The sequence below is a fragment of the Diceros bicornis genome, chromosome 24 (genome assembly GCF_020826845.1).
Source record: "Diceros bicornis minor isolate mBicDic1 chromosome 24, mDicBic1.mat.cur, whole genome shotgun sequence".
NCBI classification, from domain to species: domain Eukaryota; kingdom Metazoa; phylum Chordata; class Mammalia; order Perissodactyla; family Rhinocerotidae; genus Diceros; species Diceros bicornis.
In genome coordinates, this window is record NC_080763.1 from 17,780,042 (window position 1) to 17,892,172 (window position 112,131).

At 49.5% G+C, this 112,131-nt stretch overlaps 1 protein-coding gene across 1 annotated transcript; it reads left to right on the forward strand.

Annotated features, from left to right (window-relative positions):
- The first annotated feature begins 1,505 nt into the window (after window positions 1–1,505).
- On the forward strand, window positions 1,506–90,893 carry GALNT16 (polypeptide N-acetylgalactosaminyltransferase 16). The gene is made up of 16 exons (XM_058567201.1): window positions 1,506–1,659; window positions 2,049–2,338; window positions 58,933–59,090; window positions 62,905–63,003; window positions 63,961–64,028; window positions 64,597–64,662; window positions 67,011–67,132; window positions 69,665–69,752; window positions 71,626–71,710; window positions 72,006–72,109; window positions 76,912–77,038; window positions 78,319–78,411; window positions 79,882–79,965; window positions 85,684–85,825; window positions 86,514–86,636; window positions 90,316–90,893. Exons 2-16 carry the CDS (start codon window positions 2,162–2,164, stop codon window positions 90,451–90,453), a joined length of 1,674 nt encoding a protein of 557 aa, XP_058423184.1. The 5' UTR covers window positions 1,506–1,659; window positions 2,049–2,161; the 3' UTR covers window positions 90,454–90,893.
- Window positions 90,894–112,131: the final 21,238 nt, after the last annotated feature.

A 112,131-nucleotide genomic window follows, 5' to 3' on the forward strand; every position in this document is an offset into this window, starting at 1 on the left:
ACAGCTCAGACAGTGAGCTATGAGACCCTCTTGTGCACATTCCCTTCTTTCTAGGGCCACCTTCTTGGTCGGGCCATTTTTGGACTTGTCTAGGTGTCCCCGTGGTTAGTCTTCTGTGGGAGGAAGAGGGTATTGCAATTGCCATGATGGCCTTTCTGCAGCAAAAAGCAAAAAGGAGGGGCCGGCCCCATGGCATAGTGGTTAAAGTTCCAGGTGCTCTGCTTTGGCGGCCCAGGTTCACAGGTTTGTGGGTTTAGAGGGTTCGGATCCTGGGCACAGACCTATGCTGCCCTTCAAGCCATGCTGTGGCAGCGACCCACATACAAAATAGAGGAAGACTGGCACAGATGTTAGCTCAGGGCTAATCTTCCTCAAAAAGGAAAAAAAAAACCCTTAAAGTTTTCTTTCTTCATTTCACTTCCCTCCAATAGAAATGTACTGAGCATCAATTATATGTGTGGTTGGGTCCTGAGTGCTGGAGAAACGGGGGAAATGAGTGGTGCTGATGGGGGTTGGGTGAAGGCATGAGCTATGACTCATCATTTGCCAGATACCTGAGGCACCTTCTTTTACAGGCTGGGACCGTATGTGGGCCTTCATTTGAGCCAGTGTCCAGCAGCACCAGCAGGCAGCAAACTCCCTGCCAACTCTGGCAGGTCCCTGGGATTCAAGGGCCTCCTGAGTCCAGACTCACCCAGCCTGGCCAACCTCAACTGCCACCAAGTCCTTCCCAGCATCCTGGGCCCCAGCAATACAGGCAGCTCTCTTCCTTGAACATCAAGTACATATTTCCATCCTCTGGACCTTCGCTCTGGCTATTCATGCAGCCGATACTCTGCCCTGCCCTTCCCTGCCTCTTAAGAATTTATTCGAAGGATTTATCCACCCTCTGTGAGAAACCTTCCCTAAGAGCACCTTGCAATACGTTATTTCTTCCTCTGCCATCCCTGCTTGGTTTATTTAACATCTATTCGTTGAGGGTTTGCTCTGTGCCTGACCCTGTGCTGGTCTCCTAGAACTAATTTAGCCCACCTTGCCTTCTGCTGGGAGTGAGAGTGGTTCACACCAGATTCTCAACGCCTCCAGGGCTGGGGCAGAATCTCAACGATTTCTGTGTCCGTGTCTCTCACCACCGTGTTTTGCACTTTGTCGAAAGTGTCGGATGGAGAGAGGGCTTCTAGACTGGGCTCTGCCCACTAATTAGTCGTGTGGCCTTGGGCGAATCTTCCAGCCTCTCTGGCCTCCCTTCTTCCCGATGAAATGGTTATGATGATACCTCAGGGTTGTCCAGGGGCCAATGAGGCGGGGTACAGGGAAGCATCATGAAAGCTGGGAGCCCCAGGCCAATGGAAGATGTGGGGTGGTTGTGCCCCCTTTCTCCTTTCACTGGCTGTGAAGCAGCGTCGCTCCCCCTTCACTCTCTTCGAATGTCAAATGCACCAGCTTCCAATCCCTCCTCGGGGCGGGCCCTCGGGCGGCTCGGAATCCTAGGCTGCGGAGGATTCCGGTGCAAACTCAAGACTCTGCTCCCACCCAGCCGTCCCTTCCCAAGGACTCGCCGAACACACCTTAAACCCGGCGCCAGAGCGCAGTTCAGAGTGCAGCCCAGAACTGCAGCTCCGCGGCGCTGGCCCTGGCCGGGTCGCGCATCTCCAGCCGGTGACTCAGGGCCGCTCGGTCAGGGGGTGGGTGGAGGTAGGCGGGACCGACCAGGGCCACGCGGGGGCAGCCGCCGGGCGCTCGGTCGCCGAGCGGTGGGAGCGGAGACTCGCTCTGGCCCGTCGCCATTCCGCCGCGGGCGTCTGCCTCGCCGGGCCTTCCTCCGGCGCGGCTTTGCACCCGCCGCGCTCCTCTCCGGGTGCGCAGCGGCCCGGGCTGCCGGCGGGGGCTGGAGCGCCGGGCGGGCTCTGCGCGCGAATGAATGGGCGCCCGGGGGATGCGCGCGCTCGGGGCTGAAGGGCATTAGGACCGTGAGGATCGCTCCACGCTCCTGTCTCTCCCTATCACCCCCCCCAACCCCCCACCTCTCTCCTTTTTCTGCTCTGCAGGACTGAGCAGCCAGGCGCGAGCGAAAACAAACAGCTGGGGCTGCAAGCGCCCCCGCCCCGGCCCGGAGAGCACGCCGGTCCGGGCCCCCACTCGGGGCGCCCGCCCGCCCACCATGAGGAAGATCCGCGCCAATGCCATCGCCATCCTGACTGTAGCCTGGATCCTGGGCACTTTCTACTACTTATGGCAGGACAACCGAGCCCACGCAGCATCCTCCGGCGGCCGGGGCGCACAGAGGGCCGGCGGGAGGCCGGAGCAGCTCCGCGAGGACCGCACCATCCCGCTCATTGTGAGTACGCCCTGCGCGCCGGGCGGCCGGCCCGGGAGCCGCGGCGCGCATCGTAGCCCCACGCGGCTGCAGAGGGCGCGGGGCCCGGCCGGGGCTGCGTGCCCGCGGCGCCCTGCTGGCTTTGTATATGTTGGAGCATTCCTGCCCGTTGTTATGGCAACCTCCGTCGGGCTAGCGAGGCCGGGGCGCATGGATGGAGGGAGGGTGACAGCGGGTGGGGGCTGGGAGAAAGTGCTGCAAGTTTGGTGGGCCCGGCGTGCGCGCGCGACTGGGAACGTGGCGGCTCTCTCGGCACTGCGCCGCCGGCCAGGGGGCCGGGGACTGCCCGCGCCTCGCCCGCCCCGGAAGGCGGCTGGACCTTGCGCGCAGCAAGCAGGCAATGGGAACCGCGCGCTGCTGAGCGTGTAGGTGGCCGTGCGCACCCCCACTCCAGCCTCTTGGGGGCAAAGGACGTGGGGTAGGGGCTCCGGGTAAGGCAGGGTCGCTAGAGGCTGGGCCCAGCTTTGCGTCCACTTCTCAGCCAGGGTCAACTTGAACCTGCTTCTTTGGCACGGAGGACTCCCCACTAACACCTCCCGGGGTTCTCTGGGTCGGGGAAAGGTTTCGTCCTGTACGCGCCCCTCACCACAACGCTAGGGTCCATCATGACGAGTGAGTGGACAGTGTCTTTTCTCGGACTCAGAGATTCCCTCTCACGAGGTCAGCCCCGCGACGTCAACGCGAGAGAGGAAACAAAGGCGGCGGAGCCCGGCGGGGCCCTCGGCGGAGCTGCGGGGGCCTTAGGCGCTCCGGGGACCCGGGCTGGGGTGTGCGGAGCCCCCGCCGCCCTGCAGGGGGCGTTCCTGTCGCAGCCTCCGCCCGGCCCCCGGGTGACATCTTCGTGTGGTAGGGGCACCTGTTGAGGCAGGAGGCTCCGGGAGCCGCCGAGAGGCGCGCTTCGGCGGGCCACGTTCCTGCGACCGGGGTGGGCACCGGGCGAGAGCCCTGGGCGACCCTCGGGACGAACTGCTGAGCGGGGGCAGCCCGGCCGGACGAGGACCAGGAGGAGGGAGAGCAAAGTGTGGGGCCGGGGATGGGGGCGTGCAGCAGGGTGGCCATTCTGAAGTGAAAAGATCTGGGCCTGGGGAGGGAGGAGTGAGGAGCTCCTGGGGAGGTGCGGGGTCAGGAGGGCGAACGAAGGCCTGAGTGCGGTAGAATCAGATGGTTTTTGCGCCAAGGTGGCTGAGCCCCAGGAATATGGTGGGGAGGGGGCGGCGTCGGTGTGAAAGTGCTCTCATATTCCCATCCTGCCCCAGATTCCGTGTCTTGTCACCCACCCAGGAAGAAGTGAAAATCCCCTGCCAAGCGACCACATTTCCCACCTCTGCCTGAGGAGACCTTGGGGTTTGTGGGTTTTCCTACAGCCCCCTCCCCCAATTCCCAGATCCCCCTCTGATTGAAATCTCTGGGGGTGAGCCTGATCAGGTGGGGTGTTCCTTTCTGGGCTGAGGGTCCCTGTCACTAAGACACTGTTTCCAAAGCACTTGTGGATGTTTAGAGAGCAAGGCTGCTGAGGAAAAAGCCTCCTGTGTAAAGACCCTAGAGTGTTGGGGTCTGGGTGGACTGACAGATTGAAGTCGGGAACTGGACAAACCAGTAGCTCCCTCCAGGGAGCTTCCACACCCTGGACTCGTCCAAGCTGCCCCATTCTTACACTCTGAGAGGGCCAGCCCTGGTCTCAGGGTCGCGGGCCTGAGGAGGCAGGGGAGAAGCGCCTGATCAGATGTTCTGTCCTTCCCTGTGGTGACTGATGGGAGGAGGGTCTGAGGTGGAAGAAGAGGAGGAGGGGAGAAAAGAGGGGACTGAAGGGAAGAGAGCACAGGGAACCTGCTGCTCAGAGTCGAGCTGGGTCTCATTCCATTTGCCTCTGCTTCAGAATCCTGACCTTACTCTTGGACCTCTCCAGTGCCTTCTGAGACCAGCTGGGAAGGCCACTCAGACTGAGAGCCCCGGAATGGTGTGGGGGGCACTGCTGGAGGCATGCGGCACTCGTTTTTGAACATTCTCTGGCCCTCTCCTTGTTCCTATGGGGTTTGACTTGCTGCAGATTAGAAGTGGGCTGTGAACTGGAAGCCAGGTTTAAAGTGTGAAGGAGTATTGGGGAGATAGATCCCTGGGAGCCAGGGAGTGGAAGTGCAGGAAGAGAGGGAGAGTGGAAGTTTCTGGGGAGTGAGCCACAGAGCCTTGTCTGGCCACTGAGGGGCATAGCCAGCTCCCTCTCTGTTCCTAAGCTTCAGTCGTGGGTGTCTGTTCTGCGGGCAGTGGACCCAGTCACACACCGCCTTTGCCACTACCTTGCACTGTGTCCCTATCTTCCGAGGTATTTCACTTCAGTGGACTCTCAGCCACCTGCCCTGTGTCCTCGCTGAATGTAAGCTGTCACCCAGGGACTGTGCAGGAAGCTTCTTGCCCCACATTGATGCACACAGCAAGACTTACTAAGTACTTGTTAGATGAGTGAAGTAGGATTTCTGTTCATCTCTGGGAGCAGTCAATGGTCCAAGCTTCATATCCCCCTAAAATTTATTCCCAGCTCCAACCTGACCATAACTAAGGAGATAGGGAAGTGCACTGGGGGTTGAACCCTTTGTTCAACTTAAAAGGGGCAGGTGCAGCTGAGGATTTGCTTTCTCCCTGAAATCTGTGGTTCACCTCTCACTGGCCTTCTTGCCATTCCAAAACGTGGCTCTGTCTAGTTGGGCCAGGACACTGCATGTGGATTTTCGGATTCTTGGGGAATGATGTGGCCAGCCCTGCTGACAGAGGCTGAGAAAATTCAGACAAGCGTCATCATCACTCCCCTGGGGAATCAGAGAGCTGAGCTGGAAAAGGGAGGGTCTGCATAAGCGCCTGGGCCAGGAGGCAGTCCTGCCTTCACAATGTCGGGGCTATTTGAAGCCAGCCAAGTTGCTTCTGGACCTTGGAGGTGCTTATTTGGCATTGTGGGGTGTCGGCATGGCAACCGTATGGCCCAGATTTCTCAGGGAGGTCCTGATTTTTAATATTCTGTCCTGCTGTCAGCCCATGTGTCACAAATTTTCATGTGAAGAATTGGTCATGGAATCTGTAAAACTAAAGGGAGATGCTGACTCCATCCCTAAATGGCTGCTTACAATGTGGCAGGGTTTGTGATTTTTCCATGCTGTACTTTATGGGCAAGGCAGTGGATTTGGGGACATCCACTTGAATTACATCAATGCACACTGGCACTGGACGCAGCTGAAGCAGGAAGTGGAGCAGACACGGCTGGCCTTCAGTCTTCAGGCCTCACAGTCAGAAAGATCATTTGTGATTGGTTTGGTACCCAGGGTTTCCACATGCTAATTCTCTAAGAGGCATGGGTGGGATGCTAAGGTGTTACACAGAATTTCACTTTATAGACATATTTTTAAAAGACTATGCATTATGAGTATTTTCAGCATAGTTGTACTCATTTGCAACATCTCCTATTTGGAACCATGCAAGTTTTAGGCTAGAGTTTTCCTAAACTGGAGTTTTCTTATCCTACAATCGGATACTGCTGAGTGACCATGGACAAAATACGGACATATCTGGACCTTGGTTATTTTATCTGTTAAGTTTTGGTTAAACGATTTGTAAGGTTTGTTGATCCTTAGATAAGCTGATGGTAGCTTCATTTCTAGAAGTGAATGCACGGCTTTAAGGGAGTTCTCCTGGACGGCATCATGGTTCGTTGCTTGTGGAGGGCCACGGCCCTCCACAAGCAGGAGAAGGTCTGGCAGGAACCCCAAGGCCTCGCAGGGATCCCACTTATCTGGCAGGGGGAACACAGATGACGGCTTTTCCAGCGCTGTTCTCTGAGAGCAGAGGCTTCTATCAGATCTGGATGAATTTATATTTTATTTATAAGGTGTGCATTTTGGAACTGTGGGAATACGATTTGCCTAAATGACAGAAAATGATTTTATATTTAATTTGTCTAGGTGCTGCACACAAGAAAGAGGGTGGGGAGGGAGGAGCACAAACACCCACAATTCCCTTTGCCAAAATGTTCGATTGAAAGAGCCTGATTTCCCGTCACTGGGGTCTGATCCTGGGTCATGTTGGAACCTGTGTGTAGGACTTGGGGACAGCACAGGAGCACCAAGACTGGTGGACCCTCACAGCCCAAGAGTCACCTCCCTGGAGGCCACAGCCCCAAAGGCATAGCACTCGTTGTAGGGTGCTGCTCATTCTCCTGATGGGCCCTTCATTTCCCCCACTGGCTGCTCCAAGACGGTGGGCCTGGCTTTCTTCTCTGGTGGCAGTGTCTCTTGGCTCTGTGAGCAGAGGAAGCCCTTGGGTCTGGAGGCGTCATTTAGGTAGATGTGGGGGGATGTTAACAGGCAAGCCTGGGCCAATTGCCCGGGGATGGTCTGGCTGCAATAGAGGAAACCGCCCTGGGGTCAGAGGTGAGCCTGAAGCCGAGCAGTTCATTACGGTTAGAAGATTGAAGATTTATTACCTGTCCGCTTCTTGAGGAGACTGAAACACCTTCCCCATGAACAGGAGGACAAAAACACAAGGAGGCTAAACAGACAGGAGACCCAAGGCTTCTGGAGAGGAGCAGCAGGCAGAGCTTTCAGACAAGAGTCAACGGTGGTTATACCCGGGCAGTGGTTGGTTCATTAAATCAGACAACGTGCTTGGTGCGGTCACAGATGTGTATAGCCCGCTCTGGACATGGTTCCCAGTGGCTTAGTCTCTCTCCTCTGAACACTTATGGTCTTTGATCTGTGCCCATCTAGCCTCTGTCATCACTGTCACCTCTGTGTTGTATTTCTGGTGGCTGCATTCATTGGACACTTCCATGCCGTGTTAGGTGTTTCACCAGCTTTAACTTTGAATCTGCTCAACAGCCTAGTGAGGTAGGGGCCATTATCAGGTTCAGTTAACACAAGTACACTGAGGCTGAGGGAGATTCAGTGACCTACCCGTGATCTGGCAACTAGTAAGCGCCTTTGAAACCAGGTGTTTCTTTTTTTTTTTTTTAATTTATTTTTTTCCCCCAAAGCCCCAGTAGATAGTTGTACATCATAGCTGCACATCCTTCTAGTTGCTGTATGTGGGACGCGGCCTCAGCATGGCCGGAGAAGCGGTGCGTCGGTGCGTGCCCGGGATCCGAACCCGGGCCGCCAGCAGTGGAGCGTGCGCACTTAACCGCTAAGCCATGGGGCCGGCCCAAAACCAGGTGTTTCTGCCTCTGAAGCCCATACTTGTGTCTTCTTTTCTTAAAGCATCTTCAGGGCAAGATCCAAGTCTGATGCATCAGCCGTCTTTCCGGGGGCACCTAGATCAGCACCATGCTTTGTATTCACTCCATAAACATTTGTTGGGGAAAAAAGTGCAAAAACCATACAGAACAAAATGTTAGCAGTAGGGAAGTAGGATTATGGGTAATCCCCCTTCCATCTTTTGGCTTTTTCTAGCATTTTCTATAATAAACATCTATTAACATTATAATGATAAAGCCAATCAAGGTAATTATTTAAAAAAATAATCAATGACTGAATAAAATCACCTTTGACTCCTCAATTAAAGAGTAAATTTGTTCACCATGTCTCAAACTTCTGAATCCTCCATCAATGCTTAGCATTGAGCCAACAGAAAAGACTTATTTGAATCATTCTGTAGGGTTCCAGGGAATAGAACTGGGGCCAGTGGATCAAAGTTGCAGGGAGAGAGATTTCTTTCACCAGAAGGAAAACTTTCTCACTGAACCGTCCATCATTGGAATGGCCCAAAGGCCGACCAGGGTTTCTCTTCACGCTCCCTGTCAGCAGGTCAGTGCTTCCTTCCAACAGCAGTGGAGGGGGAGAAAAAAGGCTCATTGTCCTGACTGTCTCCTAGAATGTCAGGCAGCTCTGAAACAGTTTGAAACAGGGTCCAATTATTGCACCGCAAGAGACCTGGCGCCCTGGGAAGCAGGGCTAGCTGAACACACCACGGCCAGGGAGGAGGTGACTAAAAGAAACCCATAACCGCTGCTGTGCTGTCCCCTCCCTGTTCCTTTGGAGCTGCCAAGCAAGGAAGGAGAGGGGGCCAAGGCTGGTCAGAGGCAAAGCCGCAAAGTAGGAAGCGCTGGTCTTGAGGATCTTTCCTGCTCTTCAGAGTGAGACCCACAAAGGTTTTCCTCCCCGACTGAGGCCCCTTGAGTCTGACCTTCCCATCTGCCCCTTCTTCTGTTTCCCCAATCCAGCCTGGGCAGAGTTTACAGGTGGCCTGTCTTGTCTCCCAGGGCCCTGCCCATGGCTTCCCAGGGCGGTGCCGGCTGGCAGTGAACCTGAGCTGTGTGTTTTTGGAGGAGGCCAAAGCCCAGGCCTGCCTGTCTCCCCTACTCCCTGAATTTCTGCCGCACCCTTTAACAGTATCTGCTAGAGACAGTATGGCCACCTGGAGGACTTTTGTGAACATTTCAGAACAGGTAGGAGTGGCGGGCTGGGAGTATTTTGGGGAAGAGGGGGCAAATGGAAGAGCCTCTCTGCGTATACTCTGTATGCAAGATAAGGCTCAGGCCACATTTGGAGAGTCATTGAGGTGACTCTGCCCCAGGTATGGCCTTTCCACTTTTCTGGACCCATTAGAAAGAGCTTCAAGTTTAGCTTAAGGGCAAAATTGCCTCTTTCCTGCCATTCCATGAAGTGTGGCTCAGTGTAGACCAGGGACACCGTTGTCTCAGAGCTCAGAGCGGGGGTGACACCTCTTAACGTGCTCAGAGTTGTGAGACCTGCCATTATGGGGTTCCCCTGGGACCTAGCTGGGCCAGGACCAGGCAAAACGGAGTGGTCCAGGATGGAAACAGACGTCAGCTGCCAGGGGTGAGGGTATGAGGGGATGGAGAGAGAATGTGGAATGAAAGCCAACTTATCCAGTTTCTAGGCTCAGCGCTGCCCCCAAGGGGCTGTGTTTCCTTAGATGAGTCACTTCCACTCTCTGGGCCTTAGTTTTCTCATCTGTCAGACAAGGGTTGAACTGCAGGATCCCTGAGATCCCTCTCAGCTCAAACCGTCTTTGACTTTGTTGGCCTGCTCCTGCAAAAGTGAGGTGGCCACAAGCGAGGGCTCAAGGTCTGTAGGGCTTGGATTAAGGAGAATAAGGCCGGAGGGTAAGGTGTATGATGACCCAGACCACTTGTGTTCAGACGAGCGTGAAACCTTTAAATTCTCATAAGGAATAAACTGGACCTACCCCCTCCCTGTTCTCTTCTCTTGAAATGCTGTCTGACGGAGCTACGCAACTCCCCTTCTGCTGACCTAGAAGTCTAAGGTACTCGTGAGTATGTCTGGGGATGCACACAGACACACATATAGGAGTGTCTATGGGAGGACTTCAGACATCTCAACAACCTGGGAGCACCAGAAAGACACTACAAAGACCCCTGAGCAGAGAATTGTAGTCACACGCCCTTGGACTTGACTCAGAAGACAGGCATGGAATTGCCCTTAGGCCAGAGCCTGGAAATTAACATTGTAAAAATCAGTTTAAGGAATTCATCAGTTTAAGGTTGGCCATCTCCTGGCAACCTTCAGCTTTTCCTAGGTTCCGAACATACAGATTAGAGGAAGCAAGGCGAAGGACTTGCGAGGAGCTGCTGATAACACTGAGAAGTGACAACTGACAGCAAAGGACCAACCAGAAAGGGCCATGTGAGGTTGGAGCAGCCCCTTCCCACATGCACACACTGGTCAGAAGTGCTGAAGGCATCATTTATTCATTTGCTTTCAATTATTTACTGAACGCCTACTGTGTACCAGGACTGTTAAAGGTTCTGGAAATAACAAAACAGCTAAAGTCCTTGCTTTCGTGGAGCTCACTTCCTAGTGGGGGAGACAGACCATAAACAGATAAATATGCAACATATTAGGTGGTGGCAAATGCTACGAAAATAAAATAAAGCAGCAAAAGGGGAGAGAAGGATGGCCAGGAAAGGCCTCTCAGATAAGATGGTGTTTAAACTGTGGCATGAATGAAAGGAGTGAGCCATGCAACCATCTAGGGAGAGAGTATTCCAGACAGCCAAGGCCCAGGGCACCATCTCTGCAGGGTGTGTGCTCGGTGCACTTGGCTGGGGCAACCTAAGCAAGGGTAAAAGTGGCGCAAGGTGGAAGTCCAGATCATTAGCCCTTGTAGGCCGAGGTAAAGATGGGCTCAGAAACATGTCCCTGAGTCATCAGGAAGTGATAAATTACATTCAGTGTCTGGGCTTGGTACGTCAGGAAACTATGTCATTCAGTTCAGAAAATTTTCCAGTAATGTGATCAACTATATTAGTTAAAGTGTTGGTTCTTAAAGAGGTAAACCTAAGTTCTTTGAAAAATATTCTATGGCTGGAACGCTTCCTTTCCTTATAATGTGAGATCAGTGAGGTACTTGTATGTCGCGTGTGTGTGTGTGTGTGTGTGTGTGTGTGTGTGTGTGTGTGTGTGAGGCTGGTGAGGGGGAGTGGAAGGTGCTGGTGCCTGAAGAGATTTAGAAGACAAAAGATAATGGGGCCCTTGTTGAAATAGTGGAGTAGGGCAGGGTGGGGGAGGGCTCTGGGTCCTGAGGGAGACTTTTGTGTGGGAAGGAGGATTCCTCTCTGTGATGGTACCTGATCAAGTCCCCCTTTGTTTCCTCATCTGGTTCATCGTGTTCTCTTCAGGTGCATTTGGGACTCTGGAAAGGATGTTTCCTGGCAGTGTGGGAATTTGGAATTCTTGTCCTTTCCTGCGCCCAGTCGCCGGTTCCTCTTGGGTACAAGCAGACCCCTGAAGGCTGAAGCATGAAGGGCCTCCCCTCAGACACGGAGGTGGGCACCTGCGCCTGGGTGGGCACCTGAGAACTGGCAGGATCAAGGACCCCACATAGCTATTTTTCAGGCAGGCGGTGGATGAAAGGGGCTGCATTCAGGAGGTGGATGGCCCTGCCCGGGCCTGTCTGAGGCTGTGTCCACTGCCGTTCAAGTGGCTTCCCCAGTGCCCAGGTGACTGGTATGATAGGCCTGCCTGTGGCCCCAGCAAGCTGCAGGCACTCTGCTGTTGTGGTTCAGGTCACACATACTCAATTCGAGACCCCTGTCAGTCATGCCCTTTTAGACACTGCTTCTCAGAGTTCAGATTTTCATCCCTTTATCTTCTCACAGCAGCTCTGGCTTTTAGCTTCTTTAAACAAACTGCCGGGGAGGCTTCTGACATTTCAAGGTCTTTCGTTTCACAGGGGTCTGGCCTTGGGATGCCACAGCCAGAAGGTACTCATGTTGCCTTCCAAAGTTGCCCAGTCTGCAGTCAGTTCCAGGGGCTTAGCTTCTGGTGCCTTACAAGTCTGTGATCAGATTCTTTGCTTGGAAGCCATCTTTTTACTCCCTGTGAAATCTCTCACTCGGGGCTTCTGGGGATTGTGGAGGAGTGTAGGAGGCATTATCCCAGGGTTGGGGGTAGAGCCCAGCCTGAGGCTCAAGGAGAAAGAACGTGAGATTGATTAGTATGTCTGCTGTGCTGGTGCTTTGAAGGAGTGAAGTGGTAGGACTGAGCCACAACCCCAAGTAGTTCACCAACCCAAGAGCCCAGAGGAAGAAAGGGAACCAAGGACAGAGCACACACACTGCAGGAACCAGGGAAGGCTATGGAGGGCCTTTTGGAGGTGCAAGCCAAAAGAGATTGGCCAGGTAGAGAGCAGAGGCTGCCCATGGTGCTGTTCTAATACAGTCTTGGTGCCACCTTGTAGAGGTGTGAAAATGGCAAGGGCCTGCTCCCAAAACACTGAAAGGAAGTGGTTCGCCCCTGGATGCACCCCAAGATTGCCAACCCCTGTTTTTTTGCATGGCAGAGAACACAGCATCACCCAGACAACCTTCCAGTCAAGCTGGGTCCCTGAACCACACCTGGGCAGGGGCTCGGAGCCAGGGTGGGGTGGGCTAGCCCTGGAACTGCAGAGCATAGAGCCTGGGAGATCTGAAAGCCGTGTGGGGCAAAGCTGAGGGGGAGCCAAGCAGAGGGACTAAGAAAAGACCTGGTCAGAGAGAAAAACCAGTTGTGAGACAACAGGCTGAGCAGGAGTGTTCAGAAGAGCCAGTCATAGGTGCCCTGAGCACAGTCACAGGGGCCCTGATGGGAGGCTGGCATCTGCCTCCAGGTAGGGGGAGCCCTGCATGGTCCAGACCTGTGCTGACCAATCCGGTAGTCACCAGCTACATGTGGCTATTCAGCACTTGAAAGGTGGCCAGTGCAACAGGAGGAACTGATTTTTTTTTTTTTTTCCTGAGGAATATTCACCCTCAGCTAACATCTGTTGCCAGTCTTCCTCTATTTTTTGTATGGGGGTCACTGCCACAGCATGGCTGACATGTGGTATAGGCCCACGCCTGGGATCTGAACCTGCGAACCCAGGCCGCCAAAGCGGGGTGCATGGAACTCAACCACTATGCCATGGGGCTGACCTCCTGAATTATTTTTTATTTTTTTATTCTTTTTAATTAATTAATTATTTTTTTATTGATGTTTTAATAGTTTTTAACATTGTGAAATTTTGGTTTGTACATTTTTGTTTGTCCATCACCATATATATGTCTCCCTTCACCCTTTGTGCCCACCCCCCACCCCCATTGCCCCCTGGTCACCACAATAGTTTTCTCTGTCCATGTGTTGCTTTATATGACATATATGAGTGAGATCATACAGTGTTTGTCTTTCTCTTTATGGCTTACTTCACTTAACATAATACCCTCCAGGTCCATCCATGTTGTTGCAAATGGGATGATTTTTTCTTTTTTTATGGCTGAGTAGTATTCCATTGTATATATATACCACATCTTCTTGATCCATTCATCAGTTGAGGGACACTTAGGTTGCTTCCACTTCTTGCCTATAGTGAATAATGCTGCAGTGAACATAGGGGTGCATAAGCCTCTTTGGATTGTTGATTTCAGGTTTGTTGGATGGATTCCCAGTAGTGGGATAGCTGGATCATAGGGCATCTCTATTTTTAATTTTTTGAGGAATCTCCATACCGTTTTCCATAGAGGCTGCACCAGTTTGCATTCCCACCAGCTGTGTATGAGGGTTCCTGTTTCTCCACATCCTCTCCAACATTTGTTGTTTTTTGTCTTGGTGATTATAGCCATTCTAACGGGCGTGAGGTGATATCTTAGTGTTGTTTTGATTTGCATTTCCCTGATGATTAGTGATGTTGAACATCTTTTCATGTGCCTATTGGCCATCTGTATATCTTCTTTAGAGAAGTGTCTATTCATTTCCTCTGGCCATTTTTTTTTTTTTTTATTGATATTTTAATGGTTTCTAACATTGTGAAATTTTGGGTTGTACATTTTTGTTTGTCCATCACCCCATATATGACTCCCTTCACCCCTTGTGCCCACCCCCCACCCCCACTTCCCGGGTAACCACAGTCCAGTTTTCTCTGTCCATGTGTTGGTTTATATTCCACATATGAGTGAGATCATACAGTGTTTGTCTTTCTCTTTCTGGCTTATTTCACTTAACATAATACGCTCCAGGCCCATCCATGTTGTTGCAAATGGGACGATTTTGTCTTTTTTTATGGCTGAGTAGTATTCCATTGTATATATATACCACATTTTCTTAATCCAATCGTCAGTCGAGGGACACTTAGGTTGCTTCCACTTCTTGGCTATGGTGAATAATGCTGCAATGAACATAGGGGTGCATAAGCCTCTTTGGATTGTTGATTTCAGGTGCGTTGGATAGATTCCCAGTAGTGGGATGGCTGGATCATAGGGCATCTCTATTTTTAATTCTTTGAGGAATCTCCATACCGTTTTCCATAGAGGCTGCACCAATTTGCATTCCCACCAGCTGTGTATGAGGGTTCCTGTTTCTCCACATCCTCTCCAACATTTGTTGTTTTTTGTCTTGGTGATTATAGCCATTCTAGCGGGCGTGAGGTGGTATCTTAGTGTTGTTTTGATTTGCATTTCCCTGATGATTAGTGATGTTGAGCATCTTTTCATGTGCCTATTGGCCATCTGTATATCTTCCTTGGAGAAGTGTCTGTTCATTTCCTCTGGCCATTTTTTGATCGGGTTGTTTGTTTTTTTGTTGTTCAGTTGTGTGAGTTCTTTATATATTATGGAGATCAACCCCTTGTCAGATATATGTTTTGCAAATATTCTCTCCCAGCTGGTGGGTTGTCAGTTCGTCTTGATTCTGGTTTCGTTTGTCTTGTAGAAGCTTTTTAATCTGATAAAGTCCCACTTGTTTATTTTTTCTTAGTTTCCCTAGTCTGGGTAGGCATGTCATCCGAAAAGATTCCTTTATGACCAATGTCAAATAGTGTGTTGCCTATATTTTCTTCTATGAGTTTTATAGTTTCAGGTCTCACATTCAGCTGACCCCCTGAATTTTTAATTTTAATTTTAATTGATTTAAATTTAAAAGCAGACACTCATTTTAGTTATTGAAAAACTTTTAGGAGAGTTGAGAAGAACTTCAATATGTGGAATCTACATTTTCAACTGTAAACTTGATGAAATTTCCATACAGATCAAATCTTTCTGGTGAATATTTAGTATCTAAATTGAAATGTGCTGTAAGTGTAAAATACACACTGCATTTCAAAGACTTAGTACAGAAAAAAGAACTAAAATACCTCACGAATTTTTTATATTAATTTTGTGTCAAAATGATAATATTTGGATATATAGGACTAAATAAAATATATTATTAAAATTAATTCTACCTGTTTCCTTTTTAATGTGGTTACTAGAAATTTTTAAATTATATATGTGGCTTGCCTTCTGTTTCTTCGGACAGTGTTGGTCCTTACATGCGTTCATAACCCTCTGTAAAGTGCCAGGAGGTTGTCAGCAGAAGGTTGTGTAAAAGTAAAGAATGTGGCTACAGTCTTGGTTTACCTTGATTTCACGATGAGTCCTTTTTTGTCCAGCTGCTGCTGAGTCGTTGGTTCCTAATGCACCACCGTCTACTGGGCACAGGACACCTCCCAGCATGGGCCCTCGTCCTCATACCATCATTAAAACCAAGGTCAATGTTTTCTTGCAACTGTCTTCTCTTTTTAAAATCCCTTCTAAGCTCTCCCTGTGATGGAAATGAGTTTTAGAGGAGGGGTAGGAGCAGGGAGCCTTTCACTCCCTTGGAAAGTGGAGGGATTAGTTCCAGTCTGTTGCTTTTGGTGTTTCGTCTTTGTCCTGTTAGAGCCAGAATGACAAATCGGTCTCAGCTCCACTGACAACTCAGAACCCGTGCAAGTGGCAGCCTGGAGCACTGTGGGGAGAAGGATTCTGAAGCTGCAGGCAGACTTAGTGGGAAAAAGGCGATTGATTAGCCATGTCTGAAAGGGTGTGGAAGGGGACTGTATAACGTGTGCTTTGTATTTACTGATCCTGCATTGATGAAGTTGCCTTCTTTGAGTGAGTTTTCTCCACTTTAAAGACCTGATATGTTTTAAGACATTGGCCACTTAGAAGAAACAGGGATGAGGCACATTGAGTCAGAAGATGTGCAGAGGGGAAATTGGTTATCTCCGTGGATCAGAACGCTCACTAAGGAGATGTGACAAGAGCTTTAAAACATTGCATAACCTTTTAATAATATTTTTCACTTACTCGGTGGAGGTGAGTTGGCACCGGTCCGGAACCAGCCTGCTAGCAGCACAAGAGATGATTAGAGCTGAAACCCAAGGAGCCGGGTAGGATCCTGGAGGGTCTGGGGGAAGAGAAGAGAGTTGGCTCTTTTCCTTTCTCTCTCCTTCCTCTTGCTTTCTTTAAAAACAGACTCTGTGGGGGCCGGCCTGGTAGCATAGTGGTTAAGTTCGCACATTCCGCTTCTGCGGCCCTGGCTTCTCCAGTTCGGATCCTGGGCATAGACCTACATGCTGCTTATCAAGCCGTGCTGTAGCAGGCATCCCACATATAAAGTAGAGGAAGGTGGGCATGGATGTTAGCTCAGGGCCAGTCTTCCTCAGCAAAAAGAGGAGGATTGGCAATGGATGTTAGTTCAGGGCTAATCTTCTTCACCAAAAAAAAAAAAAAGTGGGCTCTGTGAATTTGAGAACATTTCCTGCTTCTTGTGCCACACTTCTGGTTGTGACTGTTCAGGATGCAGCATGAGATAGCGGTTATGGGCACAGCCACTGGGGCCAGAGTGTCAGGGTTCATGTTCCAGTCTGCCACTTACTAGCAACTTATTTAAGCACCTGTGCCTCAGTTTTCTTATCTGTAAAATGGGCATACTGGTAGTCCCCATTTCAGATGGTTGCTATGAGGATTAAATGACTTACTTCACATAAAGTGTTTAGAATAGTGCCTAGCACATAATAAATACTATACAAGAGTTAGTATATATGTTGTTAGTAATAACAATATGAGTTGTCAATTATTTGTTGACTTGTGTATTACATATCTAATTCTGCATAACAAATCACCATAACACTTAATGCTTTAAATGACAATGATCAGGGCCGGCCCCGTGGCTTAGCGGTTAAGTGCGCGCGTTCCGCTGCTGGCGGCCCGGGGTTCGATCCCGGGCGCGCACCGACGCACCGCTTCTCCAGCCATGCTGAGGCCGCGTCCCACATACAGCAACTAGAGGTATGTGCAGCTATGACCTACAACTATCTGCTGGGGCTTTGGGGGAAAAAATAAATAAATAAAATTAAAAAATAAATAAATAAATAAATGACAATGATCATTTGCTCTTTCTCTTATGTCTGTCGGTCAGGACTTTGGGAGTGGCTTGGCTGGGTGGTTCTGGCTCAGGGTTTCTCCTGAGGTTGCAGTGGGATGACAGCTGGGGCTGGAGGCATCTAAAGGATTGAAGGTGGCTCTCTCACATGGCTGGCAAGTTGGTGCTGGCTGTTGGTGGGAGGCCTCATTTCTTCTCCACATGGGCCTCTCCACATGCCTGCTCGAGTGTCTTAATGGTGTGATGGCTGGCTTCTCCCAGACCAAGCATTCCAGGAGACCAAGGCGAATACTGCAAAGCCTTCTTGACCTAGACTGAGAAGTCACATAAGCAGAGGAGTGATATGGTCTGACATACTTGGAAAGATTGCTGAGGCTGCTGGTTGGAGAAGAGACGGAAGAAGGGCAAGGGCAGAGGCACTTTTGACTGCCTGGTCTGTGACAGGAGCCTGCCAATTGTGTTTCATGTCCATTTCCCCTTAACCATCACAGCAGGCCTGTGAGCTGAGTATTACTACCCCCATTTTGCAAATAACGAAGCTGACTCAGAGAGGGCAGATTACCTGCTAACAGAGCCAGGATTCAACCAGGGTTGCCTGGTACCAAAGCCTGCAGACACCAACCTCTCAGGATCCCACCACCTGATGGCACAGCTTATGAGGGGAAAACAGACTTTCTGAAGGATCTTAATTCCCTTATTTCTTGAAGTCAGGATGGGGAAACTTAGAAGGCCAAGTGATAGTCACAGATCAGACAAAGGGGTGGGTACTGGGTGATCTCAGTACCTGCTGGAGCTGGGGAAAAATCAAAGGGCTGGGGTGGAGTTTGGCAGGTTTTATGGACTAGAAGGGTGTGGGCTGGGGAGAGTCCCTGCAGTTGGCTTAGGCTCTCCAGATTAGCGGAACCTCTGAGGTCAGGGGAAGCCTTGGTGTCACCTGCGCCCCAGAGAGTTCCACGCAAAGGGATCAGGCACACCCACCTGGCATGGAATACCTTGCTATGGAAAATAAATGAACTAGATCAATATATATCAGCATAAATGGAGCTTAAAAGCATGATGTGGGGGGGGGCGTTGCAGACAGTTCAGTATGATACATTTATGCAAATTAGAATATGAAACAATTTAGTCTATTGTTCCTGGATGTGCGTGTGTGCGTGTGTGTGTGTGTGTGTGTGTGTGTATGTGTACATGTATATCTCAAAGTGTAACAATGGATCAAAGAGGATACACAGCACACTTGGGACAGTGAGTGTTCCTGGAGAGAGATGGGGAGGGGACCAACAGGGAGTTTGACTTTATTTGTAACGTTTTATTTCAGTTGTTTCTTTAGAAGAGGGAGGCTTGATGCCAATCTGACAAAATGCCAACAGGTTGTTAATTCTGGTGGCAGTGCAGGTGATTCTTAGTCTTTGTACTTTTTGGAATTAAAAAAAAAAAATCTTAAATCTAAACACATTTTAAAAGAAAAGAAAAAGCTGGTGCCCGAAGGTTGCTAGGTCTCAGCTGCGTGAAGGAGAAGGAGGTAGTGGAGGACGGAAGAGTCCGGCTCCCCCAGGCCCCCCATAAAGCCTGTCACCCACGCAGCACTGTTTTCACTTGCTTGGAGGACAGCAAAGCGATTCTCAGTGCTCAGGCGTGTCTTCTGTACCTGAAGATCAGCCCAGGATCAGCTGGCATTGAATGGGTGGTGGTAGAGATAGCACTTTCTCCAGCAAGGCTCAAGAGTCGGAGGTGCAGGGGGCCAGAGGAAAAGATGGGTCTGGAAGGGGATGCTTGGAGCTCAGGAGGAGGACTGAGAGCCAGAGAGTGGGATTGCCCTCTGTGAAAGGGCACAAACAGTAAAAATGGGTGTCTCTTCACCCCTCTCAGCGGTGAAGGGTGACAAAGTCTTTGGTTGAAAAGTATGAGATCAAAGACAAGGAGGTTTTTCTTTATTATGCTTTTTCTTCCTTTAGACATAGTACATGTTTAATATACAAAAGACAGGAAAATTAGATTCTTTTCAAAAAAGACATGGAAATCACCCCAAATCCCACCAATGGGGCTTACTGCTATTAACATTTTGGTGAATAATCAATCCAGATATTTTTTTGGTGGATTTTTTTAAATGAAATCGTCCATTTTATACTGTTTCGTAACTGGATCTTTTCACTTAACACTATATCATGAACACCTTTCTATGTCATAGTCTTCTTCCAAATATTTTTTAATGGCTGCCCAGAATTTCATTGGGTGAATGTCCTATAGATTATATAATCACAGTTCATATATGCTGGATATTTAGATTAGATTGAACAATATGAGATTGTTGTTTTTAGGTGAAAAAATGGCCAAATATTGGCAGTTTTGTATGGTTCAACCAAATATGTTTTCCAGTTTTTCATTTTTATAAACAACACAACAATGAACATCCTTGTAGGTAAATCTTGACATATAGCCTTGATTAATTCCTTTGATAAATACCTCTACTTGGAGGTGTTGAACAAAATATCAAAAAGTTAAATAAAGATGGAATCTATAGGGCTGGGATTAGGGTGAGGTGAATGAGACAAGTAGTGTAACTGCAGGGCTGGATGTTGTCTTTATCTTAAATTTTAATATTTTGTTCATTCTGGATTTTTGCATTAATTTTGATTTTTAAAACTATTTTGTTAAAATATGATTTATCTTGATTCCTGAGTTTTTTTGGTGCCCCCTTACCTCTTGCTCCTAAGGTGAGTGCCTCACTTGCCTCCCCCAATCCCAGCCCTGGAGAGCAATCGTATTGACCTTTTAGAGTTGTGGTGAGTGAACGCTTGTAAACCTCTCGGAACAGCGTCCATAGTAAGTGTGCTCAATACATGTTATGTACGTCCACTCAGAAAGCACTTGTTTTCTACTGTGTGACAAACGCTAAGCTAGAAGCTGGGGTGCCAGGGTGAATAGACCCAGTTCCCGCCTTGCCTGGGCTTGTAGGGCGCTGCTGAGGGGGGTGGGGAGGGAGCCATCAGAGGGCACTGCTGAGTGTAACCAAGTCTTTGCCACCTTCATTGAGGGGGTGGTAACGTGGGCTGAGTCTTTAAAGAGGAGTACATGTTGGTTGGACATGGAGAGAAAGGAGTACCAGGCAGGAGGTGCGGCCTGAGCAAAGGCGCGGCATGGGGAACCCAATTCCAGGTCATTTCATGAGGTCGCAGCCTGGATGGGAGGAGGATTGGGCCAAGAGTGAGACCGGGTGGGTGGGGGAAGACACTGGGATCCCGCCCTAAGCCCGATATGTACTCTGTTCCCAAGCCACACTGACTACAGGAGAGCCCAGCCTGGAACAGTGGGCTCCCAGGGGTGCCACCTTCCCTGTGCAACAGGTAATGGTGATATTAATGCCTAATATTGATTTATTCTTCTTCTTCTTTTTTTATTTTTCATTGTGGTGAAATACACGTAACATAAACTTTACCGTATTAACCATTTTTAAGAGTACATAGTGGCATTAGGTACATTCACACTGTTGCGCAACTATCCCTCCATCCATCTCCAGAACTCTTTCATCATCCCAACTCAAACTCTGTACCCATTAATTACTGACTCCCCACCCCCTTCTTCCCCCAGCCCTTGGAAACCACCATTCTACTTTCAATCTCTATGAATGTGCCTGCTCTAGGTACCTCATATAAGTGAAATCATACAGTATTTGTCTTTTCGTGACTGGCTTATTTCACTTAGCGTAATGTCCTGAAGGTTCATCCATGTTGTAGCATGTGTCAGAATTTCCTTCCTTTTTGAGGCTGAATAATATTCCATTGAGTGCATATATCACAATTTTCTTATCTGTTCATTTGTCGTTTGGATACTTGGGTTGCTTCCAAATTTTGGCTATTGTGAATAATGCAGTTGTGAACATGGGTGTACAAATATCTCTTTGAGACCCTGCTTTCAATTCTTTTGGGTATATACCCGGAAGTGGAATTACGGGATCTTATGGAAATTCTATTTTATTGTTATTGTCAGCCCAGCCCCGCTATAGATTGCTTTTCTTGAGCTGTTCCTTGCACACCCAGCATTTGTACATGACCTCCGCAGCCCCTGGTGTGGGGTGAGCATTCAGTGACTCTGGGATGATTGAACCTACAGGGCCCACTGTATGCCAGGCCCGGAGCGAAGACCTTGACACGTGTTCTCTGATTTAACTCTGTGAGCTAGGGACTGTCAGCATCTCCATTTGACAGATGAAGAAACTGAGGCTCAGGGGGAGGGACTTGCTTGATGCTGCAGCCAGTCACTTGCTGCTGGGACAGGAAGCGGGCCTCTGGGCTCCTCACCACACGCTCATATGAGGAGAGGGGAAATCCCTCGCAGCTCCAGGCCACGTGAGGTTTGTGAGGTCTCCCTCGAAGCCAGCACTTGACTCCCACGAGTAGGAGGGAGGAAAAGAACGAGATGAAAATAGGGGCAATTCCCAAGCCGGTGGACCCCAGCACCCCGCTTGTCCGCCCTCCCCACTTTTCAATGTTCTGTGAGGTCCGGCGGTGGAAATTTCTCTCCTTGTTGCCAGCAGGGCTGTGTGGTCATGACAGCAGCCCCGCCCTCCATCCTCCTGGGCTCCACATGCTCACATGACCCGGGGGAGACGTGGCTTACTCAAGAACACTGGCATCACTCTCTCTTCTCACAGGACACTGGCTTGTGGCGATTCTGAGACCTGATACTTCACAGGCCTGAGGAGCCCGACACAGTCCCCCTCACTCCAGACACAGTCCTCTCCTGAGCGTGGGGGCGCTGGGTAGGAGCTGAGCCTGTCCCCAGGGCCCATCTAATCCCCAAGCCACCATGATGGTCATTAGAGAAATGATATTCATTCTAAAATTACTTCCTGCTGGTGAGTACTTGCATACAGAGCACTTCAAAGACCACGTGTTAGGACTATTAATTTTCCTAAGTTGCATGGTGGGGTTTGCCCCAAAGAACCTCTGAGAGACGTCAGGATTGACAAAGATGATGTCTCCACTAGCTGATTTTTTTTTCTTTACATGCAGACAACTCAAGCTGTATGGTGAGGTCATACCCTTCAGAGGAGCTGGAACCAGGGACCACCTTGTCCTGTAGAGATGACTCCTTGTGTAGTTCCCTTGCACACTGCCTGCTTGGACACAGTGTTGTGTGTTGGAGCACAAAGGCCTGGAGTCAGCCATACCAGGGTTCGAATCCCCACTCTACTGATCTCTTATTGTTCACTATTCCCCAGCCACACTGCCTGCCTGTCTTTGCATCAGTACATCAAGTTGTCCTGCCTCAGGCCCTTTGCACAGGCTATCCCTTCCACCTAGAGCCCCACACCCTCTCCCCAGAGCTGACCATGGCTGGCTTCTCTCTCCATCCCTCTCTCCAGCTCTTTACCTTCCTATATTGCCTCCCCCACACTTATTACTCCTGGAAAGATCTTGTTTATGTGTTCTTTAGCTCTCCATCTCACCCCGTCCATATAATGCACAGCCCGTGAGAGGAAAGACTGTGTGTGGGGTTCACTTCTGTACCACCAGAGCAGGGCCTGCCATGTAGATACCTGTAAACATGTGTAGTTCACATGGGGCAAGTGACCTGACCTCTCTAAGCTCTCCAAGCCTCTGTTTTATCATCTGCACAGTGGCCACAATTAGCCATGAGGGTTACAATAAACGAGATATACCATATGCGTGGGATGTGGCACAGAGCAGGCATGTCACAAATGATGGATCGCTAATGTCATTCACTCGGGTTCCTGGAGAGCAAAGAACGTGTCTGTCTTGTGCCAGAGAAGGCCTGACTCCTAATGGGCTTGCAGTAAATGTTGACAGAATTGGAGGGAGGCTGACCCTTATTGCTATGGCCGCCGTTTCTTTGCTCACAGCTTGGCCCTTTGTGGGCTGTGTCACCATGTCTTCATTGCCAGGATGTTCACGTGTTTGCCAGGTTCACACTTGGCCTCTTAGAGGTCCTGATTCTTGGGCTCAGGCAGGTGAGGAGCTTGGTGGAATATGCCAGGAAGCTTTTCCAGGGCAGGAAAGACAGGGTGTTGGTCATCATAGGAGTTAAGACCTTGGACTCTGGAGTCTAACTGCCTGGGTTCAAATCTGGCTCCACTACTTACTAGCTGTGTGATCTTGGGCCAGTTACTTAACCTGTCTGTGCCTCAGTACCTACATCACAGGGTAGTTATGAGGATTTGATTATTTATAAGTAGTGCTCTTCGAACGATGCCTGGCACTTAGTAAGTGCTATGTTAATTTTGTTATTATTATCCCTCTGCTTTCTCAGCTTCTCTGTGTCATGTCTTCATTCAGTTAAGATATATTTGTGAAGCACCTACTGTGTGTCAAGAGCTGTGCAGGGTGCCAGGGAATCAAAGCTGAAGAAGACCTCCTGGCCCCTGCCCTGCTCACAGTCAGTGGGCAATAGGTGATGACAGAGGTGCGGATATACACCAGGGGACATGTACCTAAGAAGAATGATTCAGCCCAGCCCCTATCCTGGTTTGGGAAAATGGGTTCCTGCCTTGGGACGCTCACACCTGCCCTGCCAACCGATCTCTTGGACCCTCTCCTGGGGCTAGAATCATCCTAACTTTTCAGAGCCAGTAGGGGCCATGGAGCCCCTGCACCTCTTCCTTGTCTCCCACCCAAACACCTGCTGCAGTTTCTTGAGAAGGAGGTGCCTGCTCTTCAGCCACAAGGAACCAGGAGCAGAGCCACCCCCTCGACTAGCAGTGAGGCTCTCCTGCCACCATCCAGCCTCAAGGGGCCCGGGGACCTGTTGCCATCAGCAAGGACAGATGGACGCAACTGTCTCAGGAGTGGGGCTGGAGCGACGCCATTGTTCTGGCAGACACCATGGTGTGCAGATGGGTATAACCGAAGAACCCCAGCTCAAGGGACCCCCAGCCCGGGATCAGCTCCTGGGCCGCCACTGCAGGTAACTCACACTGCCTGGCCTGTTCCGAGGACAATGATTGTCAGGAGCCAGAGCAAGGAGGCTCTTTACATGTGGCTGCTCATTCGTGACAAATGCTCCCGGGCACAAAACTTGCCACCCCGCCCTGCACGTGATGCTGGGGCCTCCACTGAGCTACTCAGGGATGTGAGCCACTCGTCCAGCAAAACACGGGGACTCAAGACTCCCTAATATGGTCAGCCCTGGTTCCACAGCTGACTGTGAACTTGGGCAAATTACCTCTCTATTCTGTGTCTGTTTCCTCAACTGCAAAATGGGGACAATGAAAATAAAGTGCCTGCTATTTAGAGAAGGTTGTTGTGAGGATCAGATGAGATTGTGTGTTAAAAGGTGCAGTATTGGGCTTGGCTTTATTATCATTTGTTATGCTGATGTCATTTATTATTATCATTTTCCAGGGACATTTAGGTCGTGCCTGCAGCTCATCCCACATGGAAATAGGATGGCTCTCATAAGAAAGATCCTTCCATTTTCATAACAAGCTGTCCCACGTACCATGGTCTATGTTTCCATTTTAGGAGGGCTGTTGTAGTTGCAGGGAGGAGAGGCCCATCCAAGTCACCTCAGACACCACAGACCTGGAACTACAGCTGCAGACCCAAGACCTCTCTCCTGTCCCGCCCTCAGGGACTGTGTCGTCCCTCACACAGAGGCTCTGTGTCTCCTGGGTACGCACCCCGTGTCCACACTAGCCCTGTCTTTCTCCGTACTTCTGCTGCCATGTGGCCCACGATTGTGGTGACGCCACGATCAGTGTGTGCCCAACCAATGCCTCTCTCAGTTTCCCACCTCCTGTGAGAGCCTCTCATTGGCCCAGCTCATCCTGCTGAGCCCGGCCACAGAGGTTAAAGGTCACTAGCCAACACCCAGATGGGCTGCCTTTGGATCAGGTACCCACTCTAGGCAAACAACTGTGGCAAAGCGCTCCGAGTCTCAGGGCACAGAACACACAGATGAGGACAGCAGGGATATGGGGATGGATTGGGGTGGGGGCAGGAGCAGAGTCCCTTAAAAAGCAGTGGAAAAGGAACTCTCTGGAGTGATATTAATATTCTATTTCTTGGTAGGGATTTGGATCACACAGGTGTATGCAGTTATCAAAATCCATCTAAAGGTACTCTTAAGATTTGTGCATTTTACATACACACACACAAAACATTAAACAAAATTTGAACTCTAGTTAATGATATGCATGCTGAAGTGTTTAGGGGTGAAGTACACTGAGATCTACAGCTTCCTTTCAAATACACCAAAAAATTAAGATAGATTGATTGACAGATGAAAGCATGGATGGAGGAATAGATATATGATAAAGGAATTACAGCAAAATGCTATGGTAGAATCTAGGTGGGGGGTGCGTGGGTGTTCACTATATAATTCTTTCAACTTTTCAGTCCATTTGAAAATTTTTATAATAAAATGTAAAAATTTTAATAGAAAAAGAAAGGGAGTGTGAGCAGGCAGCACTGACTGGCATCTCGACATGATTTGCTTTTTCTCCCGTCAAACACGCAGGACGCTGGCGCCCCAGGCCTGCTGCAGAATGCCCAGCATCTCTTGACCAGTGTCTAACTCCCATCAAAAGCCAAGATGAGTTGATAAATAATTGAAAGAGTCTCCAGGATATGTGAGTCACTCACCACTCCTGGTTTTCCAGATCAAGACCCCACATCAAGCCAGGTCACCGGAAAGTGGCATACCTGGGGGTGATTTGTGATGTTGCTCGCTGTTGGGAAGTCTTTGTAGAATTACAGTTCTGCGTCACACCCTCACTTTTATGGAGCCCCTCTCAGGATCTTTTGTGTGATCACCATTGGCATCATTGTTGTATTTCCATTGTGTGAAGATCCCCGAGATAAAGTCCCCGATGCCGGGGCCTTGGGTCTGGCTGCTGTTGCAGACTCAGCACGGTGGGCCTCTTGCACTGGCTAAATGCAAGGATGAGTGAACTGTCGAATTCAGGGCAGGAAAGAAGTCTCTGCTGGCTGATGGGTAAGCTTTCTTTTAGCAACCAGTGAGAACTAAGCAGCGCAAGTGCTTCCCTTTTGGTGCAGCTAGAAATTCAGTATAGCGATTACAACTGCTCCTGTAGCCTGGGGTCCCTCACCGGGAGTGGGAGGGCTACCCACTCCCTCCCTTCCACTACTCTGGATTTTTTGTCTTCCTGTGTCTAATGCTACAGGGAATACATAATAAGTAAATGAATAAAGTCAAGTACAATTCTTTCATTTTGCTGTTGAGGAAAAACTCAGAGAGGTTAAGTGACTTGCCTGAAGGTGAACAGCAATCTGGTGGTAGCAGAGCCAACAGCCTCCCCAGTTCTTTCTCCTGGACCACACTGCCTCTTGTGTTCAGATCTGAGGTGAAGCCACAGCTTGGAAATGATTGCAGCTGCCTCTAAGTAAGATACGCTAACTGAAAATCCTAACAGTAGTGCCCAAATCCCGTAGAAAATTCTCCACTTGATCCTCATCTGGGTATTGAGTGACTAATTCTGAGAACTCAGAGAAAGCCCTGCATCCCACCAGGAGCTCTGAATTGTCCCTGAAGTTTCCTGAGTCCTGAAAGGCTGTGGTGCTAAGAAACCAAGATGTTTCTTGGAATCAGTAACCCTACAAGTCCAGAGCAAACCAGCGAAGGTATCTGCCACTGCCTCTCTCAAGTCCCCACACCCTGCTTTCCAGCCGGGACTGGAAGAAGGGCCAGTAGAATCTGAGGAAACGACCTGGAAGGCCACCTAGTGGCCTGATTCACAGGGGAGGAAATGAAGGATGGAGAGAGTTACTTGTTTGTAGTTGCACAGCTTGTTTGGGCGGACAAGGGCTGGGAGCCAAGCCTCCAGGCCTCCCGGCCTCTTGGCCTCCCGACCACAGCTCTTCCCACAATGCCGTGCTGCCTCTTTAGAAAGCCACAGGACAGTTGTTCTGCATTAGGGCAAACCAGAAGGCAGTCGGAACGGCTTCACAGCATGCTGTGAAGCCTCTGATGCAATTGGTGGTGAATGAATTTAGTGGAGATGCTACCAAACCCGACCCACACCACCATGTCGGGGCCACAAGACCACAGCGCTCCTGCCAGTAACCCCAGCCCCAGTGGGTCCTCAAGGCCCAGCAGGGCCACCACGTTGCCTTCATTCCTTCTGCGTTGAGTGAGCACCTGGCCCAGCCCAGTGAGCTGTGGCCCCAGACTGCACTCGTTTACCACCTGGAATCACTCAGAGATAATGAGATTCATGCGCCTTTCACAGGGTACATCCTCCAGGACCAGAAGGTTCCAGTAGGTTTCCATCAACCCAGGACTCTATGGATTGGAAAATATTTGGTCTCTACAGCATCAGAAACTTAAAAATTCAGCCCTGGAAAAGTCAGCACCTAGACAACAAGAGAGTGCACACATGGCCCAGGCTCATGTTTGGGCCTGGTGTTGACATGGGCTTTTTTCCTGGCCAGTGGATAGAGGTCTTTAGTTGTTTTCCCTTCGGAGCCTCTGAGGGATGCTGAGGTGCTGGAGGCCTTGGACAGACTGAGCCTGTGTGGAAGGCATCGCTTTGGTGGGATCTCCATTTGGGGTTGTAAGTTAGCATAAGGAACTTTAGTCATGGGGGAATGTATTGTCAGGATACCTGAGAGCCTGGGAACCAGCCGCTTCAGGTGGTCGACACCTCTGAAGGCTTCACCTTGCCAGAAGGCTCAGACTCTACAATTCTCTGTTGATGCTCTCAAGCCTAAGGCCTGGCAGGTGAAAGATTGTGGGCTAAATCCTGTGGTTGCCCTTTGGCAGGAAAAAGCGGGATGTCTCCAAAGGGGCCTGCAAGGATCCCTCTGGCTTCCATGGGCGTGTTGGTGGAGGGTGGGGAGGAAGACCCTTGGATTTACCCTCCCAGTGAGGTTGCCCTCAGAGACAAGAGGCAATTTCCTAAAAGGAAACCAGGGTGCTCTTTGGAAGGGGAAATGGATGCTGGGCTTCCCAAAATAAAGGCTGTCTTTCATGCCCAGTGTAGAAATTGTTCTGAGCTGTTTTTGTTAATTAATTTAATATGAACATATGTTTTGTTGGTCAATGTCAGGGATCTGATGGGTAAGATTCTTAAAAGCGAGAGACAGTGCTCCAGCGCTGGTGATTGTGGCATACCCATATGTGCGTCTTTATCATCAGAACTCATATTTGTAGATGCTCTCAAGTTTGCACTTTGATCTGCACCATCTCGCCTGATCTTTGCGAGGTTCCTTGGAGGCAGTTGTTTTACTGGATTCAGTGCTCCCAGGAGAGGAGCCCTTTGCCTCAGGAAACCAACATCTTGGATGGCCTTGCAGGCTAACAGGAAGGTGGGGGAAGAGAAAACTGTCCCAAGACATCAGAATTGAACCAGGCTGCCTGCGTGGGGAACAGCTCCTCAAGGGCAGACTCCCAGAATCATCTGTCTTTGGTGCCTCCCCTGAGGGGCTGAGACAAGACATCGGCATGGGCTCTGCCCTTTGGTTTCCCTGTTGATGACTGTAGACTGACAGAAGCAAATGAAAAGTTGTTAAAATAGTAAGGCTCTCCTTGACCCCAAGATGCTGTGGTGGAGAGTGATTTCAAAGATTCACATTAAGAACATGGCTCCTCCAGGGCCGGCCCCGTGGCTTAGCGGTTAAGTGCGCGCGCTCCGCTGCTGGTGGCCTGGGTTCGGATCCTGGGCGCGCACCAACACACTACTTCTCCGGCCATGCTGAGGCCGTGTCCCACATGCAGCAACTAGAAGGATGTGCAACTGTGACATGCAACTATCTACTGGGGCTTTGAGGGGAAAAAAAAAAAAAGAACATGGCTCCTGAGAGCACCTTCCAACACGCAACCTGCTGAGGAAAATTCCCTGGACACTTCACCTCTGGGCTGGGAACAAAATCTCAGCCCAAATGATGATGGTCTCAGAAAATTACCAGCCCTTGAAAATGAGGGTGGAGATTGAAAATGCTATTTCAGCTCTATCTGGAAAGAATTAAATGCCCAAATCCTCCATCTCGGTTCCATTATTGATGACAGGTAAACTGTGTTAGAGAAAGAAAATGTCACCTGGGAAGACTCCTGCAGTTTGAGGACCTACGGAGCTCCCTGGACACCCGTGATTCTCAGAGGAGGAGGGTCCTGTGGCCCACAGAGCAGGAGAGAAGGGGTAGAGGCTTCCAGACCACTGGGGCTCAGTGACCCTCTTTTCATATTTAAATTCTCAACTTCAATGGTCTTCACCTTAAGGTTAAGGTATAAAGGAGATTCTTTTTGGAAAGGCTGGTTTTTGTGTTTTTTTTTGTAAGACAATGTTTTAAACTTTTACTTTGAAATGTTTGGGGTTTGTCCCCAAAGTCTCCTGGGGGGACTTGACTCTGACTACCCCTGTCTCTGCACTGGGTGACCCCAAGTAGACCAGCTGTGCAAACAGCTGGGTTGGTGAGGACACAACCCAGTGAGACCAGAGCCTGTCCCCACCTCTGCTGCTTTTGGCCAGGGCAGTGGGAGGGGGCGCTTCTTCCACAGACAGACGCCAAGCCCTGACCTTGCCTGCCAGGCCTGTGCTCGTTGACCTCTGGGCACAGAAGCTCAGGCAGGAGAGCAAGTGTGACGGGGCAGGACAAACCCTCACCTCTGCCAGGAAGGCCCAGAATGAATACAGAACAGGAGTCTGACGCCCTGAGTGTCAGTCCCTCTTCACTAGCTGTGGAACCCCCCCCTTGAATCTCTCCATTTGTTAATCTGTACAATGGCGACTATAATCATACACACAGGCTTATCAAAGGCGATAGTGCATGTGGAATTGCTTTACAAACTGTCCAGTGCCGTAAAAGCATAAGGAACTGCAGTCATGACTGTAGAGGGTGGCCCAAGTCCTCTAATAGATGTGACCCCACAAGTACTGCTAACTTGGGAGGGGTTCCAATGCCCCTCCTGGGTGCAGACCAGATGGCGTCCTGATGGGTCCCTCTTTAAGACAGGAACTTGGGGTGGGAAAGGGGACCTGTGGATGGCTTTGTCTCAGCCTTGACACTAGCATAATAATAGCTGCTATTTATAGAGTGTCAATTCTGCACCCAGCATCTTGCTAAGCATTTTACACACATGATCTCATTTTCTTTTTCTAACATTCCCATAGGGTAGGTACTGGGGCACGGAGAGGTTAAGTAACTTGCCCAAGGCTACACAGCTGGTAAGTGGCAGAGCTGGGCCTCCCACCCACATGTCTCATTCTTTTTTTTTTTTTTTTTGTGAGGAGATCAGCCCTGTGCTAACATCCGCCAATCCTCCTCTTTTTTTGCCGAGGAAGACGGCCCTGGGCTAACATCCGTGCCCATCCTCCTCCACTTTATATGGGACGCCGCCACAGCATGGCTTGCCAAAGCAGTGCGTCGGTGCGCGCCTGGGGTCCGAACCAGCGAACCCCGGGCCGCCGCAGCGGAGCACGCGCACCCAACCTCTTGCGCCACTGGGCCGGCCCCACATGTCTCATTCTTAAGTTAGAGTTCTTAGCCGGTATGCCAGACCACCTCTGTGTTTCCCATTATGACCTCTGTCCTAGGATGGAGGTAAAAACATGGGTCAGCTGCTTAATGGTATTGCCTGTGCTGGGCCCTGCACCTCCTGGGAGAGGAGACCAAAGCCAAGGCAGGCAGGACAGGGAGTAGGAGCTCCACCCCAGAGCCCAGGGGAGCACATCTGACTGCTCCTCAGCTCGTCCCTCTGTCCCCTGAAGACACCAAGGCGGGGCTCCCTCCACACCCTGTACTGTCTTGTGGCCCACAGGAAGTCCTTCTTTATGCCTAACCTGGCCAGCCTCCTCCTCCAGCCTAGACCCAACAGCTCTTTCCTTGCTGTCTGGGGAGATGGAGAATTACTTCATCCTACCCAAAATAACATTTCTTCTACCAAACTCACAGGTCTACTCAAAGCCCCTCATCCTTTGCTCTTTTGTGAGGTTGGCTTCTCCTCAACCCTGTGGTTTGCAGGTGCCTGGTGGAGAGGCTGGCAGATGCCTCCTGGGGACAGTGGCTTCAGTTCCCATCATCCCTCCAGGGTGAGGACAGGGTGGGCCCACCGGGCAGCCTTGTCCCAATGTGGAGACTTGGATCACAGTGCTGGGAGCACAGACGTTTGGCTAATCTTCCTCTACAAAGCGTAATGCTTCCTTAATGATCTGCAATGAGAAATGTATCTGTAAGTGACAAGAAAATGAGATGGAAGACTCCATTTATTAAGCCCTAACTGTGTGCCGTGAACCTGTGCTGATCACTCTCCACATATCACAGTATGTGATCCTCACAACCCCCAAGCTGGTACTTTATTTTTCAACCCATTTTACAGATGAGGAAGCTGAGACTTAACAGAAGTCAAGTATGTTGTCACTGATCGGATGGCCAAATCTGTAGAGGAGCTGGGATCAAACTCTGTCTGTCTTGCCCCAAAGCCTGAGCTCGAAACTCCTCAGCACGCTGACCCACCCACCACCTTGCAAAGAAACCCAAGCACTTCAGTACACATCAGAAATTGCACTGACTTCTCTCTACTCTCTCCATCCCTTAATGTCTAAACCAGACAGGAAAGGGAGTTCTTTATGGCTGCTCCGTAGGGTTTAGCACTTTCCTTTCAGACAGACTATTTCTTAAACAGCCTTGGCCCTTTATTCCCTGAACATTTAAAAATACAGTTGGATAAACCCAAGCCATTGGAGTCAATTAGTGGTTTCTTCCCTGGCTAGCATTTATTGAGTACTTAATGTATGTCAAGCACTTGGTATTAATTTTTTTTGCTTAGTTCTTGTAATAACCTGATTAAGGCAGTGTCATTGTGAGGTAGTGCATTACGGTGGTTAAGCACTTGGCCCTTAAAATCAGGCTACCTGCTCTGCTGCGTGCTAGCTGTGTGACCTGTGACCATGGGCAAGTCACTTAACCTCTCTGTGCCCAGTTTCCTCATTCGTAAAATGATGTAAAATGATCACCATAGGAGAGCTGTGAGGATTAAATGGGTTAACATATGTAAAGTACTTGGAACAATGCCTGGCACTGTAGTAAGCATTAGTTATTACAGACCCACTTTACAGATGAGAACATGGGAAGATGAGGTAGCTTGCCCAGCTGAGCTGGGAGAGCTGACAGTTTAACCCAATGAGTCTAAGGCCAGGACCCGTGCTCTTAACCACTACCACCTCTTATAGCCCCAATTCTGTTACTTTTTTTTTAAGACCACTTTATTGAGGTATAATTTACACACCATAAAACTCACTCATTTTAAGTGTACAATTCAGTGACTTTTACCAAATTTATAGAGCTGTGCAGCCATCACCATAATCAAGTTTAGAACGTTTTTATTATCCCAAAAAGATCCCTCCCTTCCCCTTCCCACCCCTGGCCTAGGGAACCACTAATCTGCTCTCTTTCTTTATGAATTTGCCCTTTTTGGACATTTCATATAAACGGAATCGTACAATATGTGGTCGCCTGTCTGGCTTCTCTCACTTCACGTGGTGTTTTTGAGGTTCATCCACGTTGCAGTTTGTATTGTAGTGTGTTCCTTTCTATTGATGAACAGTATTCCATTGCATGGACAGACCACATTTGTTTATTCATTCACTAGTTGATAGACATTTAGATTGTTTCCACCTTTTGACTATTATGAATATCTTTTAATTTTTTTGTGTGTGTGTGAGGAAGATCAGCCCTGAGCTAACATCCATGCTAATCCTCCTCTTTTTGCTGAGGAAGACCGGCTCTGAGCTAATATCTATTGCTAATCCTCCTCCTTTTTTTTTTTCCCCCAAAGCCCCAGTAGATAGTTGTATGTCATAGTTGCACATCCTTCTAGTTGCTGTATGTGGGACGCGGCCTCAGCATGGCCGGACAAGTGGTGCGTCGGTGCGCGCCCGGGATCGGAACCCCGGGCCACCAGCAGCGGAGCGCACGCACTTAACCACTAAGCCACGGGGCTGGCCCAATACCTTTTAAAGTTTTATTAATTTATTATGAAAAATTTCAAACACACAGTGAACCCCCACGGACCCATCAACCAGCTTCAATGTTGAGCCTTAACCTCCGCCACTGTGGTTTCATCTACACCCTCCCACATGTCATTTCACTCTTTAACTTCTTCCTTTAAGCATATGAATCTTTATTTAATTTTGAATAGGTAATATATTCATAAGATTCTAAGAGCAAAGAATATAAAAAGATACGCAGTGAAAAGTTTCACTCTGGAAACTTCTATCCCCCATCTGCTCAGTTTTCACTCAGTGCCCTCCAACTACTGTTATTTTCGTGTAGTCTTCCAGAATGCATATGTAAGAAAATGTGAATATATAGTCTGCCCACTTTTTACACAAAAGGTAGCATATTTGTTGCATATACTGTTTTGTACTTTGATTTTTTTTCACTTAATATAGCTTGGAAATCTTTTCATATCAGAAGATCGTTTCCTTATTCTTTTATTTTTATTTTTACAGCCTCATATTATTCCATTATATGGATGTACCATAATGTATGCAAACAGCCACCTACTGGTGGACATTTGGGCTGTTTCCAGTCTTTTACTATTACAGGCAATGCCGCGGTTCATAAATTTGTACATACATCATTTCTCACTTACACCAGAATATCTATAGCATAAATTTTCTAAAAAGGAATTGCTGGTTCAGAGAGTATATGCATTCGTAACATTTGTAATTTTCACTGACTTGCCCTCTTTGGCAGTTGTACCAATTTCCACCCCCACCAGCAATATATATGATATGATATGATTCCCGATCGCCTCGCCGGTAGAGTGAGTTATCCGACTTTTTAGCTTTTACATAATAGTTCTATTTTTCAGCTCTTGCCTCATTTTCTTTCTTTCTTTTACTTCTTATTTTGCTTTAGTTTATACATTTTTATGCTAAGAATTTTTGAATGGGTTATTAGCTGCACACCTTGAGTCATTTTTTAAGGCTTTTTAAAATAGCTCTTTTGAGATATAATTCACATACCATACAATTCACCCAGTTAAAGGGTACCCTTCAGTGGTTTTTAGTCTGTAGCTCATTTTTAATGCTCATCTATAACCTTTTAAAAAAGTATTTTTTCTAATTACAGATGTAATACCTGTTCAGTTCAGAAAACTTGGAAAAACAAAAAGCACCAAGAAAAATAACATAGTGCCATCACCTGAAGATGTCTATTGTTAATGTTTTTTTAAACAAAAATGATACTTAATGTATATACTATGCTGAGGTTTGCTTTTATCATTCTCAGTTCTTTTAAGTCTCTCACTTATGTCTTCAGCCTCTAGGTCTGCTAACCAACATTATCATCATTGATGATGATAATAGTAGCAATAATAATGATAATATTCCCCACTTCCTGTGAGCTTGCTGTGTGCCAGGCACTGTGTGTGGCATACTTTATGTACTCGATCTTGGTTAATCCTTGAAATAATTTGGTGACATTGGTACGAAGCTTGTCCCATTTTATAGCGCAAGAAACTGAAGCTCGGAGAGGTTAAGTAATTTGCCTAATGTTAAAACAGATAGCAGTGAAGGAGCCAAGGCTGGAATTCTTATGTGTGACTCCAAAATTCCTGGTCACTAAACTATACTTCAGATGAAAGACATTCAGGATTGGTTAAAAGAAACAGCCTCTCTCTTGGGAAGAGTCAGGAGGGCATAGGGTTTATAGCCCCTCAAGAGCAACCTTGGGGCCCACGAACGCCAGCTCCGAGGGCCCACTCTGTCTCGGGGTGGGGCTGTCTCAGGCCCAGTGCCCTTCACCTGCATTTGCAGGATTTTCTCCTAGCTGTGTGGCCCCCTCTCTGCCTCTGGAGGACCCCTTCCTCCTTCAGCTTGCAGAAAGGGGGGGGCATGTCTTGCTGGAGAAGTGGCTGACATCACAAGAAGATGTGGGAACCCCTCTGGCACAAGTCATTTTACAGCTCTCCCAGCCCTAACCTGTTGGTGGAGAATTATGGAACAATTGCAGAAGCACTGAGCTGCACTTCACGAACACCTTCCCGTCCCTCTCTCACTTCCCACGTTCCCCCGCCATGTTCCAGCCTCTCAAACACATTGGGGGTATCTTGCCCTGGGTTCTCCAAGCCAAATAGCCAGCAGGAGGCTGGTGGCTGTTAGCTAGAACAGCAGGCTGGCTGCTCGGTTGCCATGGCAACAGCTGTTGTGAGTAAGTGGTCCTTGTGGCAGAAGACAATTTAATAAACCAAATTTGGGAGCCCAGTGGGAAGACCTAGTAGTAGCTTTATTGGCTATCTTCTGTGGTGCTGGGGCTGCGGGCAGGGGGTGTGACTGAGGGGGGCTGCAGGCTTTTGTCCTGTGTCCTCAGAGATCCTGAGACTCAGCTCTGGACATCACCCAAGGCCACGGCCTTGCACTTCTGCTATGATGTGTCAGAGCGGCCCTCGTGCTGAGAACAACTGGGAAATCTGGACAAAGCATTAAAAACCTCTAGGTGAAGTCAAGACTGAGGTGGACCGGGCAGGTGTCCACCCCTAGGGACCCATTTGGGTGTGTGTGGTGGCCCTGGGGAAGCAGCGTGCTGTTTCCGTGTCTCTGTGCTACAGTTAAAACAGCAAAACTCCTGGAAAGAGTCGTCTTTGCTCGCTGCACTGTGTCTCTCCTTCTCTTCTTTCTTGATCCGCTCCAATCAGGTTTGTGTTCTACTGCTCCTCTGAAATGCTTGTCAAGGTCACCCATGACCTCCATGTGACTAGATCCCATGCTTAATTCCTGGTCCTCATCCTTCTTTTCTGTTGGCTGCTTTTGACACTGTCAGTCACTGTCTATTCTCCTTGTCACTCTTGGCTTCTGAGAGACCACACTCGGCCTGCCATTCCCTCCCCTTCTCTGTGCTGGGGCTTCCTCCTCCCTGACCCTTAAACTTTGGAGGGCCCTGGGCCCAGGGCTTGATCCTCTTGTTTGTTCTACCTTCACTCACTCCTAAGGGGTCTCACCTAGACTCTTAGGTTCCTGGGAAACAGGCTCTGAGCCAGAGACTTGCCTGCAGCAGGTAGATTGGGAGTGCCATGGGATGAACACCTGTAACGGAGGGAGAAGTTGAAATAGCAGCAAAAGCTTCAGCCTACGGGGCTGGGATCTGGGACGTGCCAGGCACTGTGCTTTACCGGAATTATCTCATCATCGAATTCTCATAAAGCCCTCATGGAGGAGGTTCTGTCATTCTGTACCCATTTTGCAGGTACAGAGGTTGAGGCTGGGGGAAGTTATGCCCCAAATGAGGAGCTGGAACTCAGACCCAGTCTGGCTGCCTCCCAGAACGCTAACCTTGCTTCTGCTTCATAGAACCTCTAAAAAGCATGTTGAGGGCCTGGCCCGGTGGCATAGTGGTTAAGTTCACATGCTCCGCTTCGGCAGGCTGGTGTTCGTGGGTTTGGATCCCAGGCACAGACCTATACACCGCTTATCAAGCCATGCTGTGGCAGCGTCCCACATACAAAATAAAGGAAGATGGGCACAGATGTTAGCTCAGGGACCATCTTCCTCAAGCAAAAAGAGGAAGATTGGCAACAGATGTTAGCCCAGGGCCAATCTTCCTCACCAAATAAATAAATAAATAAAAATAAAAAGCACGTTGAATAAACTCTTGGGCCAGGTCCCTTGGAGGCCCTGCCAAGGTCTGCAGCTCGGCCACTTGCTCCCCCCACCACTGGCACCCTAGAATGCACACCTCTAGGACTACTCGAGCCTGTCCCCAGAGCCCCTCCCCCTGCTGAGGAGAGGGAACACATCCCTCTAGAGATCTGGGGCAGTGCCTGAGGCTCCACAAAGCTGTGAGAGTCTCTAGTTTCCTTTAAAGATGCATGAGAAGTTTGTATCTACTTCTTGTTTAATAGAAAAATAATGTCCTATCTTGAATATCTTTGAACAAAAGGAAGATGCGCTATGATTATCTCCTGTCCTTGCGTATCCCTGGATGGTTTACCTCATATCCTTGAGGTTCACAGGCCCTCCTTTGGTAATCACGGACCTACCCCTTTATCTAATAGATGTGGGGATTGAGAATGAGGGCAGGCGAGCCGATTCTCCCTTCCCACTGCCTTGGCCTGGAGCTGCTCCCCTCCCCCCATCTTCTTTCCTTTCCTCCCTTATCACCCAGTGCCGTGGCTCATACTCCCCTGGGCTGGTTGCTGAGGACCTCGGCTTCCCTATGGGGCTGCTAGAGTGGGGAAGTGGGGGTGGAAGGTGGAGCCAGAGGGCCCTCCCCTGATTCTGTCCCTATCTCCTCCTAAGACACAAGGCTGCGTGTTTCGTGTTTTAGGGTCTGACGAGCTGTTCTCAGATGATGAAAGAATTCAAGCAGCCGCAGAGGCAAGATGAAAGGATGAGGACCCAGAGAGCCAGACCTCTCTTTTCCCAGTCCCCTAGTGGCTGCTTTCAGCACATAAGTGTGCAAACTTCAGGAAAGGACATTTCATATGGTGCCATACGCCACAAATGGTTCCGAAATTTGCACATGCAAAAAAATCAATGCCAAAATAAGCAAATCTCTAACCTTAGGGGTGAACCCCTCTGCCTTCCTGAAGAGATTTTGTATTTAAAGTATATGTGCATGTGCTACACACACACAAGCACACCTGCACATACACATATGCTCCAATACACACAAACATGCCCATGTCCACACAAAAGCTTGTGCCCATGGACATACAGAAGCACACCCGTGCACACATGCAAGTGCACCCACACACTGGTACAGGCATGCAGAGCCAGAAACGCTAACCGGAGTCAGGGCAGGAGTGAAGCCGTTCTCACCCTTGCTGTCACTGGGACAGCGGCTATTGGTGCTGCTGTCGCTGCCAGGGCCACCTCCAGGAGCTGCTGTTCCCTAGGGAGCAAGGTGACATTCTCTGATTTCTCAGAAAACCGTTCTTGTCTTTGCCTACTCAGAGCCCGGGGTGATGTTTGAAGCCTGCAGGAGAGGCCTGAATGTGGATTTGGGGGATGGCATTGAAGCATTTGCAGAATTTTCACAGCCTCCACTGTGGGTCTGGAGGAGAGTGGGGATGGGCTGGCTTTAGATGCCACCTCCTGGGTTTCACTGACTTTTGAGGTGCTGAGCATCAGTTTGAGGCCCCCAGGAGGAGGGCTGAGGATGGGTTCTTGGTGGAGGCGGAGGAGGGGCACTGGTCCAGTGTGGAATCCCTGGGATGCGGTCCTGCCCAGACAGGGGAGGGAAGGAGTGACTGCCAAGGGGCGGAGGCCAAGGGCATTGGTTGGCCCATCCCTGAGAAGGCCAGCTGGCAGTGCTCAGTTTTAAGGCTGTGGGCTGTGCCCCTAACCTTGCCAGCCTGGGGACCCAGGAAGGACTGGAGCTTGGCAGATCCCGCCAATGGAGCAGGAGCCATATGGGACTGAGGGAGGGGGCACCCACTTGAGAATTGAAGTCCTGGTTCCTCTCGCTCATTCATAGCCTCCCAGGAAGCACCTCCATTCTCTGGGCCTCATTTTCCTCTGCTGGCCCGTGAGGCAGCTTGTGCATGTTACTTCCTTTAATCCTCCTGGGAGCCCAAGGTAGAGGCAGGCATGGTGCCCGTTTTACAATCACAGGAGCAACACGTGCCTGTTTTACCAAGTGCAGTAATACAGAGCTATCTAAACAAAAAGTTAAAACTCTCTGTTCCTGCCCCTTCTCCCCACCCTGCTCCAATCCCATCTCCCTGATCTAAACATTAACAGCCTGCCATGTCATTTTCTCTTCTTTTCTCCATGATCGTAGAAACGCATACACACATACATAGCTAGCTCTCTCTCCCTTGTTCTCTCTACATAGAAAATGGAATCTTACCTTATAAATGATTCCTCAACTTGCTTTTCCCCTTAAAATATTGGGGACATCTCTCCAGGATAGTGCACTTAGATCTACCTCACTCTGTAGAATACCGCCATTTGTTTAACATTCTCCATTAATGAACGTTAAGAGTGTTCCAAATCTTTGCCAATATACATGGTGCTATAATAGACTCTCTTATACACAGGAATTTACATACTCATGCTTTTATTTCTGTTGCGTAAAGCTCCAAACTGGGATTACTGGTCAAATCTCTGTATATTTTCAATTTAAATGCACCTTGCCTCTGCTAGCTGTGTTTCCTGCAGCCTCACCAGCAGTGGATAGTATTCTTTTTTCATTTTTGCCCATCTCATAGATGAAAATGGCATCTTATTTTATTTTGATTTCCAGTAGGGAAATCAGTTGTCTCATATGTTTATCGGCAATTTGCATTTCCTCTTTAATGAGTTGTCCGTATCCTTTGCCCATTGATTGTTTGGGTTCTTTGTACTTTTCATATCAGTGTGGAGGAGCTCTGAGCATATTTCGGGAATTAACCTTTTATCTGTCAAATGTGGTATAAATATTGAGTCACTAGATGATAGGATATTATTTGTCTTTTGAACGTGTTAGTAATATTTCTGCCATAGGAAAATTCTTAATTTTTGTTGAGTCTGGTCTATAATGGCTTTTTTTTCCTTAATGGCTTATGGGATTCCTGCCCTCCTTAAGGATCTTTCTCACTATTTGGTTATTCTACTTAATTTTATTATAATACTTTCATTGTTTTTTTATATTTATATTTTCAATTCATCTGGAATTTATTTTAGTATCTGTTGTGAAGTGAGGGCCTAATTTTGTTTTTTTTCCACATGCATAGCCAGTTATGCCAACAATATTTATGCCAAACTCTCTTTTCCTCATTGAATTAGAATGCCGATTTGTCATATACTAAGTTCTTGCATATATTATTTCTGGATTATATTCCCTTCCACTGATCTATTTGTCTTTTCCTCAGCCAGTTCCATATTGTTTGGATTATAGTGGCTTTTGAGTTGGTTTAATAACTGGCGAGGCAAGTCTCTTCCATTGTTTTTCGCTTTCTTTTGGGGATGGAGGAGTGGCGGGAATAGAGAGGTCGGGGTTCTTTTCAGATATTTGTTCTTCCAGCTGAACGTGAAATCTTCTTGTCAAGGTGAAAGTGGAGAGAGAGAACAGGACTGGTGTTCCCACTGGAAGGGCATCTGTGTTGGTCTTCCGTGAGTCTGGAAGCCCATGCCCCTCCCACTGTACAGGGCTGTCGTGGGCACTTACTGGTCCGTGATCCTGCGAGGACATAGGAGTGAAGTGTAAAAGATAAAGGCAGCTTTAGCCTGAGCTTGAAATTCTCCCTATGCAGAATATTGTTGTGTTTTCTCCTTGGAGAAGAGATGCAAATTTATATTACGTTCGTAGGGTTTGGTGATTATGTTTTGGTGTAAAATGTGTAATGGATCAGAGGTAACTTTGTGTTGGTTGACATGCTGCAAAAAATACCCTGTACATGCCTCTTTGAATATGTAGGTAAATTTTGTTTGTTTCTTTTAAGAGATACCAAGAGGTAGAGTTGCTAGATAGGAGGGCTTGCACATTTAACATTCTGATAGCTACTGCCAGATTGCCCAGCCCTCCATGGGGCCGTCCTCCCAGGCTGCCTCACCTTGTCAATTGGGCCCTACTTGGTTCTTGGGGGCATAAATGGGGTTGGTTCACCATACCCCATTTAATAGCTGCTGAAGAGAGCTATTAAAAGGAGCGGGCAGCCAACTTGGAGTTGACACTGTACTCCTGTATCCCACCCCTGCTCCCCCTCCCTGCGCCATTCAGCCGCCCCAAAGGCACAGATCATACCAAGGAAGAGGTATCAACTTTGGATCTCCCTTCTGGTTCTTCTTCCTGTCCACAGAACCCTCCCAACTCTAATGCTTTTCAGTAGTACTCAGTGTGCAAGAAATTTTCCCTATTCACACACACACACACACACACACACACACAGCTTTAGAAGCGCTTGCTGTGTGGCAGTGCCCTGGGAATGCTGAGCTAGATTCTATCCCTGGCTTTGTCCCTTTTTTCAAAATCTATATTTAACCAGTTTGGCCCTAAAGAGAATTAGCCAAGTCAGGGCTCCAGCGAGTGCCAAAGGCTTGGGATGCACAGGGCTTCTGGACCTGGAGTCCAAGAATGGACCTCAGGGCGTTCGGGAACCTCCACAACCGCCTGCAGCAGCATGTGGCTTTATGGTGCTTCTTCTCTGAGGAGAGTCCATAGCTTTTAACAGGGTCTCAGAGCAGGTGTATGCCCACCCCTCCCCCCAAAAAAGGTTAAGAACTGATGCCAAGGGAGTGGGTAAGTAGCTTTATCAGCAAGCAGAGTAAAGGAATGGCATTCTAGAATCTAGGGAGGGGTTCTTAACAAGAAGGGATGGGAGGGGGAACTGTAGGCAAAATTTTCTGTGAGTATACCTTCTGAGACTAAGACACAGAGATTTCATTAGATCTCCAAAGAGTTTACAGCTCCCAAATTTAAGAATCACAGATACAGAGGCTTAATGATGTTTAAGTATTAATGTCATCTGAGAGGATAGATATTTCTAATAGTAATTTTTTTCAAAATGTAAATGCATTTAGTTCATTGTAGAAAATCTGAAAAAATCTTCTAAAAATCACCGATAATCCCAATACCCAGAGATAATAACTGTTTTTTTTTTTTAAAGATTCTTTTATAGTGTCTGGTATCTGTCTGTCTGTCTCTCCAGGTATGTGCGTGTGTGTATATGCAAACCTAGAATCATACTGATTTTTAACATGATTTTTTCTACTTATTATTTTATGATCACTGTCTCTTGTTGTTAAATAATTTTCTAAAAAGTGTTTTTCAAACTTCTTTTAGTAATAAAACGCTTATTTTCAAACCAAATCTTACACAGAAGTCTAAAATTTAAAATAGATAAAGATGGGAAATTCTAGCTAAAACATAGGGAGAAAAGAAACACAGTTTGGAAAACACTGCTCGAAAAATATGAGTTTTAATGGCCACATAGTATTCCATTATGTGGAACGTGTAGGGTGGACAGATTTAGCAAATAAAAATACAAAATATCCAGGTAAATTAGAATTTCAGATAAATAATGAATAATTTTTTAGTATAACTATGTTCCAATTTGAATTTCAGATAAACAGCGAATGCTTTTTTAGAGTAAGGATATCCTATGCAATATTTGGGACATACTTATACTAAAAAAAAAATTATTCATTGTTTATCTGAAATTCCAGTCTAGCCGAGCATCCAGTTACACTAGAATTTTACGTGTATTTTACATGGCACCCTTATGATGTGCCCTAGTTTATCTAAGCAAGCTCCCATTGCTGGACATTTAGATTATTTCCAATATTTTACTAGTATAAAAATATTGAGTGGTATGTCTTTGTACCCACATCTTCATATACTTATTATTTTATGACACCCTAGAATCAGAATTGCTAGACTAAAGGTTGTAAACATTTTAAAGGCTTTTGATACATTTGCCAAGTTGTTTTTCACAGAGGAATGTACTCTCAAGAGCTGTGTACTCGAGTGCCTGTTCCGGGAGGCGTTAAATATGTGTTGATCCATTATTAGTGGTTTGTCTTAGCTTGTTGTTCTGCCCTGGCAAGAACCTGCGGCATTAAGCTTCAAGGCTGGCGAATGTGACCTGTGGGGTCCAGGATAGCAAGAAGGGGCTGGTTAGCCCCACAGCATCTGGGTGCTTGGGGTCAGGGGTCAGGGCTGGTAAGAACTAGGGTAGAGATGTGCGGGCCATAAAGGGAGACGGGGTGACAGGCTTCACCCGGGAGAAGTAAAAGTAAGCTGTAAAGAGCGAGGCCCAGTGTAAGGCATTATTTTTAGTAAGCAGCCTTGTGTTCCATAAAGACAACCATTCCAAGGAGGGGAGAGGCTACAGAGGAAAAAGCCTCAAAGGGTTTTTTCCCCACTTAAAATATAAAAATTACATAAGCATAGTAATAACGAAAAGGATGGAAAATCACCCATAATCTCCTCCTCCTAACAAATCACTGTTTTTATTTTTCAGCATGCCTTTCTTGTAGAGCTCCATAATTTTACATAGCTGCAATCACAGAGTATATACAATTTTTATCCTGCCCTTTCTTCCCATTATTGCGCAAGCTTTGTTCTGTGCTGCTACAGAGCTTTCATAGCTAATATTGTTAATGTTATTTTTTCTTGATTTCACAGGTAGTAATTATTCATTAAGACAAATTAGAACATCCAGATAAACAAAAATGGAATCACAATGCACATATTAATTTGTAGCCTGCTTTTTTTTTTCACTTAACTGTGTGTGGTGAACATTTTTCCATGTTAAAAAAAATACATTTCTACGTCTTTTGGAATAGTTGCAATGTATTCTATTGAAGGGGTGTACCATAACTTATTGAACCAATTCTCTGTTACTGGAAATCTAAGAGTTTTTTCCTCCACAATCTTTTGCTATTATAAATGGAACCTATTCTTAATCGTTTCCTTAGAACAGATTCCTAAAGTTGAATCATATGTATACATCTTTTTCAGACTCTTGATACATACTGGTAAATTTACTTCTAGAAGATTTGTACCAGTTTGTATTCCCTCTAATAACACACAAGAGTGTGCTTATTTCCCCATAGCCTACAACAATTATTATAAATGGTTGCCAAAAATTTTTTTCAGTTGATGGAACATAGTTTACTTACTCTTTTTCTTGCTATTGACATTTGGATTGTTTTCAAATTTTAATTTTTATAAATAAGACTGTCGTGAACATCTTTAAGCCTAGTATTTGTCAATAATTAATTATATGGTTAAATAGGAATCCTAGATGAGAGGGCCTCTCCCCTAAGAGGCCTACATACCCCTCTCCTTTCCCTATTAAAATGGTATTTAATCCTGACATGACACTCTCTCCTTTTAAAAGTTAAATTTAAATCTTCTGTATGGTATATGGTATTTGGGGCATATGAGAGAATTGGGGCCTGATCGGCCCTGCCATGGCTAGGGGAAGGTAATGGACAGAATAAAACAGAAAAGGTCATGTGCCAAAGGAGATAGCGCTAGAAATGTACTGCCAGACTGTTTTCCAAAAGGGTACTAATTTAATAACCATTCTGGTGGCTTAAAAACAATTTAATGTAATATTCACAGATATTAGTCAAGAAAGAAAAGCACTATCCACCATTAACCCATAATAATGTCATTCCCCACAGAGGACTCTTCAACCACAATAAAACACACATTCTGTCCCCCCTGGACCCCAAGCTGGCATGCCCATCTGCCTGCCCACGCGCTTGGCAGGAGCCGCCAGTGGGGCTCCCAGGTTGACCCGCTTCCTGTAACTCCCCCATTCTAGAAATCCTTTGTCCAAAGCTTGAGGCCCCAAAGGGAACAAGGACCATTTTGGTGATACTTAGAGCTGCTGAGCACTCCTCCAGCTCCCATGGAACCGGGGTCTCTAGGGCACAATGTATAAACCTTCTTGATGTGACAGACACCCCTGAGCACCTGCTGTGTGTCAGGAACAGCGACAGGTCACATACAAAGAAGCTCTTGGCTCATCAGAGGTCCTCCACGGTCTGCAAAGAATATGTACTGAAGAATGATGGGGTGAGGGGATGCAGTTACGGATCATTTCACGTTCAAGACGGAAGAGACCTCAGAGATCATCTTGCTCAATCTCCCTCCTTTTATACAGTCATTTGGTGAGGGCCTCCCGTGGACCGGATGCGATGATTTTATGTAACACACTCGGCACCCCTGGGCAGTAAGCATCATTACCTCCTTTCTGCCCCTCTGGAAACTGCTGTGCCCAGAGGTTCACTCAGGTGCTGCAGAATGGCCCATGGGCTAGCCTGAGGGATTGACTGACAGCCCTTTCAGCTCTCCTTGGCCTGCCTGCCCATTTCAACCGAGTTACTAAGTTAAGCACTCAACACCAGGCACTTCAAAAACGGTAAAAAAAAAAAAAAAAAAAAAAATAAGAAAAGAAAAAAACCTTAACACGGACAAAATGGAAAATGGAATGGCACCAGTCGCCTGTGTGCCTGAGAACCACCCTCTTCAGAGTGTACTGTGTGGCCGGTGTCTGCAGTACAGGTGAGGTTAATGACCCTGGACCAGGGCTTGGCTTCTTAGGCACCCCACACTGCACCCTGTTTTCAATTGTTAGCCTTGTGCTTTGGGGAGAAATCAGAAGTCAAGCTGGGTCTCTGAGCATCACCTGAACGTTGAATTCACCTGGCTGAATTCACCTGCAACAGCATCCCTCACACATCCTTGGGCTCAGCCCCCATATACCACTCCCCTCCCTCCTCCACTTTGAGGGGTCGCAGAACACGCCACCCCAAAATATGCCACTTTGGCATATTGATTATTTTGAGCTCTAGCCACTTGAAAACCAGCAAATGCAGGGAGAGGTTTCTCTGAACTCCCCTCATCTGCTTAAAGACACATCCTCCAAAAGGAACTCACTTGTCATAAATCCCCTCCCAGGGAGTTTCATCAACCAGGGAAGGCTGACTCTGATCACAGCAGAGGAGGCTAGAAGTTGGCTTGACAAGCGGTGCGTGGGTGCGCGCCCGGGATCCCATCCGGCGAACCCGGCCACCGTAGGGGAGCGCGCGCACTTAACCGCTTGCACCACCAGGCAGGCCCCAGCTGTCTCTTCTTCTAAAGGCCCATTCATCTTTCCCAAAAACCAGTTTCTCTCCCCTAAGAACCCTACGTATCCCTCCCCTTTCCCTGTTAAAATGGTATTTAATCCTGAATTCTAGGCCACCTCGGGGAGTCACTCGTTTTTCCCTGCGAATCGCCCATGTATACATGTTAATAAACTTTTGTTTATGTTTCTCTTGTTAATCTGTTACGATTTATAAAAAATATATATTTGGTCCTTCAGATGACCAAAATGTATCTCTCATATATATTTGGTCTTCGTCCACAGTTGCTGACTCACAGCTCCTGAAACCCTTGGAATTCCCTGAGCAGTAGGAGCAACGGGGAGCATCTTTTGTTACAATATTGGGTCTCTTGTCCTCAGTTATGTTAATGAGGTGACTTTTGGATGGGGGCTGGTTGCCAGGGGAACCAACCATGAATAGAGGGGTGGAACTTTCAGCCCCACCCCCGGATTTCCAGAGAGGGCTGAGGGGCTGGAGATTGAATCCATCACCTATGGCCACTGATGTAATCAATCATGCCTATGTAATGAAGCCTCCATAAAAACCCAAAAAGGAGGGCATTCGGAGAGCTTCCAGGTTGGGGAACCAGAATGCTTCCATGTGCCACCGTGACAGAAGCTCCTTTGTTCGGGACCTGGCCTTACGTATCTCTTCATCTGGTTGACTCGTATCCTTTCATATCCTTTGTAATAAACCAGCAATCTAGTGAGTTCTGTAAGCCACTCTCTCAAATTAATCAAACCAAAGGAATGGTGGGAACCTCTGATTGATAGCCAGTTGGTCAGAGGCACAGGTGACAACCTGGGCTTGCGACTGGCATCTGAAGTGGAGAGCAGTCTTGTGGGACTGAGCCCTCAACCTGTGGAATCTGATACTATTTTTGGGTAGACACTGTCAGAATTTAGTTGAATTGTAGGACACCAGGCTAGTGTCCAAGAATTGCTTGGTGGTAGTGTGGGTAAAACCCCACCACGTGTTGGAATTGGGTCCCAGAACCCTTTTTCTGTCTTTTATTATAGAAGTCTAGGCTAAGAACTCAGAAGGGTAGACATAAAAATTATTTTTCCTCCCCTACAACTTCCCTTTCCCTCATCTCCATCAGGAGTAATCTGTTCCTGGCTGGTACTTCTGTCCCCAAATGTTACAGCTGAGGAAGGGCTTTGTTGTTGTTACCTGCCGTCAAGTGGACTCCTGGCGACCCTAGGGATGAATGATGTCCACAATGTCCTGTCCTCAACAGTCCTACTCAGCTCCTGTAGACTCATGCCTATGGCTTCCTTTGTGGAGTCAATGCATCTCATATTTGGTCTTCCTCTTTTCCTGCTGCCTTCTACTTTTCCCAGCATTATTGTCTTCTCCAAAGAATCCTGCCTTCTCTTGATGTGCCCAGAGTAGGCCAGCCTCAGTTTTATCTGTTTGCCTCCAGCGATAGTTCAGGTTAATTTGCTCTAGGACCCACTTGTTCGTCTTTCTGACAGTCCAGGGCATCTGTAGAGCTCTCCTCCAGCACCATATTTCAGATGAATCCATTTTTTTTCCTGTCAGCCTTCTTCAAGTCCCGCTTCCACACCCATACAGAGGAATTGGGCAGACGAGGGTGTGGGTGATCTTGGCCTTGGTCTCTAATGACACTTCCTTACACTTGATGAGGGCTTACTTTTCATCAATTTATTTATACCTGAGATTCACTCTGAAAATGATGATGTTAATGATGACAATAATTAGCTCAATTCTTTTATCTTAGGTAAAGAATTAAAGTTTATCTGGTTTTTTTAAGAAAAGTTTTATTGTAAAAGAATAAATACTTACTTACAAAAAAATAGACTTGTATAAAGGAAAAGGTAAAATTCTTCAGTCTTCCAGCCCATTCCTATGCCACTTTCTGGAGGTGACCTCTGTTTAGCAGTTTGCCATGTATTTTTCCAGATATAGCTATCTATGCATTTACACATACACATATTTATGAACTGTTTATAAAAAATGAATCACAATATACATACATAATTTATTCCTTCTAATATTTATTTAGAATTCTACTGTAAGGATAAACTATAATTTATTTAATCAGTCCTCTACTGATGGGCATTTATTTCCAGCATTTTTATAAATACTACTGTAATTAAGGTAGTTGTACATTTCAGATACTCGTGTGAGTGTAATTGTAGAGTTAATGCCTAGAAATGTAAGGTGATATTGTAATCTATCACCTAAACTGAGACAAATTCTAATTCACAGGGGCTCCTGAGAGCACAGGTGTATACTAGGACTGTCTCAGGAAAACCAGGTGTATGTTTACCTAAAAATGGAACTTCTACTGAGTCAAAAAGTAGTATTTAAAATGTTGATGTTGTCAAACGGCCTTGGTCATACCAATTTATAATCCACCAACATATAAGGGCTCCTATTTCTTCAAACTTTCAAAATACTGAGCATTATATTGATAATTATTCTTGAATTTGCCTAATAAATTAGTAAGAAATTTGCATTTATTTTTGCATTAATTTGCATTTATTTAAAAATCAATAAGGTTGAACATCTTTCATTTTTTATTGGTCATTTGTTTTTTATATTTCTATGAACTACTTGTTCATATCCTTTATGTCTACATTTCTTTTGAATTATTGGCCCTTTTCTTATTGATTTGTAAGAGCTCTTTGTATATTAAAGAAGTTAGTCCTTCGTTTGGCATATATTTGGCTAATTTTTTTTTCCCAGTGTGAAATTGGCATCTTCACTTGGTGGTGTTTTTTTATAAAAGTTTTAAGTCTTTATATAGCTTTTTTTATGACATTTGGATTTTATGTCCAAGATTGCAAAAAACAAGAACAAAAAGTAACCAATTTTTTCCTCACACTTTTTAGTTTCTTTTTTAATTTTAAATCTTTGAGCCACCTAGAATTTATTTTGGTTTAAGAAATAAATTCAGTTTTGTTTCCACATTGTCTAGTCACTTTTCCTAACATCATTCACTGAACAGCACATCTCTCCCTTCCCTCTGCCATTTGAGATGTAATTATATCTTATGCCAACTCTCCATATGTACCTGGGTCTATTTCTGACCTCTCTATTTTCTTCTATTGATCTATTTGGCTTTATACCAGCAGTATCTTGCTATATAAAGTCTGCAGGCTCTAATATGTCTTAATATCTGGTAGGTCTATTTCCCCATCTTTAATTTTTTTCAGATTTTCCCTGATGGTTCTCTCATGTTTAAACTCTTTCAGCTGAATCCTCTTTCTACCCCTCCCCCACCCCCAACACAGTTGTTATTTAATCAGGATTGCATTGAGTTTGTAGATTGAGTCAGGGAGGATTTATATCTTTCTATCACTGAGTCTTTTTCAAGAATGACCTACATCTTCCCTTTAAGGTTCTGTTTAACTCCAGGGTGGTCATCAAGGAAAAACTGGATGAACATATTTAATAACTAGTTTCTTTCAATTACATTACAATGCATGACATAGTCATTGTATTGTTGCTCATTAACAATGTATGGGTCAGTGCACTGTACAAAACTGCCATGAATGTGGCGCCATATTTCCATGGATCCCAACACGTGCATCTGTGATACTCTGTGATCAGATGATTTGTGTCTCTGATTTATCATTGAATAAAACTGCATCTTTAGCATATCCCAGAAGAAGTAATCAAAAGGGCTCTATCCATTAAAAAATATTAGTATTATCCCTGTTTCCAGATTTTATGGCTACTTTGTATATTATGCATAGATAAAATGCTAGGCTGCAGAGGGAGGTGCCAGCCCAGGGACATGGTCCTGTAGGGGGGACGAGTTGTACCTGCCCCAGCAGTGGCCCTCGAAGAAAGACACACATGAGGCAGGCTGCTCTTTCCCACTCCCCCGTCCCTCCTCCTTTCTCTCTTTGCTTAATCTGATTTTAAACGTCTGCCTCTGTCATGCTCTCTCCTATTGGTGGGTATAACCCAACTGTTTAATTATGGGTCACGAACCATAGGTGATGTACTTCTAAACTTGACCCACAGGGCCAATAAGGGACCACAGCAGCCACTAGTCTAATTTGGCTCTTCTGAAAGTGTTATAAACCAAGGTGTCCAGCCCATGATCGGGGCCTTGCTGAGTTCTTGTGGGTTGAATCTGATCCTGGCCCAGCTGGTCCCGATCTTGGTGGGTGAGGCAGGAGGCTGTTGCCACCCTTGAAAGCGTCACACTGTTTGTGTTTTATGTGTTACATGGCCCATTGGTGCTTTTATTTTTCTAGTTAATATCTGACAGGTTCAAGTTCAATAGATCCTGAATACGAAACACCAGAAGTGCAATGATAACCTACAAATATTGACATATTACACTTGTGTGACCAGGGCAGAACAGGATGGTGACCTGCACCATATGTTGGCCGAGGGTGTTTGCTGGGGCCTGGGGGCCCCGAGGTTGCCCTGTCTCATCAGTTCTGCTTGCTTCCTTTCTCTCGGGCTGCAGTATTGTTTGGGGGATTTGTACGACCAAGCAGATAAGAACCTGAGCAGGAATTGGCTTTGTCCCCCCTTTGCTGAGCCTGCAGCTAAAGGTCATCAGGACCCTGAGGGTATCTCTGGTTAGGAAGACCAAGGAGGGTCCAGGCTGATGCAAGGAAATTTGGTTATGTGCTGTTTTGGTGTGAGTAATACAAACTCTTGTACTTTTCATTTTTCCCATGTTCTCTTTAGCCATAAGCAGAGAAGTGTTTCCATGCCCATGTCAGGCCAAGAGATGACAGCACTGGGCAAGTCCCCATCTGAGCCATGAAACCGATGCTTTGAACCCTGAGCCCAGGAGGGAGGTGGCCTCCAGCCTGCACTTGCCAGGGCCTGGTTGTGCTCCGGGCACCAGAGGCCAGCTTGCTTTGGAGCTGAGGGACCCAGAATTGGAACGGGCGTGCCAAGCACATCTGGGCCCAGGAGTAGTCTGAAGGCGCACAGAGAAAGCTTTGTGCTTAGGCTCTGCGGCCAGACAGCCTTAATTCCAGTCCCAGCCCAGCCACTTAGCAGCTGTGTGACCTTGGGCATGTTATTTTACCTCTCTGGGCCTCAGTTTCCACCTCTGTAAATGAGGATAAGAAGAGCACCTATCTGGGGGCCGGCCCCGTGGCTTAGCGGTTAAGTGCGCGCGCTCCGCTGCTGGCGGCCCAGGCTTGGATCCCGGGCGCGCACTGACGCACCGCTTCTCCGGCCATGCTGAGGCCGCGTCCCACATACAGCAACTAGAAGGCTGTGCAATTATGACATACAACTATCTACTGGGGCTTTGGGGGAAAAAAAAAGGAGGAGGGTTGGCAATAGATGTTAGCTCAGAGCCGGTCTTCCTCAGCAAAATGAGGAGGATTAGCATGGATGTTAGCTCAGGGCTGATCTTCCTCACAAAAAAAAACAAAAAATAAATAAATATATAAATAAAACTGTTTAAAAAAAAAAAAGAAGAGCACCTATCTGGCAGGACTACGTGGAGACAGAAATAAGCACCTAGCATAGCACCCAGCTCATAGTATGTCCCAATGAGCAGTCAGTATCAGCTCATTACTGTAGAAAAGGCCTAATCTTTCCTCATACTCTGTAGCAGCTGGGGCTGGAAGGGTAAGGCAGGGTTCTGGTACCCTTTACAGACCTTGGAATGCTCTGCTCAAGCTGGGTAAACTGATAAGCAGGTGGAGACTGAGCTGTCATACCACATATCCCTAGCATGGACCACCCTCAGAATCCCTCCATCCCTAGATGGCCTCTGGGCCCGACAGAGCGTGGGAAATGAGACCTGGGGAGATTGATTGGACCTGCAGGCCCCTGTATCTGAGCAGAGACCACCTGGAACAGTGGGCCTGATACCTTGTCCCAGCCTTAAACAGAGGACACTGGTTGGCTCAGATCCCTAAGGGAATGGGGAATGCGCCCCCCTCTTGCTTGGTGAGACCACTAGTGTCATAAAACTGTGCAGTCATCAGCACCCCTGGAAAAGTCAGGTCGTGGTGGGAAATCTAACTGGAAGCCCAAGGTGGGCTTCCCAGGCAGCCCCTACCCTGTGCTCCTTGGTATATAATTGAACTAGAGCCTGCGGGCCTGTGGGCATAAGTGTTGAGAGGGGGTGGTTTCTATAGTAAACACAGAGGCTTTAGCTGAGTTGCAGTTCACTCTGCTAATGGTGAAACTCCAGGTCAGTACAAATAGAGGCCAAAAAACCCAACTCACGGTGAGGCTCCTTGGCAAGGGGCTCAGGGGAGATGGCCCTTAAGATCCCTCCTAGTTCTTTGTCCCGTGATTTCACCAGCCCATGACTAGCAGTCGCTCAGCATCCTGCATCCGTATAAAGCAGTGGCTCAGCCTTGGTAGCACACTGGAACGCCTGGAGAGCTTTAAGAACTCCTGATGCTTGTGTCCCATCTCCAGAGATTCTGATTTAATTGGTCTTGGGTAGGGCCTGGACTTTGGGATTTTTAAAATCTTCCCAGATGATTCTAATGTGTGGTCAAGGTTGAGAACCACTGGTAAAAAGGCAAGTGTGCTAATAATAATTAATAATTACAATTTATGTGCCAGATACTGTGCTAAGCACGTTATCTACGTTATCTCCTTTAATCCTCAGAATAATCCCCATTTTCCAGAGGAAGAAGCATCTCAGGAAGGGTAAGTGACTCTCCAAGGCCAGAGAGCAGTAAGAATTGGCATTCTATCCCAGGGCTGTCAGCTTTCAAAGCCCGGGCTGGTAACCCCCATAATAACTGCATTTGAGGCAAAGTGAAGAGGAGGATGGGGACATGTCTGGGCCAGGCCCCTCAGGGACCCTTGATACCCTAGGTAAGGTCCCCCTGTGCCCGGGCTGAGGTTCCCGGCCCTGCGCCGCCCCCAGCATCCTGTCTGGTTGGAGAAGAGCATGTCTGGTTGGAGAAGAGCACAGGCAGGCCGGGTGGGATTCGCTACTTCCCCAGAACCCAGTAGCTCTCGGGGAGGCCCTGTGGAACCTGCCTTTTCATCCGGGAGAAGTGGAACCTGAGACCTTGCGCTCAGAGGTGGTGACTCATGTGCTTAGTTTGCTGGCTCTCGTAATGAATGGCAGTCTTTCAACTTGGGCCACGGCATCAGATGAGATTTTGTTCCCAAGGGAGTGGGGAGTGGTTGGGAAGCACATTTTGTTTGCCAGGTGTTTTGGTTTTAAAGCAGACTTAGAAACAAAGTCAGTGCAATCCATAAAATAGGACCAGAGCCTTTTTATTTGCAGTTTCATTGAAACTTTGCAAAAGGCAAACCCAGCAGGTACCTGTTTTACTAGCAGTAGAAGGAAATTGGGCAGCAGTTATTTAAAAGGAGTTGGAGTTGTTTAAATCTAAAGTTTAGGGGTGCGTGTATATGTTTTAAAAGTAAGTTTACAAGGCTTGGGGATTTGGGTTGAACTATTTTTGATGAAAATGACAGGGAAAATATTTTCCTTTCTTATTTTAAACCTCTCCTTTGCTGTTTGTTTCCTAAATTTAGCAGTCACAAAGAAATAAGCAAATCTAGCTGGAAAAAACCCTGCAGCAAGTCAGGCAAGTTTCAAAGTTTAATCGAAGTGATGGACTGAAAATAAAACTCTCCAGATGAGAAGTAATTCTTCCCATTTTATAGAGCAGAGTCATGATTTTGGCTTAAACAATTTCAGATGTGAGTGACCTTATTGGACACAGAAGTGCTGGATTTGTCACTTCCCCCAAAGGACAAAGACTGGGGAGGTGACGGCTGCCTAAACATCCGACAAGAACCAAGAACCCTGGGCAGGAGGCCGGAGGGCTGAGGGAGGCTTGGCAGGCTGTCACTCACCATCTCCCCAACCTCGTTCCTCGCCATGGCAGGTCAAGAGCCTCTTGAGCCATGGTCCAGATGGAACCCCTGCCCCAAAGCCTGACCACAGCCCTGCCTGCTGGAGAAGGCTAGGAATGTCCCATTCAGCTCTGGGCTCAAGTCACTGGGCCAGATGCCAGAGACCAGCCTGATGTCTTGGAATGCTGGCTGCTCCTACACTGTGTCATTGCTGTTGGTGGCTCTTTTGTTGTTTATTGTTTTTTTACTTTTGGAGGATAGTTTTCTATTCATTGAAAGAACTGAAGGACTGATATCTCTGAACTTCAATTATTAGAGAAGGATAGCTAACTCAGAGTAGTTTAAGCGAAAAAACAAAGAAAGGACAGATAGGTAGGTAGTAGATAGGTAGAGAGAGAGAGAAACCCAAGGTGAATTTGGAACAGATATGACTGGCTCCAGGGGCCCAAACCACATCGTTAGAGCTCTTTCTTCCCATCTCTTGGCTCTGATAGTTTCTTCTTGGCTTCATTCTCCAGACAAGATTTCTCCATGTGACGGGCAAGAAGACTCTCGCCTCCCAAGCTTAGCAGTGCTGACGAAAAGAGCTCATCTAATGGAAAAGTCTTGGGGTGGATTCTGATTGGCCCAGATTGAGTCAAATGACCATTCCTGAACCAGTCCCTGTGTCTGGGAGTGTATGATAAGATCAGCCTAGCCTGGGTCCTGTGCCCACCTGTATGGTGGCGACTGAGGTGTTTGGTTGGTTGGGGGATAGTGATTGACAGCCCTGCTAGGAGCATGTGAGTGGGAAGGGGATCCCTAAGGCAGGCGAAAACTACCCTGCCACCTCCTTGGTCCACCGCATTTCCAAGTGTTGTGTTAGCTGTGTGTGTGTGTGTGTGTGTCTCTGTGTGTGTGTGTGTGTTTGTGTGTGAATGGGAAGGGGATGCTCGAGGTCATGACGGCTCATCACTCATGTACTCATTAGCCATTGTGTTTTATTTATTTATTTATTTATTTATTTTCCCCCAAAGCCCCAGTAGATAGTTGTATGTCATAGCTGCACATCCTTCTAGTTGCTGTATGTGGGACGTGACCTCAGCGTGGCCGGAGAAGCGGCGCATCGGTGCACGCCAGGGATCCGAACCCAGGCCGCCAGCAGCGGAGTGTGTGCACCCAACTGCTAAGCCACGGGGCCTAGCCATTGTGTTTGAGTCCTGTGATCACCTAGGCTGTACTGGGCTTTGGGATCCAACATTAAACAAAACAGACAATCCTTGCCCTGGTGAAGCTTATATTCCTGTGGGGAGAAGCAGTCAAAAAGATAAAATAGGGGCTGGCCCAGTGGCACTCTGCTTCAGCGGCCTGGGGTTCACAGGTTCGGATCCTGGGCGTGGACCTACACACAGTCCATTAAGCCATGCTGTGGTGGCGTCCCACATAAAAAATAGAGGAAAATGGGCACAGATGTTAGCTCAGGGCCAATCTTCCTCACCAAAAAAAAAAAAAAGATAAAATAAATAAGCAAAATACACATAGAACATCAGATGGTGCTAAGTGCTATAAGGAAATGTAAAGCAGGGCCGGAGGGTAGGGAATGCGAAGTGGGGCTGGGGTCACGGGTTTACAGATAATGGTCCGGGAAGGCTCACAGAGGAGGCAAGGTTTGAGCACAGCCTGCAGGGGATGAAGGAGGGAGCCCTGCAGACATCTGGGAGAAGAGCCCTCCGGAAAGAAGGCAGAAGGAACAAAAGGGCGAAGGGAAGGGTGCTGGCAGGCTCAAGGAACAGAAGGAGGCCAGTGTGGCTGGAGCAGAGCCAGGGAGGGGCAGTAGTGGAGGCTGAGTCCAGCGAGGTGACGGACCCCACTCCTAGAGTCTCCTGGGCTCCGTGAGCTCTGGGACTTGTACCCTGAGAGTGCGAAGCCACCGCAGGTCACAAGATAGGTGAGAGGATCCCATTTGTTTGCTGTGGTTTTCTTCCCATTTGATTTTAAGTAATTTGAGAGCAGGGACAATATTTAGGTATTCATTCATTCATTCCTTTATTCAGCAAACATCTGCTCAGTACCTACTATGTGCCAGGTGCTAGGAGCTCACAGATGAGGAGCCCACCTTCTAGTGGAATAAAGAGAGAAGTAAAGCACAGAAGTTGGTACCACGTGATATAAGAACTGCACAAATAGCCCCATGTGCCCTCACCCACTCCTGAAAGGGCAGCAGCACAAGTCCCATCCAGTGACTCCAACTGGCTCCAAGCCCAGGATCTTGGGTCTCTCAGGCTGGTCCAGATATAGCTCTTCATGGTCCCTCAGCCTGGAGCCAAAGGATGTATTTAACCCCCGCTGCGATGCTTAGTAAGCAGTGTGGATGGGAAAGCAGGATAGCAGCAACTCACTCCCCTCTAGAGGAGGGGAGAAGGGAAACAGCGTTCACTGGTCATCAGTCTGCAGTGCAGGCGCCATCTCTGGACTCCTGCCTCAGCTGGGGTTGGGGTGGGGTGAGGTTCCATGGCCAATTCTCCTGCTACCCGTGCTCTTAGGTTGAGTGTGGGGGTTTCTTCACGATCCCCCATGGCCATGCCTGGAGTGGGATAGGGGAGGAAAGGGGCCAAATTCCTAGATCCCACTTCTGGGGGCCAGATTGCTTTTGGTTTATTTCTGTCTTCCCAGCCTCTTGCACACACTAGACCTTCAGTAAATATTTGTTGATTTAATACTGGTGGTATGCCCAGGGCACGGCCTGTGGATACCCAGGGCAGGGGTCTGATCAGGCTGTAGAACATGGGGGAGGGCATCAGCAACGACCCCTGGATTTGTGGCCTGGAGGACCCAGAGGATGGGACTGCCCAGCTCTGCAACAGGGAACACAAGAGAAGGGGCTGCTTTGGGGATCAGTGAGGAATTCGTTTTGTGGTGTTGAGTTAGAGGTACCCATGGGACATTCAAAGGCCTGGAAGCCTCAAGATCAAAGAACAAGGCTAAGAGGAAAGGAGAGCTGGAGAGCTGGAAGGAAATGAGCTATGGGATGGGCATGGGAACTGGGGTTGGACATCAGGGATAGAAGAGCTCTGGGCGGTGACTGGGGTGAGGCCAGGAAGGGGCTGGCTGCAGGGGAAGTGAAAGCCCTGCGCAGGTCACATCCTGCCCTTCCTCAGGATCCCCTCCACGTGGCTGACTCGGCCTACTGGTGTTTCAGCTCCAAACCCCAGAGATGCTGGGTCTCTGGGAGGGAGCAGGGCCTGGTGTTTCCATGGCATTCTTCTTCATAAGCTGTCTCAAAGGTGAAGGGTCTAACCTTGGGGGGAGGCTTGGACCATCAGAGGCTGTCGGTCTGTGGGAGGGAGCAGCAGACATTTCCTGACAGCATCTTTGAGGATGTCTAGCTCGGTTTTGAGGCCCTGAGAGGAACTTCTCTAGAGAGCCTGGGCCTGAGAAGACGCTCTACCACAACAGTCTCTGTGGCCCTGAGGAAGCTTTGAATGAGGTGCAGAAAGGCAGCAGGCTGGGGATGGGGGAACAGTCTCAGAAGCATTCCTTCCACTTCCTGGCACATGGGAGGTGCTCAGCAGAGCCTTGTTGAATGAATGGGTGGTTGAATGAATGAGTACGTGAATTCAAGCATTCATAAACAAATAAATGAATGATCCAGTGATCCTTGGAAGTTGCAGAAGGGTGTCTCAGTGCCTGGTAGATGAGTGGCTCTCAATCAGTGTTTATTGGGCGATGGGTGAATGTGGGATGAGGGCTCAGAGGTTTCCTGAGCCCACAGAGTGGCCGTAAGTCCTAAATAAATAAACATGGTTTTCCCGCAGTTGACTTGCAGGATAATTAAGTGGCATATTCTCCCTTTGGGAGCTTCGGCAGTTTTTCTTTTATTTTAGCTCCTCAACCATCAACTAGAGGCTGCTTTCCATCTCCCTGATCTCGGGCTGGGAGGAAGAGGGGGCCGAGTTAGCACCCATTCTTTTCGCCAGGGAAGGGCACAAAGGACCTCTCATTCTCAACTCTCAAAGTTGGACAGCTTGGGTCCTTCTAGCAATCCGGGGTTCGAGTCAGAATGTTCCCCCTCTCCTTCCCTCCTTCCTTCCCTCCTTCTGTCTCCTGAAGTGGATTTCAAGTCCATGGGGGCTCTGCCACATCTGTTCAGTCCCTGGCACGGCACCAACTCAGAATATCACAGTGCGACAGCCTCAGCCTTTGTCGCCATCCTGAGTGTAGACGCCCTGAGCATCTGTGTGTATGTAGCATGGGGCTGGGCCCATGGACACGAGGAAATCTCCCTCACTGGCTCTGACCTCACGCAGCTCAGTGACTGGCTCCTAGGATGGGATGTAACCACTATGGAGTGGCAGCCCTTAAGGAGATAAGTGCTCCCTGAACCCGTCTGTATTCCTGTCCGGTGAGGTTGGGAGCTAGGTTCTCAAGGGAACATGGAGGCCCTGGGCTGCTGGTGGATGTTCCATAGCAACATCCAACACGTGGGTCCCCTCTCCCACAGGTCCAGCTGCCTTCCTGAGACCATCCCTCTCGGGACTAGGCCTGTGACAGAGTCCTCATGAGGGGTTCTGTGAGAATTGTATGGACAATTCTCACCTGCCTTTCTGCTGCCTCTGGGGGCCCACAGCTCCAGCCTGGAGGCTGGTCAGGTGGAAGGGTTGGAGTCTGGATGCTCTCACGGTTGATGGTATTTCAAGGTACTCTGGGGAACATCTGGCCAGCAGTTTGGTTCAAATAGTGAGATGTCAGAATCCATCTATCCATCCATTCCTCTCAGATGTGTCCTTCCCCAGTCTTCCCCAGTGTCTCTCATGGGGGACTTAGGGAGCACAGAGTAAAATGTGGCTAAGAGGAAGGAGGCTGGGCTATGGCATCTGTCATCCATCACTCCCTAGCACTTAGCACCAGTGGGTCCATAGGTCTGACGTGGGGCTATTTCAGCAGCAAGCACAAGTTGCAGAGAAGATGCATCATTGTCTGTGCATTTGAGTTCTGGCAGCTCTGGCATTAGCCTGCAAGGGCCTGCTTGTCCTCACAGGTATTCTCTGTGCAGTGGCTTGTCTAAGCCCTGGGTGTTTTACTGATCAGGCAGCTCCTACATGCCTAGCCCACAGTCAGGTTCAAGTTCATTCCTAGGAGACTGTCAATCTGCGGGTTGCTTGGCAACCTCCAGCCTGGTTGGTGGGCCCCTCACGGACACCTCATCTTGGGAGTCTGGTGCACTCCAGGAGTCACCCTCTCCATATCCAGCAAAGAATATGGGCTTCAGAGTCAGAACAACCAGTTTGAATCTAGAACCTGCGACTTACTAGCTCTGACCTTGGGCTTTTTTTTTTTAATAGACTTTATTTTTTAAAGCAGTTTTAGGTACACAAAATTGAGCAGAACTCTACAGAGAGTTCCCATGTACTCCCCCCCCCCCCCACATGGGTACTGTTTTTAACTTCTCGAGCCTGTTTCCTCATCTGTGTGATGGGGGAATGACGAGCTCCTGCTCACAGAGCTGGGGAAGGTACAAATGAGGCATGCAGTTGGCGCCCGCCTGTTGGAAGTGGCTTACAGTGGCTACTTTATCCTCCTGCCTGTGGCCCCTCTGATGCTGACCTTTGTCTCAGGTGACAGGAACGCCCTCAAAAGGCTTTGATGAGAAGGCGTACCTGGCAGCCAAGCAGCTGAAGGCCGGAGAAGACCCCTATCGGCAGCACGCCTTCAACCAGCTGGAGAGTGACAAGCTGAGCCCGGACCGGCCCATCCGGGACACCCGCCATTACAGGTGCGGCCTCCATCGTGCCAATGGAGAGAGAAAGGGGGAAGGAAGGGCCAGCACCACTTAGCTTGTTTTCTTTCAGTCACGTGGATTTAAGAAGTGAGGAAGGGGGGGCCGCTGGGTGGCATAGCAGTTAAGTGCGCATGCTCTGCTTCGGTGGCCCGTGGTTCGCAGGTTCGGATCCCGGGTGCGCACAGACGCACCGCTTGTCAAGCCATGCTGTGACCGCCTCCCATATAAAGTAGAGGAAGATGGGCACGGATGTTAGCTCAGGGCCAATCTTCCTCAGCAAAAAAACAGGAGGATTGGCATCGGATGTTAGCTCGGGGCTGATCTTCCTCACCAAAAAAAAAAAATGAAGTGAGGAAGGCTTCCTCAGACTCAGTCTAGTTGTGGAGACATTCAAACCCTTGCCCTCAGTGGTTGTCCTGACTCCTCTTTATTTCATTGACCTCCCGAGGGGCCTGACAAGGCCAAGGAGACCTCCCAGCTGAGGCCAGGGAGGCCCCTCAGCACCTCAGTCTGGAGTCCCTGCGAGAGTGACCTGTCAGGGGACCACAGGGAGCCCGAGGGGTGGGCGAGCCAGGCATTCTTGGTGCCCTGCTGGTGGTGCCTGAGGTGGACAGTGGCCACCAGCCCTGCCTGCACCGTGCAAAGAGTAGAGTGCTGTGCACTGCCCCATTGGCATCCCTCTTCCTCCTCTCTTCCCGCCCCACTGCCCCCGCTTCCTCAGCAACTCCCAGAAAGGCTTCCCAGTCTTGCTCTCAGTTCTCCAGTGTGGTAGGTGGGAGAGGCGCTAGACCAGGATCAAGGACGCCTTCCACACTAATCTCAGCTCTGACTCCGCTCGGTGCGAGTGGCCGACCTTGGGCACGTCATCAACCCTTTCCTTGGTTCAGGCCCTTGTTGTGTCCTGTCTAAGTTATGCAGGTCACCACCTCCAGTCTCTCCTCTTCCTGCCCCCTCCTGCTGGAACAGTCTGAGCTCCTTACCCTGCAGTGCAAGCCGCCCCCTTCCCCACCCGAGCCCCTGCTCCTTTCACCTAGCACTTAATGCTCCTGCAATCCTATACTCTTCCTGCCTCCCTCCTTGTTTTCACACCCACTGTTTCCTCTGCCTGAACCACCCCCCATGGCTTCACGACTCCTCTCCTCCAGGGAAGGTTTCTTGCCAGCCTAGGCTGGTTTGGGGGCCTCCTCTGCACTCTAGGCAGACATCTAACAGGGCAGTGAGGGGCTGTTGGAGCTGACACACCCATGTGCCTGCAGCTGTGAATGGTCAACATGGACTGTGTTGGCCCCAGCAATGGACCCAGCATCAGGCTGGTCCTGGTTTGAAGGTTGGTCAGAATGACTCAGGTCAAGATTACTTTTCCTTCTGAAGCAGCTACTCTGCAGCACAAAAGATGTATGTGAGATAAAGGTGCAGAGGGGGTCTGCTTCTAGCCCCTTGCCTGTCACTCACAGATGCCTGAAGTCCAGTGGGCTTGGCAGCCTGTGCAAGGTGAGATGGACGTGCAGTTGGGGCAGTCCCAAACTGTCCTCACTGTCCTGTAAGCCAGCTCTGTCAGCCTCCAGAAACCACTCTTGCTACTAAATAGGGCAATAATCCTGTTACCCAGGAAGGTCCCCACCCAGGTCTAATGGCCAGTTCAGGCCTTGGAAATTCTTTCTCAGCCAATCCTGGGCAGTCTCGCCTCGTGCCTGCCTGTGCTGCAGGGCCTATGAGGTTATGTCCACGCAGCTCCACTAGGAGACCTTTCATGGGCAGCCCTAGCCATGGCCCACCTGGACCCCAGGGCCTGGCAGTTCCAAATCTGTGAATTCAGAGGTTGGCCGGGATCACCTCTGTTCTCCCTCCCACCCACCCACCCCACCTCTAAACCTTCTCGGGTGTTCACAGAGGAACTTAAAGAAGGAATTCCTCCTGGGGCTACGCCCATTTTAAAATGAGACTCTTCAGATCCAAGGCAGTGGTGGGGTGGTGAGGTAGGCCACCCTCCTGCCCCAGTGCTGCTGCCTGGCCCTCGCAGAAGCCCGAGGTGGCTCAGGAGGGTGTGTGTGTGTGTGCGTGTGTGCATGTGCCTGTCTGTGTGCGCATGTGTAGGGGGAGCAAAGGAGGCGCTGGCTTTGGCAGGCAGGGCCTCCCATGGTGGAGCTATGTCTGCTGGGGTGAGCCACGCTCTTCCCCTTGGCCCTCTAGCCGGCAGCTTCTGCTGGGCTCCAAACTGTCAGGCTTGTTCCTGGTCCAGCCCTCACTCTAGGAAGCCCCCCTCAAGGGGAGCAAAGAGATCTGAACCATGGAAGACAGACCTACCAGCATCACAGAGAAAAGCCCACCAGCCCCAAACTCAAGACACAGGCATGGGACAAACCTCTTCAGAGGCTCTTGGCTCCTGGGAGCTGCATAAGTCTCCATCATCATACATATAAATCCCAGAGAAATGCAGCGTGGAGAGAGTTGGAGGGTGGGCAGGGAGGAGGTCAAGTCCACCCCCAGATGGGGTGTGGGTAGGTCGGCCATCTTCAGGTGGAGGATGGGCCTTGCTATCCAGATTCCCTCCTTCCTGGGCATCAGATGGTTGAAGTTCAAGGACAGAGGCCTGGGGCCCTAGAGGTCAGTGCTGGGGGGCTGGGCGCCCAGGAGGTGGCTGCTTCTCCCAGCATTCCCCATCTCAGCAGGCCAAGCCCACTCCTGCCCCCCAAATCCGCATGGGAAGACGTACACTTGGGAAGCTAGGCTGCCCAGGGGGCCAGAGGTGAATTTTCCTACTCTGCCACTCCCCTCTCAAGAAGAATTATTTTAAAGCCTCTTAGGGTTCTCCCCCGGGGGGTCCCAGGCTGGTGGAACTCCTGCCTGTCTGACCCGGCCGGCTCTGCAGGGCGGGAAATGGGCCTGGGAATTGGGCTGTAAGCTGCTGTCAGTGGAACGAATGCCGTAATGAAAAAATAGTCACTGCTGGAATAGTCGGAGAGCAATGGTAATAAAGAAGACTGCCATGAAAACCAGCTCCGCAGCTGCCGTCCCGCCAGCCCCAGGAGCACGAGTAAACGCATTTGCAGAGATGGCAGGGATGAAGACTGGCGGGAATGGATTGCTTTAATTCCTTTTCCTGAGGAGTGGGGAGCCAACGCGCCAAAAATGTGCCTGGAGACAGGAGCACAGAGCTGCTGGGGGAGGGATCGAGGTGGTGGGAACTGCCTTTGGTGTCTTCTCAGAGGCTCCGTTTCCTCCAGGAGTCCGGCCGTGGGAGGAGTGAGGCTGCTCCCCGCCTGGTGTCTCAGCCAGGCCGTCAGTGTTGGGCAGGGAGAGGGAGGAATTCACAGGAGGGCAGCATGGGGCGATTCTCCAGAGCCTACCGAATGTCACGAGCCAGGGGAAGAGAAGGAAGAAGCTACAGGGCGTCAGAAACAGAAGAGAGGCTGTTTTCCCTCCCCTCCCCTGTTTTGTCTCTCTTGGCTCCACGGGCAGGGAGTTCTGTCTGTTGGTCCAGGGCTGGATCTGGGGCCTGGTGTGTCCGCAAACGGTCAGAGCCCTCTAAACCCTTCAGTGACTAGGGGTGCTCTAGGTCTTTGGTAAAGAGTGCCTGGGCCTGGGTAGGTCCCCCAACCTGTGGCTTCTCTTGGAGGACTCGAGGCTGGGTGTCCTGAGTGGGGTGGAGCGTGGGCCTGGAGGGGCAGGGCCCACGTCCTGGCTTCAGGCTTGCCTTCTCTGTCCACAGAGGAATTCCGGGGGGCAGCAGGCTGGACAAAGAGAAGCCTCAAGCCTGCCCTCAGGATGCCCCCACAGCTGCCCTCTGACCTCTCTGCTCCTTTCTCAGTTGCCCATCTCTGTCCTACTCCGCGGACCTGCCGGCCACCAGTGTCATCATCACCTTCCACAACGAAGCCCGCTCTACCCTCTTGCGCACTGTGAAGAGGTTAGCCCCGCCTCGGGACCCTCATCTAAATGGTGCTGCTCCCCCAGGCCTCGGGGTGGTCTGCTGAGCCCCTGCAGGGGAGGCCATTGAGATAGGGTGCTTGGCCAGATGGCGTGAAGACCAGCAGGCACTGGGAAGGGGAGTCGTGCCCTTCTGAGAAGCTGGGGCTGGTGAATCAGGGTCAGGGAGACCCCAGAAGGCCATTGTTAGCAAGATGCACAGTCAAACACAAGGTCAGGTCCCCAGGACGAGGGCAGAAATGCAGGGGAGGAGCCGAGAGAGGCAGGGATGGACTTGAGGCCTCAGGTGGATGGATGCCAGCCCAGTAGTATCTTGTCAGCGATTCAGAGAGGCGCCTCTTCTGTCTTCCTCAGCTTGGTCCTGTGGTCAAGTTTAACTCCTCCTCACCTCGTTTCTTTAGTGAACTTAGAGAACAGCATTTGGAAAGGAGTGCCCGGTGGTATTCCAGGATTAAAGAAGCCTGAGTTTCTTTTCCTGGAGAGTGGAGGAAGAGGAGGGACAGTGGGAAGGAAGGAGTTGGGGGCTTCCTGAGAGCACCTTTCCTGACCATCCGGGCAGCAGGAGCCTCACTAGCCTTCCAGGCAGGCAGCTCCGGGTCCAGCTGGGGGCTGCCCCCCGGCAGGGCTTGTTAAGCCCGGGCAGCCAGAGCAGCTACAGGTCCTGCCTCCACCACTCAACTAGAGCGGCCCCCACCCCCTGTCTGGAGTGGGTCCTGAGTGCCTGAGGGTCCAGGCCACAGGGCCAGCAGGTCCTTGGAAGAGCCTGAGGAATACACCGCTCCTCAGCCACTGATCAGGGCCCGGAAGCTTTGCAAGCAGCTGCCCATGGCCAGTGTGCTGGCCCCCAAAGCTGGAGGGTGGGGGAGCCCCATGGCAGGGAGAGGTAAATGGAAGGCGGCCCTAAATCCAGGCTCCTCTGTCCCCATCACTGCTCCAGTGTCCTGAACCGAACTCCTGCCAGCCTGATCCAGGAAATCATTTTAGTGGACGACTTCAGTTCAGATCGTAAGTATCCACCTTCTTTGCTTGCACCCCTCCAAACCCCCGTTTCCCCAGAACGCTGAGGCCAGCGCTCGTGAGGTTGTCCTGGCTGTCACAGGCTGACCTCTGCCCCCCACTGGCATCTTCAGTCTATTCTAGGTGCCCTCCCTGGCTCTGCTCGCTGGTGTCAAAGGAGGGGAAAGAGGGGTGTTGCTTTGATGGGACACCAGTGAGAGGACATTTTAAAAAAACTGAAACAACATCAGCATCATCCTTTGTTATTATAACAGCTATATGCAGAATGTCCCAGCAATCCAGCTCCAGGGGTGTTGGGCCGCTGACCTGCTGGTGCTCTCTGGCGCCCCCTGGGGGTAATGCCATAAGCACAGGCATCCCTCAGAATGGTCTGGGCATGCGGTGACAGGGCAATCCTTTGGCCAATGGAGATGACCATGCTCCTCCATGCCTCCCCAGCCCCGGCCCTTTCCCTGGGCCTGGTTTGGGACAGGTCCTGGGCAGTTCCAGTGACGGCCAAACCACTTGTGGTCTGATGCCCACGTCTGAATGAGCTTGCTTCCTTCTCTCCACTCAGCTGAAGACTGCCTGCTCCTGACCAGGATCCCCAAGGTCAAGTGCCTGCGCAATGACCGGCGGGAAGGTAAGTTCTTGGACCCTTGGTGTCACCGCAGACCCATTTTGGTCTAGACCTCTGCACCTCCTCACTCCCCTTTGGCACCACATCACACCAAGCCAGCGTGGGGCTGCTGCATCCCTGGTGGCCAGGACCAAGGTCTGTGGAAGGACCCCCCTGCTGTCCCAGGTCAGCCCCTGTCGCAGCACGACCGTGGGCACGTTGCTCTGCTTCTGGCTGCCTTGGTTGTCTCTTCTGAGAATGGGGATGATAATAGTACCCCTCCTGCCTTGCGCGCTTGTTATGAGGATTAGATGGGATGGGCTAAGAGGGAAAGCTTTGAGAAAATCAGTGCTGTAGCCTCACTTCCAATCAGGAGGTGTTTTGGAGCATCAACTACGGCACAGGATTGTGCACAGCACTCTAGGGGACACAAAAGAAGCGTGAAACGTGGTCCCTGCCCTCGGAGGGCTTATCCTGTACCGGAGGAGTCAGAATCCCCACAGCCATAGGCTGGTTATGATTGTGTGGGGGTGGAACGGAGAGGGGAGGAGAGGGAGCGAAGGAGGGGCGTGATCAGGGGTGGGACTTGCTTGGGTGAGGGGGGTTGTGCGACAGTGAAGGGGGTCCAAGGAGGGCGTCCCAGGCTCGGGGACTCTGCAGGCAAAGGCCTGGGTCAGGCAGGGGTGCACAGCAGTACTGGTAGCCCTCTTCCCGAGCCCCCATCCTGAGAGGCATTCACTTTGCCTACATTCTCACATTCAGTCCTCACAACAGCCATTGTCCACGTTTTGCACATGAGGAAATGGGTTTTAAGGAGCTTCAGTAATTTGCCCAGGGTGGTAAAGAGAGGAGCCAGGATTCCCACCTGCAAGGAGGGACCCCCCCCAAAGCCCGGCCTCTTAACCTCCCTCTATTTATTCTCCCTTCCTGGGAGAAGCGGGGTCCGGTCAGCAGGGGGAATGAGTGGAGTGAGGATAGGTGGCAGGCAACCTCGGAAGCCAGAGAAAGGCATTTAGGCTTGATAAGGCAGGTGGTAGGGAGTCGCTGAAGGTTTGAGACAGAGAGAGAGAGAGAGGTGATGGGCATATTTAGGAAAGACCAGTCAGGCCAAAGGGACCTTCAAACTGGAGTGGAAGAGGCCGGAGAGAAATCTCTCCCAAGCAGCCGGTGGTAGGTGCCTTTAGGCCTGGGAATATGCTGGGAGTGGAAGGGGGCAGATGGGCTTTTGCACAGATGGATGGGTCGGCCACTGGATAGCGGCAGAGCGCCAGGAGGGGTGTGGCCAGGGAAATCTCTCCAAGAGCAACTTGTATTCCGAGCTTTTAGAGTGAGGCCCGTCCATCCCCACAACTCACAGGGCACCAGGGGCTGCTCTGTCAGGGACAGGACCAGCTGGGCCTCCTCACTCCTGACAAGGCAAGTCCCCAACCCTGGCCGGGGGCTGCCAAAAGCCAGGCCATTCTTCAATGGTCAGTGAGCTGTCGGTGAGTCTGTCGGGGAGTGGGGTAGAAGCAGAGCAGAGTCTGCACGTGTAGGCCTCCTAGGCACCAGCCTCTCCTCCCCCACAGGCAGGGGGGACTATTCTCTCTCCGAATCTTCTAGACAAGAGTCTGAGGCTCAGAGAGGTTAAAAACATGCTTACGGTGGGGCCGGCCTGGTGGCATAGCAGTTAAGTTCGCGCGCTCCGCTGCGGCGGCCCAGGGTTCACAGATTCGGATCCCAGGCGTGCACCGACACACTGCTTGTCGAGCCATGCTGTGGCGGCGTCCCATATAAAGTGGAGGAAGATGGGCATGGATGTTAGCCCAGGGCCAGGCTTCCTCAGCAAAAAGAGGAGGATTGGCATGGATGTTAGCTCAGGGCTGATCTTCCTCACACATACATACACACACACAAAAACATGCTTAAGGTAAGTGAAGGGGCTGGCATACTAACTCCAGCTTGTCTTAGTCTAGAAGATTCTCTCTGTGTCACACATGATGGCCCAGCTGGCGGGGACCGCCCTGAGGTTCCTGGGGGGGAGGTGGGGGAAAGGGTTTTAGTTTCTGGTTTTCCTTTGGTACCAAACCACACTTTATTGTAATTTCCATTCACTAAACTCTGACTGTTCCTCAGTGTGTCCCCAGATCCCAGAACAGGGTCTGGTACACAGAGAGCACTCAGAGAATGACCTTGGAGTAATGATGGTTGATGGGTGGATGAGAGAAAGAAAGAGGAGGAGGGAGGAAATAAGCAAATACAAAGTAAAATTCAATCACAATAATTCAGGGGAAACCTCAGCCCCTGAAGCAGGGGAGCCCTGAGACTTTGGGGGGTGGCTGGGAGCAAACTGGCTTGGTCCCAGCACCAACCCCTGCCCACTCCCATTGCAGGGCTGATCCGGTCCCGAGTTCGGGGGGCAGATGTGGCCGCAGCTGCCGTCCTCACCTTTCTGGACAGCCACTGTGAAGTGAACACTGAGTGGCTGCAGCCCATGCTGCAGCGGGTGAAGGAGGTGAGTCTGTCTGTCCTGGGGGGACTCTGTCCCTCAGGACGTGCCTGCCACGTTCTTGGCACGAGGGCATATGAACAGTCTTGGAAGTTGGGCAGGCAGAGTAGGAAGCCTAAATGGTCTGCTTCCTCCTGAGTGACTTCACCTCATTGAGCTTTCTCGTCTGAAAAGGGGGATAATTGTAACATTTGTCCCACCGGGTTGTTGCGAGCATTAAATTGGATACAAGCCTGGGGAAGGTATAAAGCTCCTACTATGAAAGGGTATTGTATTCCTCCTGAGGGAGGCAGGGTCCTGTGCTGGGTGGGGGAGGGGTTGGGTCAGGCTGGGAAGCCCCAGAGGGAGGAGGAGGGGATGGTGTTCTCAAGGAGAGGTGAGGGCAGGGGGCCCCTGCCCTGTGCCCACTGTTCTCTAGAATGGGGAGGATTGGACAGATGGAGGAAAGGAGGAGGCGATTACAACTCAACCATAAAAAGACAAATAACCCAATTTAAAAATGGGCAAAGGATTTGAATGGACATTTCTTCAAGGCAGATGCACAAATGGCCAACAAGCACTTGAAAAGACGCTCAACATTACTCATCATTAGGGACATGCAAGTCAAAACCACCATGAGATACCACTTGATACCTACGAGGGTGGCCGTAATCAAGAAGATGGACGGTGAGCAGTGCTGGTGAGGATGTGGATAAATAGGAGCCGTCACACACTGCTGGTGGGAATGTCAAATGCTGCAGCCACTTTGGAAAACAGTCCGGCAGTTCCTCAAAAGGTTAAACATAGAGTTACCAGATGACCCACCAATGCCACTGCTGGGTATCTACCCAAGAGAAATGAAAACATACTCCACACAAAAACTTGTACACCAGTGTTCAGAGCAGTATTATTCACAATAGCCAAAATGTGGAAACAACCCAAATGTCTATCAACTGATGAATGGGTAAACACAATGTGATATACCCACACAATGGAATATTATTCAGCCATAAAAAGGAATGCAGTACTGATCCATGCTACAATGTTGATGAACTTTGAAAGCCTTATGCTAAGTGAAAGAAGCCAGTCACAAAAGGCTACATATTATATGAATCCATTTATATGAAACATCCAGAATAAGCAAATCCATAGAAATAGAAAGGAGATTAGTGGTTGTCAGGGGCCGGAAGGAAGGGGGGAATGTGGAGTGACTGCTAATGGGTCCAGGGTTTCTTGTTGGGGTGATGAAAATGTTCTGGAATTAGGTAGCAGTGATGGTTGCACAACGTTGTGAATATACCACAAACCACTGAATTATACACTTGAAAGTGGTGAATTTTATGGTATGTCAATTATATCTAATAAAATTGTGATAAAAATGTGAATTATACGGGCTGGCCCGGTGGCGCAAGCGGTTAAGTGCACGCCCTCCGCTGCGGCAGCCCGGGGTTCACTGGTTCGGATCCCGGGCACGCACCGACGCACCGCTTGGCAAGCCATGCTGTGGCGGCGTCCCATATAAAGTGGAGGAGGATGGGCACGGATGTTAGCCCAGGGCCAATCTTCCTCAGCAAAACAAAGAGGAGGATTGGCAGATGTTAGCTCAGGGCCGATCTTCCTCATAAAAACAAAAATGTGAATTATATCTTGGTACAAAAACGTCTATAGAAAGGATGAGATGAGGCCCCCACAGGGCACTGTGAGAAACCACGGGGGGTCTCCCCTGATCCGCCACCTCCCAGGCTTTTGTCTTCCTGAGGCGGGGTGTGAACTGAGAGGCAGAGGATTTTGAGGGTCAGCGCAGAGTGTGGAGAGAGAAGAGAGAAAGAGGAGGCTGGGTCCCGTGTCCCTCCGTGGAGGGAGAGAGGAGAGAGGGCTGATGGAGGGTGATTACATTTCACATGTGGTATGTGACATAATCCACCGCCACAACCCCCCAAGAAAACCTTTAGTAGAATGAACATTACCCACCAATGTCTTGGAGGTGGATTTGTGTCTGGGAGGTGATGCAGGGAGTAGTGAGTCTGACCGTGCAGGGGATGTGGTATGAGGAGAGTGACACCCAGGTTACACAGGGACAGCAGGGTCCCTGCCCTCAAGCTGCTGGTGGTCCAGTTGGGAAGACTCACCCCAAACAGGTACAAAGGTGGCTGAAAACTAATAAAACAGCAGTTCAAACCAGCAACAGAAGAGCTACCTCAAGCAGGTATGAGTCTCTGTCCCAGGAATTGTCTGGACTGTAATTGTGAGAACAGCTTAAAAGAGGAAGAAATCCTCAGCCTGCAGCAATCAGGGAGGGCTTCCCTGAGGAGGTGAGATCCCAGCAGGGTTCAACATGATGTGAGAGGAGGAGGCTGGGAGAGCATTGTGCCCATGGGGCCCAGGTTGGACCTTCCAGGAGCCTGGATGCAGTGATGCAGGACAGCTCCTGGAGCCTAACATGTCCTGCAGGCAGTGCTGAGTGCCCAATGCCTCAGAGAGAACTTCTCCTCAGAGCAGGCCACCGGTCCTTTTTATCAGAGTCCCTGGCCTCACACCACCCCGAATTTCCTCTCCTAGGACCACACCCGCGTGGTGAGCCCCATCATTGACGTCATCAGTCTGGATAATTTTGCCTACCTTGCTGCATCTGCTGATCTTCGTGGAGGTGGGTCTGGCTGCCAGGGGAGGGGCTCTAGACCTGAAAGGAGGCAGGTGAGGGCAGGCAAAAGCCCTGGCTTGGTGCTCTTCTTTCTGGTTGTGCCAGAGCATCTCATGCCCCCCTCACCTCCAGAAAATGAAAGGGGGCCAGCCCCATGGCTTAGCGGTTAAGTGCGCGTGCTCTGCTACTGGTGGCCCGGGTTCGGATCCCGGACGCACACCGACGCACTGCTTCTCCGGCCATGCTGAGGCCGCGTCCCACACACAGCAACTAGAAGGATGTGCAACTATGACATACAACTATCTACTGGGGCTTTGGGGGAAAAAAAAAAGGAGGAGGATTGGCAATAGATGTTAGCTCAGAGCTCGTCTTCCTCAGCAAAAAAAAAAAAAAAAGGAGGATTAGCATGGATGTTAGCTCAGGGCTGATCTTCCTCACAAAAAAAAGAAAAAGAGTACAATTATTAAAAAAAAAAAAAAGAAAATGAAAGGGATTATGTGGAGCCCTGGGGTTGGGGACAAAGGGCACAATCAGACTAGCCAGAGCCAAGCTAGTCTCTTGTCTTTCCCTCCCCCTAAACATTGACACATACTTCCCTAATGCTGCCAGCCCAGGGACCTGGCCACACACCCTGGCAGAAGGACATGATATGACAGCTGTCTTGGGGGTGGCGGAGGGGAAGCCCCCAACCTTGCGTGAATTCCTGACATGTACACCTGGGATGGCCTAGATCTGGGCTGTCTAATACAGGAGCTATTAGTCACATGTGGCTAATGAGCTCTTGAAAAGTGAGCAGTCTGAATTGAGATGTGCTGGAAATATAAAATATGCACCAGGTTTCCAAGACTTAGTATGAAAGAATGTAAAATATCTCATTAGTAATTTTTCATATTGATTACATGTTGAAATGACAATATTTGGATATATTGCATTAAAATATATTATTCAAATTAATTTCATATGTTCTTCTTACTTTTTTGATATGGCTGCTAGAAACATTTAACTTACATATGTGGCTTGCGTTTCTGGCTTGCATTGTATTTCTTTTGGAGAGCTCTGGTCTAGACTTTAGAACTGTGCTGTCCAGTACAGCAGACAATAGCCACATTTGGCTATTTAAATTTAAATTAATTAAAATTAAGTAAAATTTAAAATTCAGTTCCTTGCACTAGCCACATTTCAATAGCTCAATAGCCACATGTGGCTAGTGTCCACCATACTAGACAGTGCAGATATAGAATATTTCCATCACTGCAGACAGTCCTATTGGACGGGCTGCTCCAGAGAATCTGTTGTCGGGAACTGGTGGGCAGAGTGGATTTCCAATGTGGGGCTCAGATTCCCCAAAAATGGACACAGCCATTAGTTAGCTCTTGGGGTTGAGTGGGATTCTGAAGGCAGCCAGGCATTTCTCCTTTGGGAAATCACCTCAGAGCCTTTGCACTTGCTGTCGTCCCCCCACCCACCCCCCACCCCCCGCCTGGAATTCTCTTTTCCTAGATATCTGCATGGATCAGTCCTTCATTTAGGTCTCTACTCAAATGTCACCCCATCAGAGAGCCTGTCCTGACTACCCTTACTAGAATAGCAAGGGCATCCCTACTTTGTTTTCTTTTTTTTAGCACTTTTCACCCCCAATGGACATATTATCCATTTATTGATTTATCTTTGTAGTCTCTGTCTTACCCAGTAGGTTGAAACTGCATGAGAGCAGGGACCTGCCTCATTCTGAATGAAGGAACGACCACACGAATTGCCCAGGGCCCTCTGCGAGCTGGGATCTGATCAGGGGAGCCTCTGCGGGGTGGTGGAGTGAGGGGGTAGCGGCCCCCAGAAGGCTCTGCCCTGAGTCCCATCCTCACCCTGTTCTGTCCCTTAGGATTCGACTGGAGCCTGCATTTCAAGTGGGAGCAGATCCCCCTTGAGCAGAAGATTGCCCGGACAGACCCCACCAAGCCCATCAGGTCAGGGCTGCTGTGGGCTCCGGGGAGACCCCTTCCTTCCCTGGGTCAGGGGTCTGGGAGGCTGCTGGGGGGCCGTTTCAGTCGCCAGGGCTTCTGAGGGTGCACCATCTATGTACTGACTCTATTCTGGACCCCAGGGACAGAGAGGCCAGAGGCCAGGGAGCTGGCCAGACATCCTGCCCCAGTGACTCTGGGAGCAGAGGATTCTGGAATGAATGGCCTGAGGTTCTGGGCCATCTAGAAGGGCTCCCAGCTTCTTAAGCAAAGTGTTGGTCTTTTCTCTCCTTGCTCCCAGGACGCCTGTCATAGCTGGAGGAATCTTCGTGATCGACAAGTCCTGGTTTAACCACTTGGGAAAGTATGATGCCCAGATGGACATCTGGGGAGGAGAGAATTTTGGTAAGTTGGGAAATAATAACAATAGCAACAATGACGATAATAATAATAGGTAACCCTGATTGAGCACTTTCTCTGCGTAAGGCCCTGCTCTAAGGACTTTACACATACTAACTCATTTAATCCTCACAATGACTCTCTGAGGAAAGTACTATTGTATCTCCATTTTGCTGATAAAGAAATTGAGGCACAGAGAGGTTAAGTAATTTGTCCAGAGCCTCACAGCTAGTAAACAAAGAGATTTAGATGGTCAGGGGGACCCTGTGGCCACATGGTAACATGGACCGCGGCTTAAACACGTGGCAGCTTCCATACCAGAAAGGCTGGGGGGTGTGCAGTAGAGAGTGGTGGTTAAATGTTAAGTGATGGGGTCAGAGGGCCTGGGGGCAAATCCTGGCTCTACCACCTAGAGCTGGTAGAGCTGGGCAAGTGAAAGCCTCCCTAAGCCTCAGTTTCCTCAAGAGGCTGTTATGAGTACTGAGTGGGATGATAGCTAGAATGCATGGCGCAGTGCTGGCGGCCTTTGTCTTGACTTATGGGGCTGTAGGAACCCTCTAGCCCCTGAAGGAAAGGGAAGAGCCCAGTCAAGCCCCTAGGGTCGCTGGTGCGGTTCAAGTTAGATAAAGGCTGCATACAGATGGAACACCCAACATGGGTAATGTAAGGGGGTTTGTTAAAGGGCCTATTTTCATGGTGTGGGCAAGATATTGGGAGGCTCAAGGGATGGTTTAGTACTGGCTGGGCTGGTGACTGCTGGGAGGTGCAGCCTCCACTGGGTCTGAAAGACAGGGAGAGAGCGCCCCGTGACAGGAGCTGTGGTCTTGGGGCACCTGCAGCCAGCCCACAGCGCCCAGGCGGAGGGTGTAGGGGATAAACACCCACCCTCACTCTCCCCCTCTGATCTGCTGGGGCCTCTGCCGGCTGAGCCTGTCAGCCCACAGGAAGGAAGCCCGGGGCCCAGCCCGTGCAGGCAGCCTCCCGACCCAGAACAGGATGGGCGGTGGAGAAGGGTGGAGAGCGGTCCCCGAGGTCTCCAGGAGCGGCAGCAGCTACTCTGAGGCCTAGAAAATACAGAGGCCCGTTCCCGCTCTTATAGTGGACCCAGTCTTCTGCAGAGCCCCTTCCCACTGTTTCCCTTTTCATCCTGTCCGGGTTTCTGGTGAACTAAATAGGGCTGGTGGTATCGCACCCATTTGACAGGTGGGAAAACAGGTGGGTGCTGCCTCCCACATTTCAGTAGGAAACTCATCGTCTACCAGGGTTAGAGCGCCTTTCCCAGAGCCACTGACGTGTTGTGAGGTGCCATCAAAGGCAGCTTCTGTGTGTCTGAGGTGTGAGGAGCTGGGCTTTCTTCTCTCCCCGGTGAGGGCACAGAGGAGCAGGGGGGCTTAAAACAGGCCTGGTTCCCACTCAAAACCAACCGGAGTGGAACAGGCGTGGGATTTGTAACTTGCTTTGTAACTTGCTCTTGTAAACCGTTTCCAGGAGGCATTTGGACGAGTAAATTCTGGGCACTGGGAGGCAGTGACCCTTCCATTCTGACCTTCTTTCATGTGTTCTGGGCCTAAGTGACCTCCTTTGTGTCCTCGGTCTCAGCCTGAAGGGAGCTTTGGCAAAGCCGGTTTCCTGTCAAGACTCACAGGACTGGGAAACTCCTGCGTCTCTCCTGCGTCCAGAGGCTTTTTCTTTTTTGTTTTTTTTTAGGCTGGGGCCTGAAGAGAAACAAGTGAAAGATCAAATAGCTAACTTCACACGCTGCCTGAGGCGAGGGCCCAATGGTTGGGGAACTTGAAAGGTGACTGTAGAGTGGTTCTGGGGAGGGTTTTGTTTCTTAGAAGAAATTCAAAGAAATTTCTGGGCTAGCCGTGGTGCTCAGACGTTCAGCTGCTGGGACCAGTTTGACCTGGGAGACTTCGGCTGCTGCTGCGTGTGGGCCTTTACTGTATTCCTTTGTTGAAGGAAGGGAGATGCCCAAACTGAGACTCATTCCTGTGTCCCCAAGAGAGCCAAACTCGGGAGCCCAGAGGTCGCCTTGAGTGGGGCTGCGAACGTGAAAACCTTGGGATTCACACTGGAGATCCTTTTAAAAGGCAGTCAGATCCTGTTACTCCTGCACAAGCGACCCCGCGAGGGCTCCCGCGACACTCAGAGCAAAACCCAAAGTCCTTCCGCCACCTGCCTGGGCACAGGCCGCCAGCCCTGCCTTCAGCTCCTGTCGCCCCCTCCCCACTCCGCCCCGCCAGGCCTCCTGGCCACACCTTGACCTTGCCCGCCCCGCTCTTGTCTCGTCTTTCCCCTGCTGATCCCTCTGCCGGGAATGCTCCTTCCCAGCAGCCACCTGACTTGCTTCCTCACCTCCCTCAGGTCTTAGCTCAAATGTCCCCTTCTGAGTGAGAACTTCCCTAATCAGCCTAATTAAAATTGTAGCCCTCTGCCCTCCGCTCCCCCTCTTCAGTCACCTATCTGCTTTGTTTTTCTCCACTGCACTTATTGCCATCCGATAGACGACATATTTTACTCATTTGCTTGTCTGCTTGTATTTTTGTTTCTTATTTTACTGAGTTCCTGTCTCCCCTTCCCAAAGTGGAAGAGATTCTAGAACAGTGTGTGACATATAATAAATAGTTGCTCAATAAAAATTTGCTGAATGAACTAAAGGGTCTGGTTCAAACAGGGTGGCTTGCTGGACAAGTTGTGACCTTCACATTGCAATTCTGCAGCTGAGTATTGGGGTGACCTTGGAGAGGTTATTTAATGTCTTTGAGCTTCACAGTCCTCATTACAAATATGGGCTTAATAATCCCAGCTTCACATGGTTGCCGTGAGGATTAGACATCAGCTATAAAGGGCATGGCACTCAGTAAGTAAGCGGATGGTGGTTACTGCTATTGTTATTGCCATTGGTGATAATAATGACAATGATTAATAATAGTATGGACGATCTATGCAGAAATAGAAGTACAATGATGTACACCTGAAATTTATACAATGTTATAAAGCAATATTACCACAATAAAAATAAAAATTTAAGAAAGAGCTAGAAGCAAGGAAAAAAAAGAATAGTATGAACAATATGGGCCGAGTGGGATGAAGTGACTGAACTAGCATGACCAAGTTAGTGGCAGAAATGAAACCAGAATGCAGACCTTCTGTCCCATAGGTCTGTCCCCTGTTCTAAATCTCAGTCCTAAACCAGCTGCAGAGCTCTGACCGGGAGAAGGGACAGAGGCCAGGCAGTTTGCAGGCTGACCTAAGGAAGCCATGAACTTAGCCAACCCACGTGTGGGTCCAGACGTGCCAAGCGTGCAGTCCTGGCCCCTGGACCACATCTGGAAGTGTCCTGGGCACACAGGCTGACCAGACGGTGGGCGTTAGTCCTGCTGCTCCACTCCCCACTTTGCTGTTCACTGGGAGGGCCTGACCAGCTGCACCGGAGGAGAGCCCCGGGCCTGGCCAGGGACCACGAGTGTCCTATGGCCAGCTGGGCAGTGGGAAGAGGAATCAAGACTGGAATTCATGAGAAAATGGTCTTTCTTTTTCTTTCTTTCTTTTTTTTTTTTTTTTTTGTGAGCAAGGTCAGCCCTGAGCTAATATCTGATGCCAATCCTCCTCTTTTTGCTGAGGAAGACTGGCCCTGGGCTAACATCCGTGCCCATCTTCCTCCACTTTATGTGGCACGCCACCACAGCATGGCCTCTTTTTTTTTTTTTTTTTTTTGTGAGGAGATCAGCCCTGAGCTAACATCCGCCAATCTTCCTCTTTTTTTTTTTTTTTTTTTTTTTTTCCGCTGAGGAAGACGGCCCTGGGCTAACATCGGCGCCCATCCTCCTCCACCCTATATGGGACGCCGCCACAGCACGGCTTACCAAGCAGTGCGTCGGTGCGCGCCCGGGATCCGAACCAGCGAACCCCGGGCCGCCGCAGCGGAGCGCGCGCACTCAACCGCTTGCGCCACCGGGCCGGCCCTGGCCTCTTTTTTTTAATTAAAAAAAGGGGGGATTATGGATTTTCTGGGACAGGAAGGAGGTGTTTTAATGTCACAGGGTATCCAACTGTAGGGTTAATATGAGAGAAAGTAGGAAACTAGAAGAGATTATGTGAGGATCAGCCAGCTGCCAAGGTGGGTCCTTGCCAGAAGTGACGATTGTTGAGTGGAGAACAGAGTGGGCAACCTGTGATGTCCCCTTCCGGGAAGCAGGACAGCCACTTCTTGCATCTCCCGACACTACTAGGGACCACAGTCATCTGCAAAAGTCCGTTCAGCATCACCACCACCATCCAAAGGAAGCATGTCTCAAGAGGGCCAGTGGGAGCCTGTAAGTGGAGACCACCTGGGCCGAGAGGGAGCCCTGGGGCCAGCCAGAAAGATGCCAGCCGGAGCAGCCTGTGGCTTGGTTGGTGGTTGTCTTCCAGCCTCTCGGATGCCCAGAGCAGATGTGTTCTTCCTTAGCTCATGTCTGGATAGGGCTTTCTGGACAGAGGCTGGAAATGATGCTGCCATTTGATTCAGTTTTCCTTCTACTCGTGGTCTTGGGGTTCCTTCAAAGCTTTTCCCACTGCTCTCCCAGGGCTCAGATGTGGGGATTGTGTGTGTGGTGTGTGTGTGTGTGCACATGTATGGAGTGAGCAGTCAGGAACATGTGCAAGGAGTGGGTGCACCCCGTGTGAACAGGCCCAGGAGCTCTGACCCCAGCATGTGCCTCCAAGGAGACACCAAAGGCAAGGGAAGCCAGCTCCTCCCCACCTTCCCCCTGTGGGCACTTGCCAAGGGGCGCTTCCCCTCCTGACACTGCCGTCTCCCACAGAGCTCTCCTTCAGGGTGTGGATGTGCGGTGGGAGCTTAGAGATCGTGCCCTGCAGCCGAGTGGGCCACGTCTTCAGGAAGCGGCACCCCTACAACTTCCCTGAAGGCAACGCCCTCACCTATATCAGGTAGGTCACAGTGCAGAGAGCACCGGGCCGGGAGCCAGGACTCCTTGCTTCTAGACCCGTCAGTTACTCATGTGACTTTGGGCAGCTAGCCCACCTCTCTGGTCCTCAGTTTCCCCATTTGCCCCCTCTCATTCTGGGATTCCAGGTACTTTCAGGGGTGGAAGGATGAAGTTGGGAATGTTGCCACCAGGCCTCTCTTGTCTTGACTCTCTTTGTCCATGAGGGTCTTGGAAAACCAGCCAAATGACCAGCTGAGGGCTGCCCTCCCCTCCCTGGGCCCCAAGGACTGGTCCTGGATGCCAGGTCCCAACCCTGACTGGGTCCGCGTCTGCCCATCTGTGTCCCCAGCCACTGGGTGCACGTGGTCTCAAGGGGTAGAGGGCCAGGTCCTGGAAGGTGCCCCTGTGACCCACTCTCCTGACAGAGGCATTGGGGGGTGGAGGAGTGTTGTGAGCGCCCCCACTGAGGACAGCTCTTACCTCGTCAGGCCCACACTCCCTTGTGCAGCAGCTCCCTGAGTCTAGCTCCCCGAATGGCCTATCATTTTGTTTTGCTTCCTCCCACCCCATTTTTATTGTTTTCGTAACTATAAAAGTAATACATGTTCACTGTAAAAATTCAAGCTGTATCAATATATATTATATATACATATCTGTATGTACATTATATTTTTAAAAAAAGTGCAAGTCCCTTTTACCCCATCTTACTCCTAGCCCACTTGTTTCTCGAAAAGTAACTAGTGTTAATAGATTTCTGGTCTATCATTTCAGCCCTTTAATTCATTTTCATATGTATAGTTTATGTACAGAGACACACACATACACCATGGGTTTGTGTGTGTGTTTTTATATAAATGGGGTCATGCTGTGTATTTTTTCTGCCACTCAACACTAAATTATAGACATCCTTCCATGTCAGTAACCACGGCATTCTTTTTCAAGGCTGCCTAGTACTCCCTCATGTGGAAGTAGTTCGTTATTCTCCTCTTGGGCATTTAGGTCGTTGCCAATGCTTTAGTAAATAAATAATCATGTACACGTCCTCTTTGCCCACATGCAGGGGAGTGGAGTGTCAGAGAGTATACATACCTACACAGTGGATGGGTATTGACAGATTGCCTTCCAAAAAGATCATACTCGTTTATCCCACCCCAATCAGTATTGTTTTGCATACACTTCTGAGACTCTCATCACCCTGTACTGCCCAGAGCTGATCTTGACCCTAACTCTAACTCTGTCACCACCCCAGTGACCTTATTTTGCTCCTTCCTCTCCTTTTAGGAATACCAAGCGCACTGCAGAAGTGTGGATGGATGAATACAAGCAATATTACTACGAGGCCCGGCCCTCGGCCATTGGGAAGGCCTTTGGCAGGTGGGCCCCGCCACCAGCCCTGATTGCCTCCTTCACCCCATGTTAGCACAACCTTAGCAAAATACAAGATGGTGTGTGTGCCAGGGAAACACTCCCAGTCTCTGTAGTAACTAAGCCCCCCTGCCACCCCAGGCTATTCCGGGCCCGCCTGGTGGGGTGTGCAATGTAGAAACAAGACCCTGGGCCTTGAAGAGCATGCAGCCTCGTGGGAAGAAATAACCAAGAGGGCTCACTTATGAGAAAGAGTCGCTGGTTCACAAGCTGCCTACAGGAAGAGGGACATCTGCGGGTGTGCTGAGCGACGGGCTGTCTGCAGAAAACACGGGGCTTTGCCTCCACACCCTGCTGTTCAAAATCTGACTGTGATCTGTTAGCCTATTTTCCCGTCCTGCACTGGTCTGACTATAGGCTAGTTAAGCATTTTCAAAATGCAGATTGGTTGTGAAATCAATTTAGTGTGTCGTGACCAGCATTTTAAAAAAATGATATAGAGAGAACTAGAACACTCGAGATTAGTACAGAACAGAATAGAAAGTAACAGTCGATTGCAGTTCAGGGTAAGTGTTGTTCTGTGAAACTTATTCCAGTCATATGTGTCCGTGTGTGTAGCTCTATATACACGTGGGTGTACTTGATCACAACGTAAGACGTACTTATTTCTGAAGGTTATGGTCAGAAAAGTTTGAAAATTTTGTTAGTGAGCATCAGTGAATCTTCCTCCCTCTGTTTACTTATATCTATCCTTTAAAAAAAAAAAAAGCATGTCACTGACTATTTCTTTTAGTGGGAACTAACATTTACTGAGGACATACCCCGTGCTGGGCACTTATGTCCCCTTAATTCTTTGATTCTCATAAAAACCTTCCAAGGTAGGTGGTCACGTCCCCAGTTTCCTAGAGAAGAAACTGAGGCGCAGACAGGCTGTGAGGGTCATCTGTCCACGGTCACTATGGTCAGTGTAGCTGAGGAAGGTGAGGAGAGCTAACTGTGGTGTCCACAGCCACATCAGATGGTTCTTATTTGCCCAAATTCCTGAAGGATGCTTTTCTTGTTGTTAGACCCTTCCTGCTACACTGGCATGCAGGAAAGGAAAAGGTCTAGTTCACGAAGGCTCTGTTCTCTGTGAAAATAGGAACCAGCTAGCGGTATGCTACCTGGGGTCTCAGGGAGTGAGCAGCCATAGCAAAGCGTGGCCCCTGTGGGCTGGGATGATCCTGACAGGTGAGCAGCAGTTTGAGGAGAGACTGAGGAATGGCCAGGGGACCTGGGGTGAACTTGCAGGTCAGAGAATGACTTAAGACAGGGGGCCAAGGCTGGGGGCCAGGCTTGGACGGCTCCTGGTCCCGGCCCACCTAGGGTAGGCAGAAGGAGGGGGCCGGCCTCCTGGGGCCTAGGGAGAGGCCTCTGTCATCCTCCCTGGCTTCCTCCCCTCGCCGCTGGCCAACGCCTGAGCCTTGCCTCCCCCTCCAGTGTGGCCACGCGGATCGAGCAGAGGAAGAAGATGAACTGCAAGTCCTTCCGCTGGTACCTGGATAACGTCTACCCAGAGCTCACGTGAGTGCGGCCCTCAGCCTGGCCGGGTGGGGGCCGGCAGCCTGGGGGCCCCCACCCCGAGATCTCCCCATCCCAGGCAGTCTGGCTCTTTCTAGCTGTCATGTTGAGCGTCATGTGAAGGCTCTGGGGGAACCGGGAGGACGTTACTGAGAGTTAATAGTGAGGTGTGGTAGGAACCAGATTTTTAACCGACTGGGTCTTAGAGCTAGAAATGGGCATTGTCCCCTTAGGGAAACAACACTGCCTTATGTAGCAGAGGCCACAGAAATAGTCATCCCCTCTGACTCTGTTCTCTCCCTTTTGGGAGTTTATCACAAGGAAACAAAGCAACCAAAGAGAAAACTGTTGACAAGTGGATGTTCGCTGTAGGCTTCTCTGCTGCTGTGAAAAATCGAGAAACACTAACAATAGGGGTGGGGTGTAGTGAATCATGACACATCAGTCTGAACAAATATTATGCTTCCATTAATATAATAATAAGACTGTAGAAAAACAAGGGGAAATGTTGGCTCTGGCAAATGAGGCTGCACCTGCCCACGGTGTGAGCACCAGAGTGGCCGTCGTGTGTGAATGAGTGTCGTGCTGCAGGACTGGGGGTCGCAGCTACAACGGCTGGGGTGGGACATGGAGGGTTCTTTCTTTCTTATTTCAAAATCCTTTTCGGTGTCTTGGCTACATCCACATGGCTCATTTCCTCACCTCCTTCAGGTCTGGCTCAAATGTCCCCTCTGAGGGAGACCTCCCCTGAACACTCTGATTTGCAGACCACCCCCGTCCCCAGCGTCCCTGCTTGTTTTCCTCTGTCACCTCATCATCATCTAGCATACATGTGGCCAATTAATTTTGTTGTCGTCTCCCCGCACTGGACAGTAAGCACCGTGAGGGGGGAGGTGTTTGTCTGGTTTGGTCGCTGCTGTATCTCCAGCCCCTAGAACAGAGCCTGTCACAAACGGGCCCTTGGGAAATATTTTTGACTGAATAAATTGCATAGTCAGTAAGCCTCAGTAATAACTTGTAAATTGGCATCCCCCCTTCTCTGGCTGTCCCCTTGGGGAACGGGCTATCCACTGCTGCCAGCTTTCTCCCAAGGATGCTGCCATGGCTTCCAGAACCCTGCACCCCTCAGAGCCTGCATATCCTCGAAGGAGGCAAATCTTTGTCCTTCGAAGGCTTTTTTTTTTTTTTTTGGTGAGGAAGATCAGCCCTGAGCTAGCATCTGATGCCAATACTCTTCTTTTTGCTGAGGAAGATTGGCCCTGAGCTAACATCCGTGCCCATCTTCCTCTACTTTATATGGGATGCCGCCACAGCATGGCTTGACAAGCAGTGCATCGGTGTGCGCCCGGGATCCGAACTTGTAAACCCTGGGCCGCCGAAGCGGAGTGCGCGCACTTACCCGCTGTGCCACCGGACCAGACCCCGAAGACAGATTTGATTTTTGGGAAACAGCCATAGTTAGGTTGTAGCCAAGTCCAGTGAAAAAACTAGATGATTAACCCAGATAATACAATCCTGGGTCCCAAATACAGCGTGACAGACTGAAACAAGTAACAGGAATAAACTGACTCTGGGAGCAATTTTCGAGGAATTCCAAAACAATTTGAGCAACAGCAGCATCCTTGAAAAAAGGTGGCTGCCTGGATAACCTCAGCTCCCCAGACAATAGGTGTGAAGGAAAGAACATTCATTTATAAAAGTGTAATAAATGGGGGTCCAGCCCGGTGGCGCAAGCGGTTAAGTGCGCGCACTCCGCTGCGGCAGCCCGGGGTTCGCCAGTTCGGATCCCAGGCGGGCACCGAGGCACTGCTTGGCAAGCCATGCTGTGGCGGCATCCCACATAAAGTGGAGGAAGATGGGCACGGATGTTAGCCCAGGGCCAGTCTTCCTCAGCAAAAAAAAGAGGAGGCTTGGCAGATGTTAGCACAGGGCTGATCTCCTCACACACACACAAAAAAAGTGTAATAAATGAATAGCTTCCTCAAGTGGCCACTTTTAAGGGGACAGTTTCATCCAGACGTGTCATTTCTGAGGAAAAAATTCATTTTTTTACATTCTGTCAGAGCTCATACAACATTCAGATGGAGCCATGAACTCTAGGCCTGAGGAAGGTTCCAGGGAGGATGGAGAACTGCCTTTCCTCCCCACACCTCAGTCCCCACACACAGTGTCCTGTGTCACCCCCCGAGGACCAAGAGGAAGAAGTGTTTTGTAGCCATCAGAAACCTGGATCGATCACAAGACAGGAGAGTGGATGAAACCAGCTGTGTGAAATGGGAGCATAAGTCATCTTCTGTTTGTTCTGTCACTGTGTGGAAGTTAAAAAAAGGATCTTTTGTTGTTAAGATAGAAACTGCACACCTCCTGCCTATCCAGATTACTCAGCTCCAGGTCACTCGTTCATGTTCTGCCTCATCTGCAGGGTGAGGGGCCTGCGGTGCATACGTTCATGGTTAGAAAGTAGATCTGTGGCCCAAATGATACCAGCTTTCCTCCAAACAGGGGGTCCTAATAGTTGGCCCACACTTGCAGCTGATCAATGGGGAGACTGAAGAGGCTGAAGGGAGAGGCTTTTGCTTTCCTAGGCCTGCCTGCAAACCTGCCGCAGCTCTGCCCCTTATCCAGGTCAGAGTTCTGCAGCTGGCCTCAACAATTGCTAATTCATTACTTTTTTTAGGATGGTCAGGAACAGTTGTGCAGGCTGTGGACTGCATAAGCACAGCACATCTGCAAGGGTCACACAGTAGATATTGTGCATTTATTACAACAATTCCTGGCAGATGGCAGTAAAACCAGCACATGATGACAATTTTCTAACAGACGGAAGTAAATTGTCTTGAGGAAGGGGCGCCTATTGCTATTTCTATGAAGGCATCTTAAAGACTAATGGCGGCCCAGCTTGGAGAAGATCCATAGAGAGGGAAGCAGATGCAGAGTTAAGAGGGCTAATGACAAACAGGACAGCTGAACTGGCTCTGCCAGGGAGCTGAGGAAGGGCGGCGCTGACGGCCGTCCCAGCTGCTCCAGGGCTGCCACCACACAGACACCTGAGACTGCTCTCGTCTTGAGACTGCTGCCCGAGCCCCGGATTCCTCCACACGAATCAGTGGGCAGGCCTTCAGTGCCAGTGGCCATTGCCACACTTGGACAGTGCCCACCTCACCTCTGAAAGCTGATCACCTTGCACATCTCCCTAAGCAGCAGGGGGTAGGTAGAAGAAGAGAATAGAAGGTTCTGGAACAACCCTTGGACTGCACTCCCAGAGCACAGATCTCAAAACGGCCTCAGCAGGGCCCTCGATGGAGCAAAGAGGGTGGAGCTATTGCCTCCCAACACCCTTGCGCCTACCAGGGGTTGCAAACTCAAATCCTGCAGTGATCAGACAGGTGATGTAAATAAGTCAAGTGGGGGGGGGGGAGCAATTGGGAGTTGAGGGGACTGTGGCAAACTGGGATGCAAAAGCCCCACCCAGAGGAGGCAGCTGCTACTTACGACAGTGTGTTCGTGCCACGCTGGCATGCAAGCTCAGCGTGGCCTGATCTTCCTATTTTTTCAAGAGAAGCTGGATTTAGATTTTTCTATGTAGACTTGAAATTTTTAAATATTGCCAACTAATTAAAAGCACCTACAACCACTGTGCAGATCACACATAACATGTTGGGGCCAGATTCAGCTTGGGGGCCAACAGTTTGCAACCTCTGCTCTAGAACTACATGACCGATCAAGGGGGGTCTGGAGGGGCGCACTGCTGCCAGGAGTGTGAGAGAAAGAGTGAAGGTGTCTCCCCCAGGCTCCAGGAGAGTGGGTCGGATCTGGGGTTCCTGGGTTTCCAACCAGCCCTGAGGAAGGAAGCCTGGTTTGGGCGAGATCCTGCAGGATGTCCACGTCAAAGAATGCCAGAAATATTCTGATGCCCCCGCCCCTGCCCAAGTTCTCTTCCTGACTCAAGTAACAGGAGGTAGATCAGATTAGGCACATAGTCAGACTCTAAGCCCTCCTGGTTCCCCATCATCTGCTGTGGGTCCATAATCTGAGAGCATGTACAACTTTCTAAACCCAGGTATACAAGCCTGGGTTTGTTACCCTCGGGGGAAGACAATGTATCTGTTTGTCAGTATGTGTGTGTGTAAGCATATTTTCCTGTGCATATAAAGTGTTTAGATAATATAGTATTTTGAAACATGCCTGTTTTAGTTGACAGCATGTTCTGAACACTTTCCCACATTACCAGGTATTCTGTCAGTCATTTTTAATGGCTAAAGAGTTTTCCATCCTACAGATGAATAAGAATTTACTTAGCCCATCCGCTATTGTTGGCTATCTAGGAATTTTCAATGTTTTCAGTATAACCAACCTCTCTGAGGTGAATATCTTCTAAACTAAATCTCTGCACAAATCTATAACTATTGCTGTAGGATATTAGGTTTCCGGAAGTGCAATGGTTAGGTTAACGGCATGCACATCTTAAGGCCTTTGATACATAATACCACATGGCCTTCTAAAAGAGCTGGGGCAATTCATGCTCTCACAGGTAGGGTATGAGAAGATCCAATCCCCCAGCTATTGCCAACACTGAGTGTTGATACTAAAACAAAATAATATATACATACACACACACACAAATATATATATATTATTTTATATATAAAATATATTTTTATAATAAATAAATACATATAAACACACACACATATATATGGTAAACAGTGGTAACTCTCTTATGTATTTCTTGTATCATTAGTGAGATTGAACACATTTTCATATTTGTGTATTGTAAACTTCCTTCTTCAGAGCAACCCCTTCCTGTCATTTTGATTTTTTTTTTTTTTGTGAGCAAGGTCAGCCCTGAGCTAACATCCATGCCAATCCTCCTCTTTTTGCTACGGAAGACTGGCCCTGGGCTAACATCTGCGCCCATCCTCCTCCATCTTATGTGGGATGGCGCCACAGCATGGCCTGACAAGCGGTGCGTCGGTCCACGCCCGGGATCCGAACCCAGGCCGCCAGCAGTGGAGTGCACACACTTAACCGCTACGCCACGGGGCTGGCCCCTCCTGTCATTTTGAGATTGCTTATTGAGCACACATTTAAACATTTTTTTTGTGTGTGTGAAGAAAATCAGCCCTGAGCTAACATCCATGCTAATCTTCCTCTTTTTGCTGAGGAAGACCGGCTCTGAGCTAACATCTATTGCCAATCTCCTCCTTTTTTTCCCCAAAGCCCCAGTAGATAGTTGTATGTCATAGTTGCACATCCTTCTAGTTGCTGTATGTGGGATGCGGCCTCAGCATGGTCGGAGGAGCAGTGAGTCGGTGCGCGCCTGGGATCCGAACCCGGGCTGCCAGTAGCGGAGCACACGCACTTAACCGCTAAGCCACGGGGCCAGCCCTGAGTACACATTTAGGCCCCTGTCTCTCCCCAGGCTTTCCTCTTTCTGGACTGGGGTGCCCCGGTTTCTGGCCTGAGCTCTCTCCCCACAGGGTCCCCAGGGGAGTCCCTGGGGCTCCCAGAGCTACTCAGAACCAGTGGGGCGAGGCCCAGTCTTCCCAGAGGAATCCCTGCTCCCTCACCGTCCCCTGTCCCCATCCCCCTGCTGGCAGGCCTAACCCCCAGTGCCCCTTCCCACAAAGATCTCAGTGCCCCTGGAGCTGACTGGGTGCTGCCCTCTGGGTAAGCCTGGGTTGGGCAGAGGACGAGCCTGACCGCTGCCTTTTCTCTCAGCATCCCGGTGAAGGAAGTCCTCCCTGGCATCATTAAGCAGGGCGTGAATTGCTTAGAATCCCAGGGCCAGGACACAGCTGGTAACTTCCTGCTCGGAATGGGGATCTGCAGAGGGTCTGCCAAGAACCCCCCAGTGCCCCAGGTAAGCTGCTCCAGGTCAGGACCGGAGTGGGTGAGGGGCTTCCCTCTGCTCATTCTCGTCCTCTCTGTGTCTACACTCTCCACAAAGCCACTTTCCCAGGGACCCTCCAAGCTGTCCCCTCTCACTCTGGTCCTTGGGTCTGCTCCTGCCATGTTGCCGTCCCCCTTCCAGCCTGTCACACAGTTGCCCTCTGAGTACTCCCGCTTTCTCCTTGCAGAGGGAGAAATGCTGTCCAAACAGCACCCAGTTCTCTGGTGGGATGCAGCTCAGGTCAGCTTGTATGACAGGCAGCAGGGCATCCAGGACTCCTGTCTGTACACACGTGTGCAACATATGAGTGTTGATGCACCCATGTCAAAACTAGAGCAGGTCGTGCAGACCCCTGGCATGGACCAGCTTCCTGGCTGCCCTGGTCCCCTGTCCTGTCTTTCTCCCCCACTCCCAGCGTCCCTTGGTACATTCTCGATTGCCCTCTGGCCAGCTCCAGCTAAGCTCCCTCATCCCAATGTTCTATTATGAAAATTTTCAAAGGTATAGAAAAGTTGAAATAATTGTCCCGTGAATACTCATACTTATTTGTAGGAAATTCTACCAAAATACACGGTATATTTGCCTTGTCACCTATCTACCCATCTACCCTTTCATCGCTGTGCTTTTTGACTTGAACTTTCTGGTCCCTGTCTTGCAGGCGTGGCTGTTCAGTGACCATCTCATCCAGCAGCAGGGGAAGTGCCTAACTGCCACCTCCACCTCCATCGCCCCCGGGTCTCTGGTCACACTGCAGGTGTGCAACCCGAGAGAAGGCAGGCAGGTAAGCCTCTTGCCCCTGGGCACAGGATGGCCAGAGCCCCAGGGGCACACGCAACGGGGGTGGCAGCCTCTGGCAGGAGAGCCTAGGTTGAGACATAGAGACTCAAATAAACTCTCCAGAATAAGACCTGTGAGGGACTACGTCAATATCTAGTTCAAGTCTATTATTTTACTCATGAAGAAATACTTCTTCAGGTAAATGTTTGTTAAATGTGTGTCCTGGGGCCAGCCTGGTGGCGCAGCGGTTAAGTGTGCGCGTTCTGATGCGGTGGCCCAGGGTTCGCAGGTTCAGATCCTGGGTGCACACCGACGCACCACTTGGTCAAGCCATGCTGTGGCGGTGTCCCATATAAAGTGGAGAAAGGTGGGCACGGATATTAGCCCAGGGCCAATCTTCCTCAGCAAAAAGAGGAGGATTGGCATCAGATATTAGCTCAGGGCTGGTCTTCCTCATAAAAGAAAAAAAAAATGACCATTCTGCCAGCCTGTGAGCTCTATGAGGGCAGGGACTATTCCTCTTGTCAATAGTGTCCCTAGCCTCTGACGACCACCACAGCCAGAATAAGTGTGAGCTTTTACTGAGAGCCTGTGCTAGGAGCTTTACGAATCTCATCTAATCCTCCCAGCAACCCAGCAGTATGGGCCCTGGTACTATCCCCATTTTATAGGTGAGAAAACCAAAGTTCGCTGAATTTAAGAAGCATATGTCAGATCACACAGCTGGGAAGGGGTGGGGCTGGGATTCAAGCCCAGGTCATTGTGACCTTTAAGCCCATGATACATAGCAGATGCTCAGTATTTCTTGCCTGCTAGCTGACTGGGGAAACTGAGATGCAGACATGTGGTTTCCAAGCTGTCATGCCAGCCTCACACGAGCATTGCTTTTCCATGTGTCAAACACTCTCATCCACCCTGTCCCCATTAACCCTGGGAGACAGGTAAGACCCACCTATTGAGGACGAAACTGATGCTCAGAGAGATGAAGTCATTTACTCAGGGCACACAGCAGCCAGTGACAGAGTCAGCCAGCTCCCTCCTGTGCCTCTCCCTTCCTGGCTGGGAAGGCTGCCCCTCTGCCCAGGGAATGGGACACAAGGGCCAGAGGCCTGCTCCAGCTCACCCTCTGTTGGCCCCTTCTCAGTAGCCCTCCCTGTGCCTGACCTGGCCAGCCCGCAGGCAGTGCAAGGGGTGAGGAGGGCGCCGGCTCTCTGATTTGCCGGCAGGGTTTTCCTCTCGCCTTTTTCTGTTTGCCTTGGTCAGCTTTTTCTTTAGGGATGACTGGCAGTTTGCTATTCCATTCTGGAAAAGAAGCCAGATCCTCTCTCCGCAGCCTCTGTGCGTGTGTGTGTGTGTGTGTGTCTGAGAGATGTGTGTGTCACTTCTAAAGCACTTTCTGGTTGGGGGGATGTGGCTTGTCCTGCCAGCCCCCAGGCTGCCTGCCCTCTGCCCCTGCCCTGCTGTGACGGGGGTCCTCAGGCTCCCCTTCACCTGGAGCACAGATCTCTCTGAGGGTCAAGCCTTGAGCCCACTCCCACCCACTCCCACCCACTCGCTGAGGCCAGAGCTCCCAGGGCAGCCACCGCTCAAGTACTTCTCCTCTGGGCTGATGCATCCGTTTCCCCTGTGTGCTGACCCAGCCTAAGAGGCTCCTAGGAATCTTCCTTGGCCCCTGCCATCCTGCTCCTGCAAGTCCTGCCAGGCCCCACAGCACTGGGCAGCTGTGCCCCTCTCCTCCAGGAGGACACTCTCCCACTGCTGGTCCCCTCTAGAATCTGGGCCTCCCTTCTTGTCCCTCTTTGGCCTTGTTTCCGAGGCCGCTTGGGTGTCAGGCATCCATGAGGTCCCTGTGCACTAGAGCCTGTTGATGGAGTCGGCAGGTCCCAGCTCTGTCATCCCCCTCACCTCTCTGAGCCTCAGACTCCTCATTTGTAAAACGAGGGCTCCCTCCTCGGCTGGCCTTGCAAGGAATCTGCAAGAACTGAGACTGTGGAGATGGGAGAGAGCCATAGGGGACATCGTTTCTCTGGCCAGGCCAGAACTGGGTGGCTGGGAGAGTCGGGGGCGGCCCCGAGACCGTGCCTGATGGCACCAGTAGGAAGCGAGAATCCTGCGATTTGGGGAGCAGGACCTAATGATCAGGCGATTCATTCATTCATCCATGCATTCATTATTCATAAAACAAAACTGCATTGGGTGCCTACCTTGTGCCAGGGAATGTGCAGATCATGTTGGCCACAAGGATGAAAGAAGGATGTGGTCCAGCAGTGCCCAGCTGGGGAGAGTGTGGCCAGCGCCCCAGGAGGTCAGAGACTAGAAGTGCACAAGGCAATAGGATGCTGTGAGTTCCAGGGGGACCAAAGGCCCTCTCCCACCCACTACCCCTGACCTTTAGGCCAGTACCTTCTCTGCTGGGGCCACGTGGGCCAGAGAGGCTGGTCCTCAGCCCCGCGCCTCAGCCCCGCATTCCCAAGGGCAACAGGCTGCGCAGCCTGCCCCCCTTATACCCCAGGTGCATATCCCAAGTTGGTTCCCCCTCTGCCCACCCCACATCCCCCTGCAGCTATAGCCATGCCCTACAGCTGGGTGCAGCCCATCTTCCTGCTCTGAGCTGCTCCAGCAAGAACACGGGCATCCCCCTCAGAGCCCTGTGGGCTACATCCATGTGGTCATGAGCACGTCCCACTTCTTAGGGAGGACAAGGTGGATATAGGAAGAGGGGAGATGGATGCATGGGAGGGAGACCAAATAGGAGAGAGACCAAAAATACACCTATCTCGCTATTTATTCTTCCCCAAGCCTTGAAACTAGGGTCTCAGACCCTTGTCCCTCCTCCTAAGTGTTGCAAGCAACACTCCATCCTCCATCCAGGCACTTCCAAAATGTTCCACAGGAACAACTCTTCTTCCGCTTGTTAAGCCTGGGGGAGGGGAGGCACAGGAGGTGAAGGCACTGACCCGGGAGCCCCTCATGACTCTGATAGGGGCCTCAAGTGCCCCCACCATCCCGCCAGCCTCACTTGTCATTGCTGCAGAGATGGTGGCCAGTTCACACGAAAGAGTGTAGGCAACTGGCCGCACAGTTACAGGCCAGGACAGAGCTTAGAGCTGCGGAAGAAGAAACCTTATTTGAAGAAGTAAAAGATTCACCTAGCCCAGGACGCAACTCAAGTGCCTGCAGGGAGTGGGGGGGGGGGGGGGCCTGGAGGAGAAAAGTAGGGACCAGGTGGGATTCCGTGGACTGAGACCAGAGCCCACCTGCAGCGGAGAGCAGATCTCAGCCCCAACCAGCTGATGCCACAGGAGGAACTGGGCCCAGGTCTAAAGGGAAGCTGGAAACGCGGATTTTTATGTGACAACTAAGCCAAATTTTAAATAAACTGTGCAGGCCAAACAAAATACATCTCTGAGTTAGATTCATTCAGCCCACGGGCCTCTGATATAGACAGAAACTTCCTGCCAGACTGCAGAAGCAAGAGCGCATCAGAAGGGACAGAGCTTACAGCTTGTGTGTGGGGTCGGGGAGCCTCTTGTGTAAGGGACACAATCTGTTTGAATGAGGAGCGTGTGTCCAGGTATATACAGGGCCATTTACATACATGTGAAATGAAGGTATGAACATTATTATTATTTTTAATCATTGTCTTCTCGTTCCTCTCCTTTCCCCTCTGTCTCTCCCCTCAGAGATGGAGGAGAAAAGCCTCTTTCATCCAGCATTCAGTCAGCGGCCTCTGCCTGGAGGCCAAGCCTGCCCAGCTGGTGACGAGCAAGTGCCAGGCTGACGCCCCAGCCCAGCAGTGGCAGCTGTTGCCACACACATGACGGTAGCCCCAGGGCCTCCTGTACCTTTTGCATGAGACTTTGGGACCGGAAGGGGTTAGGGTGGGGGAGTGTAAAGCGGGCCGTTTCCATCTCACATTTCTGCCGGAACCATCAGCAAACACCCCTGCCATGACACACGTTTCTCCAAAGCTTGTACGGGGAGGCGCAGGGGGCATGCCCGATGCCCTGGCCACCATCCCGGCCTTGCCCCGGGAGAGAAGGTCAGGATGCTGGACTGCTGCTGAGCAGAGACTGGGCGGGTCCCCTGGCCCTTTGTCCCCTCCCTTCGCCCTCCAGGGGGCCTGGACAGTGGTTCTTGTTGGCTGGAGAAAGCAAGGACAGAAGCCCACCCAGGGGCCTCGTTGGGTCCCAGGGCCATCCCATGGGATCAGGCGGGAGAGGAGAATGTGAGCAGTGTGGATAGGAAGGCTGAAGGCGGGGCGGGGGGTGGGGGGGCAGCCTGTGGGGCAGGTGGAGAACAGGAAGGAGGGGAGCAGCTCAGTGGCCTGTCCCAAGCAAGTGCTGGGTTGGGGGTGGGAGGGATGGGATCTGGGGCAAAGGATGGGTAATTTGAGAAGGACATGGGTGGCAGAGCGGCCAAGTACTGGAATGTGGGTCTCCTCCTGAGGACCCCGCTCCCCCCTGGCTGTACCAGCCCCAGGGCGTGTATCCCCCGTCCTGCGCTCTGGGCCCCACGTCCTTAGCAAGAGGCTGCAGGGGGATCTTCAGGGGCAGCCTTGGGACACAGTTTATTAAACAGATCCCACTTCTGTTTGGCCATGTGTCGGGCCAAGACCTCTCCCTTGGGCCTTAATGACCAGCTGGTGCCCTGTCCCCCTGCCTGGGCCCACGGTGACAACCCTGTAAGGACAGGCAGCCACAGGCACCACTGAGCAGCCCCATCCTCGTTCATAGTTTTTGACTCCTGCCTTCTCGAAAGCCTTTGCCTCTGTAAATACAGCATTAAAGGGTCAGGGGGCTAGTAAGAACAGGACCTTCTTTCTGGAGCGTAAACGTTCCCTAAGTCACTAGGGAGTAAGTCATGCAGGCTAAGCTTCATCCCCACCCCTCCCCACTACCGGAGGGAGGTCCTCGAAGGTCAGCCACTGCAGTGGGCCCGGAGGCTGGCTGGTGGCTCCTGTTTGTGTAGAGAGCTTCCAAGAGAGCTTTCCCCCTACCCCATGGCCTGGTCTGGGAACCGCTTCTGCTGTTCTCCATGCTCCTCTTCCTCCAGCCCACTGGCTCAGGCAGTGTGATCTTGGGCAAAAGACTGGTGATACTAGGACCCCTGGGGGTCCCTCTCCCAAAGCAAACCAGCCTGGGATGTTAGGGAGTTCATGGATTCCAGAGGGCCTAGGAATCTCCTGAAATTGTCCCCCAAGTAGTGCATGTGTGTGCATATATGCGTTTTCCCGGGGAGAGGGTCCGTGGATTTCCCCAGCTTCTTACAGAGGTCCCTGAGCCCCAAAGGGTCTGAACCTTGGCTCTGGACTGGAGCTACCATCCACCTGAGCTGCCATGCCCCTCTCCCTCCCCGGCGTGCCTAAACTGCCGTCGTCCTGCTTCCTCTGTGTGTCCCTTGGGGCCAGGAGCCAAGCGTCCGTGGTCCGCAGCACCCACCCTGGAAGGCTCTCGGTGGTTTCCTCTCACCTCCCGGCTCTCAGCAGCATCCTCTCAGCAGTGCACCCCTGGGCTCGCCAGCGTGGGGCCCTTGGCCCCCAAGGGCCACCCTTCTCCCGTCCTCCGTTGTAATGTCTCATCCACCACCGTCTCTGTTGCACGTGTCCACCCTAGCAGGCAGCGTGGACCTTTGGGGATGGGAGTGTGGGCTTCTCTCATTGAATGTAAAAGGACTACTTCTCAGAGAGCCTTCGAGAGGCCCCCTCCCTGTGGTCAGACCAGGCTTAGCACTTGTCAGTGTCCTTTGTGGGACTCAGCCCTATTCTGTCTTCGCTTTTCCTCTTCTTGACCAAAGCATGTGCCACTAGCTGTCCCTGAGGACCTCGTCTTTATGAAACACACACCTGGAATAAAACCACTTCTCATGTGTACACCTGCACCGGCGCCTTCCTTTCTGACTCCAGGGCCAAGCTCTTCAGCGCCCCCTCCCCTGCCTCGTGGGGAAGTCGGGGCCTCTGTTCTGTAAAACTGAAAACTAGACACGCTGAGGTCTAACTCCCTCCTGCACCTGATAGTTTGCTCCACGGCCTGCATGCCCCGTGGTACCCCAGGGACTCCTGGACGAGAGGCTGGCTGCTTGGGGGTGGAGGGGGGGAGCTAGCAGGTGGCCCTGCTGCTGGGGCAGGATGGGACCAGAGCCCAGGCTCCTGTGACCTCATCGCGGGACCCTACTTGGGGCTTCAAAATGGAAACCAAGGGGCTTCTCTGAATGACTGCCTTGCACCAACCCTCTCTCCTTCCCTGGGCGCCAGCCCTGGCCCCTCTGACCTGCCTGCCCCCTCCTCTCCCACACAAGAAGGCAGTGGTAACAATGCAGGTGGGATAATCTTGGTGGGTGGAAACAGCAAAATAATTTCAGAAAGAGCCCTACCAGCCTAGCCTTGTTTGATTGGGTAGCAGATGCTGTGCCTGATGTTTCCATAGAAACCAATGGAAAGCCCCCACCATTTCTGTGATCAGAAGCTGAACCTACCCAGGTAAAAATAAACCCTGCTTCCATGCACATGTGGGCAGGCTGGTGCTCAACTAACCCTCTCCAGAATGCAGCCATTTCTGCCCCAACCCCCACCCTGTCTCAAGGCTGCTCAGCCGGGATTCCCCAGAACTTCTGGCCACCAGGCTTGAGGGGCCTGGAGCAAAGCCCTGGGGCTGGTGACAGTTCCAAGCACACAGCGTGGCTGCAGAGTCCAGCTTGGGCTAAGCTGGGCAAAGGTGGTGATTTATTGCAGAAGACAGGCTGCAGTCTCTGTCTGTCTGTCCGTCTGTCCTCTCAAGGAGCACTACCCCCTGCCCACCACCTTCTTGGGCCTCCCTCCTGGCCAGACTAGGCCAGCTTTCCACTTTCTGTCTATTTTTACTCCCAGCCTTAAAGGCTCTGGTGGTGCCCTCTCTTGCCCTCCTCCTAGCCTACCTCTCTGGGGGCCCATTTTCTCTCCCACTCCCTTTTATTTCTGGAAACTAAGGTTATTAGCCTTTAGCCGGCTTCTGGAGGAATCAGCGAAAGCCCTTGGGCTGGCCCTTAGCAACAGGCATTACATGACCCAGCAGAAGAGGGAGCCTCCCAGAGCACTGGGGTAGGGGGTGCGAGGGACATCTGCATGAGGCCAACCTCCCATTTGTCCAGCAGGGAGGGGTTCCTCCATCCCTGGGCCTCTGTGACTTGGCTTCAGTTTTCACAAAGGCTCTTCCCCCAGGGGCCTCAGTAGGGGGTCTCCCCATTCCTGAAAACCTGGACATCGCTGTCCTCCAGGGGGTCTGGCACCCCCAGGCCTGCGGAGAAGGTCTTCCAGCATTGAATGGGGTGTGGTCCTCTCCCCCTGGTGGAACAGGAAAGGAAACCTGGAAAGGCTGGAGTTCACAATGTCGGCAACTTCATTCCCGACAACGTTGAAACGTCTTTCGTATTTCTGTGTGTCCCTGTGATGGTCTGAGTCAGTTTCCTCCAGAAGACGGGAGGGGGACCCAGGCAGCTTCTCTCATCTTAAGAGATCTTCACTGCCAGGCACTCGGCAAAGACCTCGAGCAGAAGCAGGGAGGGGCTGCTCTCTCCTGGCCTGGCAGCCGGCCTGTGTGAGGAGCCGAGCTGGACTGAGGCTCCAGAGCCATCTGAGGATGGCCCTCTGCTGTGGAATTCAACCCCATGAAGTGCGAGGAAGAGTGTAGGAGTATGGACTCCAGAGACCCCATCAGCTGGGTCCATGCCACTCTGCCAATTACCAGCTGTGTGGTCTTGAATAAGTTAATTCGTCTCTCAGCCTTGGTTTCCTCACCTGTAAAATGGGGGTACTCATAGCCCTAGAGGGTTTTCATGAGGACTGATTTGTTTAACAACCGCAAAGCATCTGGCCCTTTCTAAATGCTTAGTAAACATATGTTATTGCTATTATTAATCAACATTTTCTGAGTGCCTTTGCTAGATATGATGACACAAATGTAAACAAGTGCCTGCCCCTAGGAACTGATATTCCAGCAGGGCAATGGACACATCAACAGACAGCCATAACAGCGCGTGATAGAAGCCGCAGGGAAGGCGGCAGCTGTGGGAGCAACAAGGGGACCTCTCACTGTGGCCTGGGGGACATTCTGGGCCTTGCCTGCCTCAGGCTGGGCAAAGGGTGGGCTGGGTGAGGCCTGGTGAGGTCAACTGGCCACACTAGCCGGGCTGGCATCTCAGTGGGCGACTGCTGAGTGGCCTGGGCTTTTCACCCCAGTGCACACAGCATTCTGGCAACGTAGACCAGTATGTAATCATGGCAGAATTCTAGAAGGAAGCTATGGGAGCCATTTAAACTCAGACAGACATGCCTTCTGTTTCTTAAGCCAGTGACCATTCCTCCGGGCTCAGTTTTCTTCCTTGGGGAGGGCAAAAGAAAGGGTGGGACCAGATGGCCTGGAAAATTCAGGGATTCTTACCCGGAGAGAATGAATACGAATGACCGGGGGTATTCCTGGAAGATTCATTTTCTCCTTCCTCCCTGGCTCAGGTTATCTCTGACACCCTCAAGCCATCTGAAAACCAGGCCTGTCTTTCAACAATTCTTTCAAATAAGTGTCTCTGAAGGTGCGTCCAGATAACCTGCTGGAATCACCTGAGATGCTTGTAATCATGTGTGTTCTTGGGCTCCGACCCAGACCTGCCGACTCCGTTATGTGTGACAAGTGGCCCAGGTGATACAGATGCACATTGAGTCTGCAACCCTGTGAAGCAGGAGGGAGAGGAAGCCATGCAGAGGAGTCAGGATGGGCCCAGCTCCGATTGAGTACGCCGGCAGTAGACCTCACTGCGAGGAGGGGAAGCCAAGGGGAAGGAAGGCCACTCCTGTGCTCCTTACTGCACATCCCCTGGGAGCCAGATGAAGGGGGGGCCCAGATCTAGGAGCCAGAGGTCCAAGCCAGAACTGGCACCCCCTTAAGGAGAACAGCGGTGGACAAATGCCCCCCCCAGGAAACCCCTAGTTGGACAGGAAACCAGGGCTGGCAGGAGGGTCTGGGGTACCGGGTCTAGAACCAGGTGGGAAGAGTCTCCAGAGGGGGTTGCTTAGGGCCTCCATCGGGGCCTCTGCCCACCGTCTAGGTTAGAGGCAGCTCCCAGCGTGGCAGGAGGCTTGCTGAAGTGTGGTGGCCCACAGGCCGCATAGCCCTCGGGAAGCTGCAGAGCTCCAGGTTCCTCTGCTCACGATGGTAAGGGCTGCCCTTGCTCTGCTCTCCAGAGCCTTGCTCTCCACGAGGATGGCATTGTGGGGGTTGTTAAGGTTCAATCAGGTCACAGGAAGTGGTGAGGGGCAGCAGGTGGAGCAGCAGCACAGCACCGGGAGCTTTCTCCTGGGTGTGTGCGTGACCTCGGCCCTGTGCTCACAGGCTGCAGCTGCCGGTGGAGGGCAGGACACTGAGCTCTTTCATTCTGAGGGATGCTGGGAAGGTGAGTAGGCTCTGGGCAGCGGTCTGAGCTCCTTGAGGATCCCCCTCATGGATCATGCAGACTCTCACACCTGTGGCATCTTCACCATGAACATCATCAAGCCCACGATGATCTGCTGAGCACCTACTCCACAGAGGACATGGAATGGGCTTGAAGGAGCCCTGTAAGCCACCGATGGTCAAGGCCATCCATCGCCGGACACCAGATAGCCAGGCCAACCTCAGCTCCCACCCTCTGTTCTTCACCCTACAATCCAGGCAAACTGACCTGCGTCCTGTTTCTGGAAGTTGCTTTCTGCCTTCTCTTGTCTGCGCATCTGCTGTTACTTCCACCCTCTACCTTGTCATCTCCATGGGCTGAATGCTACCCACTTGCCAGGCAAATGCTGCTTCCATAAGGAAACCTTCTCTGATCTCCCACCTGTCTGAAAGCATCTCTCCAGCTTGTTTCTTCCACGTCTTGAATGTTCGTCTCCAGCCGCAGTGAGCACCTTCCTCCTTACGCTGCGATGTGGCCTTGTCTTTTATAGACCCTATTTGTCTTCTCTTTTCCATTAGACTGCAGCTCCTTGATAACAGGCCCTATGTCTGCTCCAGCTTTATGCTTCCCACAGCCAAGCACAGAGCCTGGTGCTCAGACTCACAGGAAATGTCGGCTTGCCGAATGAATGAAATAAAAGATTCTAGCTGGTTGTTTTTCTTTTTTTAAGTGATAAGGCATTTTTGCATTTAGGAATTAGTACATTGCATTCAGGAAGCACTCTATATATGTTCACTTTTCTCTCACTTCTCCTTAAAAGCTTGGTATCTTCCCGATTCCACCCTTCCTACGTATTAGTTGTCTCTAAGCCCTCAACAACAATGCATTGGTGATGCCGAGGGCTGACATGGATTGAGCATTTCCTGGGTACCCAGAACTTGCTACAGCTACCATGTGCATTCTCTCATTTGGTCCCCAACATCCCCCATGAGGTAGGTTCTAGTATGCCCACTTTATGGATGAGGGAGTGGGGGCTCAGTGAGGAGAAGAAACACACCCAAGAACAAATAGTGAGGTTTAAACTCAGTCCCACAGAAGAGTGGTCACTGGTTCTCAAAGTGCGGGTCTCACAGACCAGCAGCGTCAGTATCTTACTGATGAACTTACTAGAAATGCAAACTCTTGGACCCCACCCAGACTTACTGAATCAGAAACTCTGGGGGTGGGGTCAGCCATCTGAGTTTAACACGCCCCAGGGGATTCTGACGCACTCTCAGGTTTGAGAGCCACTGGTTTGGTGACTGAGATGGGTCCTGGTCCCCTGACTGGAGGGCATGGGTCACCACCTGGCACAGAAGGCTCAGAGAGCTGATGCCGAGTGCCGCAGGCCTTGCCTCTGCTAAGCAGGCTGCCTCCCACAGAGCTCTGGGCTTGATGGATCTCTCCGGGCAGAGGGTGGGTGGGTGTGAGGCTGGGCCAAGGTTTGCCGCTGAGCCAGATGCCACATGCCAACTTTGCTTTGTGTGATTTATGAGTTTCTTCCCCAACACCAGCCACAGATGGCCGACTTGGTTATAGAAAAGCTTCCACCCCAGAAGATTCATTAATCAACAAATCAGTGCTACACCTCCCAGCCCGCAGGACGGGCATATGGGGCAAAGTCCTTTCTGTGGATCATTTGACTGATGACATTCATAGCCAATACTATCACTTATTCACCAGTCACTGAGATTCACACATTTTAGCTTCTTTAATCCTTAGAACAACTCTCTCAGGTAGGTATTTTCATTATCACCCCTTTTATAAACTAGGAAATTAAAGCCCAGGAGATTAACACACTTGCCCCAGATTTACTTAGCTAGTAGGAGGTAGAGCCAGGATATAAAATCAGGAGGTCTAACCCAGAGTCCATGCTCTTTGCTGCCCATTATTGCCTTTCACGTATTAGTTCGTATCCTCATACGAACCCCAACACTTTTGTGTTATTTCCCCATCTGCACTTAAGGAAACTGAGGCCCCCTGCAAAGCTCTCAGTCTCACTTCAGAGCCCAAGTCTTGTCCCCCGACACCCCACATCCTTTCATGGCTGATTCTTAGAAGCCTGAGAGGAAGGGTGGGCCTGGATTGGCTCTACTATCATCATCTACAGATGTAGCAACAGGTTGAGAGGCCAATACGCCTGGAGTCACAGAGCAGGAAATGGAGAGCACCAGGTCTCGGGAGACCCGAGAACACGTTCCACGACACAGTGACAGAGGCAACTGCTGATGGCTCTGCCTGGTGCCAGATGTCTTCTCTGGAGCCCGGGAGGGTGAGACCCCGAGTGATGTGGCCCCACAGGCCAGGGCCGCTTTGCCGCACTGTCTGCTTTCTCCCTGCATCCTGGCCAGGGCTAGTGTTTTCCAAATGTCCTCCTGGCATTAAGGTTCTCTGTTCTGCGTTATTTCTCTCAGGCTCAGTTTTGTGCTTGTTCAGGTGGATCTCCTTGTGCAGACCTGCGCCTGTGGCTTCATCCACCTGCGGTGGGGACTTGAGGGTGCTTCATGAAGCCCAGTGGGTTCCCTCACGGTTTTCACCAGGCACCTGGGTGTTTGCGTCTTCATCAAGCAGCTGGGCTTATTTTAGATGTATTATAACAAATGTGTCCATCTGAGTGTTTCTTGGCTGCTTTACAGCGTGACAGGAGAGGTGGAGAGAAGAGTTCCCGCCCGCCTTGCAGTAAGAGAACAATTGCTCTAGCTCCGGCCCAGCCATTTATGAGCCAGGTGACCTCCAGCAAGCCACTCAGGCTTCCCGAGCCTCAGTGTCCTCAACTGAAAAACGGGGGTGATGTGGGGGAAGCTCAAAGGAGAAAATGTCTGTGGTCAGGCCTTGGAAGCTGGAAGCACATGCAGCAGCGGGGAACACTAGGGAGTACTTCTCTGACCCTGGGGCAGGTCAGAGCTGCCAGAGCCCAAGGCTGTGGATCTTCTGGCTGCTGAGGACATTCTCCAGCCATCAGGGCAAGGCCTTGCACCTCAGACACGGCGGCCCGAGGCAGTGGGAAGCCGACCAGGAGAGAAGACGTGGGGAGTCTGGTTGTCCACTTGGTTCCTGAGCTGGCAATCGCTGATCTGGCTGTGGAAGCTTTTTTGGTGGCACTTGCTTTTCCCTTTGAGAAGCAAGGAAAGTAGATTCAGCAGGGACTTGATGTTCCAACAAGGCTTTGAAAATCTTCAGACTAGTGAGGACGGGCTGGATGGGAGCTGGGAGGGAGGGTCATGCGGCAGGAAGTGGTTCCGTTCGTCTGGGGTCTTCAGAGCAGAGCTGCCTTTCTCTCATCTGCATCCCAGCCTGACAGGAATTAGGGCTCTCTGGGCCTGCCCCATGGAGCAGAGGAGATGGGGGCCACGATGACTATCCTAGGCCAGTGGCCTCTGTCTGTGGAGGCCACACAGGGCACAGCCTTGCTACTCTCAGATGGCCTGAGGGAAGATGACAAAGCCACACTGTTGAAAAGGCCCCACATTTATCAACGACACAGAGAAAGCTGTGGTGGGGAGGCTCCTTCCCAGCCCAGGGTTTATGCTGCCTGGCAGGGCAGAAAGCAGAGGCTGTGGAGCCAAACCTAGAGCTGAAGCCTGGCTGCTTCTCTGGGCAACTTGCAGCACGTTAATCTTTCTGAACCTCAGTCCCCTCATTAGTGAAACAGAGATAATACTGCCTACTTCTTAGGGATGTTGTGCGAGTTGAACCAGGTGACATTCGTGAATGGGCTGGAATAAAGAAAGAAAAGGGGGTATGGTCCCCAAAGGAGTACCCAAACTCTTTGAGGGGAGAAGTATTTGTCTTGTTCGCAGCTGGACCACCAGAGGTTGACACAGAGGATGTGGTCAATGTGTTTGTTAATGAATGAAGGAATGAATCAGTGTAGCTCTGTGTGAGGCAAACGAGACTCTCTGGGAAGGCCTTGACTCCAACCCCAGCCCCAGCCCTGGCTCAGGGTCCCAGGACTCCAAAAGGGGGCATGTGTTCAAGATAGGTACATGCGGGGCATGTAAACTTTGCAGACAGAAGAGTCCCGGCAGGCATGGCTCTGAGACACGGACAAATGGAGGTAACTCATGGGCAGGAGTGCCGGGAGCTCCCCTGAGATTGTCCACCTCCATCCCTAGTCACTGGGTGGGGGCCTTCCTAGGGGATCCCTGGGTGTCTACACTTCCCCCCTCTACCTTGCAGCAGGGTCGTATTGGAACTGCCTGCACTTCTCTGTGCTCCCACTAGATTGCAAAGTGCATGAAGAAAAGGACTTGTCCACAGCACCTAGTACACTGCCTGGCACCCGGCAGGTGCTCCATAACTGTGTGCTGAATGACTGAACGAGGGCAATAGAACCACTGTCCTCCCTCAGCTCTGAGAGCCTGCGGTCTGGGGACGCAGGGTTTGGACGCACGTCAGTTTGTTCTCGGCTTTCTCTTCTAATCCGGCTGTTGACGTGGGTTTCAAGGAATCAGGTGAGGTTTGACCAGTGAAAATTCCTTTTCATCAGGCACAGGAGACCCAGCATTTGCAAGTTAATGCCCAATCAGTGTCTGATTAAACAGACAGTGAATGTGAGAAGAAGTGGAGTACACTTCTTCCATCTCACAGTGGAGATGATGCAGCAAATACAGATGAGGGATGCACCTACCTGGTAGGAAACCGCCTTACATACTGATGAAATCGTTAAATGCTAAAGCAATGAAAACAGTAGCTTTGGGATTATCTAAGGTTTTAGTTTAAACTGGCAGCAAAGAGAACCTGATGAAGGCTTACTCTGTGGTCCAAGCCGTGGTCTTCTTGAAGCTTCTGCCCAGGGCCATGTCTCGGCTCAGGATGTAGGAGTCTTTAGTTTATTTGCATACAAATTGCAAACATCTACAAAGTCTACGCTCAAGCAATTTTTAAGTAAAATGTTATTGCTTCCCTGAAGGCTATAATTCCTTGGTTTTTCTCCTCAATATTCTTCTCACTTAGCAGCCACTCACTTTGACCCAGATTTTCCACCTCAGGAGTGTACAGGGAGTGGAAGGAGCCAAAGGAAGGGAGAACAAAGAACGGAGTGGGTGGCTGGGCGATGGAACCCGCTTTCAGGACACCCACAGCCCGACCTAAGTGTTTTAAGTATTATTGAGTTTAATTCTCAAGCCCACTCTGTGGGGTAGACACTATTATCTCCATCTGTAACGAGGAAATCAAGGTTCAGAGATGTTATGTGAGTCGTTCAAGGTCACACAGCTAGGAAATGGCAGGACCCGGACTCCCAAGATGTCTGACTCCCAGAACTACATTCTTAAACTATTCTCTCTCTGTAAATCACTTACTCCACATAGCTTTCAATATAGAAGGCAATCCTGTTAAAGTTATTAACAATAGTGTGCAGAGTCTGCTGACTTGTCTCTAAACTGTTTTCAAATCTGAATGTGCTGAGGAGATTTCTGGAATTATCATCAGGATAGGGCTGACTACATAATTTGTGGGGTTTAGTGCAAAATGAAAATATGGGTCACCTAATTCATAAACTATTAAGAATTTCAAAATGATGACAGCAGAGCATTAAACCAGGTGTGGGCCCTTCTAAGCAGAGGGCCCCGTACGACTGCACAGTTTGCATGCCCATGAAGCCAGCCCTGAGTCGGGGTTCTGGGTGGAAACATGTCTGTTTTATCCTGGAACCTGGCATTAAAACACTGTTGGCTAATTGAATGAATCAGTGCAATAAATATTCATCTACTACTCCATACCAAGCAGTGTTCCAGGCACAGGGAATACAGCAGGAAGCAATGCATACAAGGGCCCTGACCCCCTGGAGCATGTATTCTAGAGACACAGAAAAACAGGTAAACCAAAAGATGTACAACATTGTTCCAAGATACTAATAGGTGTTATGCAGAAAACGAATGGGACCAATGTGATTGAGTTACTAGGAAGGTAAGGGCTAACTGTAGATGGGGCAGGAGTTGGCATTTGATGCGAGACCTGAGCGAGAGGAGCCAGCCTGAGGATTACCAGGGGAAGGGCCTTCTGGGCAGAGGGAGGAGGGAGTGCAAGGCCTTGCAGGGCATGCAGGTGGCCTGCATGAATGAACGGCAAGGTGGAGTAGACGCCGAGTCCTGAGCTGTGCTCGCACCATGACAGCCCCCTGCCTACCTATCCAGCCTCAATTTGTGCCACTCTCCCTCTCAGTGTCTGTGCCAGTCTTCAAATTCTTCAAGTGCACCAACCTCTTCCCTGCTTAAGGCCCTTGCACAGCAGGTCCTCTGCCTATAGCACGCTTCCCCTGCTCTGGCTGGTTGGCTCCTTGTCATCTTGCAGATCTCAGCCTAAATGTCAAGCCTTAGAGGGGCCTCTGCCCATACAAGCTCAAATAACTCAAAATATTATTCTCTCTCATAAAACCCTAATGATTTCCTTCATATTGGTAACCACATTGGTTTTTAGTTTTGACCATAAGCCCCAAGAAGGTATCATGGAATCAGGGTCATGTCTGTTTCATTCATTTATGAACCTTGGTTGAGGCAATAAAAATGAGAGTTGACTCTCGGCCCCATACTACTTTATAGTCACACATCACTTAACAACGGGGGTACGTTCTGAGAAATGCATCGTTAGGCGAGTTTGGCGTTGTGCAAACATCATAGAGTGTACTTACACAAACCTAGATGGTATAGCCTACTACACACCTGGGCTATATGGTACTAATCTGATGGCACCACAGATGTATGTGCGGTCCATTGTTGACCAAAACATCATTATGCGGCACGTGACTGTATAATGGAACCATTATTCACAGGCAAGTGCAGCTAGGAGTAACTCCTTGATACCATAACTTAATTAATTAGCTAATTGATTAACTAAACTATAAACACATATTGAGAATCTATTATTTGGAAGGCACTAGGGATTCCAATATGAAAGGTTTAGTTCCTCCTTCAACGAGCAGAGATTATTAAGGGAGGTGGATAATCACACCAACATTTCCACACAGTGTGATAAGAACCACGACAGGATGCTCCTAGAGCTCAGACGGTAGGAGAGTAGAGGGATCAGGTGATCAGGGAAGGCTTCCTGGAGGTGATGATACCTGAGTTAAGTCTTACCCTATGATTAGGGGTTAGAGTGTGTGGGCTTTGAGGAACTAGACATGCCTATAAAAGGAAGGGTGTGTGCAAAGGCATGGAAGAGATCACGTGGTATATACTTGGAACTGTAAGAAGTGTGGGGGGAGCAGGAGGAGGATTGGTGGGAGTTAAGTTTGACAGGTGGGCAGGTACCAATCATGAAGGGCCTTGGGTATCAAGTTAAAAATTTGGATTTTATTTATTTATTTTTTGTGAGGAAGATCAGCCCTGAGCTAACATCTGTGCTAATCCTCCTCTTTTTGCTGAGGAAGACCAGCTCTGAGCTAACATCTATTGCCAATCCTCCTCCTTTTTTTTTCCCCCAAAGCCCCAGTAGATAGTTGTATGTCATAGCTGCACATCCTTCTAGTTGCTGTATGTGGGAGGCGGCCTCAGCATGGTCAGACAAGCGGTGCGTCGGTGCGCGCCTGGGATCCGAATCCGGGCCGCCAGTAGCGGAGCGCGCGCACCTAACTGCTAAGCCACCGGGCCGGCCCATGGATTTTATTTTAAGAGTAATAGAGAGCTTTAAAATTTTAAAGCAGGAAAGTGACATAACTGGATTTTTCTTTATAGGAAAATTTCTCTTCCACAGCAAGAAAGAGGATAGACTAGGAGAGACTAGTGGTGAACATCTATTCTTTTATCAGCAGAACCACCCCCTCTTTTTCCTGGGAAATACTCCTTCTCTTGTAGTTTGAATAGAAGCTTCCATTTTGTTACAGACTATTAGTTATCTATTGCTGTGTAACATCACCCCAGAATTTAGTGGCTGAAAACAACTAACATTTATTGTCTCACAGTTTCTGTGGGTCAGGGATCCAGGAATGGCTTCACTGGATGGTTCTGGCTCAGGGATGCTCATGAGGTTGCAGTCAGAGTGTCAGCCAGGGCTGCAACTATCTCAAGGCTCAACCGGGGCTAAAGAATCTGCTTCCAAGGCCACTCACAAGGGCCCCTTGACAGGGATGTCTTACAACATGGCAGTTGGCAGCCTCCAGAGTGAACAATCCAAGACAGAGTGAGAGAGCACAACTAAGATGGAAGTCACAGTCTTTTTATAACTTAATATTGGAAGTGAGTCCATCACTTCATCTGTATTGTATTCATTAGAAGAGAGTCATTAATAAGTCCAGCCCTCACTTAAGAGTAGGGGTTTACACAAGACATGACTACTAGGACATGGGGATCATTGGGGGCCATCTTAGAGGCTGCTTACCACACAGGTCCCACTTCTTCCTTAGGTCAGGTGCCCCAAGCTCGCCCAACCAGAACATTTCCTTGGGATTTGTGAACTCCACTAGGAAGAAGGAATCTTTCTAAGTGGTGAAGCTTGAAGACTCTGTGGACAGCCATGCTCCCCACCAAGTGGAAGAGGTTGGTCCATGGGAAGAATGAAGCTGACACAGGGAAGGAGAGACCAGAAACGGTAAGCATTCCTGACTGCCCATGTTTCTGGTTCCATTTGACCCTGAGATTCACCTGTGCTCTGGCTCTTCCTATAGTTTGATTATACGGGTCAATAAACTACACCCCTTCTATTGTTGCCTAAGCTAATTCAAGGTGGGTTTCTGTAACAAGAGAATGACAACTGACTAACTGATTCAGTTAGTCTGAGTCACACTGAGGCAGACAAGTCAGTCAGGAAACTACTGCAGTAATTCAGGTGAGAACTGATGAGAGCATGAACTAAGGCACTGAGAATGGTGATTCGGGCCCAGCCAGGAGAACACAGAAGAACTGAAGGCAGGGATCAGGTAGGGCTGTCTCATTCACCATGTTATCTGCAGAGGTTACTACTGTGTCTGGCACACAGTAAGTGCTCAGTAAATATTTGTGGAAATGAATGATTAAATGAGTGAATCAAGGCAGGGAAAGAGAAGTAAAAGCAAGACTTGCTGACCAATAGGATATGGAAAATGAGAAAAATGAAGAAATAAAACCGACTCAGGTCTCAGGCTTGAATGGCTGGCTGGCTGGCAGCCCTACTCAAGATAGGAAGGGCTGCTGTGGACAGGGCCAGCACAGAGGGGTGATGAGTTCAGTTTTGAAGTACTGGCATGTGTTTTCAAGATGAGTGGCTGGTCTTAGGGAACTGAGAGGTTAACCCATCTAAATGAGGAACATCTGTGTCCTTGGCCTCCTTAGCTCTGACCTCGTAAGCAACTGAGGGACGCAACTACACGCACTCAAAGCCTATTGACTCGCTAGAGAAAGACCTAATTTCACAAATAGGCAATGATCACAACCACCTCGGGGACTGGTGGTCTTTGATTAGGAACGGTCTAAAGTTAGCATGACAAAACCAGCTATCAAGTGTCAGCCTAATGATCCTGACTCCCAGCACAGTTCTCTAGGGTCCCCTGCATTACAGCTTACTTCCCAGCCAGACGGCGGAAGCTTATGGAGATGCGTCGAGAAGCTTGGAATTGGGTATTCAGAAAACACATTTGCTTTTCTCTAACAGGAACAATGTGTCAAATGCAACTACCCATACTGAGGCTGGGCAGAGTGGGCAGCTTTTTAAAAACTGGCATTGTAAAGCTGTCAGAGGTGGGAAATGTCCCCTTTATACTGGCACTCTGTGTTCAGTCAGAAGCAGTCTAGGGAGACGGTTAAGCAAATGTTGTTCAATTCCACCAGAATTTAGTCTGAAGTGCTGACTGTTTACATCCCTGAGCGGAGCTCATTAGCATGTGTCAGAAATGCAGCTTCAGTGGCTCCACACATCCCCTGCTGCTCCCAGGCTTGCAGAATGCCAGCCTGACACAGCACAACTAGCTCGGCTTCCCTGCAAGTTCCTCCTGCCCTAGTGGCCAAATGTACAGAGCAAAGGCTTCTTTTGCGACCCAAATATGTCCTGCTTTGAGAATGCAGCATTCCCTCTTCTGAGCTCAGGTTGCGGGGAGGGCGCCGGGCAGAGCAGCCAGGCTGGGTGGAGTAGTGAAAATGAGGGGCTGTAATGGGCAAATCACTATAGAGGGGTGACGGATGAGCGCTCACTGCCAGCCTCAGAACCATCATATCAGCTTCAGCACTACAGCAGTGTAGTAGTCAAGACAGGATTGTAACTGCATTATCAATCTTCTTTTTTTTTAAACTTTCCATTATGGAAAATTTCAAGCATATAAAAAAGCAAAGAGATGAATACCCACAACCCAGTTTCAATAATTATCAATTTATGGCTAACCTTGTTTCATCTAAATTATTCCACTGGATTATTCTGAAACAAATCATGGATAATATGTCATTTTACCTGTATTTCAGTACGTACTCTAAAAGATAACAACTTTAAAAAAATAACCACAGTACCATTATCAAAGCTAAACAACCTTACTCCTTAATACTGGTGGAATCTTACACTGGTGAGTGAAGGAGGCTCCTGCACCCCCTCCTCCTTTACCCTTGATCTCTACCAGGAACAATGTGTCTAATGCAAAGCAACAAAAAGCCAAAGGACCCAGGCTAGGCAAGATTATGCTCACACTAGTTAGCACCTTTAGTCATTTTAAAACATTTCTTGAAATAGCCTAATAGAGAAGTTAAAGTAAACAGCAACCCTCACGTTTTTATCAGACTTTTGGCATTTCCCAGCGCTATAAGGACACCCCATTAGACAACTAGGAAGTGCTGGAAGGGGAACAAGACTCTTTGTCTGATCAGCTGGTGGCTGGACTGCCATAGGGTCCCAGGCCTCCACTAAGGTACAGGACAACTTCATGGTAACGTGAGTTTTTTAGACTTCTGGTAGTATTGTTTTAACAACTGTATTAAATATTTCTTGGGAATAAATTTTATTAAAGTATAACATACATATAGAAAAGTGCACAAAACTCTAAAAGTTTGTTTTGTAGTAATAATTATCACTTACTGAGCTCTACATTTGTCCGGAGGATTAGGTTAAACCCTGAAAATGAGATATAAACAGCACAACTGCTATTAGGACAGCTGGTCGTATACATGTTTACCGTGCAAAATCATCTTCATGGATGAGCAGGATGTGAAGGGCATCCCCCTGAGGAGTGGCCTGGAGTGGGGAGTCAGAGGCTGAGTAGGGGGAGATGTCTACGCGGAGGGTAGCTAGGTGAGGTGAAGAGGCTGTCCACACAGGGAAGCCTGAATGAGCCTCTTATCCATGGGCTCTTGGGACAGCATGCTCCATGTTGAGCACCAGCACTGACCCACTGTTGGGTGGTCTGTTGAAGTGGTGATACAGAATCTTTTATACAAACTGTATAATCCCAATATCTAGGCTGGTCAGTTCAAGAAATTACTGGGCAATATTACAGAGATGGTCACTGTTCACATACAGGTCACATAGGCCTCAAATATTCTATTGTTTAAGTAGTGATCATTAGCTGTTTACATGAAGATGTAATTTCTCATTCCAAGTACTTGAATAGATCCAGAGGGCCTGGCTCAGAGAAGCCACCAAATATTGGGTTTTCAAGGCTTTCCACCTTTGGATCCCTTAGAGCTGCATCAGGACTTTGTGCTAATTTGCCCTCAACAGTGTTTTCATACCTGTACCTTCAAATCCTTTTGTAACATTCCTCTGAAGGTAGTATGAGGCTAACAACTCCACCACTACAAATGCAACTTCCTATTGGGATTTGCTTAATAACTGGGAAGAGCATTATGATAATCCTTCCTGGAATTTTATCGTAGGTGGAAGTGGGTGACTGTGCTTCTAACAGGCATCCGGGCTCACTGACAGCATCAAGGACAAAGCAATCTTTAGAATGGCCAGGGCCACTGGGGTGAAGTGGACCCACATTATTGAGTGCTCTTCAAACTGTTCACCCTAGAGCAGGTACCAAAAGACTCAAACATACTTTTTCTCTCAAAGACTAGAGGGGCAACATAGTTGGCCAAACCTGGGGGTTCTGGAACAGAGTAGGTACTCCACAACAAATGCCAGTAAGTGAAGGCAGGAGTTAGCATTATTACCATGGCAACCCCTTCAACCTCAGGCTTCCAAGGAAGAAATCATGATCTATCCCTTCCTCTTGAATTACACTCCAGACACCTTAAATTCAAACATCTGTTGACATGGACCCAGGGCCTATCTCAGTTAAGTGATGTAATCAGTCCTTATTAGCCTTCTCCCTACTCTCTTGAAAAGCATAAAGAAAATTACCTTTGGCACAGAAGAGGCTTTTAAACCAAGTTCTTAGAGGAAGATGGGCAAGGATGTTAGCCCAGGGCCAATCTTCCTCAGCAAAAAGAGGAGGATTGGCAACAGATGTTAGCTCAGGGCTAATCTTCCTCACTAAAAATAAATAAATAAATAAATTGCTAATTGCTAAACCAAGTTCTTCACAATACCCCTCAAATTGAACATCCAGTTGAAGCATACTATTACAAAAAAGAAAAGAGTGTGCTAGATAAATTGACACAGGATCTCTAAATGTAGCTGAAGGGATTACTATTGTCTGCAAAGGTAAAATTTCTTAGGTCAGGCTTACAAGTTGAACTATGTAGCGGAGGAGACAGGAAAGTGAATCACTAAGAAATTACCCTCCTCTAAGGTTTCTATCACTGAAGTTTCCCTCAGACATCATCTAGCCTCTTCTAACCTCTCCATCTCCCAAATGTCCTCGTGACTTCAGTCTCTCAGCCCTCCTTATCTCTTAGCTCACCACTCACTCACCTTTGTGTCTAGCCTTGAGCTGGGTTAGCCTTTTGATATTATGCTTGTTACCTATGATTCCTTGCCACTTTACACTCCCCCAATCCCAGCATTCTCTCTCATAACAATTTTATATTGCTCCTTGTACTAAAGTTATGCTCTTCTCTTCCTCTACTAGATGGTGAGATCCATACTGCCTAAGATTATTCTTTATTCGATTATGTACCTTGCAATGTTTAGTCACATTCAATTACTATTTACTGAATGTCTAATACAAACCAGGCACTTTCCTATATGTTATTTCATGGAAAGCAGTGTGGTGTAGGATATCTTGCTACTCAAAGTATGGGCACCTGGAAGTTTGTTAAAAATGCAGAAGGTCAGAGTCCACTTCAGACCTGAATCTGCATTTAATAAGAACCCAGGTGTGCAACATTCAGAATGAGAAGGAGTGGTAAAACACACATCACGATCTCCTGAGAGCTTTTTATTTCATGTATTTCGAAGTTCTGTTATTGGGAACATATACATTTGAGATTATATCTCTTGGTAAATTTACCCTTTTATGATTATAAAACTTCCCTCTTTATTCCTGGTAAAATTCCTCATTATAAAGTCTATTTTGCCTGATACTAAGTATAGCCACTTCAGCTTTTTATGCAAACATGGGGGGCATATTTTCCTCCATCCTTTTACTTTTTTTTTTTTTTTTTTTTTGCTGAGGAAGATTCGCCCTGAGATAACATCTGTTGCCAATCTTCCTCTATTTTGTACATGAGCTGCTGTCACAGCATGGCCACTGATAGATGAGTGGTGTAGGTCTGTGCCCAGGAACTGCACCCAGGCTGCCGAAGTGGAGAGTGGCAAACTTAACCACTAGGCCATGGGGGCTGGCCTCCATCCTTTTACTTTTAACCTATCTGTGTCTTTATATTTCAAGTGAGTTCAGCACATAGTTGTGTCTTGCTTTATCAATCCAGTCTGACAATCACAGTATTTTAATTGGAGTTTAGACCATTTACATTTAATATAATTACCAATATGACAGGGTCTAAATCTACCATCTTGCTATTTGTTATCTATTTGCCCAACCTATTCTTTGTTTAGGGGGTCCTGGAACAGAGGAGATACTCCACAACAAATGCCTGTTGCTGGTGAAGGCAGGAGTTAGCATTATCATGGTAAACCCTCCAACCCCAGGCTTCCACATCATCCTGCTTTCTTTTGGATTGAGGTGGTTTTTTTTTTTAAGTGATTGCTCTCAGGTTTACAAATAGGTATCTTTAAATTTTCAGTCTACTTTCAAATGATATTATACTACTTCATATCAATGTTAAAAACATATCAAGCACATATTTCCAATTTCCCCTACTGTACTTTGCACAATTGTTGTCATACATTTAATTCTAGATGTTATAAACCACACAGTACATTCGTACTTTATTTTTTTTTTAATTATTATTTTTTTGTGTGAGGAAGATCAGCCCTGTGCTAACATCTGCCAATCCTCCTTTTTTTGCTGAGGAAGACTGGCCCTGGGCTAACATCCGTGCCCATCTTCCTCCACTTTATATGGGATGCTGCCACAGCATGGCTTGCCAAGCAGTGCATCAGTGCGTGCCCGGGATGCGAATCGGCGAACCCCGGGCCGCCGCAGTGGAGCATGCACACCTAACCGCATGTGCCACAGGGCTGGCCCAGTACATTCGTACTTTAAACAGTAAATTATCCATTAAAGAAATTTAAAAATGAGAAAAAAGTCTTTTGTATTTGCCCACATATTTATCATTTCTGGTGCTTCTCATATATTTGTGTAGATCCAAGTCTTCATCTGTTTTTATTTTCCTTTTGCCTGAGGAACTTCCTTTAACATTTCCTGTAGTGCAAGTATGCTAGCAACCAATTCTCTCAGATTCTGTTCGTCTGAAGAATCTTTATTTTTTTATAATTACTTTTTTTAATAATTTCCTTTTTTTTTTTTATTGCGTTAACATTGGTTTCTAACATTGTTTAAATTTCAGGTGTACATTATTATACTTCTATTTCTGCATAGATTACATCATGTTCTCATGTTCACCACTCAAATACTAATTACAATCCATCACCACACACATGTGCCTAATTATCCCTTTCGCCCTCCCTCCCTCCTCTCTTCCCCTCTGGTAACCACCAATCCAATCTCTGTCTCTGTGTTTGTTTGTTGTTGTTTTTATCTACTACTTAATGAGAGAGATCATACAGTATTTGACCTTCTCTCTCTGACTTATTTCACTTTGCATAATACCCTCAATGTCCATCCATGTTGTCACAAATGGCTGGATTTCATCGTTTCCTATGGCTGAGTAGTATTCCATTGTGTATATATATATACCACATCTTCTTCATCCATTTGTCCCTTGATGGGCACTTAGGTTGCTTCCAAGTCTTGGCTATTATGAATAACACTGCAATGAACACACGGGTGCATGTATATTTACACATTGGTGTTTTCATGTTCTTTGGATAAACACCCAGCAGTGGAATAGCTGGGTCGTATGGTAGTCTATCCTTAATTTTTTGAGGAATCTCCATACTGTTTTCCATAGTGGCTGCACCAGTTTGCACTCCCACCAGCAGTATATGAGAGTTCCCTTCTCTCCACATCCTCTCCAACACTTGTTGTTTCCTGTCTTGTTAATTACAGCCATTCTGAGAGGTGTGAGGTGACATTTCATTGTAGTTTTTTTTTTTTTTTAAAGATTTTATTTATTTTTTATTTTTTCCCCCCAAAGCCCCAGTAGATAGTTGTATGTCATAGCTTCACATCCCTCTAGTTGCTGTATGTGGGACGCGGCCTCAGCATGGCCAGAGAAGCGGTGCGACTGTGCGCACCCGGGATCCGAACCCGGGCTGCCAGCAGCGAAGTGCGCGCACTTAACCACTGAGCCACGGGGCTGGCCCTCATTGTAGTTTTGATTTGCATTTCCTTGATAATTAATGATGTTGAACATCTTTTCACGTGCCTGTTGGCCATCTGCATACCTTCTTTGGAGAAATGTCTGTTCAGGTCTTCTGCCCACTTTTCAATCGAGTCGTTAGTTTTTTTGTTGTTGAGATGTATGAGTTCTTTATATATTTTGGAGATTAACCTCTTATCAGATAGATGGTTTGCAAATATCTTCTCCCAAGTGTTAGGTTGTCTTTTCTTTTCGTTGACGGTTTCCTTTGCTGTGCAGAAGCTTTTTAGTTTGATGTAGTTCCATTTGTTTATTTTTTCTATTGTTTCTCTTGCCTCGTCAGACATGGTGCTTGAAAATACCATGCTTGCTAAGACTGATGTCGAAGAATGC

Coding starts and splice junctions, on each gene's coding strand:
- GALNT16 (XM_058567201.1), top strand. CDS start 2,162: ATGAGGAAGATCCGCGCCAATGCCATCGCCATCCTGACTGTAGCCTGG. Junction 77,039..78,318: donor AACGCCCTCACCTATATCAG/GTAGGTCACAGT, acceptor CTCTCCTTTTAG/GAATACCAAGCGCACTGCAG. Junction 79,966..85,683: donor AACGTCTACCCAGAGCTCAC/GTGAGTGCGGCC, acceptor CTTTTCTCTCAG/CATCCCGGTGAAGGAAGTCC.